At 42.2% G+C, this 143,396-nt stretch overlaps 9 protein-coding genes across 12 annotated transcripts; 4 read left to right on the top strand and 5 right to left on the bottom strand.

The window, feature by feature from the left end:
• Positions 1-62,984: 62,984 nt before the first annotated feature.
• On the bottom strand, positions 62,985-64,862 carry LOC309701242 (uncharacterized protein). The gene is made up of 4 exons (XM_082525336.1): positions 64,505-64,862; positions 64,336-64,401; positions 64,123-64,203; positions 62,985-63,698 (listed from the first exon to the last, which is right to left on the bottom strand). Exons 1-4 carry the CDS (start codon positions 64,832-64,834, stop codon positions 63,336-63,338), a joined length of 840 nt encoding a protein of 279 aa, XP_082381462.1. The 5' UTR covers positions 64,835-64,862; the 3' UTR covers positions 62,985-63,335.
• Positions 64,863-66,221: 1,359 nt separating this feature from the next.
• Positions 66,222-68,029, top strand: LOC309701282 (lymphocyte function-associated antigen 3-like; the record flags this gene model as incomplete). Its single annotated transcript, XM_082525375.1, has 5 exons — positions 66,222-66,626; positions 67,168-67,329; positions 67,412-67,537; positions 67,662-67,822; positions 67,904-68,029. Exons 1-5 carry the CDS (start codon positions 66,548-66,550, stop codon positions 68,027-68,029), a joined length of 654 nt encoding a protein of 217 aa, XP_082381501.1. The 5' UTR covers positions 66,222-66,547.
• Positions 68,030-68,198: 169 nt separating this feature from the next.
• LOC309701350 (uncharacterized protein) lies at positions 68,199-75,424 on the top strand. The gene is made up of 10 exons (XM_082525479.1): positions 68,199-68,358; positions 68,441-68,566; positions 68,691-68,851; positions 68,933-69,041; positions 69,138-69,236; positions 71,571-71,591; positions 72,174-72,194; positions 72,358-72,384; positions 72,482-72,538; positions 72,939-75,424. Exons 1-10 carry the CDS (start codon positions 68,307-68,309, stop codon positions 72,962-72,964), a joined length of 699 nt encoding a protein of 232 aa, XP_082381605.1. The 5' UTR covers positions 68,199-68,306; the 3' UTR covers positions 72,965-75,424.
• Positions 75,425-80,627: 5,203 nt separating this feature from the next.
• On the bottom strand, positions 80,628-96,031 carry slc19a1 (solute carrier family 19 member 1). 2 transcript variants are annotated; one of them, XM_082525743.1, is made up of 7 exons: positions 95,765-96,031; positions 94,827-94,948; positions 92,984-93,571; positions 88,450-89,230; positions 85,349-85,541; positions 84,591-84,732; positions 80,628-82,315 (listed from the first exon to the last, which is right to left on the bottom strand). In XM_082525743.1, the coding sequence occupies exons 3-7, from the start codon at positions 93,266-93,268 to the stop codon at positions 82,124-82,126; spliced, it is 1,593 nt and encodes a 530-aa protein (XP_082381869.1). In that variant the 5' UTR covers positions 93,269-93,571; positions 94,827-94,948; positions 95,765-96,031; the 3' UTR covers positions 80,628-82,123. The 2 variants fall into 2 exon arrangements, with proteins under 2 accessions (XP_082381869.1, XP_082381868.1); XM_082525742.1 differs by lacking the exon at positions 94,827-94,948.
• A 417-nt stretch (positions 96,032-96,448) lies between these two features.
• On the bottom strand, positions 96,449-99,145 carry LOC309699748 (C-X-C chemokine receptor type 2-like). Its single transcript, XM_082522902.1, has 2 exons — positions 99,073-99,145; positions 96,449-98,398 (listed from the first exon to the last, which is right to left on the bottom strand). The coding sequence occupies exon 2, from the start codon at positions 98,394-98,396 to the stop codon at positions 97,335-97,337; it is 1,062 nt and encodes a 353-aa protein (XP_082379028.1). The 5' UTR covers positions 98,397-98,398; positions 99,073-99,145; the 3' UTR covers positions 96,449-97,334.
• Positions 99,146-109,964: 10,819 nt separating this feature from the next.
• Positions 109,965-120,982, top strand: arpc2 (actin related protein 2/3 complex, subunit 2). The gene is made up of 10 exons (XM_082524337.1): positions 109,965-110,202; positions 111,939-111,973; positions 112,745-112,857; positions 117,074-117,119; positions 117,234-117,420; positions 117,579-117,672; positions 118,257-118,383; positions 118,478-118,578; positions 119,368-119,468; positions 120,512-120,982. Exons 1-10 carry the CDS (start codon positions 110,129-110,131, stop codon positions 120,531-120,533), a joined length of 900 nt encoding a protein of 299 aa, XP_082380463.1. The 5' UTR covers positions 109,965-110,128; the 3' UTR covers positions 120,534-120,982.
• A 3,606-nt stretch (positions 120,983-124,588) lies between these two features.
• LOC309700022 (keratin, type I cytoskeletal 18-like) lies at positions 124,589-128,913 on the bottom strand. Of its 2 annotated transcripts, XM_082523359.1 has the most exons (8): positions 128,422-128,913; positions 128,227-128,309; positions 127,954-128,110; positions 127,710-127,871; positions 127,502-127,627; positions 127,099-127,328; positions 126,514-126,548; positions 124,589-125,129 (listed from the first exon to the last, which is right to left on the bottom strand). In XM_082523359.1, exons 1-8 carry the CDS (start codon positions 128,803-128,805, stop codon positions 124,762-124,764), a joined length of 1,545 nt encoding a protein of 514 aa, XP_082379485.1. In that variant the 5' UTR covers positions 128,806-128,913; the 3' UTR covers positions 124,589-124,761. The 2 variants fall into 2 exon arrangements, with proteins under 2 accessions (XP_082379485.1, XP_082379486.1); XM_082523360.1 differs by lacking the exon at positions 126,514-126,548 and having other exon boundaries at positions 124,997-125,129.
• A 152-nt stretch (positions 128,914-129,065) lies between these two features.
• LOC309700023 (intermediate filament protein ON3-like) lies at positions 129,066-133,297 on the top strand. Of its 2 annotated transcripts, none has more exons than XM_082523362.1 (9): positions 129,066-129,323; positions 130,043-130,251; positions 130,356-130,416; positions 130,498-130,593; positions 130,739-130,903; positions 130,985-131,110; positions 131,212-131,432; positions 131,543-131,568; positions 132,261-133,297. In XM_082523362.1, the coding sequence occupies exons 1-9, from the start codon at positions 129,165-129,167 to the stop codon at positions 132,470-132,472; spliced, it is 1,275 nt and encodes a 424-aa protein (XP_082379488.1). In that variant the 5' UTR covers positions 129,066-129,164; the 3' UTR covers positions 132,473-133,297. The 2 variants fall into 2 exon arrangements, with proteins under 2 accessions (XP_082379488.1, XP_082379487.1); XM_082523361.1 differs by having other exon boundaries at positions 132,215-132,332.
• A 5,888-nt stretch (positions 133,298-139,185) lies between these two features.
• LOC309699737 (G-protein coupled bile acid receptor 1-like) lies at positions 139,186-143,007 on the bottom strand. The gene is made up of 2 exons (XM_082522895.1): positions 142,664-143,007; positions 139,186-141,022 (listed from the first exon to the last, which is right to left on the bottom strand). Exon 2 carries the CDS (start codon positions 140,690-140,692, stop codon positions 139,667-139,669), a length of 1,026 nt encoding a protein of 341 aa, XP_082379021.1. The 5' UTR covers positions 140,693-141,022; positions 142,664-143,007; the 3' UTR covers positions 139,186-139,666.
• Between the last annotated feature and the right edge of the window lie 389 nt (positions 143,008-143,396).

The following is a 143,396-nucleotide window of genomic DNA, read 5'->3' as shown; positions in this document are numbered from 1 at the left end:
ACGATATCATGGAGTTTCTAACACGGAGCAAGGTGAAGGTGACGCTACTATGCAGGACCGCCCCTGCTCAGCTTCAGAGATCAGATGAGAACAGGCTGGTATGGCCGTAAGTGAGAGGCTTCCTCGACAACGGGGGTCATGTAGATACTGTAACCCATTTATTGGGATTTTAAAAACAATTTAGAGTGAAGGATATTGATTAGTTTCTACTTTTTTTAATAGCTGCACATGACAGCACAGTTATAATGCATACTTAATGCTGCAATATTCACGTCATAAACAATTGTGAGTCTTTGCACAAAAACATCTACAGGTGCTCTGTGCATGTACAGAGATATTGATGTAACGCTTGAAGAATTTGACATTACTACATGAGCGGAAGAGCTCTTTGCGCAAGACTCACTAACCATCCTATTGGAAAATGAGCTTAAAGAGTGCCTCACATCCGTTTCAACATTTAAACTGTCATTTGTGTGTTGAAGTGCAAAAGCTTACGGCACCTGGTATTCCCAGGCGGTCTCCCATCCAAGTACTGACCAGGCCCGACCCAGCTTGGCTTCCGAGATCAGACGAGATCGGGCGTGTTCAGGGTGGCGTGGCCGTAAGTGAGGGACTTCTTCACAAACAGCCTCTTTATACATGCTGTGATGACACAGTCATGCTTACGTTTTTTTAATGTCCTGTATATAAGTTGAATTGTCCAAAGCACAAAAATGTTGCACTTCCAAATGGTCCTAACACACTGTGTGCTCTGTGTCACTTTAACACTGTGCTGTGAGAAAGGAACATGTGTTATTACCGCGGGAAAAGCATTTTTGCAGCTCAGCGTTGAAGCTGCAGTTCGCAAAAAAGGTTTGCATGTTTTCCCTGTAACATGTGAAGCTTAGCACAATACTATATTTTAAAGTGCGTGACATTTGCCAAGTATAAAAGGTCTTTTATAGCTGGCTTCTCTCGCTTACGGCCATACCACCCTGAACACGCCCGATCTCGTCTGATCTCGGAAGCTAAGCAGGGTCGGGCCTGGTCAGTACTTGGATGGGAGACCGCCTGGGAATACCAGGTGCTGTAAGCTTTTGCACTTCCACACACAAACTGCAGAGGGCGCCGCTGCTCACTCAGTGGAGGCAGCTTCAGGAAAAGCTTCATGACAACGCTCCTCATTGCATCTCGCTTTTGTGCAAAACAAAAAAACAACAACAACAAAATATTTAGGAAATACACAAACTTATTTATTCTGTAAATGTACAAAATCTCTGTGGCTAGTCCGTCTGGCCTCAGTCGAGAGGAACTTGTTAACCTTGTAGTTTGCAGCGGGCGCAGTGTCAACCTGACACCCATGTGCAACCAGTTTGAACTCTTATTGGCTGCCGACTGCGGTCCCGAAGAGCACTGAATAAATGCGCATCAGTGTGCTACCCTGAGCAGGGAACACGATATCATGGAGTTTCTAACACGGAGCAAGGTGAAGGTGACGCTACTATGCAGGACCGCCCCTGCTCAGCTTCAGAGATCAGATGAGAACAGGCTGGTATGGCCATAAGTGAGAGGCTTCCTCGACAACGGGGGTCATGTAGATACTGTAACCCATTTATTGGGATTTAAAAAACAATTTAGAGTGAAGGATATTGATTAGTTTCTACTTTTTTTAATAGCTGCACATGACAACACAGTTATAATGCATACTTAATGCTGCAATATTCACGTCATAAACAATTGTGAGTCTTTGCACAAAAACATCTACAGGTGCTCTGTGCATGTACAGAGATATTGATGTAACGCTTGAAGAATTTGACATTACTACATGAGCGGAAGAGCTCTTTGCGCAAGACTCACTAACCATCCTATTGGAAAATGAGCTTAAAGAGTGCCTCACATCCGTTTCAACATTTAAACTGTCATTTGTGTGTTGAAGTGCAAAAGCTTACGGCACCTGGTATTCCCAGGCGGTCTCCCATCCAAGTACTGACCAGGCCCGACCCAGCTTGGCTTCCGAGATCAGACGAGATCGGGCGTGTTCAGGGTGGCGTGGCCGTAAGTGAGGGACTTCTTCACAAACAGCCTCTTTATACATGCTGTGATGACACAGTCATGCTTACGTTTTTTTAATGTCCTGTATATAAGTTGAATTGTCCAAAGCACAAAAATGTTGCACTTCCAAATGGTCCTAACACACTGTGTGCTCTGTGTCACTTTAACACTGTGCTGTGAGAAAGGAACATGTGTTATTATGGTGACGTTACCGCGGGAAAAGCATTTTTGCAGCTCAGCGTTGAAGCTGCAGTTCGCAAAAAAGGTTTGCATGTTTTCCCTGTAACATGTGAAGCTTAGCACAATACTATATTTTAAAGTGTGTGACATTTGCCAAGTATAAAAGGTCTTTTATAGCCGGCTTCTCTCGCTTACGGCCATACCACCCTGAACACGCCCGATCTCGTCTGATCTCGGAAGCTAAGCAGGGTCGGGCCTGGTCAGTACTTGGATGCGAGACCGCCTGGGAATACCAGGTGCTGTAAGCTTTTGCACTTCCACACACAAACTGCAGAGGGCGCCGCTGCTCACTCAGTGGAGGCAGCTTCAGGAAAAGCTTCATGACAACGCTCCTCATTGCATTTCGCTTTTGTGCAAAACAAAAAAACAACAACAACAAAATATTTAGGAAATACACAAACTTATTTATTCTGTAAATGTACAAAATCTCTGTGGCTAGTCCGTCTGGCCTCAGTCGAGACGAACTTGTTAACCTTGTAGTTTGCAGCGGGCGCAGTGTCAACCTGACACCCATGTGCAACCAGTTTGAACTCTTATTGGCTGCCGACTGCGGTCCCGAAGAGTACTGAATAAATGCGCATCAGTGTGCTACCCTGAGCAGGGAACACGATATCATGGAGTTTCTAACACGGAGCAAGGTGAAGGTGACGCTACTATGCAGGACCGCCCCTGCTCAGCTTCAGAGATCAGATGAGAACAGGCTGGTATGGCCATAAGTGAGAGGCTTCCTCGACAACGGGGGTCATGTAGATACTGTAACCCATTTATTGGGATTTAAAAAACAATTTAGAGTGAAGGATATTGATTAGTTTCTACTTTTTTTAATAGCTGCACATGACAACACAGTTATAATGCATACTTAATGCTGCAATATTCACGTCATAAACAATTGTGAGTCTTTGCACAAAAACATCTACAGGTGCTCTGTGCATGTACAGAGATATTGATGTAACGCTTGAAGAATTTGACATTACTACATGAGCGGAAGAGCTCTTTGCGCAAGACTCACTAACCATCCTATTGGAAAATGAGCTTAAAGAGTGCCTCACATCCGTTTCAACATTTAAACTGTCATTTGTGTGTTGAAGTGCAAAAGCTTACGGCACCTGGTATTCCCAGGCGGTCTCCCATCCAAGTACTGACCAGGCCCGACCCAGCTTGGCTTCCGAGGTCAGACGAGATCGGGCGTGTTCAGGGTGGCGTGGCCGTAAGCGAGGGACTGCTTCACAAACAGCCTCTTTATACATGCTGTGATGACACAGTCATGCTTACGTTTTTTTAATGTCCTGTATATAAGTTGAATTGTCCAAAGCACAAAAATGTTGCACTTCCAAATGGTCCTAACACACTGTGTGCTCTGTGTCACTTTAACACTGTGCTGTGAGAAACGAACATGTGTTATTATGGTGACGTTACCGCGGGAAAAGCATTTTTGCAGCTCAGCGTTGAAGCTGCAGTTCGCAAAAAAGGTTTGCATGTTTTCCCTGTAACATGTGAAGCTTAGCACAATACTATATTTTAAAGTGTGTGACATTTGCCAAGTATAAAAGGTCTTTTATAGCCGGCTTCTCTCGCTTACGGCCATACCACCCTGAACACGCCCGATCTCGTCTGATCTCGGAAGCTAAGCAGGGTCGGGCCTGGTCAGTACTTGGATGGGAGACCGCCTGGGAATACCAGGTGCTGTAAGCTTTTGCACTTCCACACACAAACTGCAGAGGGCGCCGCTGCTCACTCAGTGGAGGCAGCTTCAGGAAAAGCTTCATGACAACGCTCCTCATTGCATTTCGCTTTTGTGCAAAACAAAAAAACAACAACAACAAAATATTTAGGAAATACACAAACTTATTTATTCTGTAAATGTACAAAATCTCTGTGGCTATCCGTCTGGCCTCAGTCGAGACGAACTTGTTAACCTTGTAGTTTGCAGCGGGCGCAGTGTCAACCTGACACCCATGTGCAACCAGTTTGAACTCTTATTGGCTGCCGACTGCGGTCCCGAAGAGTACTGAATAAATGCGCATCAGTGTGCTACCCTGAGCAGGGAACACGATATCATGGAGTTTCTAACACGGAGCAAGGTGAAGGTGACGCTACTATGCAGGACCGCCCCTGCTCAGCTTCAGAGATCAGATGAGAACAGGCTGGTATGGCCATAAGTGAGAGGCTTCCTCGACAACGGGGGTCATGTAGATACTGTAACCCATTTATTGGGATTTAAAAAACAATTTAGAGTGAAGGATATTGATTAGTTTCTACTGTTTTTTAATAGCTGCACATGACAACACAGTTATAATGCATACTTAATGCTGCAATATTCACGTCATAAACAATTGTGAGTCTTTGCACAAAAACATCTACAGGTGCTCTGTGCATGTACAGAGATATTGATGTAACGCTTGAAGAATTTGACATTACTACATGAGCGGAAGAGCTCTTTGCGCAAGACTCACTAACCATCCTATTGGAAAATGAGCTTAAAGAGTGCCTCACATCCGTTTCAACATTTAAACTGTCATTTGTGTGTTGAAGTGCAAAAGCTTACGGCACCTGGTATTCCCAGGCGGTCTCCCATCCAAGTACTGACCAGGCCCGACCCAGCTTGGCTTCCGAGATCAGACGAGATCGGGCGTGTTCAGGGTGGCGTGGCCGTAAGTGAGGGACTTCTTCACAAACAGCCTCTTTATACATGCTGTGATGACACAGTCATGCTTACGTTTTTTTAATGTCCTGTATATAAGTTGAATTGTCCAAAGCACAAAAATGTTGCACTTCCAAATGGTCCTAACACACTGTGTGCTCTGTGTCACTTTAACACTGTGCTGTGAGAAAGGAACATGTGTTATTACCGCGGGAAAAGCATTTTTGCAGCTCAGCGTTGAAGCTGCAGTTCGCAAAAAAGGTTTGCATGTTTTCCCTGTAACATGTGAAGCTTAGCACAATACTATATTTTAAAGTGCGTGACATTTGCCAAGTATAAAAGGTCTTTTATAGCTGGCTTCTCTCGCTTACGGCCATACCACCCTGAACACGCCCGATCTCGTCTGATCTCGGAAGCTAAGCAGGGTCGGGCCTGGTCAGTACTTGGATGGGAGACCGCCTGGGAATACCAGGTGCTGTAAGCTTTTGCACTTCCACACACAAACTGCAGAGGGCGCCGCTGCTCACTCAGTGGAGGCAGCTTCAGGAAAAGCTTCATGACAACGCTCCTCATTGCATCTCGCTTTTGTGCAAAACAAAAAAACAACAACAACAAAATATTTAGGAAATACACAAACTTATTTATTCTGTAAATGTACAAAATCTCTGTGGCTAGTCCGTCTGGCCTCAGTCGAGAGGAACTTGTTAACCTTGTAGTTTGCAGCGGGCGCAGTGTCAACCTGACACCCATGTGCAACCAGTTTGAACTCTTATTGGCTGCCGACTGCGGTCCCGAAGAGCACTGAATAAATGCGCATCAGTGTGCTACCCTGAGCAGGGAACACGATATCATGGAGTTTCTAACACGGAGCAAGGTGAAGGTGACGCTACTATGCAGGACCGCCCCTGCTCAGCTTCAGAGATCAGATGAGAACAGGCTGGTATGGCCATAAGTGAGAGGCTTCCTCGACAACGGGGGTCATGTAGATACTGTAACCCATTTATTGGGATTTAAAAAACAATTTAGAGTGAAGGATATTGATTAGTTTCTACTTTTTTTAATAGCTGCACATGACAACACAGTTATAATGCATACTTAATGCTGCAATATTCACGTCATAAACAATTGTGAGTCTTTGCACAAAAACATCTACAGGTGCTCTGTGCATGTACAGAGATATTGATGTAACGCTTGAAGAATTTGACATTACTACATGAGCGGAAGAGCTCTTTGCGCAAGACTCACTAACCATCCTATTGGAAAATGAGCTTAAAGAGTGCCTCACATCCGTTTCAACATTTAAACTGTCATTTGTGTGTTGAAGTGCAAAAGCTTACGGCACCTGGTATTCCCAGGCGGTCTCCCATCCAAGTACTGACCAGGCCCGACCCAGCTTGGCTTCCGAGATCAGACGAGATCGGGCGTGTTCAGGGTGGCGTGGCCGTAAGTGAGGGACTTCTTCACAAACAGCCTCTTTATACATGCTGTGATGACACAGTCATGCTTACGTTTTTTTAATGTCCTGTATATAAGTTGAATTGTCCAAAGCACAAAAATGTTGCACTTCCAAATGGTCCTAACACACTGTGTGCTCTGTGTCACTTTAACACTGTGCTGTGAGAAACGAACATGTGTTATTATGGTGACGTTACCGCGGGAAAAGCATTTTTGCAGCTCAGCGTTGAAGCTGCAGTTCGCAAAAAAGGTTTGCATGTTTTCCCTGTAACATGTGAAGCTTAGCACAATACTATATTTTAAAGTGTGTGACATTTGCCAAGTATAAAAGGTCTTTTATAGCCGGCTTCTCTCGCTTACGGCCATACCACCCTGAACACGCCCGATCTCGTCTGATCTCGGAAGCTAAGCAGGGTCGGGCCTGGTCAGTACTTGGATGCGAGACCGCCTGGGAATACCAGGTGCTGTAAGCTTTTGCACTTCCACACACAAACTGCAGAGGGCGCCGCTGCTCACTCAGTGGAGGCAGCTTCAGGAAAAGCTTCATGACAACGCTCCTCATTGCATTTCGCTTTTGTGCAAAACAAAAAAACAACAACAACAAAATATTTAGGAAATACACAAACTTATTTATTCTGTAAATGTACAAAATCTCTGTGGCTATCCGTCTGGCCTCAGTCGAGACGAACTTGTTAACCTTGTAGTTTGCAGCGGGCGCAGTGTCAACCTGACACCCATGTGCAACCAGTTTGAACTCTTATTGGCTGCCGACTGCGGTCCCGAAGAGTACTGAATAAATGCGCATCAGTGTGCTACCCTGAGCAGGGAACACGATATCATGGAGTTTCTAACACGGAGCAAGGTGAAGGTGACGCTACTATGCAGGACCGCCCCTGCTCAGCTTCAGAGATCAGATGAGAACAGGCTGGTATGGCCATAAGTGAGAGGCTTCCTCGACAACGGGGGTCATGTAGATACTGTAACCCATTTATTGGGATTTAAAAAACAATTTAGAGTGAAGGATATTGATTAGTTTCTACTGTTTTTTAATAGCTGCACATGACAACACAGTTATAATGCATACTTAATGCTGCAATATTCACGTCATAAACAATTGTGAGTCTTTGCACAAAAACATCTACAGGTGCTCTGTGCATGTACAGAGATATTGATGTAACGCTTGAAGAATTTGACATTACTACATGAGCGGAAGAGCTCTTTGCGCAAGACTCACTAACCATCCTATTGGAAAATGAGCTTAAAGAGTGCCTCACATCCGTTTCAACATTTAAACTGTCATTTGTGTGTTGAAGTGCAAAAGCTTACGGCACCTGGTATTCCCAGGCGGTCTCCCATCCAAGTACTGACCAGGCCCGACCCAGCTTGGCTTCCGAGATCAGACGAGATCGGGCGTGTTCAGGGTGGCGTGGCCGTAAGTGAGGGACTTCTTCACAAACAGCCTCTTTATACATGCTGTGATGACACAGTCATGCTTACGTTTTTTTAATGTCCTGTATATAAGTTGAATTGTCCAAAGCACAAAAATGTTGCACTTCCAAATGGTCCTAACACACTGTGTGCTCTGTGTCACTTTAACACTGTGCTGTGAGAAACGAACATGTGTTATTATGGTGACGTTACCGCGGGAAAAGCATTTTTGCAGCTCAGCGTTGAAGCTGCAGTTCGCAAAAAAGGTTTGCATGTTTTCCCTGTAACATGTGAAGCTTAGCACAATACTATATTTTAAAGTGTGTGACATTTGCCAAGTATAAAAGGTCTTTTATAGCCGGCTTCTCTCGCTTACGGCCATACCACCCTGAACACGCCCGATCTCGTCTGATCTCGGAAGCTAAGCAGGGTCGGGCCTGGTCAGTACTTGGATGCGAGACCGCCTGGGAATACCAGGTGCTGTAAGCTTTTGCACTTCCACACACAAACTGCAGAGGGCGCCGCTGCTCACTCAGTGGAGGCAGCTTCAGGAAAAGCTTCATGACAACGCTCCTCATTGCATTTCGCTTTTGTGCAAAACAAAAAAACAACAACAAAATATTTAGGAAATACACAAACTTATTTATTCTGTAAATGTACAAAATCTCTGTGGCTAGTCTGTCTGGCCTCAGTCGAGAGGAACTTGTTAACCTTGTAGTTTGCAGCGGGCGCAGTGTCAACCTGACACCCATGTGCAACCAGTTTGAACTCTTATTGGCTGCCGACTGCGGTCCCGAAGAGTACTGAATAAATGCGCATCAGTGTGCTACCCTGAGCAGGGAACACGATATCATGGAGTTTCTAACACGGAGCAAGGTGAAGGTGACGCTACTATGCAGGACCGCCCCTGCTCAGCTTCAGAGATCAGATGAGAACAGGCTGGTATGGCCATAAGTGAGAGGCTTCCTCGACAACGGGGGTCATGTAGATACTGTAACCCATTTATTGGGATTTAAAAAACAATTTAGAGTGAAGGATATTGATTAGTTTCTACTTTTTTTAATAGCTGCACATGACAGCACAGTTATAATGCATACTTAATGCTGCAATATTCACGTCATAAACAATTGTGAGTCTTTGCACAAAAACATCTACAGGTGCTCTGTGCATGTACAGTGATATTGATGTAACGCTTGAAGAATTTGACATTACTACATGAGCGGAAGAGCTCTTTGCGCAAGACTCACTAACAATCCTATTGGAAAATGAGCTTAAAGAGTGCCTCACATCCGTTTCAACATTTAAACTGTCATTTGTGTGTTGAAGTGCAAAAGCTTACGGCACCTGGTATTCCCAGGCGGTCTCCCATCCAAGTACTGACCAGGCCCGACCCAGCTTGGCTTCCGAGGTCAGACGAGATCGGGCGTGTTCAGGGTGGCGTGGCCGTAAGCGAGGGACTGCTTCACAAACAGCCTCTTTATACATGCTGTGATGACACAGTCATGCTTACGTTTTTTTAATGTCCTGTATATAAGTTGAATTGTCCAAAGCACAAAAATGTTGCACTTCCAAATGGTCCTAACACACTGTGTGCTCTGTGTCACTTTAACACTGTGCTGTGAGAAACGAACATGTGTTATTATGGTGACGTTACCGCGGGAAAAGCATTTTTGCAGCTCAGCGTTGAAGCTGCAGTTCGCAAAAAAGGTTTGCATGTTTTCCCTGTAACATGTGAAGCTTAGCACAATACTATATTTTAAAGTGTGTGACATTTGCCAAGTATAAAAGGTCTTTTATAGCCGGCTTCTCTCGCTTACGGCCATACCACCCTGAACACGCCCGATCTCGTCTGATCTCGGAAGCTAAGCAGGGTCGGGCCTGGTCAGTACTTGGATGGGAGACCGCCTGGGAATACCAGGTGCTGTAAGCTTTTGCACTTCCACACACAAACTGCAGAGGGCGCCGCTGCTCACTCAGTGGAGGCAGCTTCAGGAAAAGCTTCATGACAACGCTCCTCATTGCATTTCGCTTTTGTGCAAAACAAAAAAACAACAACAACAAAATATTTAGGAAATACACAAACTTATTTATTCTGTAAATGTACAAAATCTCTGTGGCTAGTCCGTCTGGCCTCAGTCGAGAGGAACTTGTTAACCTTGTAGTTTGCAGCGGGCGCAGTGTCAACCTGACACCCATGTGCAACCAGTTTGAACTCTTATTGGCTGCCGACTGCGGTCCCGAAGAGTACTGAATAAATGCGCATCAGTGTGCTACCCTGAGCAGGGAACACGATATCATGGAGTTTCTAACACGGAGCAAGGTGAAGGTGACGCTACTATGCAGGACCGCCCCTGCTCAGCTTCAGAGATCAGATGAGAACAGGCTGGTATGGCCATAAGTGAGAGGCTTCCTCGACAACGGGGGTCATGTAGATACTGTAACCCATTTATTGGGATTTAAAAAACAATTTAGAGTGAAGGATATTGATTAGTTTCTACTTTTTTTAATAGCTGCACATGACAACACAGTTATAATGCATACTTAATGCTGCAATATTCACGTCATAAACAATTGTGAGTCTTTGCACAAAAACATCTACAGGTGCTCTGTGCATGTACAGAGATATTGATGTAACGCTTGAAGAATTTGACATTACTACATGAGCGGAAGAGCTCTTTGCGCAAGACTCACTAACCATCCTATTGGAAAATGAGCTTAAAGAGTGCCTCACATCCGTTTCAACATTTAAACTGTCATTTGTGTGTTGAAGTGCAAAAGCTTACGGCACCTGGTATTCCCAGGCGGTCTCCCATCCAAGTACTGACCAGGCCCGACCCAGCTTGGCTTCCGAGATCAGACGAGATCGGGCGTGTTCAGGGTGGCGTGGCCGTAAGTGAGGGACTTCTTCACAAACAGCCTCTTTATACATGCTGTGATGACACAGTCATGCTTACGTTTTTTTAATGTCCTGTATATAAGTTGAATTGTCCAAAGCACAAAAATGTTGCACTTCCAAATGGTCCTAACACACTGTGTGCTCTGTGTCACTTTAACACTGTGCTGTGAGAAAGGAACATGTGTTATTACCGCGGGAAAAGCATTTTTGCAGCTCAGCGTTGAAGCTGCAGTTCGCAAAAAAGGTTTGCATGTTTTCCCTGTAACATGTGAAGCTTAGCACAATACTATATTTTAAAGTGTGTGACATTTGCCAAGTATAAAAGGTCTTTTATAGCCGGCTTCTCTCGCTTACGGCCATACCACCCTGAACACGCCCGATCTCGTCTGATCTCGGAAGCTAAGCAGGGTCGGGCCTGGTCAGTACTTGGATGGGAGACCGCCTGGGAATACCAGGTGCTGTAAGCTTTTGCACTTCCACACACAAACTGCAGAGGGCGCCGCTGCTCACTCAGTGGAGGCAGCTTCAGGAAAAGCTTCATGACAACGCTCCTCATTGCATTTCGCTTTTGTGCAAAACAAAAAAACAACAACAACAAAATATTTAGGAAATACACAAACTTATTTATTCTGTAAATGTACAAAATCTCTGTGGCTAGTCCGTCTGGCCTCAGTCGAGACGAACTTGTTAACCTTGTAGTTTGCAGCGGGCGCAGTGTCAACCTGACACCCATGTGCAACCAGTTTGAACTCTTATTGGCTGCCGACTGCGGTCCCGAAGAGTACTGAATAAATGCGCATCAGTGTGCTACCCTGAGCAGGGAACACGATATCATGGAGTTTCTAACACGGAGCAAGGTGAAGGTGACGCTACTATGCAGGACCGCCCCTGCTCAGCTTCAGAGATCAGATGAGAACAGGCTGGTATGGCCATAAGTGAGAGGCTTCCTCGACAACGGGGGTCATGTAGATACTGTAACCCATTTATTGGGATTTAAAAAACAATTTAGAGTGAAGGATATTGATTAGTTTCTACTTTTTTTAATAGCTGCACATGACAGCACAGTTATAATGCATACTTAATGCTGCAATATTCACGTCATAAACAATTGTGAGTCTTTGCACAAAAACATCTACAGGTGCTCTGTGCATGTACAGAGATATTGATGTAACGCTTGAAGAATTTGACATTACTACATGAGCGGAAGAGCTCTTTGCGCAAGACTCACTAACCATCCTATTGGAAAATGAGCTTAAAGAGTGCCTCACATCCGTTTCAACATTTAAACTGTCATTTGTGTGTTGAAGTGCAAAAGCTTACGGCACCTGGTATTCCCAGGCGGTCTCCCATCCAAGTACTGACCAGGCCCGACCCAGCTTGGCTTCCGAGATCAGACGAGATCGGGCGTGTTCAGGGTGGCGTGGCCGTAAGTGAGGGACTTCTTCACAAACAGCCTCTTTATACATGCTGTGATGACACAGTCATGCTTACGTTTTTTTAATGTCCTGTATATAAGTTGAATTGTCCAAAGCACAAAAATGTTGCACTTCCAAATGGTCCTAACACACTGTGTGCTCTGTGTCACTTTAACACTGTGCTGTGAGAAAGGAACATGTGTTATTATGGTGACGTTACCGCGGGAAAAGCATTTTTGCAGCTCAGCGTTGAAGCTGCAGTTCGCAAAAAAGGTTTGCATGTTTTCCCTGTAACATGTGAAGCTTAGCACAATACTATATTTTAAAGTGTGTGACATTTGCCAAGTATAAAAGGTCTTTTATAGCCGGCTTCTCTCGCTTACGGCCATACCACCCTGAACACGCCCGATCTCGTCTGATCTCGGAAGCTAAGCAGGGTCGGGCCTGGTCAGTACTTGGATGGGAGACCGCCTGGGAATACCAGGTGCTGTAAGCTTTTGCACTTCCACACACAAACTGCAGAGGGCGCCGCTGCTCACTCAGTGGAGGCAGCTTCAGGAAAAGCTTCATGACAACGCTCCTCATTGCATTTCGCTTTTGTGCAAAACAAAAAAACAACAACAACAAAATATTTAGGAAATACACAAACTTATTTATTCTGTAAATGTACAAAATCTCTGTGGCTAGTCCGTCTGGCCTCAGTCGAGACGAACTTGTTAACCTTGTAGTTTGCAGCGGGTGCAGTGTCAACCTGACACCCATGTGCAACCAGTTTGAACTCTTATTGGCTGCCGACTGCGGTCCCGAAGAGTACTGAATAAATGCGCATCAGTGTGCTACCCTGAGCAGGGAACACGATATCATGGAGTTTCTAACACGGAGCAAGGTGAAGGTGACGCTACTATGCAGGACCGCCCCTGCTCAGCTTCAGAGATCAGATGAGAACAGGCTGGTATGGCCATAAGTGAGAGGCTTCCTCGACAACGGGGGTCATGTAGATACTGTAACCCATTTATTGGGATTTAAAAAACAATTTAGAGTGAAGGATATTGATTAGTTTCTACTTTTTTTAATAGCTGCACATGACAGCACAGTTATAATGCATACTTAATGCTGCAATATTCACGTCATAAACAATTGTGAGTCTTTGCACAAAAACATCTACAGGTGCTCTGTGCATGTACAGAGATATTGATGTAACGCTTGAAGAATTTGACATTACTAGATGAGCGGAAGAGCTCTTTGCGCAAGACTCACTAACCATCCTATTGGAAAATGAGCTTAAAGAGTGCCTCACATCCGTTTCAACATTTAAACTGTCATTTGTGTGTTGAAGTGCAAAAGCTTACGGCACCTGGTATTCCCAGGCGGTCTCCCATCCAAGTACTGACCAGGCCCGACCCAGCTTGGCTTCCGAGATCAGACGAGATCGGGCGTGTTCAGGGTGGCGTGGCCGTAAGTGAGGGACTTCTTCACAAACAGCCTCTTTATACATGCTGTGATGACACAGTCATGCTTACGTTTTTTTAATGTCCTGTATATAAGTTGAATTGTCCAAAGCACAAAAATGTTGCACTTCCAAATGGTCCTAACACACTGTGTGCTCTGTGTCACTTTAACACTGTGCTGTGAGAAAGGAACATGTGTTATTATGGTGACGTTACCGCGGGAAAAGCATTTTTGCAGCTCAGCGTTGAAGCTGCAGTTCGCAAAAAAGGTTTGCATGTTTTCCCTGTAACATGTGAAGCTTAGCACAATACTATATTTTAAAGTGTGTGACATTTGCCAAGTATAAAAGGTCTTTTATAGCCGGCTTCTCTCGCTTACGGCCATACCACCCTGAACACGCCCGATCTCGTCTGATCTCGGAAGCTAAGCAGGGTCGGGCCTGGTCAGTACTTGGATGGGAGACCGCCTGGGAATACCAGGTGCTGTAAGCTTTTGCACTTCCACACACAAACTGCAGAGGGCGCCGCTGCTCACTCAGTGGAGGCAGCTTCAGGAAAAGCTTCATGACAACGCTCCTCATTGCATTTCGCTTTTGTGCAAAACAAAAAAACAACAACAACAAAATATTTAGGAAATACACAAACTTATTTATTCTGTAAATGTACAAAATCTCTGTGGCTAGTCTGTCTGGCCTCAGTCGAGAGGAACTTGTTAACCTTGTAGTTTGCAGCGGGCGCAGTGTCAACCTGACACCCATGTGCAACCAGTTTGAACTCTTATTGGCTGCCGACTGCGGTCCCGAAGAGTACTGAATAAATGCGCATCAGTGTGCTACCCTGAGCAGGGAACACGATATCATGGAGTTTCTAACACGGAGCAAGGTGAAGGTGACGCTACTATGCAGGACCGCCCCTGCTCAGCTTCAGAGATCAGATGAGAACAGGCTGGTATGGCCATAAGTGAGAGGCTTCCTCGACAACGGGGGTCATGTAGATACTGTAACCCATTTATTGGGATTTAAAAAACAATTTAGAGTGAAGGATATTGATTAGTTTCTACTTTTTTTAATAGCTGCACATGACAACACAGTTATAATGCATACTTAATGCTGCAATATTCACGTCATAAACAATTGTGAGTCTTTGCACAAAAACATCTACAGGTGCTCTGTGCATGTACAGAGATATTGATGTAACGCTTGAAGAATTTGACATTACTACATGAGCGGAAGAGCTCTTTGCGCAAGACTCACTAACCATCCTATTGGAAAATGAGCTTAAAGAGTGCCTCACATCCGTTTCAACATTTAAACTGTCATTTGTGTGTTGAAGTGCAAAAGCTTACGGCACCTGGTATTCCCAGGCGGTCTCCCATCCAAGTACTGACCAGGCCCGACCCAGCTTGGCTTCCGAGATCAGACGAGATCGGGCGTGTTCAGGGTGGCGTGGCCGTAAGTGAGGGACTTCTTCACAAACAGCCTCTTTATACATGCTGTGATGACACAGTCATGCTTACGTTTTTTTAATGTCCTGTATATAAGTTGAATTGTCCAAAGCACAAAAATGTTGCACTTCCAAATGGTCCTAACACACTGTGTGCTCTGTGTCACTTTAACACTGTGCTGTGAGAAAGGAACATGTGTTATTACCGCGGGAAAAGCATTTTTGCAGCTCAGCGTTGAAGCTGCAGTTCGCAAAAAAGGTTTGCATGTTTTCCCTGTAACATGTGAAGCTTAGCACAATACTATATTTTAAAGTGCGTGACATTTGCCAAGTATAAAAGGTCTTTTATAGCCGGCTTCTCTCGCTTACGGCCATACCACCCTGAACACGCCCGATCTCGTCTGATCTCGGAAGCTAAGCAGGGTCGGGCCTGGTCAGTACTTGGATGGGAGACCGCCTGGGAATACCAGGTGCTGTAAGCTTTTGCACTTCCACACACAAACTGCAGAGGGCGCCGCTGCTCACTCAGTGGAGGCAGCTTCAGGAAAAGCTTCATGACAACGCTCCTCATTGCATTTCGCTTTTGTGCAAAACAAAAAAACAACAACAACAAAATATTTAGGAAATACACAAACTTATTTATTCTGTAAATGTACAAAATCTCTGTGGCTAGTCCGTCTGGCCTCAGTCGAGACGAACTTGTTAACCTTGTAGTTTGCAGCGGGTGCAGTGTCAACCTGACACCCATGTGCAACCAGTTTGAACTCTTATTGGCTGCCGACTGCGGTCCCGAAGAGTACTGAATAAATGCGCATCAGTGTGCTACCCTGAGCAGGGAACACGATATCATGGAGTTTCTAACACGGAGCAAGGTGAAGGTGACGCTACTATGCAGGACCGCCCCTGCTCAGCTTCAGAGATCAGATGAGAACAGGCTGGTATGGCCATAAGTGAGAGGCTTCCTCGACAACGGGGGTCATGTAGATACTGTAACCCATTTATTGGGATTTAAAAAACAATTTAGAGTGAAGGATATTGATTAGTTTCTACTTTTTTTAATAGCTGCACATGACAGCACAGTTATAATGCATACTTAATGCTGCAATATTCACGTCATAAACAATTGTGAGTCTTTGCACAAAAACATCTACAGGTGCTCTGTGCATGTACAGAGATATTGATGTAACGCTTGAAGAATTTGACATTACTACATGAGCGGAAGAGCTCTTTGCGCAAGACTCACTAACCATCCTATTGGAAAATGAGCTTAAAGAGTGCCTCACATCCGTTTCAACATTTAAACTGTCATTTGTGTGTTGAAGTGCAAAAGCTTACGGCACCTGGTATTCCCAGGCGGTCTCCCATCCAAGTACTGACCAGGCCCGACCCAGCTTGGCTTCCGAGATCAGACGAGATCGGGCGTGTTCAGGGTGGCGTGGCCGTAAGTGAGGGACTTCTTCACAAACAGCCTCTTTATACATGCTGTGATGACACAGTCATGCTTACGTTTTTTTAATGTCCTGTATATAAGTTGAATTGTCCAAAGCACAAAAATGTTGCACTTCCAAATGGTCCTAACACACTGTGTGCTCTGTGTCACTTTAACACTGTGCTGTGAGAAACGAACATGTGTTATTATGGTGACGTTACCGCGGGAAAAGCATTTTTGCAGCTCAGCGTTGAAGCTGCAGTTCGCAAAAAAGGTTTGCATGTTTTCCCTGTAACATGTGAAGCTTAGCACAATACTATATTTTAAAGTGTGTGACATTTGCCAAGTATAAAAGGTCTTTTATAGCCGGCTTCTCTCGCTTACGGCCATACCACCCTGAACACGCCCGATCTCGTCTGATCTCGGAAGCTAAGCAGGGTCGGGCCTGGTCAGTACTTGGATGGGAGACCGCCTGGGAATACCAGGTGCTGTAAGCTTTTGCACTTCCACACACAAACTGCAGAGGGCGCCGCTGCTCACTCAGTGGAGGCAGCTTCAGGAAAAGCTTCATGACAACGCTCCTCATTGCATTTCGCTTTTGTGCAAAACAAAAAAACAACAACAACAAAATATTTAGGAAATACACAAACTTATTTATTCTGTAAATGTACAAAATCTCTGTGGCTAGTCTGTCTGGCCTCAGTCGAGAGGAACTTGTTAACCTTGTAGTTTGCAGCGGGCGCAGTGTCAACCTGACACCCATGTGCAACCAGTTTGAACTCTTATTGGCTGCCGACTGCGGTCCCGAAGAGTACTGAATAAATGCGCATCAGTGTGCTACCCTGAGCAGGGAACACGATATCATGGAGTTTCTAACACGGAGCAAGGTGAAGGTGACGCTACTATGCAGGACCGCCCCTGCTCAGCTTCAGAGATCAGATGAGAACAGGCTGGTATGGCCATAAGTGAGAGGCTTCCTCGACAACGGGGGTCATGTAGATACTGTAACCCATTTATTGGGATTTAAAAAACAATTTAGAGTGAAGGATATTGATTAGTTTCTACTTTTTTTAATAGCTGCACATGACAACACAGTTATAATGCATACTTAATGCTGCAATATTCACGTCATAAACAATTGTGAGTCTTTGCACAAAAACATCTACAGGTGCTCTGTGCATGTACAGAGATATTGATGTAACGCTTGAAGAATTTGACATTACTACATGAGCGGAAGAGCTCTTTGCGCAAGACTCACTAACCATCCTATTGGAAAATGAGCTTAAAGAGTGCCTCACATCCGTTTCAACATTTAAACTGTCATTTGTGTGTTGAAGTGCAAAAGCTTACGGCACCTGGTATTCCCAGGCGGTCTCCCATCCAAGTACTGACCAGGCCCGACCCAGCTTGGCTTCCGAGATCAGACGAGATCGGGCGTGTTCAGGGTGGCGTGGCCGTAAGTGAGGGACTTCTTCACAAACAGCCTCTTTATACATGCTGTGATGACACAGTCATGCTTACGTTTTTTTAATGTCCTGTATATAAGTTGAATTGTCCAAAGCACAAAAATGTTGCACTTCCAAATGGTCCTAACACACTGTGTGCTCTGTGTCACTTTAACACTGTGCTGTGAGAAACGAACATGTGTTATTACCGCGGGAAAAGCATTTTTGCAGCTCAGCGTTGAAGCTGCAGTTCGCAAAAAAGGTTTGCATGTTTTCCCTGTAACATGTGAAGCTTAGCACAATACTATATTTTAAAGTGCGTGACATTTGCCAAGTATAAAAGGTCTTTTATAGCCGGCTTCTCTCGCTTACGGCCATACCACCCTGAACACGCCCGATCTCGTCTGATCTCGGAAGCTAAGCAGGGTCGGGCCTGGTCAGTACTTGGATGGGAGACCGCCTGGGAATACCAGGTGCTGTAAGCTTTTGCACTTCCACACACAAACTGCAGAGGGCGCCGCTGCTCACTCAGTGGAGGCAGCTTCAGGAAAAGCTTCATCACAACGCTCCTCATTGCATTTCGCTTTTGTGCAAAACAAAAAAACAACAACAACAAAATATTTAGGAAATACACAAACTTATTTATTCTGTAAATGTACAAAATCTCTGTGGCTAGTCCGTCTGGCCTCAGTCGAGACGAACTTGTTAACCTTGTAGTTTGCAGCGGGCGCAGTGTCAGCCTGACACCCATGTGCAACCAGTTTGAACTCTTATTGGCTGCCGACTGCGGTCCCGAAGAGTACTGAATAAATGCGCATCAGTGTGCTACCCTGAGCAGGGAACACGATATCATGGAGTTTCTAACACGGAGCAAGGTGAAGGTGACGCTACTATGCAGGACCGCCCCTGCTCAGCTTCAGAGATCAGATGAGAACAGGCTGGTATGGCCATAAGTGAGAGGCTTCCTCGACAACGGGGTTCATGTAGATACTGTAACCCATTTATTGGGATTTAAAAAACAATTTAGAGTGAAGGATATTGATTAGTTTCTACTTTTTTTAATAGCTGCACATGACAACACAGTTATAATGCATACTTAATGCTGCAATATTCACGTCATAAACAATTGTGAGTCTTTGCACAAAAACATCTACAGGTGCTCTGTGCATGTACAGAGATATTGATGTAACGCTTGAAGAATTTGACATTACTACATGAGCGGAAGAGCTCTTTGCGCAAGACTCACTAACCATCCTATTGGAAAATGAGCTTAAAGAGTGCCTCACATCCGTTTCAACATTTAAACTGTCATTTGTGTGTTGAAGTGCAAAAGCTTACGGCACCTGGTATTCCCAGGCGGTCTCCCATCCAAGTACTGACCAGGCCCGACCCAGCTTGGCTTCCGAGATCAGACGAGATCGGGCGTGTTCAGGGTGGCGTGGCCGTAAGCGAGGGACTGCTTCACAAACAGCCTCTTTATACATGCTGTGATGACACAGTCATGCTTACGTTTTTTTAATGTCCTGTATATAAGTTGAATTGTCCAAAGCACAAAAATGTTGCACTTCCAAATGGTCCTAACACACTGTGTGCTCTGTGTCACTTTAACACTGTGCTGTGAGAAAGGAACATGTGTTATTATGGTGACGTTACCGCGGGAAAAGCATTTTTGCAGCTCAGCGTTGAAGCTGCAGTTCGCAAAAAAGGTTTGCATGTTTTCCCTGTAACATGTGAAGCTTAGCACAATACTATATTTTAAAGTGCGTGACATTTGCCAAGTATAAAAGGTCTTTTATAGCCGGCTTCTCTCGCTTACGGCCATACCACCCTGAACACGCCCGATCTCGTCTGATCTCGGAAGCTAAGCAGGGTCAGGCCTGGTCAGTACTTGGATGGGAGACCGCCTGGGAATACCAGGTGCTGTAAGCTTTTGCACTTCCACACACAAACTGCAGAGGGCGCCGCTGCTCACTCAGTGGAGGCAGCTTCAGGAAAAGCTTCATGACAACGCTCCTCATTGCATTTCGCTTTTGTGCAAAACAAAAAAACAACAACAACAAAATATTTAGGAAATACACAAACTTATTTATTCTGTAAATGTACAAAATCTCTGTGGCTAGTCCGTCTGGCCTCAGTCGAGACGAACTTGTTAACCTTGTAGTTTGCAGCGGGCGCAGTGTCAGCCTGACACCCATGTGCAACCAGTTTGAACTCTTATTGGCTGCCGACTGCGGTCCCGAAGAGTACTGAATAAATGCGCATCAGTGTGCTACCCTGAGCAGGGAACACGATATCATGGAGTTTCTAACACGGAGCAAGGTGAAGGTGACGCTACTATGCAGGACCGCCCCTGCTCAGCTTCAGAGATCAGATGAGAACAGGCTGGTATGGCCATAAGTGAGAGGCTTCCTCGACAACGGGGTTCATGTAGATACTGTAACCCATTTATTGGGATTTAAAAAACAATTTAGAGTGAAGGATATTGATTAGTTTCTACTTTTTTTAATAGCTGCACATGACAACACAGTTATAATGCATACTTAATGCTGCAATATTCACGTCATAAACAATTGTGAGTCTTTGCACAAAAACATCTACAGGTGCTCTGTGCATGTACAGAGATATTGATGTAACGCTTGAAGAATTTGACATTACTACATGAGCGGAAGAGCTCTTTGCGCAAGACTCACTAACCATCCTATTGGAAAATGAGCTTAAAGAGTGCCTCACATCCGTTTCAACATTTAAACTGTCATTTGTGTGTTGAAGTGCAAAAGCTTACGGCACCTGGTATTCCCAGGCGGTCTCCCATCCAAGTACTGACCAGGCCCGACCCAGCTTGGCTTCCGAGATCAGACGAGATCGGGCGTGTTCAGGGTGGCGTGGCCGTAAGCGAGGGACTGCTTCACAAACAGCCTCTTTATACATGCTGTGATGACACAGTCATGCTTACGTTTTTTTAATGTCCTGTATATAAGTTGAATTGTCCAAAGCACAAAAATGTTGCACTTCCAAATGGTCCTAACACACTGTGTGCTCTGTGTCACTTTAACACTGTGCTGTGAGAAAGGAACATGTGTTATTATGGTGACGTTACCGCGGGAAAAGCATTTTTGCAGCTCAGCGTTGAAGCTGCAGTTCGCAAAAAAGGTTTGCATGTTTTCCCTGTAACATGTGAAGCTTAGCACAATACTATATTTTAAAGTGTGTGACATTTGCCAAGTATAAAAGGTCTTTTATAGCCGGCTTCTCTCGCTTACGGCCATACCACCCTGAACACGCCCGATCTCGTCTGATCTCGGAAGCTAAGCAGGGTCGGGCCTGGTCAGTACTTGGATGGGAGACCGCCTGGGAATACCAGGTGCTGTAAGCTTTTGCACTTCCACACACAAACTGCAGAGGGCGCCGCTGCTCACTCAGTGGAGGCAGCTTCAGGAAAAGCTTCATGACAACGCTCCTCATTGCATTTCGCTTTTGTGCAAAACAAAAAAACAACAACAACAAAATATTTAGGAAATACACAAACTTATTTATTCTGTAAATGTACAAAATCTCTGTGGCTAGTCCGTCTGGCCTCAGTCGAGACGAACTTGTTAACCTTGTAGTTTGCAGCGGGCGCAGTGTCAACCTGACACCCATGTGCAACCAGTTTGAACTCTTATTGGCTGCCGACTGCGGTCCCGAAGAGTACTGAATAAATGCGCATCAGTGTGCTACCCTGAGCAGGGAACACGATATCATGGAGTTTCTAACACGGAGCAAGGTGAAGGTGACGCTACTATGCAGGACCGCCCCTGCTCAGCTTCAGAGATCAGATGAGAACAGGCTGGTATGGCCATAAGTGAGAGGCTTCCTCGACAACGGGGGTCATGTAGATACTGTAACCCATTTATTGGGATTTAAAAAACAATTTAGAGTGAAGGATATTGATTAGTTTCTACTTTTTTTAATAGCTGCACATGACAGCACAGTTATAATGCATACTTAATGCTGCAATATTCACGTCATAAACAATTGTGAGTCTTTGCACAAAAACATCTACAGGTGCTCTGTGCATGTACAGAGATATTGATGTAACGCTTGAAGAATTTGACATTACTACATGAGCGGAAGAGCTCTTTGCGCAAGACTCACTAACCATCCTATTGGAAAATGAGCTTAAAGAGTGCCTCACATCCGTTTCAACATTTAAACTGTCATTTGTGTGTTGAAGTGCAAAAGCTTACGGCACCTGGTATTCCCAGGCGGTCTCCCATCCAAGTACTGACCAGGCCCGACCCAGCTTGGCTTCCGAGATCAGACGAGATCGGGCGTGTTCAGGGTGGCGTGGCCGTAAGTGAGGGACTGCTTCACAAACAGCCTCTTTATACATGCTGTGATGACACAGTCATGCTTACGTTTTTTTAATGTCCTGTATATAAGTTGAATTGTCCAAAGCACAAAAATGTTGCACTTCCAAATGGTCCTAACACACTGTGTGCTCTGTGTCACTTTAACACTGTGCTGTGAGAAACGAACATGTGTTATTATGGTGACGTTACCGCGGGAAAAGCATTTTTGCAGCTCAGCGTTGAAGCTGCAGTTCGCAAAAAAGGTTTGCATGTTTTCCCTGTAACATGTGAAGCTTAGCACAATACTATATTTTAAAGTGTGTGACATTTGCCAAGTATAAAAGGTCTTTTATAGCCGGCTTCTCTCGCTTACGGCCATACCACCCTGAACACGCCCGATCTCGTCTGATCTCGGAAGCTAAGCAGGGTCGGGCCTGGTCAGTACTTGGATGGGAGACCGCCTGGGAATACCAGGTGCTGTAAGCTTTTGCACTTCCACACACAAACTGCAGAGGGCGCCGCTGCTCACTCAGTGGAGGCAGCTTCAGGAAAAGCTTCATGACAACGCTCCTCATTGCATTTCGCTTTTGTGCAAAACAAAAAAACAACAACAACAAAATATTTAGGAAATACACAAACTTATTTATTCTGTAAATGTACAAAATCTCTGTGGCTAGTCTGTCTGGCCTCAGTCGAGAGGAACTTGTTAACCTTGTAGTTTGCAGCGGGCGCAGTGTCAACCTGACACCCATGTGCAACCAGTTTGAACTCTTATTGGCTGCCGACTGCGGTCCCGAAGAGTACTGAATAAATGCGCATCAGTGTGCTACCCTGAGCAGGGAACACGATATCATGGAGTTTCTAACACGGAGCAAGGTGAAGGTGACGCTACTATGCAGGACCGCCCCTGCTCAGCTTCAGAGATCAGATGAGAACAGGCTGGTATGGCCATAAGTGAGAGGCTTCCTCGACAACGGGGGTCATGTAGATACTGTAACCCATTTATTGGGATTTAAAAAACAATTTAGAGTGAAGGATATTGATTAGTTTCTACTTTTTTTAATAGCTGCACATGACAACACAGTTATAATGCATACTTAATGCTGCAATATTCACGTCATAAACAATTGTGAGTCTTTGCACAAAAACATCTACAGGTGCTCTGTGCATGTACAGAGATATTGATGTAACGCTTGAAGAATTTGACATTACTACATGAGCGGAAGAGCTCTTTGCGCAAGACTCACTAACCATCCTATTGGAAAATGAGCTTAAAGAGTGCCTCACATCCGTTTCAACATTTAAACTGTCATTTGTGTGTTGAAGTGCAAAAGCTTACGGCACCTGGTATTCCCAGGCGGTCTCCCATCCAAGTACTGACCAGGCCCGACCCAGCTTGGCTTCCGAGATCAGACGAGATCGGGCGTGTTCAGGGTGGCGTGGCCGTAAGTGAGGGACTTCTTCACAAACAGCCTCTTTATACATGCTGTGATGACACAGTCATGCTTACGTTTTTTTAATGTCCTGTATATAAGTTGAATTGTCCAAAGCACAAAAATGTTGCACTTCCAAATGGTCCTAACACACTGTGTGCTCTGTGTCACTTTAACACTGTGCTGTGAGAAAGGAACATGTGTTATTACCGCGGGAAAAGCATTTTTGCAGCTCAGCGTTGAAGCTGCAGTTCGCAAAAAAGGTTTGCATGTTTTCCCTGTAACATGTGAAGCTTAGCACAATACTATATTTTAAAGTGCGTGACATTTGCCAAGTATAAAAGGTCTTTTATAGCCGGCTTCTCTCGCTTACGGCCATACCACCCTGAACACGCCCGATCTCGTCTGATCTCGGAAGCTAAGCAGGGTCGGGCCTGGTCAGTACTTGGATGGGAGACCGCCTGGGAATACCAGGTGCTGTAAGCTTTTGCACTTCCACACACAAACTGCAGAGGGCGCCGCTGCTCACTCAGTGGAGGCAGCTTCAGGAAAAGCTTCATCACAACGCTCCTCATTGCATTTCGCTTTTGTGCAAAACAAAAAAACAACAACAACAAAATATTTAGGAAATACACAAACTTATTTATTCTGTAAATGTACAAAATCTCTGTGGCTAGTCCGTCTGGCCTCAGTCGAGACGAACTTGTTAACCTTGTAGTTTGCAGCGGGCGCAGTGTCAGCCTGACACCCATGTGCAACCAGTTTGAACTCTTATTGGCTGCCGACTGCGGTCCCGAAGAGTACTGAATAAATGCGCATCAGTGTGCTACCCTGAGCAGGGAACACGATATCATGGAGTTTCTAACACGGAGCAAGGTGAAGGTGACGCTACTATGCAGGACCGCCCCTGCTCAGCTTCAGAGATCAGATGAGAACAGGCTGGTATGGCCATAAGTGAGAGGCTTCCTCGACAACGGGGTTCATGTAGATACTGTAACCCATTTATTGGGATTTAAAAAACAATTTAGAGTGAAGGATATTGATTAGTTTCTACTTTTTTTAATAGCTGCACATGACAACACAGTTATAATGCATACTTAATGCTGCAATATTCACGTCATAAACAATTGTGAGTCTTTGCACAAAAACATCTACAGGTGCTCTGTGCATGTACAGAGATATTGATGTAACGCTTGAAGAATTTGACATTACTACATGAGCGGAAGAGCTCTTTGCGCAAGACTCACTAACCATCCTATTGGAAAATGAGCTTAAAGAGTGCCTCACATCCGTTTCAACATTTAAACTGTCATTTGTGTGTTGAAGTGCAAAAGCTTACGGCACCTGGTATTCCCAGGCGGTCTCCCATCCAAGTACTGACCAGGCCCGACCCAGCTTGGCTTCCGAGATCAGACGAGATCGGGCGTGTTCAGGGTGGCGTGGCCGTAAGCGAGGGACTGCTTCACAAACAGCCTCTTTATACATGCTGTGATGACACAGTCATGCTTACGTTTTTTTAATGTCCTGTATATAAGTTGAATTGTCCAAAGCACAAAAATGTTGCACTTCCAAATGGTCCTAACACACTGTGTGCTCTGTGTCACTTTAACACTGTGCTGTGAGAAAGGAACATGTGTTATTATGGTGACGTTACCGCGGGAAAAGCATTTTTGCAGCTCAGCGTTGAAGCTGCAGTTCGCAAAAAAGGTTTGCATGTTTTCCCTGTAACATGTGAAGCTTAGCACAATACTATATTTTAAAGTGTGTGACATTTGCCAAGTATAAAAGGTCTTTTATAGCCGGCTTCTCTCGCTTACGGCCATACCACCCTGAACACGCCCGATCTCGTCTGATCTCGGAAGCTAAGCAGGGTCGGGCCTGGTCAGTACTTGGATGGGAGACCGCCTGGGAATACCAGGTGCTGTAAGCTTTTGCACTTCCACACACAAACTGCAGAGGGCGCCGCTGCTCACTCAGTGGAGGCAGCTTCAGGAAAAGCTTCATGACAACGCTCCTCATTGCATTTCGCTTTTGTGCAAAACAAAAAAACAACAACAACAAAATATTTAGGAAATACACAAACTTATTTATTCTGTAAATGTACAAAATCTCTGTGGCTAGTCCGTCTGGCCTCAGTCGAGACGAACTTGTTAACCTTGTAGTTTGCAGCGGGCGCAGTGTCAACCTGACACCCATGTGCAACCAGTTTGAACTCTTATTGGCTGCCGACTGCGGTCCCGAAGAGTACTGAATAAATGCGCATCAGTGTGCTACCCTGAGCAGGGAACACGATATCATGGAGTTTCTAACACGGAGCAAGGTGAAGGTGACGCTACTATGCAGGACCGCCCCTGCTCAGCTTCAGAGATCAGATGAGAACAGGCTGGTATGGCCATAAGTGAGAGGCTTCCTCGACAACGGGGGTCATGTAGATACTGTAACCCATTTATTGGGATTTAAAAAACAATTTAGAGTGAAGGATATTGATTAGTTTCTACTTTTTTTAATAGCTGCACATGACAGCACAGTTATAATGCATACTTAATGCTGCAATATTCACGTCATAAACAATTGTGAGTCTTTGCACAAAAACATCTACAGGTGCTCTGTGCATGTACAGAGATATTGATGTAACGCTTGAAGAATTTGACATTACTACATGAGCGGAAGAGCTCTTTGCGCAAGACTCACTAACCATCCTATTGGAAAATGAGCTTAAAGAGTGCCTCACATCCGTTTCAACATTTAAACTGTCATTTGTGTGTTGAAGTGCAAAAGCTTACGGCACCTGGTATTCCCAGGCGGTCTCCCATCCAAGTACTGACCAGGCCCGACCCAGCTTGGCTTCCGAGATCAGACGAGATCGGGCGTGTTCAGGGTGGCGTGGCCGTAAGTGAGGGACTGCTTCACAAACAGCCTCTTTATACATGCTGTGATGACACAGTCATGCTTACGTTTTTTTAATGTCCTGTATATAAGTTGAATTGTCCAAAGCACAAAAATGTTGCACTTCCAAATGGTCCTAACACACTGTGTGCTCTGTGTCACTTTAACACTGTGCTGTGAGAAAGGAACATGTGTTATTACCGCGGGAAAAGCATTTTTGCAGCTCAGCGTTGAAGCTGCAGTTCGCAAAAAAGGTTTGCATGTTTTCCCTGTAACATGTGAAGCTTAGCACAATACTATATTTTAAAGTGCGTGACATTTGCCAAGTATAAAAGGTCTTTTATAGCCGGCTTCTCTCGCTTACGGCCATACCACCCTGAACACGCCCGATCTCGTCTGATCTCGGAAGCTAAGCAGGGTCAGGCCTGGTCAGTACTTGGATGGGAGACCGCCTGGGAATACCAGGTGCTGTAAGCTTTTGCACTTCCACACACAAACTGCAGAGGGCGCCGCTGCTCACTCAGTGGAGGCAGCTTCAGGAAAAGCTTCATGACAACGCTCCTCATTGCATTTCGCTTTTGTGCAAAACAAAAAAACAACAACAACAAAATATTTAGGAAATACACAAACTTATTTATTCTGTAAATGTACAAAATCTCTGTGGCTAGTCCGTCTGGCCTCAGTCGAGACGAACTTGTTAACCTTGTAGTTTGCAGCGGGCGCAGTGTCAGCCTGACACCCATGTGCAACCAGTTTGAACTCTTATTGGCTGCCGACTGCGGTCCCGAAGAGTACTGAATAAATGCGCATCAGTGTGCTACCCTGAGCAGGGAACACGATATCATGGAGTTTCTAACACGGAGCAAGGTGAAGGTGACGCTACTATGCAGGACCGCCCCTGCTCAGCTTCAGAGATCAGATGAGAACAGGCTGGTATGGCCATAAGTGAGAGGCTTCCTCGACAACGGGGTTCATGTAGATACTGTAACCCATTTATTGGGATTTAAAAAACAATTTAGAGTGAAGGATATTGATTAGTTTCTACTTTTTTTAATAGCTGCACATGACAGCACAGTTATAATGCATACTTAATGCTGCAATATTCACGTCATAAACAATTGTGAGTCTTTGCACAAAAACATCTACAGGTGCTCTGTGCATGTACAGAGATATTGATGTAACGCTTGAAGAATTTGACATTACTAGATGAGCGGAAGAGCTCTTTGCGCAAGACTCACTAACCATCCTATTGGAAAATGAGCTTAAAGAGTGCCTCACATCCGTTTCAACATTTAAACTGTCATTTGTGTGTTGAAGTGCAAAAGCTTACGGCACCTGGTATTCCCAGGCGGTCTCCCATCCAAGTACTGACCAGGCCCGACCCAGCTTGGCTTCCGAGATCAGACGAGATCGGGCGTGTTCAGGGTGGCGTGGCCGTAAGTGAGGGACTGCTTCACAAACAGCCTCTTTATACATGCTGTGATGACACAGTCATGCTTACGTTTTTTTAATGTCCTGTATATAAGTTGAATTGTCCAAAGCACAAAAATGTTGCACTTCCAAATGGTCCTAACACACTGTGTGCTCTGTGTCACTTTAACACTGTGCTGTGAGAAAGGAACATGTGTTATTATGGTGACGTTACCGCGGGAAAAGCATTTTTGCAGCTCAGCGTTGAAGCTGCAGTTCGCAAAAAAGGTTTGCATGTTTTCCCTGTAACATGTGAAGCTTAGCACAATACTATATTTTAAAGTGTGTGACATTTGCCAAGTATAAAAGGTCTTTTATAGCCGGCTTCTCTCGCTTACGGCCATACCACCCTGAACACGCCCGATCTCGTCTGATCTCGGAAGCTAAGCAGGGTCGGGCCTGGTCAGTACTTGGATGGGAGACCGCCTGGGAATACCAGGTGCTGTAAGCTTTTGCACTTCCACACACAAACTGCAGAGGGCGCCGCTGCTCACTCAGTGGAGGCAGCTTCAGGAAAAGCTTCATGACAACGCTCCTCATTGCATTTCGCTTTTGTGCAAAACAAAAAAACAACAACAACAAAATATTTAGGAAATACACAAACTTATTTATTCTGTAAATGTACAAAATCTCTGTGGCTAGTCCGTCTGGCCTCAGTCGAGAGGAACTTGTTAACCTTGTAGTTTGCAGCGGGCGCAGTGTCAACCTGACACCCATGTGCAACCAGTTTGAACTCTTATTGGCTGCCGACTGCGGTCCCGAAGAGTACTGAATAAATGCGCATCAGTGTGCTACCCTGAGCAGGGAACACGATATCATGGAGTTTCTAACACGGAGCAAGGTGAAGGTGACGCTACTATGCAGGACCGCCCCTGCTCAGCTTCAGAGATCAGATGAGAACAGGCTGGTATGGCCATAAGTGAGAGGCTTCCTCGACAACGGGGGTCATGTAGATACTGTAACCCATTTATTGGGATTTAAAAAACAATTTAGAGTGAAGGATATTGATTAGTTTCTACTTTTTTTAATAGCTGCACATGACAACACAGTTATAATGCATACTTAATGCTGCAATATTCACGTCATAAACAATTGTGAGTCTTTGCACAAAAACATCTACAGGTGCTCTGTGCATGTACAGAGATATTGATGTAACGCTTGAAGAATTTGACATTACTACATGAGCGGAAGAGCTCTTTGCGCAAGACTCACTAACCATCCTATTGGAAAATGAGCTTAAAGAGTGCCTCACATCCGTTTCAACATTTAAACTGTCATTTGTGTGTTGAAGTGCAAAAGCTTACGGCACCTGGTATTCCCAGGCGGTCTCCCATCCAAGTACTGACCAGGCCCGACCCAGCTTGGCTTCCGAGATCAGACGAGATCGGGCGTGTTCAGGGTGGCGTGGCCGTAAGTGAGGGACTTCTTCACAAACAGCCTCTTTATACATGCTGTGATGACACAGTCATGCTTACGTTTTTTTAATGTCCTGTATATAAGTTGAATTGTCCAAAGCACAAAAATGTTGCACTTCCAAATGGTCCTAACACACTGTGTGCTCTGTGTCACTTTAACACTGTGCTGTGAGAAAGGAACATGTGTTATTACCGCGGGAAAAGCATTTTTGCAGCTCAGCGTTGAAGCTGCAGTTCGCAAAAAAGGTTTGCATGTTTTCCCTGTAACATGTGAAGCTTAGCACAATACTATATTTTAAAGTGCGTGACATTTGCCAAGTATAAAAGGTCTTTTATAGCCGGCTTCTCTCGCTTACGGCCATACCACCCTGAACACGCCCGATCTCGTCTGATCTCGGAAGCTAAGCAGGGTCGGGCCTGGTCAGTACTTGGATGGGAGACCGCCTGGGAATACCAGGTGCTGTAAGCTTTTGCACTTCCACACACAAACTGCAGAGGGCGCCGCTGCTCACTCAGTGGAGGCAGCTTCAGGAAAAGCTTCATCACAACGCTCCTCATTGCATTTCGCTTTTGTGCAAAACAAAAAAACAACAACAACAAAATATTTAGGAAATACACAAACTTATTTATTCTGTAAATGTACAAAATCTCTGTGGCTAGTCCGTCTGGCCTCAGTCGAGACGAACTTGTTAACCTTGTAGTTTGCAGCGGGCGCAGTGTCAGCCTGACACCCATGTGCAACCAGTTTGAACTCTTATTGGCTGCCGACTGCGGTCCCGAAGAGTACTGAATAAATGCGCATCAGTGTGCTACCCTGAGCAGGGAACACGATATCATGGAGTTTCTAACACGGAGCAAGGTGAAGGTGACGCTACTATGCAGGACCGCCCCTGCTCAGCTTCAGAGATCAGATGAGAACAGGCTGGTATGGCCATAAGTGAGAGGCTTCCTCGACAACGGGGTTCATGTAGATACTGTAACCCATTTATTGGGATTTAAAAAACAATTTAGAGTGAAGGATATTGATTAGTTTCTACTTTTTTTAATAGCTGCACATGACAACACAGTTATAATGCATACTTAATGCTGCAATATTCACGTCATAAACAATTGTGAGTCTTTGCACAAAAACATCTACAGGTGCTCTGTGCATGTACAGAGATATTGATGTAACGCTTGAAGAATTTGACATTACTACATGAGCGGAAGAGCTCTTTGCGCAAGACTCACTAACCATCCTATTGGAAAATGAGCTTAAAGAGTGCCTCACATCCGTTTCAACATTTAAACTGTCATTTGTGTGTTGAAGTGCAAAAGCTTACGGCACCTGGTATTCCCAGGCGGTCTCCCATCCAAGTACTGACCAGGCCCGACCCAGCTTGGCTTCCGAGATCAGACGAGATCGGGCGTGTTCAGGGTGGCGTGGCCGTAAGCGAGGGACTTCTTCACAAACAGCCTCTTTATACATGCTGTGATGACACAGTCATGCTTACGTTTTTTTAATGTCCTGTATATAAGTTGAATTGTCCAAAGCACAAAAATGTTGCACTTCCAAATGGTCCTAACACACTGTGTGCTCTGTGTCACTTTAACACTGTGCTGTGAGAAACGAACATGTGTTATTATGGTGACGTTACCGCGGGAAAAGCATTTTTGCAGCTCAGCGTTGAAGCTGCAGTTCGCAAAAAAGGTTTGCATGTTTTCCCTGTAACATGTGAAGCTTAGCACAATACTATATTTTAAAGTGTGTGACATTTGCCAAGTATAAAAGGTCTTTTATAGCCGGCTTCTCTCGCTTACGGCCATACCACCCTGAACACGCCCGATCTCGTCTGATCTCGGAAGCTAAGCAGGGTCGGGCCTGGTCAGTACTTGGATGGGAGACCGCCTGGGAATACCAGGTGCTGTAAGCTTTTGCACTTCCACACACAAACTGCAGAGGGCGCCGCTGCTCACTCAGTGGAGGCAGCTTCAGGAAAAGCTTCATGACAACGCTCCTCATTGCATTTCGCTTTTGTGCAAAACAAAAAAACAACAACAACAAAATATTTAGGAAATACACAAACTTATTTATTCTGTAAATGTACAAAATCTCTGTGGCTAGTCCGTCTGGCCTCAGTCGAGACGAACTTGTTAACCTTGTAGTTTGCAGCGGGTGCAGTGTCAACCTGACACCCATGTGCAACCAGTTTGAACTCTTATTGGCTGCCGACTGCGGTCCCGAAGAGTACTGAATAAATGCGCATCAGTGTGCTACCCTGAGCAGGGAACACGATATCATGGAGTTTCTAACACGGAGCAAGGTGAAGGTGACGCTACTATGCAGGACCGCCCCTGCTCAGCTTCAGAGATCAGATGAGAACAGGCTGGTATGGCCATAAGTGAGAGGCTTCCTCGACAACGGGGGTCATGTAGATACTGTAACCCATTTATTGGGATTTAAAAAACAATTTAGAGTGAAGGATATTGATTAGTTTCTACTTTTTTTAATAGCTGCACATGACAGCACAGTTATAATGCATACTTAATGCTGCAATATTCACGTCATAAACAATTGTGAGTCTTTGCACAAAAACATCTACAGGTGCTCTGTGCATGTACAGAGATATTGATGTAACGCTTGAAGAATTTGACATTACTACATGAGCGGAAGAGCTCTTTGCGCAAGACTCACTAACCATCCTATTGGAAAATGAGCTTAAAGAGTGCCTCACATCCGTTTCAACATTTAAACTGTCATTTGTGTGTTGAAGTGCAAAAGCTTACGGCACCTGGTATTCCCAGGCGGTCTCCCATCCAAGTACTGACCAGGCCCGACCCAGCTTGGCTTCCGAGATCAGACGAGATCGGGCGTGTTCAGGGTGGCGTGGCCGTAAGTGAGGGACTTCTTCACAAACAGCCTCTTTATACATGCTGTGATGACACAGTCATGCTTACGTTTTTTTAATGTCCTGTATATAAGTTGAATTGTCCAAAGCACAAAAATGTTGCACTTCCAAATGGTCCTAACACACTGTGTGCTCTGTGTCACTTTAACACTGTGCTGTGAGAAAGGAACATGTGTTATTACCGCGGGAAAAGCATTTTTGCAGCTCAGCGTTGAAGCTGCAGTTCGCAAAAAAGGTTTGCATGTTTTCCCTGTAACATGTGAAGCTTAGCACAATACTATATTTTAAAGTGTGTGACATTTGCCAAGTATAAAAGGTCTTTTATAGCCGGCTTCTCTCGCTTACGGCCATACCACCCTGAACACGCCCGATCTCGTCTGATCTCGGAAGCTAAGCAGGGTCGGGCCTGGTCAGTACTTGGATGGGAGACCGCCTGGGAATACCAGGTGCTGTAAGCTTTTGCACTTCCACACACAAACTGCAGAGGGCGCCGCTGCTCACTCAGTGGAGGCAGCTTCAGGAAAAGCTTCATGACAACGCTCCTCATTGCATTTCGCTTTTGTGCAAAACAAAAAAACAACAACAACAAAATATTTAGGAAATACACAAACTTATTTATTCTGTAAATGTACAAAATCTCTGTGGCTAGTCTGTCTGGCCTCAGTCGAGAGGAACTTGTTAACCTTGTAGTTTGCAGCGGGCGCAGTGTCAACCTGACACCCATGTGCAACCAGTTTGAACTCTTATTGGCTGCCGACTGCGGTCCCGAAGAGTACTGAATAAATGCGCATCAGTGTGCTACCCTGAGCAGGGAACACGATATCATGGAGTTTCTAACACGGAGCAAGGTGAAGGTGACGCTACTATGCAGGACCGCCCCTGCTCAGCTTCAGAGATCAGATGAGAACAGGCTGGTATGGCCATAAGTGAGAGGCTTCCTCGACAACGGGGGTCATGTAGATACTGTAGCCCATTTATTGGGATTTAAAAAACAATTTAGAGTGAAGGATATTGATTAGTTTCTACTTTTTTTAATAGCTGCACATGACAACACAGTTATAATGCATACTTAATGCTGCAATATTCACGTCATAAACAATTGTGAGTCTTTGCACAAAAACATCTACAGGTGCTCTGTGCATGTACAGAGATATTGATGTAACGCTTGAAGAATTTGACATTACTACATGAGCGGAAGAGCTCTTTGCGCAAGACTCACTAACCATCCTATTGGAAAATGAGCTTAAAGAGTGCCTCACATCCGTTTCAACATTTAAACTGTCATTTGTGTGTTGAAGTGCAAAAGCTTACGGCACCTGGTATTCCCAGGCGGTCTCCCATCCAAGTACTGACCAGGCCCGACCCAGCTTGGCTTCCGAGATCAGACGAGATCGGGCGTGTTCAGGGTGGCGTGGCCGTAAGTGAGGGACTTCTTCACAAACAGCCTCTTTATACATGCTGTGATGACACAGTCATGCTTACGTTTTTTTAATGTCCTGTATATAAGTTGAATTGTCCAAAGCACAAAAATGTTGCACTTCCAAATGGTCCTAACACACTGTGTGCTCTGTGTCACTTTAACACTGTGCTGTGAGAAAGGAACATGTGTTATTACCGCGGGAAAAGCATTTTTGCAGCTCAGCGTTGAAGCTGCAGTTCGCAAAAAAGGTTTGCATGTTTTCCCTGTAACATGTGAAGCTTAGCACAATACTATATTTTAAAGTGCGTGACATTTGCCAAGTATAAAAGGTCTTTTATAGCCGGCTTCTCTCGCTTACGGCCATACCACCCTGAACACGCCCGATCTCGTCTGATCTCGGAAGCTAAGCAGGGTCGGGCCTGGTCAGTACTTGGATGGGAGACCGCCTGGGAATACCAGGTGCTGTAAGCTTTTGCACTTCCACACACAAACTGCAGAGGGCGCCGCTGCTCACTCAGTGGAGGCAGCTTCAGGAAAAGCTTCATCACAACGCTCCTCATTGCATTTCGCTTTTGTGCAAAACAAAAAAACAACAACAACAAAATATTTAGGAAATACACAAACTTATTTATTCTGTAAATGTACAAAATCTCTGTGGCTAGTCCGTCTGGCCTCAGTCGAGACGAACTTGTTAACCTTGTAGTTTGCAGCGGGCGCAGTGTCAGCCTGACACCCATGTGCAACCAGTTTGAACTCTTATTGGCTGCCGACTGCGGTCCCGAAGAGTACTGAATAAATGCGCATCAGTGTGCTACCCTGAGCAGGGAACACGATATCATGGAGTTTCTAACACGGAGCAAGGTGAAGGTGACGCTACTATGCAGGACCGCCCCTGCTCAGCTTCAGAGATCAGATGAGAACAGGCTGGTATGGCCATAAGTGAGAGGCTTCCTCGACAACGGGGGTCATGTAGATACTGTAACCCATTTATTGGGATTTAAAAAACAATTTAGAGTGAAGGATATTGATTAGTTTCTACTTTTTTTAATAGCTGCACATGACAGCACAGTTATAATGCATACTTAATGCTGCAATATTCACGTCATAAACAATTGTGAGTCTTTGCACAAAAACATCTACAGGTGCTCTGTGCATGTACAGAGATATTGATGTAACGCTTGAAGAATTTGACATTACTAGATGAGCGGAAGAGCTCTTTGCGCAAGACTCACTAACCATCCTATTGGAAAATGAGCTTAAAGAGTGCCTCACATCCGTTTCAACATTTAAACTGTCATTTGTGTGTTGAAGTGCAAAAGCTTACGGCACCTGGTATTCCCAGGCGGTCTCCCATCCAAGTACTGACCAGGCCCGACCCAGCTTGGCTTCCGAGATCAGACGAGATCGGGCGTGTTCAGGGTGGCGTGGCCGTAAGTGAGGGACTTCTTCACAAACAGCCTCTTTATACATGCTGTGATGACACAGTCATGCTTACGTTTTTTTAATGTCCTGTATATAAGTTGAATTGTCCAAAGCACAAAAATGTTGCACTTCCAAATGGTCCTAACACACTGTGTGCTCTGTGTCACTTTAACACTGTGCTGTGAGAAAGGAACATGTGTTATTACCGCGGGAAAAGCATTTTTGCAGCTCAGCGTTGAAGCTGCAGTTCGCAAAAAAGGTTTGCATGTTTTCCCTGTAACATGTGAAGCTTAGCACAATACTATATTTTAAAGTGCGTGACATTTGCCAAGTATAAAAGGTCTTTTATAGCCGGCTTCTCTCGCTTACGGCCATACCACCCTGAACACGCCCGATCTCGTCTGATCTCGGAAGCTAAGCAGGGTCGGGCCTGGTCAGTACTTGGATGGGAGACCGCCTGGGAATACCAGGTGCTGTAAGCTTTTGCACTTCCACACACAAACTGCAGAGGGCGCCGCTGCTCACTCAGTGGAGGCAGCTTCAGGAAAAGCTTCATCACAACGCTCCTCATTGCATTTCGCTTTTGTGCAAAACAAAAAAACAACAACAACAAAATATTTAGGAAATACACAAACTTATTTATTCTGTAAATGTACAAAATCTCTGTGGCTAGTCCGTCTGGCCTCAGTCGAGACGAACTTGTTAACCTTGTAGTTTGCAGCGGGTGCAGTGTCAACCTGACACCCATGTGCAACCAGTTTGAACTCTTATTGGCTGCCGACTGCGGTCCCGAAGAGTACTGAATAAATGCGCATCAGTGTGCTACCCTGAGCAGGGAACACGATATCATGGAGTTTCTAACACGGAGCAAGGTGAAGGTGACGCTACTATGCAGGACCGCCCCTGCTCAGCTTCAGAGATCAGATGAGAACAGGCTGGTATGGCCATAAGTGAGAGGCTTCCTCGACAACGGGGGTCATGTAGATACTGTAACCCATTTATTGGGATTTAAAAAACAATTTAGAGTGAAGGATATTGATTAGTTTCTACTTTTTTTAATAGCTGCACATGACAGCACAGTTATAATGCATACTTAATGCTGCAATATTCACGTCATAAACAATTGTGAGTCTTTGCACAAAAACATCTACAGGTGCTCTGTGCATGTACAGAGATATTGATGTAACGCTTGAAGAATTTGACATTACTAGATGAGCGGAAGAGCTCTTTGCGCAAGACTCACTAACCATCCTATTGGAAAATGAGCTTAAAGAGTGCCTCACATCCGTTTCAACATTTAAACTGTCATTTGTGTGTTGAAGTGCAAAAGCTTACGGCACCTGGTATTCCCAGGCGGTCTCCCATCCAAGTACTGACCAGGCCCGACCCAGCTTGGCTTCCGAGATCAGACGAGATCGGGCGTGTTCAGGGTGGCGTGGCCGTAAGTGAGGGACTTCTTCACAAACAGCCTCTTTATACATGCTGTGATGACACAGTCATGCTTACGTTTTTTTAATGTCCTGTATATAAGTTGAATTGTCCAAAGCACAAAAATGTTGCACTTCCAAATGGTCCTAACACACTGTGTGCTCTGTGTCACTTTAACACTGTGCTGTGAGAAACGAACATGTGTTATTATGGTGACGTTACCGCGGGAAAAGCATTTTTGCAGCTCAGCGTTGAAGCTGCAGTTCGCAAAAAAGGTTTGCATGTTTTCCCTGTAACATGTGAAGCTTAGCACAATACTATATTTTAAAGTGTGTGACATTTGCCAAGTATAAAAGGTCTTTTATAGCCGGCTTCTCTCGCTTACGGCCATACCACCCTGAACACGCCCGATCTCGTCTGATCTCGGAAGCTAAGCAGGGTCGGGCCTGGTCAGTACTTGGATGGGAGACCGCCTGGGAATACCAGGTGCTGTAAGCTTTTGCACTTCCACACACAAACTGCAGAGGGCGCCGCTGCTCACTCAGTGGAGGCAGCTTCAGGAAAAGCTTCATGACAACGCTCCTCATTGCATTTCGCTTTTGTGCAAAACAAAAAAACAACAACAACAAAATATTTAGGAAATACACAAACTTATTTATTCTGTAAATGTACAAAATCTCTGTGGCTAGTCTGTCTGGCCTCAGTCGAGAGGAACTTGTTAACCTTGTAGTTTGCAGCGGGCGCAGTGTCAACCTGACACCCATGTGCAACCAGTTTGAACTCTTATTGGCTGCCGACTGCGGTCCCGAAGAGTACTGAATAAATGCGCATCAGTGTGCTACCCTGAGCAGGGAACACGATATCATGGAGTTTCTAACACGGAGCAAGGTGAAGGTGACGCTACTATGCAGGACCGCCCCTGCTCAGCTTCAGAGATCAGATGAGAACAGGCTGGTATGGCCATAAGTGAGAGGCTTCCTCGACAACGGGGGTCATGTAGATACTGTAACCCATTTATTGGGATTTAAAAAACAATTTAGAGTGAAGGATATTGATTAGTTTCTACTTTTTTTAATAGCTGCACATGACAACACAGTTATAATGCATACTTAATGCTGCAATATTCACGTCATAAACAATTGTGAGTCTTTGCACAAAAACATCTACAGGTGCTCTGTGCATGTACAGAGATATTGATGTAACGCTTGAAGAATTTGACATTACTACATGAGCGGAAGAGCTCTTTGCGCAAGACTCACTAACCATCCTATTGGAAAATGAGCTTAAAGAGTGCCTCACATCCGTTTCAACATTTAAACTGTCATTTGTGTGTTGAAGTGCAAAAGCTTACGGCACCTGGTATTCCCAGGCGGTCTCCCATCCAAGTACTGACCAGGCCCGACCCAGCTTGGCTTCCGAGATCAGACGAGATCGGGCGTGTTCAGGGTGGCGTGGCCGTAAGTGAGGGACTTCTTCACAAACAGCCTCTTTATACATGCTGTGATGACACAGTCATGCTTACGTTTTTTTAATGTCCTGTATATAAGTTGAATTGTCCAAAGCACAAAAATGTTGCACTTCCAAATGGTCCTAACACACTGTGTGCTCTGTGTCACTTTAACACTGTGCTGTGAGAAACGAACATGTGTTATTACCGCGGGAAAAGCATTTTTGCAGCTCAGCGTTGAAGCTGCAGTTCGCAAAAAAGGTTTGCATGTTTTCCCTGTAACATGTGAAGCTTAGCACAATACTATATTTTAAAGTGCGTGACATTTGCCAAGTATAAAAGGTCTTTTATAGCCGGCTTCTCTCGCTTACGGCCATACCACCCTGAACACGCCCGATCTCGTCTGATCTCGGAAGCTAAGCAGGGTCGGGCCTGGTCAGTACTTGGATGGGAGACCGCCTGGGAATACCAGGTGCTGTAAGCTTTTGCACTTCCACACACAAACTGCAGAGGGCGCCGCTGCTCACTCAGTGGAGGCAGCTTCAGGAAAAGCTTCATCACAACGCTCCTCATTGCATTTCGCTTTTGTGCAAAACAAAAAAACAACAACAACAAAATATTTAGGAAATACACAAACTTATTTATTCTGTAAATGTACAAAATCTCTGTGGCTAGTCCGTCTGGCCTCAGTCGAGACGAACTTGTTAACCTTGTAGTTTGCAGCGGGCGCAGTGTCAGCCTGACACCCATGTGCAACCAGTTTGAACTCTTATTGGCTGCCGACTGCGGTCCCGAAGAGTACTGAATAAATGCGCATCAGTGTGCTACCCTGAGCAGGGAACACGATATCATGGAGTTTCTAACACGGAGCAAGGTGAAGGTGACGCTACTATGCAGGACCGCCCCTGCTCAGCTTCAGAGATCAGATGAGAACAGGCTGGTATGGCCATAAGTGAGAGGCTTCCTCGACAACGGGGTTCATGTAGATACTGTAACCCATTTATTGGGATTTAAAAAACAATTTAGAGTGAAGGATATTGATTAGTTTCTACTTTTTTTAATAGCTGCACATGACAACACAGTTATAATGCATACTTAATGCTGCAATATTCACGTCATAAACAATTGTGAGTCTTTGCACAAAAACATCTACAGGTGCTCTGTGCATGTACAGAGATATTGATGTAACGCTTGAAGAATTTGACATTACTACATGAGCGGAAGAGCTCTTTGCGCAAGACTCACTAACCATCCTATTGGAAAATGAGCTTAAAGAGTGCCTCACATCCGTTTCAACATTTAAACTGTCATTTGTGTGTTGAAGTGCAAAAGCTTACGGCACCTGGTATTCCCAGGCGGTCTCCCATCCAAGTACTGACCAGGCCCGACCCAGCTTGGCTTCCGAGATCAGACGAGATCGGGCGTGTTCAGGGTGGCGTGGCCGTAAGCGAGGGACTGCTTCACAAACAGCCTCTTTATACATGCTGTGATGACACAGTCATGCTTACGTTTTTTTAATGTCCTGTATATAAGTTGAATTGTCCAAAGCACAAAAATGTTGCACTTCCAAATGGTCCTAACACACTGTGTGCTCTGTGTCACTTTAACACTGTGCTGTGAGAAAGGAACATGTGTTATTATGGTGACGTTACCGCGGGAAAAGCATTTTTGCAGCTCAGCGTTGAAGCTGCAGTTCGCAAAAAAGGTTTGCATGTTTTCCCTGTAACATGTGAAGCTTAGCACAATACTATATTTTAAAGTGCGTGACATTTGCCAAGTATAAAAGGTCTTTTATAGCCGGCTTCTCTCGCTTACGGCCATACCACCCTGAACACGCCCGATCTCGTCTGATCTCGGAAGCTAAGCAGGGTCAGGCCTGGTCAGTACTTGGATGGGAGACCGCCTGGGAATACCAGGTGCTGTAAGCTTTTGCACTTCCACACACAAACTGCAGAGGGCGCCGCTGCTCACTCAGTGGAGGCAGCTTCAGGAAAAGCTTCATGACAACGCTCCTCATTGCATTTCGCTTTTGTGCAAAACAAAAAAACAACAACAACAAAATATTTAGGAAATACACAAACTTATTTATTCTGTAAATGTACAAAATCTCTGTGGCTAGTCCGTCTGGCCTCAGTCGAGACGAACTTGTTAACCTTGTAGTTTGCAGCGGGCGCAGTGTCAGCCTGACACCCATGTGCAACCAGTTTGAACTCTTATTGGCTGCCGACTGCGGTCCCGAAGAGTACTGAATAAATGCGCATCAGTGTGCTACCCTGAGCAGGGAACACGATATCATGGAGTTTCTAACACGGAGCAAGGTGAAGGTGACGCTACTATGCAGGACCGCCCCTGCTCAGCTTCAGAGATCAGATGAGAACAGGCTGGTATGGCCATAAGTGAGAGGCTTCCTCGACAACGGGGTTCATGTAGATACTGTAACCCATTTATTGGGATTTAAAAAACAATTTAGAGTGAAGGATATTGATTAGTTTCTACTTTTTTTAATAGCTGCACATGACAACACAGTTATAATGCATACTTAATGCTGCAATATTCACGTCATAAACAATTGTGAGTCTTTGCACAAAAACATCTACAGGTGCTCTGTGCATGTACAGAGATATTGATGTAACGCTTGAAGAATTTGACATTACTACATGAGCGGAAGAGCTCTTTGCGCAAGACTCACTAACCATCCTATTGGAAAATGAGCTTAAAGAGTGCCTCACATCCGTTTCAACATTTAAACTGTCATTTGTGTGTTGAAGTGCAAAAGCTTACGGCACCTGGTATTCCCAGGCGGTCTCCCATCCAAGTACTGACCAGGCCCGACCCAGCTTGGCTTCCGAGATCAGACGAGATCGGGCGTGTTCAGGGTGGCGTGGCCGTAAGCGAGGGACTGCTTCACAAACAGCCTCTTTATACATGCTGTGATGACACAGTCATGCTTACGTTTTTTTAATGTCCTGTATATAAGTTGAATTGTCCAAAGCACAAAAATGTTGCACTTCCAAATGGTCCTAACACACTGTGTGCTCTGTGTCACTTTAACACTGTGCTGTGAGAAAGGAACATGTGTTATTATGGTGACGTTACCGCGGGAAAAGCATTTTTGCAGCTCAGCGTTGAAGCTGCAGTTCGCAAAAAAGGTTTGCATGTTTTCCCTGTAACATGTGAAGCTTAGCACAATACTATATTTTAAAGTGTGTGACATTTGCCAAGTATAAAAGGTCTTTTATAGCCGGCTTCTCTCGCTTACGGCCATACCACCCTGAACACGCCCGATCTCGTCTGATCTCGGAAGCTAAGCAGGGTCGGGCCTGGTCAGTACTTGGATGGGAGACCGCCTGGGAATACCAGGTGCTGTAAGCTTTTGCACTTCCACACACAAACTGCAGAGGGCGCCGCTGCTCACTCAGTGGAGGCAGCTTCAGGAAAAGCTTCATGACAACGCTCCTCATTGCATTTCGCTTTTGTGCAAAACAAAAAAACAACAACAACAAAATATTTAGGAAATACACAAACTTATTTATTCTGTAAATGTACAAAATCTCTGTGGCTAGTCCGTCTGGCCTCAGTCGAGACGAACTTGTTAACCTTGTAGTTTGCAGCGGGCGCAGTGTCAACCTGACACCCATGTGCAACCAGTTTGAACTCTTATTGGCTGCCGACTGCGGTCCCGAAGAGTACTGAATAAATGCGCATCAGTGTGCTACCCTGAGCAGGGAACACGATATCATGGAGTTTCTAACACGGAGCAAGGTGAAGGTGACGCTACTATGCAGGACCGCCCCTGCTCAGCTTCAGAGATCAGATGAGAACAGGCTGGTATGGCCATAAGTGAGAGGCTTCCTCGACAACGGGGGTCATGTAGATACTGTAACCCATTTATTGGGATTTAAAAAACAATTTAGAGTGAAGGATATTGATTAGTTTCTACTTTTTTTAATAGCTGCACATGACAGCACAGTTATAATGCATACTTAATGCTGCAATATTCACGTCATAAACAATTGTGAGTCTTTGCACAAAAACATCTACAGGTGCTCTGTGCATGTACAGAGATATTGATGTAACGCTTGAAGAATTTGACATTACTACATGAGCGGAAGAGCTCTTTGCGCAAGACTCACTAACCATCCTATTGGAAAATGAGCTTAAAGAGTGCCTCACATCCGTTTCAACATTTAAACTGTCATTTGTGTGTTGAAGTGCAAAAGCTTACGGCACCTGGTATTCCCAGGCGGTCTCCCATCCAAGTACTGACCAGGCCCGACCCAGCTTGGCTTCCGAGATCAGACGAGATCGGGCGTGTTCAGGGTGGCGTGGCCGTAAGTGAGGGACTGCTTCACAAACAGCCTCTTTATACATGCTGTGATGACACAGTCATGCTTACGTTTTTTTAATGTCCTGTATATAAGTTGAATTGTCCAAAGCACAAAAATGTTGCACTTCCAAATGGTCCTAACACACTGTGTGCTCTGTGTCACTTTAACACTGTGCTGTGAGAAACGAACATGTGTTATTATGGTGACGTTACCGCGGGAAAAGCATTTTTGCAGCTCAGCGTTGAAGCTGCAGTTCGCAAAAAAGGTTTGCATGTTTTCCCTGTAACATGTGAAGCTTAGCACAATACTATATTTTAAAGTGTGTGACATTTGCCAAGTATAAAAGGTCTTTTATAGCCGGCTTCTCTCGCTTACGGCCATACCACCCTGAACACGCCCGATCTCGTCTGATCTCGGAAGCTAAGCAGGGTCGGGCCTGGTCAGTACTTGGATGGGAGACCGCCTGGGAATACCAGGTGCTGTAAGCTTTTGCACTTCCACACACAAACTGCAGAGGGCGCCGCTGCTCACTCAGTGGAGGCAGCTTCAGGAAAAGCTTCATGACAACGCTCCTCATTGCATTTCGCTTTTGTGCAAAACAAAAAAACAACAACAACAAAATATTTAGGAAATACACAAACTTATTTATTCTGTAAATGTACAAAATCTCTGTGGCTAGTCTGTCTGGCCTCAGTCGAGAGGAACTTGTTAACCTTGTAGTTTGCAGCGGGCGCAGTGTCAACCTGACACCCATGTGCAACCAGTTTGAACTCTTATTGGCTGCCGACTGCGGTCCCGAAGAGTACTGAATAAATGCGCATCAGTGTGCTACCCTGAGCAGGGAACACGATATCATGGAGTTTCTAACACGGAGCAAGGTGAAGGTGACGCTACTATGCAGGACCGCCCCTGCTCAGCTTCAGAGATCAGATGAGAACAGGCTGGTATGGCCATAAGTGAGAGGCTTCCTCGACAACGGGGGTCATGTAGATACTGTAACCCATTTATTGGGATTTAAAAAACAATTTAGAGTGAAGGATATTGATTAGTTTCTACTTTTTTTAATAGCTGCACATGACAACACAGTTATAATGCATACTTAATGCTGCAATATTCACGTCATAAACAATTGTGAGTCTTTGCACAAAAACATCTACAGGTGCTCTGTGCATGTACAGAGATATTGATGTAACGCTTGAAGAATTTGACATTACTACATGAGCGGAAGAGCTCTTTGCGCAAGACTCACTAACCATCCTATTGGAAAATGAGCTTAAAGAGTGCCTCACATCCGTTTCAACATTTAAACTGTCATTTGTGTGTTGAAGTGCAAAAGCTTACGGCACCTGGTATTCCCAGGCGGTCTCCCATCCAAGTACTGACCAGGCCCGACCCAGCTTGGCTTCCGAGATCAGACGAGATCGGGCGTGTTCAGGGTGGCGTGGCCGTAAGTGAGGGACTTCTTCACAAACAGCCTCTTTATACATGCTGTGATGACACAGTCATGCTTACGTTTTTTTAATGTCCTGTATATAAGTTGAATTGTCCAAAGCACAAAAATGTTGCACTTCCAAATGGTCCTAACACACTGTGTGCTCTGTGTCACTTTAACACTGTGCTGTGAGAAAGGAACATGTGTTATTACCGCGGGAAAAGCATTTTTGCAGCTCAGCGTTGAAGCTGCAGTTCGCAAAAAAGGTTTGCATGTTTTCCCTGTAACATGTGAAGCTTAGCACAATACTATATTTTAAAGTGCGTGACATTTGCCAAGTATAAAAGGTCTTTTATAGCCGGCTTCTCTCGCTTACGGCCATACCACCCTGAACACGCCCGATCTCGTCTGATCTCGGAAGCTAAGCAGGGTCGGGCCTGGTCAGTACTTGGATGGGAGACCGCCTGGGAATACCAGGTGCTGTAAGCTTTTGCACTTCCACACACAAACTGCAGAGGGCGCCGCTGCTCACTCAGTGGAGGCAGCTTCAGGAAAAGCTTCATCACAACGCTCCTCATTGCATTTCGCTTTTGTGCAAAACAAAAAAACAACAACAACAAAATATTTAGGAAATACACAAACTTATTTATTCTGTAAATGTACAAAATCTCTGTGGCTAGTCCGTCTGGCCTCAGTCGAGACGAACTTGTTAACCTTGTAGTTTGCAGCGGGCGCAGTGTCAGCCTGACACCCATGTGCAACCAGTTTGAACTCTTATTGGCTGCCGACTGCGGTCCCGAAGAGTACTGAATAAATGCGCATCAGTGTGCTACCCTGAGCAGGGAACACGATATCATGGAGTTTCTAACACGGAGCAAGGTGAAGGTGACGCTACTATGCAGGACCGCCCCTGCTCAGCTTCAGAGATCAGATGAGAACAGGCTGGTATGGCCATAAGTGAGAGGCTTCCTCGACAACGGGGTTCATGTAGATACTGTAACCCATTTATTGGGATTTAAAAAACAATTTAGAGTGAAGGATATTGATTAGTTTCTACTTTTTTTAATAGCTGCACATGACAACACAGTTATAATGCATACTTAATGCTGCAATATTCACGTCATAAACAATTGTGAGTCTTTGCACAAAAACATCTACAGGTGCTCTGTGCATGTACAGAGATATTGATGTAACGCTTGAAGAATTTGACATTACTACATGAGCGGAAGAGCTCTTTGCGCAAGACTCACTAACCATCCTATTGGAAAATGAGCTTAAAGAGTGCCTCACATCCGTTTCAACATTTAAACTGTCATTTGTGTGTTGAAGTGCAAAAGCTTACGGCACCTGGTATTCCCAGGCGGTCTCCCATCCAAGTACTGACCAGGCCCGACCCAGCTTGGCTTCCGAGATCAGACGAGATCGGGCGTGTTCAGGGTGGCGTGGCCGTAAGCGAGGGACTGCTTCACAAACAGCCTCTTTATACATGCTGTGATGACACAGTCATGCTTACGTTTTTTTAATGTCCTGTATATAAGTTGAATTGTCCAAAGCACAAAAATGTTGCACTTCCAAATGGTCCTAACACACTGTGTGCTCTGTGTCACTTTAACACTGTGCTGTGAGAAAGGAACATGTGTTATTATGGTGACGTTACCGCGGGAAAAGCATTTTTGCAGCTCAGCGTTGAAGCTGCAGTTCGCAAAAAAGGTTTGCATGTTTTCCCTGTAACATGTGAAGCTTAGCACAATACTATATTTTAAAGTGTGTGACATTTGCCAAGTATAAAAGGTCTTTTATAGCCGGCTTCTCTCGCTTACGGCCATACCACCCTGAACACGCCCGATCTCGTCTGATCTCGGAAGCTAAGCAGGGTCGGGCCTGGTCAGTACTTGGATGGGAGACCGCCTGGGAATACCAGGTGCTGTAAGCTTTTGCACTTCCACACACAAACTGCAGAGGGCGCCGCTGCTCACTCAGTGGAGGCAGCTTCAGGAAAAGCTTCATGACAACGCTCCTCATTGCATTTCGCTTTTGTGCAAAACAAAAAAACAACAACAACAAAATATTTAGGAAATACACAAACTTATTTATTCTGTAAATGTACAAAATCTCTGTGGCTAGTCCGTCTGGCCTCAGTCGAGACGAACTTGTTAACCTTGTAGTTTGCAGCGGGCGCAGTGTCAACCTGACACCCATGTGCAACCAGTTTGAACTCTTATTGGCTGCCGACTGCGGTCCCGAAGAGTACTGAATAAATGCGCATCAGTGTGCTACCCTGAGCAGGGAACACGATATCATGGAGTTTCTAACACGGAGCAAGGTGAAGGTGACGCTACTATGCAGGACCGCCCCTGCTCAGCTTCAGAGATCAGATGAGAACAGGCTGGTATGGCCATAAGTGAGAGGCTTCCTCGACAACGGGGGTCATGTAGATACTGTAACCCATTTATTGGGATTTAAAAAACAATTTAGAGTGAAGGATATTGATTAGTTTCTACTTTTTTTAATAGCTGCACATGACAGCACAGTTATAATGCATACTTAATGCTGCAATATTCACGTCATAAACAATTGTGAGTCTTTGCACAAAAACATCTACAGGTGCTCTGTGCATGTACAGAGATATTGATGTAACGCTTGAAGAATTTGACATTACTACATGAGCGGAAGAGCTCTTTGCGCAAGACTCACTAACCATCCTATTGGAAAATGAGCTTAAAGAGTGCCTCACATCCGTTTCAACATTTAAACTGTCATTTGTGTGTTGAAGTGCAAAAGCTTACGGCACCTGGTATTCCCAGGCGGTCTCCCATCCAAGTACTGACCAGGCCCGACCCAGCTTGGCTTCCGAGATCAGACGAGATCGGGCGTGTTCAGGGTGGCGTGGCCGTAAGTGAGGGACTGCTTCACAAACAGCCTCTTTATACATGCTGTGATGACACAGTCATGCTTACGTTTTTTTAATGTCCTGTATATAAGTTGAATTGTCCAAAGCACAAAAATGTTGCACTTCCAAATGGTCCTAACACACTGTGTGCTCTGTGTCACTTTAACACTGTGCTGTGAGAAAGGAACATGTGTTATTACCGCGGGAAAAGCATTTTTGCAGCTCAGCGTTGAAGCTGCAGTTCGCAAAAAAGGTTTGCATGTTTTCCCTGTAACATGTGAAGCTTAGCACAATACTATATTTTAAAGTGCGTGACATTTGCCAAGTATAAAAGGTCTTTTATAGCCGGCTTCTCTCGCTTACGGCCATACCACCCTGAACACGCCCGATCTCGTCTGATCTCGGAAGCTAAGCAGGGTCAGGCCTGGTCAGTACTTGGATGGGAGACCGCCTGGGAATACCAGGTGCTGTAAGCTTTTGCACTTCCACACACAAACTGCAGAGGGCGCCGCTGCTCACTCAGTGGAGGCAGCTTCAGGAAAAGCTTCATGACAACGCTCCTCATTGCATTTCGCTTTTGTGCAAAACAAAAAAACAACAACAACAAAATATTTAGGAAATACACAAACTTATTTATTCTGTAAATGTACAAAATCTCTGTGGCTAGTCCGTCTGGCCTCAGTCGAGACGAACTTGTTAACCTTGTAGTTTGCAGCGGGCGCAGTGTCAGCCTGACACCCATGTGCAACCAGTTTGAACTCTTATTGGCTGCCGACTGCGGTCCCGAAGAGTACTGAATAAATGCGCATCAGTGTGCTACCCTGAGCAGGGAACACGATATCATGGAGTTTCTAACACGGAGCAAGGTGAAGGTGACGCTACTATGCAGGACCGCCCCTGCTCAGCTTCAGAGATCAGATGAGAACAGGCTGGTATGGCCATAAGTGAGAGGCTTCCTCGACAACGGGGTTCATGTAGATACTGTAACCCATTTATTGGGATTTAAAAAACAATTTAGAGTGAAGGATATTGATTAGTTTCTACTTTTTTTAATAGCTGCACATGACAGCACAGTTATAATGCATACTTAATGCTGCAATATTCACGTCATAAACAATTGTGAGTCTTTGCACAAAAACATCTACAGGTGCTCTGTGCATGTACAGAGATATTGATGTAACGCTTGAAGAATTTGACATTACTAGATGAGCGGAAGAGCTCTTTGCGCAAGACTCACTAACCATCCTATTGGAAAATGAGCTTAAAGAGTGCCTCACATCCGTTTCAACATTTAAACTGTCATTTGTGTGTTGAAGTGCAAAAGCTTACGGCACCTGGTATTCCCAGGCGGTCTCCCATCCAAGTACTGACCAGGCCCGACCCAGCTTGGCTTCCGAGATCAGACGAGATCGGGCGTGTTCAGGGTGGCGTGGCCGTAAGTGAGGGACTGCTTCACAAACAGCCTCTTTATACATGCTGTGATGACACAGTCATGCTTACGTTTTTTTAATGTCCTGTATATAAGTTGAATTGTCCAAAGCACAAAAATGTTGCACTTCCAAATGGTCCTAACACACTGTGTGCTCTGTGTCACTTTAACACTGTGCTGTGAGAAAGGAACATGTGTTATTATGGTGACGTTACCGCGGGAAAAGCATTTTTGCAGCTCAGCGTTGAAGCTGCAGTTCGCAAAAAAGGTTTGCATGTTTTCCCTGTAACATGTGAAGCTTAGCACAATACTATATTTTAAAGTGTGTGACATTTGCCAAGTATAAAAGGTCTTTTATAGCCGGCTTCTCTCGCTTACGGCCATACCACCCTGAACACGCCCGATCTCGTCTGATCTCGGAAGCTAAGCAGGGTCGGGCCTGGTCAGTACTTGGATGGGAGACCGCCTGGGAATACCAGGTGCTGTAAGCTTTTGCACTTCCACACACAAACTGCAGAGGGCGCCGCTGCTCACTCAGTGGAGGCAGCTTCAGGAAAAGCTTCATGACAACGCTCCTCATTGCATTTCGCTTTTGTGCAAAACAAAAAAACAACAACAACAAAATATTTAGGAAATACACAAACTTATTTATTCTGTAAATGTACAAAATCTCTGTGGCTAGTCCGTCTGGCCTCAGTCGAGAGGAACTTGTTAACCTTGTAGTTTGCAGCGGGCGCAGTGTCAACCTGACACCCATGTGCAACCAGTTTGAACTCTTATTGGCTGCCGACTGCGGTCCCGAAGAGTACTGAATAAATGCGCATCAGTGTGCTACCCTGAGCAGGGAACACGATATCATGGAGTTTCTAACACGGAGCAAGGTGAAGGTGACGCTACTATGCAGGACCGCCCCTGCTCAGCTTCAGAGATCAGATGAGAACAGGCTGGTATGGCCATAAGTGAGAGGCTTCCTCGACAACGGGGGTCATGTAGATACTGTAACCCATTTATTGGGATTTAAAAAACAATTTAGAGTGAAGGATATTGATTAGTTTCTACTTTTTTTAATAGCTGCACATGACAACACAGTTATAATGCATACTTAATGCTGCAATATTCACGTCATAAACAATTGTGAGTCTTTGCACAAAAACATCTACAGGTGCTCTGTGCATGTACAGAGATATTGATGTAACGCTTGAAGAATTTGACATTACTACATGAGCGGAAGAGCTCTTTGCGCAAGACTCACTAACCATCCTATTGGAAAATGAGCTTAAAGAGTGCCTCACATCCGTTTCAACATTTAAACTGTCATTTGTGTGTTGAAGTGCAAAAGCTTACGGCACCTGGTATTCCCAGGCGGTCTCCCATCCAAGTACTGACCAGGCCCGACCCAGCTTGGCTTCCGAGATCAGACGAGATCGGGCGTGTTCAGGGTGGCGTGGCCGTAAGTGAGGGACTTCTTCACAAACAGCCTCTTTATACATGCTGTGATGACACAGTCATGCTTACGTTTTTTTAATGTCCTGTATATAAGTTGAATTGTCCAAAGCACAAAAATGTTGCACTTCCAAATGGTCCTAACACACTGTGTGCTCTGTGTCACTTTAACACTGTGCTGTGAGAAAGGAACATGTGTTATTACCGCGGGAAAAGCATTTTTGCAGCTCAGCGTTGAAGCTGCAGTTCGCAAAAAAGGTTTGCATGTTTTCCCTGTAACATGTGAAGCTTAGCACAATACTATATTTTAAAGTGCGTGACATTTGCCAAGTATAAAAGGTCTTTTATAGCCGGCTTCTCTCGCTTACGGCCATACCACCCTGAACACGCCCGATCTCGTCTGATCTCGGAAGCTAAGCAGGGTCGGGCCTGGTCAGTACTTGGATGGGAGACCGCCTGGGAATACCAGGTGCTGTAAGCTTTTGCACTTCCACACACAAACTGCAGAGGGCGCCGCTGCTCACTCAGTGGAGGCAGCTTCAGGAAAAGCTTCATCACAACGCTCCTCATTGCATTTCGCTTTTGTGCAAAACAAAAAAACAACAACAACAAAATATTTAGGAAATACACAAACTTATTTATTCTGTAAATGTACAAAATCTCTGTGGCTAGTCCGTCTGGCCTCAGTCGAGACGAACTTGTTAACCTTGTAGTTTGCAGCGGGCGCAGTGTCAGCCTGACACCCATGTGCAACCAGTTTGAACTCTTATTGGCTGCCGACTGCGGTCCCGAAGAGTACTGAATAAATGCGCATCAGTGTGCTACCCTGAGCAGGGAACACGATATCATGGAGTTTCTAACACGGAGCAAGGTGAAGGTGACGCTACTATGCAGGACCGCCCCTGCTCAGCTTCAGAGATCAGATGAGAACAGGCTGGTATGGCCATAAGTGAGAGGCTTCCTCGACAACGGGGTTCATGTAGATACTGTAACCCATTTATTGGGATTTAAAAAACAATTTAGAGTGAAGGATATTGATTAGTTTCTACTTTTTTTAATAGCTGCACATGACAACACAGTTATAATGCATACTTAATGCTGCAATATTCACGTCATAAACAATTGTGAGTCTTTGCACAAAAACATCTACAGGTGCTCTGTGCATGTACAGAGATATTGATGTAACGCTTGAAGAATTTGACATTACTACATGAGCGGAAGAGCTCTTTGCGCAAGACTCACTAACCATCCTATTGGAAAATGAGCTTAAAGAGTGCCTCACATCCGTTTCAACATTTAAACTGTCATTTGTGTGTTGAAGTGCAAAAGCTTACGGCACCTGGTATTCCCAGGCGGTCTCCCATCCAAGTACTGACCAGGCCCGACCCAGCTTGGCTTCCGAGATCAGACGAGATCGGGCGTGTTCAGGGTGGCGTGGCCGTAAGCGAGGGACTTCTTCACAAACAGCCTCTTTATACATGCTGTGATGACACAGTCATGCTTACGTTTTTTTAATGTCCTGTATATAAGTTGAATTGTCCAAAGCACAAAAATGTTGCACTTCCAAATGGTCCTAACACACTGTGTGCTCTGTGTCACTTTAACACTGTGCTGTGAGAAACGAACATGTGTTATTATGGTGACGTTACCGCGGGAAAAGCATTTTTGCAGCTCAGCGTTGAAGCTGCAGTTCGCAAAAAAGGTTTGCATGTTTTCCCTGTAACATGTGAAGCTTAGCACAATACTATATTTTAAAGTGTGTGACATTTGCCAAGTATAAAAGGTCTTTTATAGCCGGCTTCTCTCGCTTACGGCCATACCACCCTGAACACGCCCGATCTCGTCTGATCTCGGAAGCTAAGCAGGGTCGGGCCTGGTCAGTACTTGGATGGGAGACCGCCTGGGAATACCAGGTGCTGTAAGCTTTTGCACTTCCACACACAAACTGCAGAGGGCGCCGCTGCTCACTCAGTGGAGGCAGCTTCAGGAAAAGCTTCATGACAACGCTCCTCATTGCATTTCGCTTTTGTGCAAAACAAAAAAACAACAACAACAAAATATTTAGGAAATACACAAACTTATTTATTCTGTAAATGTACAAAATCTCTGTGGCTAGTCCGTCTGGCCTCAGTCGAGACGAACTTGTTAACCTTGTAGTTTGCAGCGGGTGCAGTGTCAACCTGACACCCATGTGCAACCAGTTTGAACTCTTATTGGCTGCCGACTGCGGTCCCGAAGAGTACTGAATAAATGCGCATCAGTGTGCTACCCTGAGCAGGGAACACGATATCATGGAGTTTCTAACACGGAGCAAGGTGAAGGTGACGCTACTATGCAGGACCGCCCCTGCTCAGCTTCAGAGATCAGATGAGAACAGGCTGGTATGGCCATAAGTGAGAGGCTTCCTCGACAACGGGGGTCATGTAGATACTGTAACCCATTTATTGGGATTTAAAAAACAATTTAGAGTGAAGGATATTGATTAGTTTCTACTTTTTTTAATAGCTGCACATGACAGCACAGTTATAATGCATACTTAATGCTGCAATATTCACGTCATAAACAATTGTGAGTCTTTGCACAAAAACATCTACAGGTGCTCTGTGCATGTACAGAGATATTGATGTAACGCTTGAAGAATTTGACATTACTACATGAGCGGAAGAGCTCTTTGCGCAAGACTCACTAACCATCCTATTGGAAAATGAGCTTAAAGAGTGCCTCACATCCGTTTCAACATTTAAACTGTCATTTGTGTGTTGAAGTGCAAAAGCTTACGGCACCTGGTATTCCCAGGCGGTCTCCCATCCAAGTACTGACCAGGCCCGACCCAGCTTGGCTTCCGAGATCAGACGAGATCGGGCGTGTTCAGGGTGGCGTGGCCGTAAGTGAGGGACTTCTTCACAAACAGCCTCTTTATACATGCTGTGATGACACAGTCATGCTTACGTTTTTTTAATGTCCTGTATATAAGTTGAATTGTCCAAAGCACAAAAATGTTGCACTTCCAAATGGTCCTAACACACTGTGTGCTCTGTGTCACTTTAACACTGTGCTGTGAGAAAGGAACATGTGTTATTACCGCGGGAAAAGCATTTTTGCAGCTCAGCGTTGAAGCTGCAGTTCGCAAAAAAGGTTTGCATGTTTTCCCTGTAACATGTGAAGCTTAGCACAATACTATATTTTAAAGTGTGTGACATTTGCCAAGTATAAAAGGTCTTTTATAGCCGGCTTCTCTCGCTTACGGCCATACCACCCTGAACACGCCCGATCTCGTCTGATCTCGGAAGCTAAGCAGGGTCGGGCCTGGTCAGTACTTGGATGGGAGACCGCCTGGGAATACCAGGTGCTGTAAGCTTTTGCACTTCCACACACAAACTGCAGAGGGCGCCGCTGCTCACTCAGTGGAGGCAGCTTCAGGAAAAGCTTCATGACAACGCTCCTCATTGCATTTCGCTTTTGTGCAAAACAAAAAAACAACAACAACAAAATATTTAGGAAATACACAAACTTATTTATTCTGTAAATGTACAAAATCTCTGTGGCTAGTCTGTCTGGCCTCAGTCGAGAGGAACTTGTTAACCTTGTAGTTTGCAGCGGGCGCAGTGTCAACCTGACACCCATGTGCAACCAGTTTGAACTCTTATTGGCTGCCGACTGCGGTCCCGAAGAGTACTGAATAAATGCGCATCAGTGTGCTACCCTGAGCAGGGAACACGATATCATGGAGTTTCTAACACGGAGCAAGGTGAAGGTGACGCTACTATGCAGGACCGCCCCTGCTCAGCTTCAGAGATCAGATGAGAACAGGCTGGTATGGCCATAAGTGAGAGGCTTCCTCGACAACGGGGGTCATGTAGATACTGTAGCCCATTTATTGGGATTTAAAAAACAATTTAGAGTGAAGGATATTGATTAGTTTCTACTTTTTTTAATAGCTGCACATGACAACACAGTTATAATGCATACTTAATGCTGCAATATTCACGTCATAAACAATTGTGAGTCTTTGCACAAAAACATCTACAGGTGCTCTGTGCATGTACAGAGATATTGATGTAACGCTTGAAGAATTTGACATTACTACATGAGCGGAAGAGCTCTTTGCGCAAGACTCACTAACCATCCTATTGGAAAATGAGCTTAAAGAGTGCCTCACATCCGTTTCAACATTTAAACTGTCATTTGTGTGTTGAAGTGCAAAAGCTTACGGCACCTGGTATTCCCAGGCGGTCTCCCATCCAAGTACTGACCAGGCCCGACCCAGCTTGGCTTCCGAGATCAGACGAGATCGGGCGTGTTCAGGGTGGCGTGGCCGTAAGTGAGGGACTTCTTCACAAACAGCCTCTTTATACATGCTGTGATGACACAGTCATGCTTACGTTTTTTTAATGTCCTGTATATAAGTTGAATTGTCCAAAGCACAAAAATGTTGCACTTCCAAATGGTCCTAACACACTGTGTGCTCTGTGTCACTTTAACACTGTGCTGTGAGAAAGGAACATGTGTTATTACCGCGGGAAAAGCATTTTTGCAGCTCAGCGTTGAAGCTGCAGTTCGCAAAAAAGGTTTGCATGTTTTCCCTGTAACATGTGAAGCTTAGCACAATACTATATTTTAAAGTGCGTGACATTTGCCAAGTATAAAAGGTCTTTTATAGCCGGCTTCTCTCGCTTACGGCCATACCACCCTGAACACGCCCGATCTCGTCTGATCTCGGAAGCTAAGCAGGGTCGGGCCTGGTCAGTACTTGGATGGGAGACCGCCTGGGAATACCAGGTGCTGTAAGCTTTTGCACTTCCACACACAAACTGCAGAGGGCGCCGCTGCTCACTCAGTGGAGGCAGCTTCAGGAAAAGCTTCATCACAACGCTCCTCATTGCATTTCGCTTTTGTGCAAAACAAAAAAACAACAACAACAAAATATTTAGGAAATACACAAACTTATTTATTCTGTAAATGTACAAAATCTCTGTGGCTAGTCCGTCTGGCCTCAGTCGAGACGAACTTGTTAACCTTGTAGTTTGCAGCGGGCGCAGTGTCAGCCTGACACCCATGTGCAACCAGTTTGAACTCTTATTGGCTGCCGACTGCGGTCCCGAAGAGTACTGAATAAATGCGCATCAGTGTGCTACCCTGAGCAGGGAACACGATATCATGGAGTTTCTAACACGGAGCAAGGTGAAGGTGACGCTACTATGCAGGACCGCCCCTGCTCAGCTTCAGAGATCAGATGAGAACAGGCTGGTATGGCCATAAGTGAGAGGCTTCCTCGACAACGGGGGTCATGTAGATACTGTAACCCATTTATTGGGATTTAAAAAACAATTTAGAGTGAAGGATATTGATTAGTTTCTACTTTTTTTAATAGCTGCACATGACAGCACAGTTATAATGCATACTTAATGCTGCAATATTCACGTCATAAACAATTGTGAGTCTTTGCACAAAAACATCTACAGGTGCTCTGTGCATGTACAGAGATATTGATGTAACGCTTGAAGAATTTGACATTACTAGATGAGCGGAAGAGCTCTTTGCGCAAGACTCACTAACCATCCTATTGGAAAATGAGCTTAAAGAGTGCCTCACATCCGTTTCAACATTTAAACTGTCATTTGTGTGTTGAAGTGCAAAAGCTTACGGCACCTGGTATTCCCAGGCGGTCTCCCATCCAAGTACTGACCAGGCCCGACCCAGCTTGGCTTCCGAGATCAGACGAGATCGGGCGTGTTCAGGGTGGCGTGGCCGTAAGTGAGGGACTTCTTCACAAACAGCCTCTTTATACATGCTGTGATGACACAGTCATGCTTACGTTTTTTTAATGTCCTGTATATAAGTTGAATTGTCCAAAGCACAAAAATGTTGCACTTCCAAATGGTCCTAACACACTGTGTGCTCTGTGTCACTTTAACACTGTGCTGTGAGAAAGGAACATGTGTTATTATGGTGACGTTACCGCGGGAAAAGCATTTTTGCAGCTCAGCGTTGAAGCTGCAGTTCGCAAAAAAGGTTTGCATGTTTTCCCTGTAACATGTGAAGCTTAGCACAATACTATATTTTAAAGTGTGTGACATTTGCCAAGTATAAAAGGTCTTTTATAGCCGGCTTCTCTCGCTTACGGCCATACCACCCTGAACACGCCCGATCTCGTCTGATCTCGGAAGCTAAGCAGGGTCGGGCCTGGTCAGTACTTGGATGGGAGACCGCCTGGGAATACCAGGTGCTGTAAGCTTTTGCACTTCCACACAAACTGCAGAGGGCGCCGCTGCTCACTCAGTGGAGGCAGCTTCAGGAAAAGCTTCATCACAACGCTCCTCATTGCATTTCGCTTTTGTGCAAAACAAAAAAACAACAACAACAAAATATTTAGGAAATACACAAACTTATTTATTCTGTAAATGTACAAAATCTCTGTGGCTAGTCTGTCTGGCCTCAGTCGAGAGGAACTTGTTAACCTTGTAGTTTGCAGCGGGCGCAGTGTCAACCTGACACCCATGTGCAACCAGTTTGAACTCTTATTGGCTGCCGACTGCGGTCCCGAAGAGTACTGAATAAATGCGCATCAGTGTGCTACCCTGAGCAGGGAACACGATATCATGGAGTTTCTAACACGGAGCAAGGTGAAGGTGACGCTACTATGCAGGACCGCCCCTGCTCAGCTTCAGAGATCAGATGAGAACAGGCTGGTATGGCCATAAGTGAGAGGCTTCCTCGACAACGGGGGTCATGTAGATACTGTAACCCATTTATTGGGATTTAAAAAACAATTTAGAGTGAAGGATATTGATTAGTTTCTACTTTTTTTAATAGCTGCACATGACAACACAGTTATAATGCATACTTAATGCTGCAATATTCACGTCATAAACAATTGTGAGTCTTTGCACAAAAACATCTACAGGTGCTCTGTGCATGTACAGAGATATTGATGTAACGCTTGAAGAATTTGACATTACTACATGAGCGGAAGAGCTCTTTGCGCAAGACTCACTAACCATCCTATTGGAAAATGAGCTTAAAGAGTGCCTCACATCCGTTTCAACATTTAAACTGTCATTTGTGTGTTGAAGTGCAAAAGCTTACGGCACCTGGTATTCCCAGGCGGTCTCCCATCCAAGTACTGACCAGGCCCGACCCAGCTTGGCTTCCGAGATCAGACGAGATCGGGCGTGTTCAGGGTGGCGTGGCCGTAAGTGAGGGACTTCTTCACAAACAGCCTCTTTATACATGCTGTGATGACACAGTCATGCTTACGTTTTTTTAATGTCCTGTATATAAGTTGAATTGTCCAAAGCACAAAAATGTTGCACTTCCAAATGGTCCTAACACACTGTGTGCTCTGTGTCACTTTAACACTGTGCTGTGAGAAAGGAACATGTGTTATTACCGCGGGAAAAGCATTTTTGCAGCTCAGCGTTGAAGCTGCAGTTCGCAAAAAAGGTTTGCATGTTTTCCCTGTAACATGTGAAGCTTAGCACAATACTATATTTTAAAGTGCGTGACATTTGCCAAGTATAAAAGGTCTTTTATAGCCGGCTTCTCTCGCTTACGGCCATACCACCCTGAACACGCCCGATCTCGTCTGATCTCGGAAGCTAAGCAGGGTCGGGCCTGGTCAGTACTTGGATGGGAGACCGCCTGGGAATACCAGGTGCTGTAAGCTTTTGCACTTCCACACACAAACTGCAGAGGGCGCCGCTGCTCACTCAGTGGAGGCAGCTTCAGGAAAAGCTTCATCACAACGCTCCTCATTGCATTTCGCTTTTGTGCAAAACAAAAAAACAACAACAACAAAATATTTAGGAAATACACAAACTTATTTATTCTGTAAATGTACAAAATCTCTGTGGCTAGTCCGTCTGGCCTCAGTCGAGACGAACTTGTTAACCTTGTAGTTTGCAGCGGGCGCAGTGTCAACCTGACACCCATGTGCAACCAGTTTGAACTCTTATTGGCTGCCGACTGCGGTCCCGAAGAGTACTGAATAAATGCGCATCAGTGTGCTACCCTGAGCAGGGAACACGATATCATGGAGTTTCTAACACGGAGCAAGGTGAAGGTGACGCTACTATGCAGGACCGCCCCTGCTCAGCTTCAGAGATCAGATGAGAACAGGCTGGTATGGCCATAAGTGAGAGGCTTCCTCGACAACGGGGTTCATGTAGATACTGTAACCCATTTATTGGGATTTAAAAAACAATTTAGAGTGAAGGATATTGATTAGTTTCTACTTTTTTTAATAGCTGCACATGACAACACAGTTATAATGCATACTTAATGCTGCAATATTCACGTCATAAACAATTGTGAGTCTTTGCACAAAAACATCTACAGGTGCTCTGTGCATGTACAGAGATATTGATGTAACGCTTGAAGAATTTGACATTACTACATGAGCGGAAGAGCTCTTTGCGCAAGACTCACTAACCATCCTATTGGAAAATGAGCTTAAAGAGTGCCTCACATCCGTTTCAACATTTAAACTGTCATTTGTGTGTTGAAGTGCAAAAGCTTACGGCACCTGGTATTCCCAGGCGGTCTCCCATCCAAGTACTGACCAGGCCCGACCCAGCTTGGCTTCCGAGATCAGACGAGATCGGGCGTGTTCAGGGTGGCGTGGCCGTAAGCGAGGGACTTCTTCACAAACAGCCTCTTTATACATGCTGTGATGACACAGTCATGCTTACGTTTTTTTTAATGTCCTGTATATAAGTTGAATTGTCCAAAGCACAAAAATGTTGCACTTCCAAATGGTCCTAACACACTGTGTGCTCTGTGTCACTTTAACACTGTGCTGTGAGAAAGGAACATGTGTTATTATGGTGACGTTACCGCGGGAAAAGCATTTTTGCAGCTCAGCGTTGAAGCTGCAGTTCGCAAAAAAGGTTTGCATGTTTTCCCTGTAACATGTGAAGCTTAGCACAATACTATATTTTAAAGTGTGTGACATTTGCCAAGTATAAAAGGTCTTTTATAGCCGGCTTCTCTCGCTTACGGCCATACCACCCTGAACACGCCCGATCTCGTCTGATCTCGGAAGCTAAGCAGGGTCGGGCCTGGTCAGTACTTGGATGGGAGACCGCCTGGGAATACCAGGTGCTGTAAGCTTTTGCACTTCCACACACAAACTGCAGAGGGCGCCGCTGCTCACTCAGTGGAGGCAGCTTCAGGAAAAGCTTCATGACAACGCTCCTCATTGCATTTCGCTTTTGTGCAAAACAAAAAAACAACAACAACAAAATATTTAGGAAATACACAAACTTATTTATTCTGTAAATGTACAAAATCTCTGTGGCTAGTCCGTCTGGCCTCAGTCGAGACGAACTTGTTAACCTTGTAGTTTGCAGCGGGCGCAGTGTCAACCTGACACCCATGTGCAACCAGTTTGAACTCTTATTGGCTGCCGACTGCGGTCCCGAAGAGTACTGAATAAATGCGCATCAGTGTGCTACCCTGAGCAGGGAACACGATATCATGGAGTTTCTAACACGGAGCAAGGTGAAGGTGACGCTACTATGCAGGACCGCCCCTGCTCAGCTTCAGAGATCAGATGAGAACAGGCTGGTATGGCCATAAGTGAGAGGCTTCCTCGACAACGGGGTTCATGTAGATACTGTAACCCATTTATTGGGATTTAAAAAACAATTTAGAGTGAAGGATATTGATTAGTTTCTACTTTTTTTAATAGCTGCACATGACAACACAGTTATAATGCATACTTAATGCTGCAATATTCACGTCATAAACAATTGTGAGTCTTTGCACAAAAACATCTACAGGTGCTCTGTGCATGTACAGAGATATTGATGTAACGCTTGAAGAATTTGACATTACTACATGAGCGGAAGAGCTCTTTGCGCAAGACTCACTAACCATCCTATTGGAAAATGAGCTTAAAGAGTGCCTCACATCCGTTTCAACATTTAAACTGTCATTTGTGTGTTGAAGTGCAAAAGCTTACGGCACCTGGTATTCCCAGGCGGTCTCCCATCCAAGTACTGACCAGGCCCGACCCAGCTTGGCTTCCGAGATCAGACGAGATCGGGCGTGTTCAGGGTGGCGTGGCCGTAAGCGAGGGACTTCTTCACAAACAGCCTCTTTATACATGCTGTGATGACACAGTCATGCTTACGTTTTTTTTAATGTCCTGTATATAAGTTGAATTGTCCAAAGCACAAAAATGTTGCACTTCCAAATGGTCCTAACACACTGTGTGCTCTGTGTCACTTTAACACTGTGCTGTGAGAAAGGAACATGTGTTATTATGGTGACGTTACCGCGGGAAAAGCATTTTTGCAGCTCAGCGTTGAAGCTGCAGTTCGCAAAAAAGGTTTGCATGTTTTCCCTGTAACATGTGAAGCTTAGCACAATACTATATTTTAAAGTGTGTGACATTTGCCAAGTATAAAAGGTCTTTTATAGCCGGCTTCTCTCGCTTACGGCCATACCACCCTGAACACGCCCGATCTCGTCTGATCTCGGAAGCTAAGCAGGGTCGGGCCTGGTCAGTACTTGGATGGGAGACCGCCTGGGAATACCAGGTGCTGTAAGCTTTTGCACTTCCACACACAAACTGCAGAGGGCGCCGCTGCTCACTCAGTGGAGGCAGCTTCAGGAAAAGCTTCATGACAACGCTCCTCATTGCATTTCGCTTTTGTGCAAAACAAAAAAACAACAACAACAAAATATTTAGGAAATACACAAACTTATTTATTCTGTAAATGTACAAAATCTCTGTGGCTAGTCCGTCTGGCCTCAGTCGAGACGAACTTGTTAACCTTGTAGTTTGCAGCGGGCGCAGTGTCAACCTGACACCCATGTGCAACCAGTTTGAACTCTTATTGGCTGCCGACTGCGGTCCCGAAGAGTACTGAATAAATGCGCATCAGTGTGCTACCCTGAGCAGGGAACACGATATCATGGAGTTTCTAACACGGAGCAAGGTGAAGGTGACGCTACTATGCAGGACCGCCCCTGCTCAGCTTCAGAGATCAGATGAGAACAGGCTGGTATGGCCATAAGTGAGAGGCTTCCTCGACAACGGGGGTCATGTAGATACTGTAACCCATTTATTGGGATTTAAAAAACAATTTAGAGTGAAGGATATTGATTAGTTTCTACTTTTTTTAATAGCTGCACATGACAACACAGTTATAATGCATACTTAATGCTGCAATATTCACGTCATAAACAATTGTGAGTCTTTGCACAAAAACATCTACAGGTGCTCTGTGCATGTACAGAGATATTGATGTAACGCTTGAAGAATTTGACATTACTACATGAGCGGAAGAGCTCTTTGCGCAAGACTCACTAACCATCCTATTGGAAAATGAGCTTAAAGAGTGCCTCACATCCGTTTCAACATTTAAACTGTCATTTGTGTGTTGAAGTGCAAAAGCTTACGGCACCTGGTATTCCCAGGCGGTCTCCCATCCAAGTACTGACCAGGCCCGACCCAGCTTGGCTTCCGAGATCAGACGAGATCGGGCGTGTTCAGGGTGGCGTGGCCGTAAGCGAGGGACTTCTTCACAAACAGCCTCTTTATACATGCTGTGATGACACAGTCATGCTTACGTTTTTTTAATGTCCTGTATATAAGTTGAATTGTCCAAAGCACAAAAATGTTGCACTTCCAAATGGTCCTAACACACTGTGTGCTCTGTGTCACTTTAACACTGTGCTGTGAGAAAGGAACATGTGTTATTATGGTGACGTTACCGCGGGAAAAGCATTTTTGCAGCTCAGCGTTGAAGCTGCAGTTCGCAAAAAAGGTTTGCATGTTTTCCCTGTAACATGTGAAGCTTAGCACAATACTATATTTTAAAGTGTGTGACATTTGCCAAGTATAAAAGGTCTTTTATAGCCGGCTTCTCTCGCTTACGGCCATACCACCCTGAACACGCCCGATCTCGTCTGATCTCGGAAGCTAAGCAGGGTCGGGCCTGGTCAGTACTTGGATGGGAGACCGCCTGGGAATACCAGGTGCTGTAAGCTTTTGCACTTCCACACACAAACTGCAGAGGGCGCCGCTGCTCACTCAGTGGAGGCAGCTTCAGGAAAAGCTTCATGACAACGCTCCTCATTGCATTTCGCTTTTGTGCAAAACAAAAAAACAACAACAACAACAAAATATTTAGGAAATACACAAACTTATTTATTCTGTAAATGTACAAAATCTCTGTGGCTAGTCCGTCTGGCCTCAGTCGAGACGAACTTGTTAACCTTGTAGTTTGCAGCGGGCGCAGTGTCAACCTGACACCCATGTGCAACCAGTTTGAACTCTTATTGGCTGCCGACTGCGGTCCCGAAGAGCACTGAATAAATGCGCATCAGTGTGCTACCCTGAGCAGGGAACACGATATCATGGAGTTTCTAACACGGAGCAAGGTGAAGGTGACGCTACTATGCAGGACCGCCCCTGCTCAGCTTCAGAGATCAGATGAGAACAGGCTGGTATGGCCGTGACGCTACTATCCAGACTACTGCAAGACCAAAACCAGCTTAATAAAGCTATTTTAACAGCAGGCCTCATGGGTTTTAACTGCAAACTTGACTTTGTAGTCTCAAACAACAGAATCCAGAAACGACACCGATATCTAATAACTGTAATAATTCGAGACTTTAAAACAAGAAGTTTTAGGGACTTCAGTTTCAAAATGGCTATTCTTGTTTCTCCCAGAGTGAGAAAAGCATCACATCTACTCTTCCATTCAGCTGAGTGATTCCTACAAATCTTAATATTCATTACATTATATGTAGATGACTGGCTGGATTTGAACAGTTCATTGTAAAAGGCAGAACAGTATTTTGCTATTAATTTAGGATATGTAATCACACTATTAACAATAGGTTTATGAATGGAATTGAACTGTTCCTGTTGCTTTTTCAGATTTAAAAAAAAAAGAAAGAAATAAGCTGTGCATTGTTCTCCTTTTTCTAACAGCTGTCTGCTAGCTCTCACATTATGAGACATAAATCATTAGCAATTTCACAGAGATGTGCACATGTTAAATTACTGCTCTAATTACTAAGAAATCGGGCTGTTTCAAATTTAAAAATTTTGCAGTAAACAAATTGTTTTCTGTAGTTTCTTGTAAGGAAAAGTGGGAAGCTAATTTCTTTATACGAGCAATACTACCCTGATTTTCATTAGGCTTTAAACGTACATTCAACAAAGTCTCGACATTAAAGACGACTTGTTGGGCCAGAGCAGTCAGCTATTATCGGACTGGCGCTGTGGCAAAACACCAGTGACCATGATCAAGATACACTTGCCAGTGTTATGGTGTGTACAGTGTAGTAACAGTGCTCTTTCCCGTTGTCTATGCAAACTACAAAGAGCTGCGACATCCTGGTAACTCTTGTCTTGCTTCTCATCATCGTCACAGTTTTAGTTCCTAAATCAAAGTCAGTCTTCTAGTGTACCAGACAAACAAAGCACATAATTATAAATAAAAGTTCAAAGATTTTATAAATATACACTACATATTTAATATAAACATATAATATATACATTTGTGCTATACTAATTCCTGTATTTTTGCAATAAGGCTATTGTGGGACTTGGCGGATGTATGTGCACACGTATAAACTAAACACTTGACAACTATAAAAATGTCCTGAAACTGTCAGCAACAGTGTAGCGAGCGCACACTTCACAGCATGCTGTCAGAGAAACTCTCAGCTTCTCTCTACGAGCCTCACAGACAAAAGCAGAAGATGGAAGCAAAGATTTTATGATATTAAGAACAACGCGTAAGAATGGATGAAAAAAAAAGAACAACAAAGACGTGTCATCAGGTTTTCTTGTTGTCATTTGTTGTTTGCAGCTCGAAAGCTTGTTGACGGAAGTTGCTCAACAGCGCCATCACCTGTGCCATGGCATCTGCCCGCATTTTGTCCGGCAATGTCCGCAGCCCCTTTGCGACCACGATTCCAAAGTAGTGCGATTCGTCCAGCTCATCCCCTTGCACAGCACACATGTCACGTAATGCTGCCATTTTGGAGCAGTCCGTTAGCAGGTCTTTTATGGAGGTGGTGGCGTGGTCCTCATCGTGTTCCTTCCTTTTATTAGGCCGGCTTTGTGGGGTCGGGGTGATGCAGCGCCGCGTCGGGCTGCCCTCGGACCTGGAGGGGCTCGGCAGAGTCGACTCCATCAACTGCAACGAAACAGAATGGGAAATTACTAGTCAAGGAAGCATCATCAAGCAGTTATTAACCTTACCATAATGACTGCATTGTATGGACCACATCTCCTCCTCAGTGGGTGAAGATGAATTTGCAGAAACATATCTGACATGAGGCAATTATTAATAACTTTTTCCAAAAAATAATTCTTTTAATTTCCACATATATTATGTTTATTTCATCATCACCTTGTCAATGTAATGTTACATTCTCCATTTGTGTATGTGTATATTCCCATTTTTTCCATATGTAAATATGGTTCTGTTAAGTGTTTATAAGCAACCAAGTTTTTGTCATCTGATTATACACAGTGCTATAACAAATATATTTAAAATAGCATAATAGATGAACCACACATGTCTGTGCCAGTCAGGCTAGTCCTGTAAAAGCTCTTACTTGTATTTCGCCTCCCTGGCTGCTGTTGTGTGGTGACGGTCCAGGGGATGCTGCAGCTGAACTCTGGGATTTATCGGGATACTAAAGGAAAAAAGCACCAGTGTAAAAATACTGAGATTCAGTAACACCACCAAACACTTCCGCTATGACTGTACATAGCTAAACATACAGGTGAAGGGCATCAAAACATCACACACAAACAGGAACACTTACAGGGTTAGCCATGTCTTCCAGCACCTGGGCCGGCCCTGCGGGGGAGGATGAGAAGTCTTCGGGACTCTATTAAGGACACATGAACTGTAAAAAACCCAAACCTTCTTATAGTTTGTTTATTTTTATTTATTTATTTTTCTGCACAGCTGGAAGTTATTGCGTCTCGTACCTCTATTGTGTACCTCGTCACGGCATTCCTGTGTTTCACGTACCCGTCCAGCCACGACAGGGACTTCAGCAGCGGAGGGGTTCTCGCTGGTCTCGCTGGCTGGCTGCTTTTGCTGTTGAACTTTTTCTTGGCCCGAACATACCTGTCCCGAAGTTGCTTCCACTTCTCGCGGCATTTGTCCGGCTCTGTCTGGAGGGCGGCTGCTATTTCTTGCCACGACTTGATGCTAACGTGCGGGTTCTTGTAATACTTGTGTCCAGGGTCATAAAGGTTGTGGTGTAACGCAATTTGTTCAGCTAACTGTTCCTCGAAACTTTCGAGCGCCTGCATTTTTGTCCACTTCCGTGAAGCTTTTCTCTTTCCCGGGTCAACTCAGTGTTTCAACCAATCAGCATTCGATCTACGTCTAGCGTCATCAACATCGATACGCGCTGTTTTTTTAAAATTATTATTATTATTATTATTATTATTATTATTATTATTATGATGATGATGATGTGATTGTGTTTTGTTTAAAGTATTTTAATTTATCAAAATAAATCACATTTTGGGTTGTCTAGACCAAAATATTAAATTTAGCTCCACAAGGGCCTGATATCCCCTTGCGAGGACATTATACTGCTTCTGTTTTATCAAAATTTAAAATGAATGTCTTCATATGTGGCTCTTACGGTATTTTTCTTAGAAACAAATATCGGGTAAAAAAAATCTGGTGATTCTTTGTTTTTACATTCATGAGGTCCCAATCAGCCCAAATATCAAAGACAAATTAAAAATACATGCCATGGAAGAGTTCGGGTCTTAGGAGGTTAAGGATCAGATGGAAATACTGCAGGAAGCTTTGTGATACCTTCACTTTTCTCTGACAGGGGCTCCCAGTCAGTGTGTGTGACAAGTTTACACTGCTAATAATGGACAAACTGACAGCTCAACCACTGAAATGTGGTTAAATATTGATTTTCACCCTAGTCCCTCTGTTATATTTCAAAAGGATTAAAATAATTACTACAGTGTCCACTCTTTCAGGAAACGTGTGTAGTCTGTTTCAGTTTCATCCTTTTGAAAAGCTCCTTTCTTTATCACCAGGATTCATTAAAACAGGTAGGAACCACATAGGGATTTCATTGTGTTTGTGATAACCACTAGAACCTAAAACATTGAAAGAAAAAACTATTTGAAAACTCTTTTGGGTGCAATCTACTTGGTTATATTTTCATTTGACTTTTGACAGCATTTTTAAGATTTACTTTTTGTCTTTCGGTTCACTGTTAATTCTTCTTTACCTATATGAAATGAAATGTCTTTTGCCATTTATTTGGGAAGTTATTTTAACTTTAATTTCAGTGGTTACTGGGACACAAAAGAGCATTTATATTGTACAATCAACAGTCAAAGTAAATAAAGTGAATGCTGTAATTTAAATAAAGCACTTTTCTGAATTTAATAAGACCTGAGATTAAAAAACAAATACCTGTAGTACAGCAAAGGGAAGCATTACTCCTCTTTATCAGAGTTGACTGGAGTGGGTATGAGAAATGTTGGTCACTAGTAAGTGTGCTGCAATATGAGTTTTTATCTCATAACCACAGGATGCATATCTCTGAAGACGTAAATAAGATTGAGGGGAGCTTTTTCTTAGGTTGCAGTAACACATTATTGTCGCCAGGGGGAGAAAAACTACGTTTGTTTTTTTGTTTTTTTTAACTTTCCATTTACTTTCTAAAAAGTACTTTAACTTTGCTTAACCTCGTTTAAAGTTAGTTTTATTGGTATCAAACGCTTTATGGTGATTATCCAACAATATAACCACGTTTGGGTGTTAGTTACAGAGGCATGTCCGGGTTCCGGTGGGGACTCCCACCCTGCTTTCATTTCATCGTTTTTTTCCGCCCTGCGCTGTTCGGTGTTTATGCTAGCTTAACCGTTTAGGCTAGCTCGTCTGAACTACTGTGCGTTTAGTTTTTGACTTTGAGTTTATCTGGCATGTTTCTCGGTACTTCCAGCCTGGAGTTTTCGTTGTTTATGACCGTTTAAGTGACGAAGATGTGGCCTTCAGAGACGCTAATCGTGTCGCTCGGCTGTTTGTGTGTCCTAGCTGCCGTGTCTCCTTCAGTACATGCGGGTAAGTCTGCTGTCCTCTTGAAGGATCCTTAAAGCAGCTCGTTTTGTAGCACATAGTGAAAATTGTGTTTTTGCGGAGTGGGTGGGTGTTTTTATGAAAGCTGAATCGTAGTTTAGTGATTTTCCCTGTTTGTGACCCCACCCAGTGCAAACCGGCGTTCACATAGTGTTTTCAGCCAGTTTCTTACAGTCAACAAAAGCTAGCACACCAGGACTGAGTCCTTATGGACTCCAGAATAGAGGAGGTGAACTGGAAGCTACAGCTGTAACAGCATGTGTCAAACAACAGGTGATAAATAAGTCAGGATTAGTTAGCATACAATGAGACAGACAGCAGCACGATGCATGTTTGAAATGCCAAAGCACTTTTATAGAAACGTGTTGTATGTGTGCAGTTTAGCTTTATTCAGAATGAAACTTTCACACTACTTTAAAGAATTAGTCACTTTTTCCTAAAGAACAGTTTGATCTTCATTATTGAATATGTGACCAGTCACTAATAGAAACTTTAAAGTTTTTAATCTGATCATTTATCTGGGCAGATACTACAGTCTATGGAAAAGTGGGAGGAGAAGCTGTCCTAAAACCACCTGCCAACTCTGTGTCTGGCCCCATCACACAAATCTCATGGAAAGAAGGTTCTAACAAAGCCATGGAGTGGGAGACAGGAGATACGACTGCAACAGGCTATCGTCAGTTTCGTGGTAAGCTGTGTTAGTGGTGCAGTGGTCCCATCTTTGATTATCAGTGATGAGTTAAAGGTAACAGTATCATATATGTTTGAAGATCGTGGCCACCTGGACACTTCCACTGGTGTGATGACGATCAGCGGTCTGTTACATAATGACAGCAACAGCTACACACCCGAGATCAACAACAGGCGACTCACTCCAGTTAGCCTCGTCGTCCTCTGTAAGTGGATAAATCAAACTGTGTTCAGCTTATCAAGTAAAACTGAAAGTGTTTAGTATGTTACATCAAAACTAATGAAAGTGAATCACATGATGAATTTTCCTGTTTCCTTTTCTAACAACAGCTCCCGTCCCTGTACCCAGTGTTAAAAAATCCTGTGATGAGAGCAAATGTGAGTTGATCTGTGAAGGAACCACAGCCAGAGCCACTCCAGTCAGCTACACGTGGATGTCAGATGATACTGGGAAGCATGTTTCATCTGGGAAACAATATACTGTTCATAAGGTATTTTAAGTAGACTTTAGAAGGTGCGAAGACTTCTTCTCTGTGGTTTCAATTATATTAACAATTTCACTGCATTTCCAGGTGAACAGTTCAATCAGTTATGAGTTGAGCTGTGAGATAGAAAACCCAATCAGCCGGGAGAGAAGTGAACCGATCACCATCTCTTCAGACTCATTCTCTGTGATATCTCGTGAGTTATTTCTGTAAAACACTCCTTTCAAACTTATTAATGCTACAGGTCATCAGCGTTGAAAAGCCACTTACTGCTGCTGTCATTATTTTACAGCACCTGGAGTTTGATCTTCATTATTGAATATGTGACCAGTCACTAATAGAAACTTTAAAGTTTTTAATCTGATCATTTATCTGGGCAGATACTACAGTCTATGGAAAAGTGGGAGGAGAAGCTGTCCTAAAACCACCTGCCAACTCTGTGTCTGGCCCCATCACACAAATCTCATGGAAAGAAGGTTCTAACAAAGCCATGGAGTGGGAGACAGGAGATACGAATGCAACAGGCTATCGTCAGTTTCGTGGTAAGCTGTGTTAGTGGTGCAGTGGTCCCATCTTTGATTATCAGTGATGAGTTAAAGGTAACAGTATCATATATGTTTGAAGATCGTGGCCACCTGGACACTTCCACTGGTGTGATGACGATCAGCGGTCTGTTACATAATGACAGCAACAGCTACACACCCGAGATCAACAACAGGCGACTCACTCCAGTTAGCCTCGTCGTCCTCTGTAAGTGGATAAATCAAACTGTGTTCAGCTTATCAAGTAAAACTGAAAGTGTTTAGTATGTTACATCAAAACTAATGAAAGTGAATCACATGATGAATTTTCCTGTTTCCTTTTCTAACAACAGCTCCCGTCCCTGTACCCAGTGTTAACAAATCCTGTGATGAGAGCAAATGTGAGTTGATCTGTGAAGGAACCACAGCCAGAGCCACTCCAGTCAGCTACACGTGGATGTCAGATGATACTGGGAAGCATGTTTCATCTGGGAAACAATATACTGTTCATAAGGTATTTTAAGTAGACTTTAGAAGGTGCGAAGACTTCTTCTCTGTGGTTTCAATTATATTAACAATTTCACTGCATTTCCAGGTGAACAGTTCAATCAGTTATGAGTTGAGCTGTGAGATAGAAAACCCAATCAGCCGGGAGAGAAGTGAACCGATCACCATCTCTTCAGACTCATTCTCTGTGATATCTCGTGAGTTATTTCTGTAAAACACTCCTTTCAAACTTATTAATGCTACAGGTCATCAGCGTTGAAAAGCCACTTACTGCTGCTGTCATTATTTTACAGCACCTGGAGGAGGTCCAAACATTTACATGGGACTTACAGTGCTCATCGTGCTGCTGGTTGTCGTCACACTGCTGGTTGCCTTTCATAAATGGAAAACAGGTGACAAAATAAATACAGTCTTTTATCAGCATATTGATATTCAGTATTGTGATTCCCCCTGTCCCCCAAACTCATAGGCTCAGATGTAGGGGTGGGTAGTGTTTAGGTTTTATCCGATACCAGTACCAAACCAGTACTTTTGAAACGGTGCTGGTGCTTAAAGAATGGAGAACACAAACTTTGTCCAAAAACCTCTCATGTTCAGCTGTTTTTTTTTTTTGTAAAAAGATAACAATGTTAGCCTTTTCTGCAGCTATGGGGCATATATGGTATCACTCTTGGCTGGAAGCTTAAACAATGGAAAAAACACAAACTTTGTCCAAAAACCTCTCATGTTCAGCTGTTTTCCACTTTTTCTTTGGTCATTTTAGCCTTTTTAGCCAGGGTGAAGGGAGCATCTGCCATCAAACAAGAAGACAGCCTCATGTAGCTATGATGATGTTTGCTAGTTCACCTTACATGCATTAATGTAATAACGTGGTTAGCCTACTCAACGTAAATTACACACGAACAACATGAAGCTACTCACGCAGAGAAGAACGGCTGCTGCTGCATCATCATCCTCATCATTTCTGCTACACTGGCAGGGCTAGGGGCCAGGACTCTACTCTTCGGGTTCTTAGGGGATGTTGCTAACTCCGGGTCCGATAACAGGCAACCCACCCGCAGTAGATGTGCTCGGTGTGAGGTCTCGCAGCAAGCTATCAAATACGGCGCATTTCTCGGCTTTTAAAAAAACCGCTATGCGTCGCCAGGTGTTTCATCGGATTCGAGGTGTTACCTCCTTTGACAGTATCACAGTATCAGCTTAAAGCACTTGTTGCTGCTGAGTTTGCATCTTTTGCTGTGAAGTACAGCCAGACTTTGACAGCTTCGCCTTGGGCATTTTTAATCTGTAGCTCTGCTCTAAAAGAACGTACGTACCTGGCCCCGCCTACTATCCTCGGAAACGTAAAACGATTGGCTAGAATCTGAAGTGTATCACAGCTCAGGGGGGAAAAAAGCACAGAAATAAAGCACCAAAATGTGCGCTGCTTTTCGGTCTGGTTACTACCATTTATGCCATAATGGCACCAGATACCGGTACCCATCCCTACTCAGATTCCAGCAGAATATTTTAAAAAATGACCTTGACCATGAAATGAACCTCAATGTAATTCAAAACTACAACAGTCTCCTCAGCTTGCTAATGCTTACAGCTTGCTGTTAAAAGACAAGCTAATGCAACATGTTAGGAAAGATGCTCTGTAGTAATTTATTTAAACGCATTGCTGGCATCGAGCTTAAACAAAGCATATACACATGTTCACCTCCTCAGCTGCTCGTTATATATACACATATGGCAAAGGTGGCTGCTGAATGAGAAAGAAAGGTGACTAAAGTGACTTTGATGTGGTTATTGGTGCCAGATGAGTCTTTCACAAGCTGGTAATCTACTTGGATTTTCAAGTTTTCAGAGCTCTATGTGTCTAAATGTCTCATTGTTGTCAGTGCTCAGACTGCTTCCAGCTGAAGATAACAGCAAGTCAAATAACCTCTCACAACCAAATTATGCTTGAATGTTTCCAGCAACTTGTTGAATTTGTGCCATTAAAATTTTCAGACAGTTTTGAAGGCAACAGATGGCCTCACATTTGACTCTAGAATACTTTGGTATACAGAGGAGTTCATTGTCGACTCGATAACCACAAGGTACCCAGATCATGTGGCTACAAAACCACCTCAAACCATCACTCTTCCACTATCGTGATGACAGTTGAGGTTTGTGTGCTGATCTGCTTTGCTTAATTTTCACCAAATGTGGTGCTGTGCTTAATGGCCGAACATGTCCACTTCAGTCCAACCATCCAAAGTATGTTTTTCTGATGTCTTGTGGTTTATTCAGATGCAGTTTTACAAACCTAATCCCCGCTGCCATGTTCATTTAGAATGAAGACACTTTCATACAAACAACACACACGCGTTCAGTGTTTTGCTAATTGAGACCAGTAGAGTCTGAGATGTAGCTCTTGGGTTTTTTGGAATTTCACGTCTGACTGGAGTGAATTTGTTCAGGTGGAAGACACCTGAATGCTCCAGACCGACACACCGTCAAAACCTCTGATTTTAAAGAGGGGCTCACATTTGCTGGTGATTGATTAATTAGTGCATTTGGCAAAAGGGGATTCAACCCGATATTAGCGAGTAACAAATTAAGTCGCTAGTGAGTGTAGGGTTTGTCCCAGAACTTTCAGAATAAGGGTTTTTCGTTTAAGTCTATTTGAGGTTGTATTTGAGTTTCATTTCTGGTGGATCGCTAATCTAATGTTGTAATTTTCTTTTGATTTCTTCCAGGAATGTGGTTTTTTGAAAAAGGTAAGAAGTCTAAAACAAAGTGCTTCCTAAACAAATCTGAAGCTGAAAAGTAAACATTTACTTGATTTGCTTTGTCAGTTACTCTCTATTTTAAAATGGTGAATTAGTTGTGAATGCTATCTGATATTTTCAGTCAGTTTAAGAATACATGACATGTGATTCATCTTTAGACTGGAGCGTTAGTTTTACAAACCACGTGCCTGTGGTGGATCTTGGTAACACGAACAACATGGAGAGACGTGCAAACAGTTTGTGTTGTACATAAATGATCTCAGAACGTGACTGAAGGAGCATTTCTCTTCAGTTTCAGCTCTAATGTTGAAACCATCACAGCTGAAGCTTTAACAGAACTGACTGGCTTCAAGAAATGCTGCAGCGTTTTAGTGAACGTGGATGTATTTTTAGTTCAAAATCAGATTCTCTGATCAGGCAGTGAAATGCAGCATAATAACAGCATCGTAAAGAAAATATTGTCCTTTTTTATGATATAAATATCAAAGTGTTGGCAGCTCAGTGATGACCACGAACAATAAAACAAAAACTGGTGTCTTTAACTGTCCTTTGCTGTAATTCTCTCTGCAGAGTCCATGCCGTGGGAAGGAGGTCAGTAACAAATCATTTATAGCCCTTTTTTTTTTTTTTTTTTTTTAAATCAGTGTCTATTAGAAAGTAGAACTCAGAAACACCCGTGGTTCTTCTGTGTGCTGTTTCTTGTTAATGTCATTGTTCTTTATGTTTTGTTTTTGGGGTTTTTCATCCACTTCAGATTTCTGGAGGAGTGATGAACATCAGAGTAAGTTTCAGCCCAAAATTGTATTTTTTATGTTCACAGTGGGGCTTTGTGTGGGATTAAAAAGCTGATGTGTATATTTCTGTCATTAAAATAACAGGAGCTCCTGCAGCTAACGGCACCACTGCTCAACAACGAAACGATGAACAAACTGAAGGTAAAACTGTCTCAAACTACTTAAACAGCAGTAAATCGCTCTGGGTATAGAGTTTATAAAGGACGTGTTTAGCATATCTCCAGCTCTGTGGTTTGATCTTGGACTCTGTGGAAGCTGCTTCGACTGACTCACAGCTTTAAAAATACTTATTCATCATATACTGTCCCTCAGTTCATTTCCTTTCTCACTTCCTTTTCTGCTCCATGTGAGCCACCTTTCATCTTTTCGTCCTCCTCTCACAAATGTATGGTTTAGTCACATGATACAGAGCTGAAAGTTGCGGGCACCTGAATCGGCGTTTAATTTAATTTAAAACTTTGGCCATATTTATAAGGCCTTCAGGTTTTTAACAGCTGTGTGTAACTTTTTTCTTCTTTGTCTTCTTTTTGAAATCTGTCAGAGGAGACGCCAATGACCAACGGCTAAACATCAAGTAAGGACGGGTCAGGCGGAAACTGAGATGATCTGAAAGATCCAAACAGAAACTGAAAATGTTTAAGAATGTCAAGAAGTGCAGACGTACAATGGACGTTCGCCGGGGGAGGCTCCAAACCACACACCAGTAAAACGAGTTTTACTTGGTTGTTGTTTTAATTTGTCTAGAGACTTGAAATGAATGAATCATGTAATATTTTGAAGTCATTTCCATCAGAAGAAGACTCCGCTTTGTTCTTCGTGTGCCCTGCATTGTTACTGTGAACACATTTAAAGCGGACAGGAAGTGCTACATGTATAAAGGCTGATTTACAGCATCGAGTCCCACTTTTAAAAAATGGCTATGAAGCTGGATTTAATAATAATATGTGTATAAGGTTTTTAGTGCCATCTTGTGCCAGTATGGAAAGTGATGTTATGTGGTTGGTTGGTGCTAATAGACTTACATTAGTTTATGTTGTAGTGAGTTTTATGTTAAAGTACCAAGGATGTATTGTCCCCTTTCACTCTCTGTCTCTTCAGCACGAAGTGGTCGTTCATTATTGGCTAGCTGCACTGAAATATGGGACTCCACCAGTTAGCCGTATTGTTCGGGTTTGTAGAGCACTTTATAAATGAGCAGAGCTTGTTGGAGTTAGGTGGACTAGTGATTTACAAGGACGAGAAGCTTCAGTCTGACACTGTCCCCGTTGTCTTTGATTTTTCCTCCTTTGGTTGGATGCAGACACACGGCACACAATCAGCTGGCAGAGCAGATGTTCAGAGGATGTGATCAGCGTTGTTTTATGCAGTAAAACAGTCTTTCTTTCCTCAAACACGCCCAACCAGTTTACAACATAAGTTACTACATGCCCATCTCAAACACATCAGGAATCCTGAGATTCTGCAGGGGGAACAGAGTGATGTGTAGAACAGGAACATCAGAGGGAAAGTTGCTACACTCGTTGGAGTGAGTGAGATGATGATGTCAGTGCATTACTTCATACTAGAAGTGGGGAAAATCAAAACCCTAATATAAGTGAAGGAGAGCGTAACATGGAGACTTTTTCCTCTGTGGACATGCTGATGGACGTCAGGATTTCCATGTGCATTGGTAAGAAAAATAGTTATATTTGTAACTGTTGTTGTAAAACAGTTCTGTCACTCAGTAGTTCACATATACTAAAGCCATTTTCCAGTTACCTCAGCAATCTTGCATTCCAGTAGGAAATTTGGGAAAACCAGAGAAACCGGGTTCATTTTGATTCTTAGCAGGATGCAACCATTCGGGGGGGGGGACGCTTATTAAGAACACAGCTGTGGCCCCTTCGTGGATAGAGCCTGTTCAGTGCTGTGAGTATGATTATAGGATTCATCTGTGAAATCACAGCAGTGGCAGTCCAGATTATAAGTTTTACGTTTTTACTGCTGTTTACATTCACTTCCGCCATCTTGGATTGTTAAATCACAGTTGGTGGGGCTGATCTGACGTTTCAGGATGACAGATTAGAGTAGGGCTCCACAGTGTAAATCAGCCTTTATAAATGTAGTGTTTCATGTTCACTTTAATCCGATGTCTAATCTGACATGAAAGTATTGTTTTGTTTTCTGTCCTGCTTAAAGCTGCTGAAGTATTTTAATTACTAGCTTTTACTATTAAAAACACTACAGATGTAGTTAGATGTAAAAAGGTAACTTGAATGAGATGTGACAGGAGTCAAGCTTAAAGCAGATCTCCAAGATTTTCCATAGAGGCAAAAAATTTTTTAAACAATAGCAGGAAACTCAGCAAAGTGCCATTTCCTGTGATTGACTGCATACCTGACACCGAATGGCACGTCGACCACGTTAAAGAGGTACGCTGGGGGATGATTTATAATAAGAGCCAGGTGTGGTGCAGCCTCGCAGTGTGGAGGGGAGGATGTTAAACTGGCAGCTTCTGGCGGCAAAAGGGACGCCATTGTTTGGTTTGGGCCGCAGGGTCAAACAACAGTCAATGCTTTGTACAGTTAATGCATATGTGTGCGCTTCTGGGAAAATTGAAGCTTGGACAAAGTTGCAGGTTTTTTATTTACGTGTCTTATTATTTCTATTAATTCATCTTCGAACATAGATCTTATTTGGCTTGTCTTCTCTGTTACAGTGAATTATTTTTGTTACAGTTTTTTTTTTTTTGTCTCATTCAAACCTACTGTGTGTGCAGAGGATGTTCTGTAGCTGTAGCGTTAGACTTTTGTCAGGCACAAGTAGCGAGCTGAAAGTCAGGTATGAGCTGCAGTGCTGCTGCAATCGGTCTTTAGCAATCTCCAGATACACTAAAGTTTCCACATTGCTTCATACAACAAGCACTAATATTTGTTTTTATTCCCTTGGATTTGTATTTATTGTGGTTCAGTGTCTGAGGACTCAAATAATGTAAATATATATGTGTTGTTTTTATGAACTATGTTTAATAAAACCTACAAAAATGCAGGTTGCAGTGTTTACATGTATGCATCACTCTGTACACTTCTGGCAGTTCTGATCATTTCCTCTATACCATGCAAGAAATGAATCTCTGAATCCAAAAGGTGATGTGGATCTGGGTTAGTTTATATGTTCTCCACAGCATTAACGTGATTGTGATTCAGGGAGCTTTTTGTCTTTGATGTTCATTTGTGAAATGCGCAGATGCCTCCGTCTTCCAGTGGTTAGGAATGTCTCCGAAAATTGTTCTAAGCACAACCTGTTTATGCAAAACATTTATACATTTTGTTTTTTTTACTAATCATTCCTTCAGACAAAAAGAAGAAAACTGAGTTCAGTGAGTTGATTGTTTTGGGTCGACCCAGTTCTGGATGTTTGGGACATAATGGAACTAGTCACTTGTTCTTCTTGTGGCGGTAATCCCAGAACAAGATGGTGGACGGTCCCTGGGGTGGATATTTGTTCCTTAAGGCTCTGAATGTTGTAGGGTGTGCTAGTTGACGTATCTGTGCAATGTTGTGAGGAGCTCCGGGGCGGTGTCCCTTAACTTGCAGGCTGGATTGGCGTTTCCTGGTTTAAGAAGGGGGACCAGAGGGTATTCTAGAACTATAAGGGGATCGCACTCATCAGCGTCTTCAGGAAAGTCTGCCAGAGAGCAGAGCCCATCCGAATCTTAGACACAGGAGCAACAATGCGGTTTTCAACACTGGATCAGCTCTTTATCCCCGCAAGGATATTCCAGAGTGCATGGGAGTTTGCACAAGCAGTCTACTTGTTTTGTGGACTTTGAGAAGACAATAATCGGAAAAGGCCTATTCTGTACAGTTTGGTTGGGTTTTTTTGTACAGAACAGGCGTGTCCCGGTGGTGGATGGTTTCCACTTTGGTGGCCTTAGGATTTTATCTTTGCTTTTTGCAGTGTTTCTGTTGGCTTCATCGAGTGGTGGGCTCCTACTTGCACTGAAGCAGTGCACTGTTCGCCAATGTGAAGCGGCGGGAATGAAAGGACATCCAAGGCCAAGACCATGATTCTCAGCCGGAAAAGGTTGACGTACCCAGTCCTTGTCCAGGACAAGTCACTACCCCAGATGGTGTAGTTCAAGTATTTTGGGGTCTTTTTCACGAATATGGGGAGAGTGGAGCATGAGATTGACAAATGGATTGGGGCAGCATCAATGATGTGGAAACTGTACATTCCTTTCAAAGCATTCGTTTCAAACTCCTTGATGCTGCACGTCATCAACTCTGAAAAGCCACTTACTGCTGCTGTCATCTTTTACAGCATCTGAAGGGGTCTCACAATGTCCACAGTACTGTGCGGTGTTTTCTGTTAATCTCATCATTCTTTGATTTCAGCCACATTGGGATTCTTACTTTTTTTTTCCTCAGTTTTTTCATGGTATTAAAAAGCTGTCATTGAAACAACAGGAGAAGCTTGTGGGGATAACGGCACCTCTGCTCGTCAAAAGCATAAAAAGGCTCAAGGTGAGACGCTTTCAAACTAGTTAAGCTTCTGTCCACTGACAGCAGTAAATCTATCTGAGAGAAAATGTTAACAAGGACATACAGCATTCAGCCTATTTCCAGCTCTGTTTTTTTTGAAAACCTTTAAGAGTAGAAGTATTTTTGATTGTACAGTAAAAAAACAACATTTTTTATCATATAAATACTTTACCGCTGTTAAACTATTTATAAATAATGTACATGTTACAGAAAATTGCTGTTGTTCTGCAAGAGGAGACAATTATCATATCATATATCAGCCAGGTGGGAACTGAGATGACCTGAAAGATTTCTAAAATTAGATTCAGAAAATCAGGAAGTGCAGACGTGGCGTGGAAGTTGAGCAGCAGTGGGATCCAAACAACACAAATGCACTTAAACAGTTTGTATCTGTGCAGAAACCTAAGCAAACAAGTCATGTGACCCTGGCTACTGTAAGAAGTTAAAGCTGTTTTCTGATTGTTTTTGATGCAAAGAACTGAACAGAAACCATAATCGGATATTGATCAAGAATCAGCTTTGGTCATCTTCTGCACTGCATCGTTGCAGTGAAGATAAACTCTTTCTTTTCCTTTTACTTTAAAACACTATAGATGTAGTTAGATGTAAAAACTTAACTTGCCCCAAAAAGCTTAAAAATTCAATTTAACTTTGTTTATACAGCACCAAATCACAACAACAGTCACCTTAAGGGGCGTTGTATTGTAAAGCAGACCCTACAATAACACATACATGAGATATAACAGGAGTCATAAAGGTTTTCAGGCTTGAAGCAGATCTCACATCTTCATGAGGTTCGTTCCAGGAGTTTCCAAAGAGGTAAAGATTTAAACAATAGTAGGAAACTCAGCAAAGTGCCATTTCCTGTGATTGACTGCATACCTGACACCAAATGACACATCAACCACGTTAAAGAGGAATGCTGGGGGATGATCTGTGATTCGAGGTGAGGAGGACCTTAAACTGACAGTGTGTGTGGAGGGGAAAGGAACGCCATTGTTTGGTTTGGGCCGCAGGGTCAAACAACAGTCAGTGCTTTGTACAGTTCGTGCATGTGTGTGCGCTACTAATAAAATTGAAGCCTGGATGAAGTTGCAGGTTTTCTATTTACATGTCTTATTATTTCTATTAATCCTTCTTTGACCGTGGATCTTATTTAGCTCATCTTCTGTGTTTCACTGAACTTTAATTCTGTTTGTAACAATGTTTTGTCTCATTCAAACCTACTGTGTGTGCGGAGGATGTACTGTAGCTGTACTGTCAGACTTTTGTCAGGCACAAACTAACTGGAAGTCAAGTATAAGCTGCAGTGTGTGAGGATGCAAATAATGTAAACATATATGTGTCTTTATGAGCTATGTTTAATAAAAACCTTTTTTTTTTACCAGTTTTCACTTTAACAAAAACAGTCTGTACACAATACTGATTATTTCCTCTATACGATGCAATCACTGGATCCAAAAGGACACGTGGATGTAGATCACTTTGTATTTTCTTCATAGTAACAAGGTAATGATTCTATTTTTTTGTCTTTGATGATTATTTGTGAAACGTGCAAATGTCTCCATCTTCCACTGCTGCTCACGCAAAGCTATCCATAAGCTTTTGTTGTAATTGTACAGACACACAAACAGAGTAATCACTGAGTTTATTGGTAAAGGTAATAATTCAAAATTTGTGTTGCTAAAAAAAAACACATCACTTGAGGGCAGCAAATCAGTGCAGTCTGACCGATGACAGCGGTTTGCTAGTTTCTTTGTAGAATAACCAGGATGCCTTGTTAAAAATGCAAGAGAATAACGTACATGGTCTCATTAATACAGGAACATAATTCATCTTGTAGCTTCTGATTAAGCTTTTATTTAATGGAAAACAGCAGCCGGTTACATGTGGAAACCACTTCATTTAGTTATGAGGAATCATGATCCGGCCATCAATAAATAAACATAAATAAATCCACAAACTTTTTTGAGAGAAGATTTTCACCCAATGATTGAAGTCAGGGTGCCTTCGATCTCCATATTTTACTAATACAGCACATCTGAAGCACGGTGCTGTACAGTGTAAACTCTCCGTAGTGTATAACGTAGTGGCCATAGACACAATAAATGAACCAGATAAGAAAAGCACACGAAGACTATGAAAACTACTCACCCAATTAACCACAAATGTGTCACATAAGGTAACTATGTAAAAGAAATGTGAAAACTATGGCGCATGAATACATAGTTCCAAAAGAAGGATTTTTCTTTGCGAGCAGGCCAAGAAACATCACCCGAGGCTCCAGATTATGTTTTACTCCTTAAAGCAGATTTACCGAGACCATGATCTGTCCCCAGGTGTTTTTACAATATCAGTCTTTCCTTTAAACATCAACATGACTGTAGGAGCCATTCTTGGGTTAATACCTTATGTGGTCACTAGAGGTCACCTTTTTCTGTTTTGATTATGTAATGTAAAGGTATTTAAGGTAGACGCACGTAATCGGCGTCAGGTGTGTCATTGAGAAGGCAAACAGTTTGTGACCGTTGCGCTGTTATGCTAAGTCGATACGGAATAAAGACCAAAAAGGACAAGATACATACTGCTGGAGTTATTGGACTGTGAACTTAATTCATGCATACCAGTGACATCGCGTCACCCCCGTTAACGACCACCTCAGTGGCTTCAAGCGTAGGCTTAGCCTCTACAATGACAATGAATTTAGTATAAAGGTAACACAAAAAATGTGAATCTGGGCCTGTTTACTCATATTACAGTAACAATCCACTGTGTTATAATCACTTGAAAAAGGGGGATTCAGTGTGTACTTTTCAACATTATTTATTTCAGAATTTATTTTGTACTTTTAGAGAAGCAGAAACCAGGTGATGTGCAGATTCTCAGGCTAAACATTCATCACACGGGAGGATCATCACACCAGCTGTACAAACAGTCCAGTTAATAAGTGGCCTCCTGCTAAGAAATGTACAAAAAATAAATAAGAATCAAAGAGCTCTGTGTGATCACGCTGTGAGCAGCAACTGCAGCTGAGCAAACATCTGTATATCTGGTCATTTAACACAGTGTAACTAGAAGCAACTAAAACTGAACACTCGACTGTATTCATATCTGCAAATTTGGTTACAAGAATATCGGCTATTTAAATGCCTAAAATCAACAAAATATCAACTCATATCAGTACAGAGATTTTTTTGAGTTACATCTACATTTTATATTTTTGCTGCAGACGTACACAGGAGGATAGTGTCACAGAGATAATGCCCCGTTTGATAAATGCATCCCTCGGCTTTCCCATCAACTTTCCTGCCCACCGAGTGGCTCGGTCTCAACCGAATCTTAGCTCCAAAAAGTTATAAATTAGAGTCAGACTGATATATTGGCTATTGTATTTAATGATATCGGTATCAGCATTTACAATGTCAGATGAATGAACGTTTTTAAAGTAGAAAGAGGAGAAATGCCTTTCAATCATAGTCAGTGTTGACGTTGTAAAGTTTGTCCAGCAGAGGAAATGCTGCATCTTGCTTGTTGGCAACAGCTTTGAAAGCCCAAACTTACCCCCAGCTGATCCGAGCAAGCGATTGTTGTGACAATAAAACAAGAGGTTTTAAAAAAACACTAAACACTAAAGACACTAAAGCTCTATCACATGGTGTCAAATTGTAAATGTGGTTTACTGCACTCAAAAAAAGACAGAGGCAGCATGTTTTTATCCACTCAGTAATTTATTTGTGAATAAAAAACAAACATCTCATTTCCTTGTTACAGCACTCAGACATGTTCATAGTCATTTTTCAGCAATGATGTCAATCACAAAATTCTGCCTTCAAACACTAAAACGACACAATGGCAGTGCAGATACTCCTGATTTTACAACACAAGTGAAAATGCACTTAACACTGAACTGAAGCTAGAGAACAAATCTATACAGTAAATGTATCATCCCACTGAATACTCAATGCAGTAAACACAAACTACCATTGCATCTGCTGTAAGAAATAACTCAATCTTCTGTTTAAGTGATCAAGCAAAGTCATTTTAAAACCTACTTAACATTTCCGCTGCACTTCCTGTTGCCTCTAGTGTTCTCCGGAGCAGGGGCTCTGAAATTCTCTGGGGTCAGTGGCCATTTAGAGGGGAAAGCCTTTCAAAGGAATCCCCTCATTAAGTTTCCTATTAATGTTTAAATCTTCTGATATGTAACACGCTCTTCTATTGAGCCAAAGTTACTAAGTGTGGAAGTAAAAAGCTTGACATGTTGCTTTTCCAAAGAATCACAGACCCAGCTTTGAGAGCCACTGCTCTACAGCACTGACCCAGCATGTTTAAATGTTAAACACAAGCAAAGAAAGAAAAACAGCCATTCATTGACCAAAAATAAATAAAATCAGGTTTTACAAATTTTACTTGGTTTGTTGTTTACTGAACTTATCGACAAACTCACGAGCAGCTCCAGTTGACTGAGGTACTGAAATTGAGAACAGGTTTTAATTTTCTGTAAAGATGTGTATAAATGTTAATTAGTCCTAAAAAAAGAAAAAAGAAATGATTGTATCAAATGAAGATTATTGCAATTGTCTGTGGTGCTGCTCCTGCAATACAAACAGACACCAGACGACATTGCATTGAGCAGAGTACACTGCACAAAATCTGCAGTGTGCTGCTTGAAATGATCGGCAGTGAAGATCTTACCGATCCCATAACACTGATGTCAGACTGTGATAATCATCATCAATAACTAAGGTGCATTCATACTCACATGTTCTTTAAAAATGCCACTAACACAGTAATTGTAACAAAGTACAATAGGAGTGTTTTGTTAAAAACAAGTGTGGTCGTGTCTCGTGAGCCTTGACTATAGAAAAGAATCACTCCAGCATGTCACAAGGTTGTTTCGTGTTTTCTAAGAAATCTTGGTTGTGATATTAAAGGTCCCAGGCTGCTTTAGCAATGTCTAAAAACACCAAAGTGACTTTTTTAAAAGCAAATTACGCTAGAAAATCTCTCCTCAGACACAAGCTGCTGCACTCTTGGAGTCGCTGCACATGAGGCACTTCTGATTAAGGCTCAGAGGCATCACTGAACCCACCTGAGTGTATGAAGGGGCTAAAACACTGATCTCAGTGACTCTCACGAGCTTATTAGTAAAACTGGTCTAACAATGTTATGGAACTACACGTTTCTCCTCTTGTGTTTAGGGTTAGGCACTTTTGCCATTAGACAAAGTTTCTAGCTCCTTGTTTGTCACCACAGGGCTGAGCTCCGTGGGCGTGGGCTGGTCCCTGGTTACTCCTCCCCTCCGCTCGTTTCGGTAGTGACGGCAGATGACCACAGCAGCGCAGGCAAAGTAGACGACAGTAAGAAGAGTGAAGTAAAAGAAGTACACCAGAAACTGTAAGAGAGATGTGCAATGGATGAGGCTTTTTATCCTGCACCTCATGAGATCCTAGCCCAAACAAAATTTTAATCCAATTTCCACTAAACTGGCAAAAAAACAACAACACTATTCTCATTTGAATACGATAATGAAGTAAAGAACCTGTTAAATGGCAAAATAATGGTTTGGAAATATGGCCACTGACAGCTGTCAGGAGGGAGCAGAAACGAGTCTCCTAACAAGTTTCCCCAAAAGCAAGGAAATCTTTGCTTGGTTGATTACACTGTGGGTTGAGCAGCAGAGTTGAGCATGTGGGTTACACCCATGGATGTGTATGGTTCTTCCACATACAACTGAGGGAGCTGTCCAGATGTTTTAACGTACAACACAGCTGTCAAACTCTGGCCCGCAGCCTAATTGCATTTGGCCCGTGAAGCCATACAAAACTATTAGAGCTGGCCTGCTGCGATTACACAGGTCATGTACTGCTAATACTACAATTCCCAGAATGCTCTGTTGGTGTTTTGGTGCATCAGTCACAACAGGACTCATTAGCTCCCTCTCCTCTGTTGACAATAGTCATAGCAACCATGCAAATACTGCCATGCTACCGATCCCAAAATGGCTAAAAGAATAAAAACAGGAGCAGGTGGGAGAATATGATGAAAATATGATGAATGATAACATTTAATTCAGAAGGCTGCAAATACAGTTTTTATTTAAGAAATGAATTCCACTGATGTGTTATTTAATTGGAACTTTGATTTTGCATGTGTGCAATATTAAGTTATATATACATTTATATAAGTTAAATATATTGTTTAGTATTAAGCTTTGCTTGTTCCATACTGTTTGAGTCCATAAGAAAAGATTCCTTGTTATATTTGGAGGAAGATTTTTTCAATGAATATTAACGTTAGCCCGCGACTTTGATCCAGTTTTGAATTTTGGCCCACTGTGTATTTGAGTTTGACAGCCCTGATGCACAACATAAAACTACACCAATAGACCACATTAGGGATACAGTTGTGGTAAGAAGTTTACAAAAACTCATCATGAGCATGAATGTCATGATAATTTTGAGCTTTTCATTGAACCTTTTCCAGGGTGGAGTGATTGTGCAGCATACATCTTCAGAAAACACGTTTGAATTTATGTTAGACTTTCTCTAACCCACAGAGGGTCGAAATTATACATACGGACTCAGATATAGACATACCCTCACTTGAATATTTTAATAAAGTGTTGAAGTTTCTACAATGTCTTAATTTCACATGGCTACCTACCAACTTCTCATTAATGATCATGATTTACTATAACTGGGAGTTTATCTATGCAGCATAAGCAGCATTTGTTTGACAATGAACTCAGTAAACAACTTGGGAGAATTGTCAAGTTACACAATTTGGGGAGGTCTCTTGGAGTCATTTCTAAACAACTGCAGATTCCAACTGCATGTAACCACGAATTATTCTAATTTTTCACCACTTTGCAAAGGTCTTTGACCACAATGGCAAGAGGTATGTTTGGAGGAGTAAAGGCGAGGCTTCAAAACCTAAGAGCAGTGTATGAGCTGTCAAGCATGGTAGTGGTAGCATTATGCTCTGGGGCTGTTTTGCTGTCGGTGGCACTGGAACATTGCACAAATTGGATGGAATAATGAAGGACTACTTCCAAACTCTTCAACTTCACCTCAGATCAACAGCTAGGTGGTTGAAACTTGGTCAGTGTTGGGTGTTCTACCAGAACAATGATCCCAAACACATTAAAACTGGTTTTGGAATGGATAAAGCAGCCTAACATTAAGCTCCTGGAATGACGATCCCAAAGCCCCGACCTCGACCTTACTGAAAAGAAATCTGTGGACTATACTTAAAAGCTGCGCCCATTCCAGGAAACCAACTACTTTAACTGAACTATATCAAGTCTGCCAAGAAGAGCGATCAGCTTACTGAAAGCTACCTGTGGTCAAGGTGCAACTTACTGAGAGACATTTAAAACTTAATCTAATATTATTGGGGGTGTATGTATATTTCTGAAATCTGTACGTACACTTTTCATCCTTTGTGGATTAGAAAAAATTTAAAATAAATTCCAACGTGTGCACCCAATTCTTGTTTTTTTCAAGTCATTAAGTTAAAAAAAATATTAACAGACCAAAATTATCAGGACTTTACATACATTCACCATTAGCACGAAACTTCTGACAACTGTAACTCCAGTTATACTACTGCATGTGGACTCTCAAATCCAACTGGTGTGAAACATCCCTGCTGTTTGACTGTTTTACCTGAGAGTGCACGTCCAAGGCCAGGCCCCTCTTATCAGTAAAGATCAGGCTGATAATGGTCTTCAGCACTGTCCCAAAGAAGGTGTTGATACCAAACACAAGAGCGCAGAGCTCCTTGGTGAGTGACGATGCAATCTGGAAACTGGCAAGACAATAACATCCAGCATGAGCAACTGTCTTGTATAAATGTATGATACGCTGTATGTTCTTACTCGCTGTAGATGTATTTAGGTTATTTGAAATTACATGAAGTTAAAGCAATAAAATACTAGTGTAGACAGACACAACGTACTGAGGCTTATCAGATCGAACGCTGTGTTATCTCATTAACGTTTTCATTACGAGTTTAGCTGAGGGCTACATTTATTTTCTTCATTATTATGCTGTTATCACTTGGTATAAATCATCAACAAAAAATGTACACCAGAGGACCTATTCTGTACGATCAACAGCACAAAACATGTCAGCTTATGTCATTATAATAGATCGTTATCCTTCATTCTGCTTGAGCAAAGACTGAAAAAAAGAAGAAGAAAAAAGTCGTTTCAGAGTGAAGTTTCTCGTGGCAGTTGATATTGGCAGCTGTGGTTTAGCTTCTGATCCTTTTCCCCCCAAATATTTCTGGCCTAAATCTTCCAATAATAAGCACCACAGTTTTGGCCACATTCCTATAGCACTTAACTTTAATCCAGCATAGTTACAACTAAGATCATCGTAAGCAGATGCATCTTAAATAATACATTGTTTTTGGCACTTACGTGGCAATAGGCACCAGAAACTGGTAGAAGCTTCGGAAGAGTACATAACAAACATAGCAGACCCAGATGTCGTCTGTGGTTCTCATAAGAAGCAGCAGACCGGCCTGCACCGCTGTGATGATACCAATGACCAGCTCTGACCAGATGTTCCACCGAATTTTGACAAAGCCTGCTGTAAAGGACGCTATAGCACCTACAGAAAAATAAACAGGTTATAGTCTTTAAACTGATTAAGTTAAAGCACAGAGCAAGTAATCTGTAGAGAGGGACTGAGTAAGCAGTCGGCTAAGCACTACTGTCACCAATAAAATGAAAGTTATTCATATTGGACATACGTTAGTCTGTTCTTGTCATAAAAATATCAGCAGCAGCACAGAAGTCTCCTAATCACTGTTCAATTATCAGACGTTTGTCATCAAACCTCATTACTTACACATGACATCCAGATTATCGAAGCTGCTACCTTTAATCTTTACAACTGTTTAAAGTGCAATTATTGCCGTCTAAAGCTGACGTGATCCCTTACAGAGTAGGGCTGGCCAATCAATTATTAAGCTTCTCCCAAACAGCTGAGCGCACCCTTTACTGCAGTGGCTCTTCTGTTTATGTTAACACACACGTCAGTTTCAGGACTACACTTTTAGAAAACCATTTTGAGCCTATACCTTTTTTACAAACATTATTTAAAAGATCATTTCAAAAAGCTAATCATCAGAATCATAGGTAGAAATCCAACAGTTCATTTCATCTGATTTTGCCCAAAAAAAAGATTCAAAAGAAAGCAGACTTGAATCTGTGTTTCCCTGTAATAATAATAATAATACTCAATACTGTCAAGTATTTTCAACCAACAATATGACCCAATCAAAAGCACTGATAGATGATATCCTAAGTCAAATGCTCATTGTCACCCTTCTAATTTCCAAGAACTACAGATCCTCTAATGGTCTTAAAACTTGAGGTTTGTCCCCACAGACTCCCATATTTAAAAGCCCAACTTTAGAGCATGCTTTCAAGTGGTTACAGCTCAATTCAACTGTATTTATTATATTAGCACCAAATCCCAACAACAGTCACCTCAGGGCACTTTATATCAGCGATCCCCAACCTTTTTCGCGCCACGGACCGGTTCATGCCCGACAATATTTTCACGGACCGGCCTTTAAGGTGTTGCGGATGAAAAACTCCCTTTTAACAGAAGAAAAACCTTCCAACAGAACATGGCTCTGGGGGAGGACTGATGCATCACCCCAGAAATGTAATTCTAGGACAGGGCAATACGGCCAAAAATATTTATCACGATATATATTTAAAAATTTGGGATAACGATATAACTGATGCGAGACAAAATACTCCACAACATTATTAGTGCAAAAAACCCATCAATTTATTTTCACTTAAACAAGCAGCTGTTTTTTATGTGCATTAACCTCCTCGGACCTGGCGTCCACATATGTGGACATCACATTTTTGGTTGTCTTATATAGTCCAAAAAATACGGTAGTAAGGACGGCCCGCTTGCATATTCTACAAAAAAAAGTGCTTTGGTGTCTATCTGACGGACAAAAACGAAACCAGTTGCACATCACTGAAGTAGCACGTTTTTAAAAAACAATTCTGGTTCATCGGTTTCATTCAATGATCCGCTTTTGCCCTTCTCGTTCTCTGTCGCCGCCATGCTTTTTCTGCCATGTGCGTATGAAAACAAAGGCATTGCGCATGCACGTTTTACCCAGATTCTATTGCGATATTTCATTTTCTTATCATTGCCTGACATTATGACGTGAACGGTATAATGTGCCCCAGCCCTAGTAATGACTGGGGGGGCTACATGATGCTGCTTCACTTCAGCAGCATCATGTAATGTTCATATGTTGATTAACGGTTTTCTTTCGTTTTTGATCTAGTGCAGAATATTTTCATAAAATCCCAGGCCAGGAAAACCACCTTCATGTTTTTCTGTTTTATCCTCAATTACTTTGACACAAAGGCATCAGCTGTGATGCTCACACCTTTGATAAAGTCTCGCAAGTGTCAGCTTGCTTTTTACAGATATAAAAATATGGAAATGTACTGATACGTGATCAGAATTAGAATATTTCTGACTGAGGCAAAATTTCCCTGATTCAAATCGAATAGTGGATCAAATCGATTCGGGACCTTGTGAATCGGAATCGAATTGATTCTAGAAATCAGTGACGATACCCAGCCCTAGTAACGGCACAGTCACATTGATTGGCCCATTCAGTACCATTGTTTCCTTTTGAGTATTCCCTGATGCTACTGCTGCCTCCATTTGGGATCGACTCAAAGACAGAAACTTCACCAACTACAGCAACCCAAGAACCCCACACATCAGTATGCTGGTAACAACACTGGCCACTTGCACAGAGAACATAACAGACTCAATACACAAGTGTAATTAAGTTTGAGGATGTGACCATCTTTCTAACAAAGCTAGTGAGCTACTCCTCAGCTAGACCCTCTGATTACAAAAAACACTAGATGTGGTGAGCAAAAACACCAGCCTGGGTGTCATTACATTGGCTATGTCAATCTTTTATATCTAGCCTGGACCCAAACCATCCTTTTTCAGCTATCTGAAAGTGAATTTGCTTTGAATAAAAGCCTAAAACTCCAAAAGCTACTTTTGTATATGTGTGGACAAGTCCTTACTTTAGTCTTAAATAACAACACATATCATCATTCTTCAGCTCTTCCTGACCCTCTCAAATTGGTTCCTGGAAAAAAGACACCCAATTATCTCCTATCACACTTTTGCTTCGATCCGAGTCTCTCATGAAGATGGGGGTCTATCAGAGTCATTAGCATAGATTTTTCTTCCTAAAAAATAAAAGTCCTGCAGATTGTGTCCTACATTAAGTAGTTGTTTGATGCTATCACTGCAAAGCTAAATACATCCTGCCAGCCTTTAAATTAGACAATGGCTGAGATTTAGTTTATACTTTGCACGAGTTGTTACATTTTTTGTATCTAAATGTAGCAAGCTGCAGCAACACCAAGCTGGATACAAAACAAATTAAATTTCAATAACACTATTTGTGTAAAGCTATTTTTTAAAATGTCTGGAAATGTCTCACTGAGCAATGTAGAAGCTGCTTCCACTCCCCCATTGTAAACGTTCTTGTTCTCAGTGGCAGGGTAGACTTTGTTCCACAGGATGTGGACGTAGAAGAGCACCAGGTAATACCCTGTGGAGTTGAACACCCACCACAGGGACCAGAGCCTCAGGTTTGGCCTCTTCAGCACATTTCTAACCTCCAGAAGCATCTGCATAAACACAGAATCCTTCCAGGTTGACGCAGGACATGGGGGGGCAGCAAAGGATGGCCCTCCATCTTTTGGGTTCATTTTGTCCAGTTCAGATTTGGTGGCTACTTCTACCAGTTCCTTTTCCTCCTGATTCGTCCGGTTGAAAAACAAGGAGCGTTTAGGCCAGGGCAGGCACAGTGAGAGCAGCAAACCAAAGCTGACAAACCCCAGAGAGATACTGTTGAGGGTGTAGAAGGTGATGTTTCCCAAGGACATGCACAGCTGGCCCAGGATAGAGCTGGTGAAAACCCCCAAGAGGACTGAGGAGCGCGAGTAGCCTGCCACGCGCTGGTAGAGGACCGGGTTGACCAGGGAGAAGATGTAGGAGGAGTAGGCGACACGGCAGGCCATGGTGATGCCGTAGAAGAACTCCATGAACTGCATCTGAAGCAGCGTACCGCCAAGCAGCAGGATGATCCAGATGACCACCTGACTGACGCCCTGAATGATCAGGACCGGCTTATAACGCAGAAGATCCGTTAGCAGGAAGGCTGGTACCAGCACAGCCATGTAGGAATACGTCAGCACTGGAGTGATCTCATTGGTCACCTGGAAATAAATCAATCAAATAAGGCGTGGGGAAAAAAAAAAAAAAAGCAAAATCAAGCTAGAGTCTTACACGAACCTTTCTGACAGTGCACTTTCTACCCTAAATAGTGCCAACTTTTCTTCAAATATACCGTTTATTTACTTTTAAAAGAAGGTTTAAAGAAAGTTCAACGAAGCTGTAAATAAAAACCAACATTGCTGGCATTCTTCTTCACATCTGTAAGGATACAACTAAGATACAATTAAAATATGACAAAGATCACGAATGCAAATGCAAATATTACTTGTTTTGGCCAACCAATAATTCAAAATCCCCTGACCATCCTCATCAAGCAAATGTTCTGCATTTTTGCCGGAGTAGTTGCTGAAGAGCTTCGATGCAAAACACAATTCTGCATCACTTTAGTATTTTGCAAATACCAGCCTCTATCTTAACTATACACACTGTTGGTCACAGTAACAGTCGTAACAGTGTACAAGATAAAGGGGAGGGTTTTTTTACTGATGAATAACAGCTGTGGCTTCAGTGGGGTGAAAAAGAGAAATTTCACATGACTTTGTGCAGTCATGTGAAAAAAATAAAGAAACCCTTTGTGTTTCTTCATCAATCAAGCAGTGGCTTACCAAAGTTGTACTAAAACATTTAACAGATTTCTGCACGCCAAAAATCGGTTCGAGGTCAGTAAGCACAACCAGGATTCATACATAAGGCACACTCTCGATTTTTGGGAAAATTAAAGGATTTTAAGTGTGCCTTATAGTGTGGAAAACACGTTATAGAGAAGAAAAGAATATATCGCGATATATATCGTTACCGCACGTGCTTCAAATTATATCGCAATATGGATTTTAGGCCATATCGCCCAGCCCTAGATTCACCCCAATCACCTTCTGTTTAACTGACTTCTATCACAGCTGACTTCATGACAGTGGAACTGGTTAAAGCATCGACATCTGTCTGGCACTGATGTTTGTTTCACAAATGCCAGCTTCACTGGGACTGATGACAGATAAACTGCTTGTTCCCTGGAATCCCAAAAACAGGAAAATCGATGGACTAAAGCTCTTAAATAACCTCACAGGTAAACAGATATTTCTACACGGAGTTCAGCTCTGCTGTAAACCTGCTATTCTGGTCTTTGGAAGTGTTTTTCCACATGCTGTCGACACATTGGCAGCTCACCTCGTGCTTATGGCCAGGCCAATAGGAAAACAAGAATAGTGATCACTTTCCAGTGATCCCACTCTACAAACAAGTCTAACTCCACATATGCACTGACCCACTCTGAAGGAATGTGAACTTTGACCACAGTAAGATGGATCAGCAAACTCCCCACATGGAACTCATTAATTCTATTGTGCAATACTAGAGCTGGGCGATAGAACGATAACGATATCTATCGCGATATAACTTTTACTCGATAGAGAAATTAAGCTATCGCGATAGACCTCGCCGCTCTTGTCCTCTTAAAAAAAAAAAAAAAAAAAAAAAAAAGGTCGGCCGATCCAAATTAAGTAGCGCAGAGCCGAACCAATCACAGCCGCAGCTTCACGTCGCGTGACTTGTTACGTACAGCACAAGTGCCAAGCCGCACGTGTGTTTGTTTGGGAAGCAGCCAGCGGGTAATGGAGGAAATGAGTGTGCCGACTAGAAAAATCAACCGAGCGTGACCGAAGAGAAAACAGATGATGGTTCCAACGCCGGAGAGACTGTCGAACGGAAGAGCCATAGAAGTTCCGTAGTGTGAAGGTATTTCGGGTATTTCAAGTCTGACAAAAAACAGAGTAGCGTGCACTGTAAATTGTGCTGAAAGCAAGTCTGGAAATACAATAAACTGGAGCATGCGTCACACTGTGCGCCACGTTATTGTTTCGGTGAAATGAATTTCTACAATACTGTTAATTCTACTCTCTGCAGTGTTTAAATGCTTACATATACACACAGTTACTGTCCCTCCACACATACGACTCGGTTCTGCTTCTATGCCCCAGCTTTGTTTACTTTTTCCCACCGAGGCTTCTAGACTTCTGATTGGCCAATATTTCTGCACGGTTAGGAATCTAGCGCCACCTGCTGCTTTGGCATGTTCATAGCAGCGTTTTCCTTCATTTCTGCCTTTATGTGTGGACGGGATTATTTTTTTAAAACGAAAACGGAAAATCTCCGTTTTCAAAAATACCCGTGTACGTGTGGACGTAGCCTCAGTCTCTGACTGGAAGCGCTAATTCGTCATTCGGCTTTTGTCAGACTAAAGTAACTGTTAAAACTGTTTGAAAAGCTCAGCTATACAACAAGGAGAGATTGAGAATTTCCTTTTAGTTCTCAGTTTATTTGATACTGACAAAAGTTAGTCAGTTTTGTCTGTTCTTCTGTAAAACAAACTAAGATTTATTTTTAGAATTAATATTTTGTTTCTAAGTGGAATTGACAATTTAGTCTGTTTCGTTTGTTCTATTTTGAAACTTAAACGCTTTAGCGGCTGCCTTTTGTGTAGTTTGCAATATTTGCCTTTATTTATCTGAAAAAGTCTCATGTTCCTTAAGTACATCTACCCTGTTGAACTTATTATGGGAAATAAATATTTAAATAAAAACAAGCTGCTGATTATTTCACATTTTACTTGTGAGCAACGGCACATTTAAATCTTACAAATATAGTTATTTGGCTTATATCGTGATAGATATCGTTATCGCCTGAAATGAAAAAAACATATCGTGATATGAAAAAATCTCATATCGCCCAGCTCTATGCAATACATGCTTAACTGCAGAGCTTGTTAGAGTCTCAGAGGTTAACTTTTTGGACTGCTCATGACTTTCAACTCTGCAAAACTCCTGTAAGCAGGACTGTAACTGGAAGGTCTTGTCTCTCGTAATGTTGATGGGCAATATGGCCAAAAATATTTATCACAATATACATTTGAAAATTTGCAATAACGATATAACTGACGATATAATTGACGTGAGGCAAAATACTTTACAACTCCACAACTTTATTAGTGCAAAAAACCCCATCAATGTATTTTCACTTAAACAAGCAGCTGTTTTTTATCTGCATTAAAGTTATATAAACATGTAACAGTGCAAATGCAAATTCCTTGCTGACAGTTTAACCAAAAGGCATTTCCAGTGGAAACTGGCCGACATATCCTCAGCATAACCATGTATAATATACACAAAACTTAAAAAGAGGTTATACACACACAATACGGTAATATCATGTTGAAGCACAGTACGTATTATTGCACGAGGCTCCTGACTACGATAGCTGTAATGCTCCGACAATCCATCAAGCCAAGCGGCTTCTTAGCTTAGCAAAGTCGTACTAAAACATTGTTAACAGATTTTCAAGCGCCGTGCACATAAAATCGGTTCGGTAATAACGACGGCCCGCTAGCATGCTCTACCAAATAATGTGCTTTGTTGTGTATCTGACAGACGAAAGCTAAACCAGTTCCACACCACTGAAGCTGCAGCATTTTTACAAACCAGTTCTGGTTCATCTGTTTCATCCGCTTTCGCCCTTCTCATTCTCTGTTGTCGCCGTGCTTTTTCCGCTATGCGCGTGTGAAAACAAAGGCACTGCAAATGCGTGTTTTACCCATATTTTATCGCAATATTTCATTTTCTTATCATTGCCTAACATTATACCGGTATTACCGTGAACGATAGGATATGGCCCAGCCCTAATGGGAAGGTTACCAGTCAACACAAACTTTCATCAAATTACGCAGAGAAATGTGCATCACTCACCTGCTCTCTGGTGAAGTTCTTCTCAGGGCTCAGCAGATATGGCGTGATGAAGGGCTCCCCGGGTTTTATGGATGACATAAACCCGTAGAAACACAAGAAAATCACAGACCACTTCCACTTTCTGGGATCTCTGGCTTCATCCTCTCCAGAGGGAGACTCTGCGGCAGTGGCGGCCATCGCTACATCCCCGTCTTCCTGCCGCTCGGCGTCTTCAGATGCTTTCTGATCCATCTCTTTCTCCCCATCTGATCTGTCCCCACTTCCTGCTGTGTCCTCTGCTACCATTGCACAGGCGTGTAACTTTTTCTTCCCCCCCTCACGCTATCAAATCAGCATGCGAGGATTCTTTTCGATAAGAAAAGCTGCCGACTTTCCACCTGGAATTTATGAAGAAAACAAACTCAAGTCCTCTGCCTCTCTGTGTCAGAGAGGGCTGAACTGGAGAGAACGAACCATCCGACGAGCTGGTTAAAAAGCTACATGCTGCTGCTGGCGAGTAAGAGAAAATGTTGACCTTTGCTCCATTCCTCTCTCTGACATTGTCAGACAGAAAGCTTTCCAGCCGCTCAGTCCAATGTCATTGTTCACCTGAAAAACAAAATCAATCATGTGAGCTGCGCAGTCTGTTCTGACACAGCAGGTCTTAGCTTTAACTCTTACTATTAATCTGTGTGACAAACAAGATTTTCATGCAAAGCGCTGCCACCCCCGATTTGACAGTTTTCTTCACGTGTTGCAGTAAACCAAATGTTTCTGTGCGTTTCCATGAATATTGGAAGATATTGAAAAACACTTCCTAGAACTGCAATCCACCTGACCTGTGTGTCTCCATACTTATCAATAACTCTTATCAATGCTGGTCTGCTGCGCCTTCCAAAACAGTGACGGCAGTGCAACTTTTGCACGCCTGAGGGGCATGAAAGCCTTTTTTTAAAAAACAAAAAAGAAAACAAGCAGTTCTTCCACGATGTTTAAATCCAAGTTATAATTAATTTTTGTATTTTCTACTTAAGTTTTTCATTCATGTGCTTTGCGATAACCATACACTGTGTTTACGAGGCATCTTACCACAAAAACAATCTACTATAGTTCTTAGTCTGTGTCAGTGTCACATCTGAGTAGGCAAGCAGAAACTATAGCTTCTATCAGGTACAATCAGTAGGCAAAACTGTAAAATTAATGAAAATACAGGTGAAAGTCCAAAATGTACACCCTTTTTTATATTTTCCAAAGACATCCAGCTGGCCAGACTGGAGTCTTTGCTGTCCGATTTTGGGCCCCAAGCCTTATCTTTTACACACCTGGTTTATATGGTTATGTCGTACCTAACCCATGGCCTCAACACACTACTAATAATCCAGCCACAGATACCACTAAGGGTAATTTAAGATGCTCCCTTATATTCCAAGGTGTTGCCGCAGTGCTTGTTCTAACTGGCGTAGATATTACCCTGCATGCCCCTACACGGCTGTATCTGCACTGTTATATGTAGCTGTGCACTACTAGAAGTAGTATCCAGGCTCAGCTAGCTATCTGGCAGAAACTGCCTCCTTGTTGTATTAAGACAAAAGCAATATGTTTTAATTTGTGGGTGAAAAGGACAACAACAGTGCAGTGGCCTCGTTTGACTGCAGCCTAGTATTAAAAGCTTTATATATAAAAGCTCTATATAAGCAATCACATCAGGATAAAAAAAATAACCACAACTGGTGAAGCTTTTTATAATTAATGCACTAAATATCTTCCACTTATTCAGTGGAGGGCTGTAGATAGACAGACAGATAGATAGATGAGAAAAGCATGCTGTTTCTAGTTGATAAGTGTGTCTGGTGCTGCTGCAAACCCTGTTGCTCTTTCGAAGAATCGCCAGGTGAGGCTCACTGAGAAGGAGAAGCTCCTGAACTCGAGTAACTCCGAGGGAAACCGTGGATCTTGCTGGTTGTAACCTGGTGCTACTGTTGCTACCTACTCCATATAAATGAGCGGCAGAAACATTCAGATACATGGCAGGTTAGGCGGAGGTTAAACGGAGCATGCGCAGAGACGTGGAAAACCGTATTCACCTATGTAACGTTTCCCCAGTATGTGTTGTTGTAACTTGAAGCATGACTTTTTAATGGCAGCTCCTTCACCGAAGTGGAAAAAATGAGTTTTTAAGAAAATAATCTGAGTTTTTTTTTTTCTTCAATTAGACTGGTAGCCTAATCTTGTTTACTGACTTACTAAAAAACTCGCAAATATTGTGCATTTATATGCTAATGTTGCTAAACTTTGGGCAAAATTTACCAAACAATTTTCTTACCTCTTTATTTATTTTAGCGTGATACATCAGCACAACTCCAGGAGTGATCTGGCTTTCTCCTGACTGAACTTCAGCCTCATTTCCAAATTTTAGGGAACAACAAGTTACACAACTACTTCACAGGGAAGCAAAGTGTGTTAGCATGTCAGTGTTTCACATTAGCTCGACTTATTCCTACGTTAGCTGCCAAACCTGGCTGTATTTAGGAGATTTGTTTGTGCTGCTGGAACAACGACCGAGACGTGCCGACTTCAGTTTGTAGCTCAATCACCCCGAACTGAGGCTGCTAGCCAACTGGCTAATAGCACATGGGCATAAAAACAGTGCCGTCGTGACGCCTTCACTGCCACTAATAAATGACAGTGTTTGAAGCTATTAGCTGACCTATCTGGCGTCACACCATCAGACAGACTTTGCATTAATGAAGCGGAGTTTACATATCTCTAATCCTGGTAAATACGAAGAGGAACAAGGCATACCTTGTGCGTTCCTTTTGAGATGCAGCGCCTTCTTTCTTTCGCTCTGACTTCTGGGAAAACTAGTTTTAGCCTTGATCTCTACCATGTCGCTTACTAAAGCCAATAGAGTTGGATTTTTGATACAACAGTAACCCGTAGATTGTGTACTATACATGCACAAGAGTCTCTTCTAATTCTGATTTTTATTTATATCTCATATTCGCCAGGAAGGGTATCCCGCGTGAAGCTGCGGTAACCCTTGAGACAAGAGAGCAGAACTTCCTTTGCCTTCATCGCCATCTGCTGTGAAGTTGTTGCTTCTGCCGATCAGTGATCAACAACCACTGATCAAGGCCCACTGATCAGTGGTTCAGTGAGGCATTATTATGTCCCAGTTACGCCTGTACCAGTCATGGACCAGGCATGTTTACATAAGTAGTCACCCCCGAATTCCAAATACAGTAAAACGTCTCTTGGGAAACAAAAAAATACTATACACTATATATACATTCAGCCTGCTTTAATGGGCCTTTTTGAAAAATATATCTCTTGAAAACTTTTTATATATGTTCAAACTTTATACCATAAAATGTTTATACAAGTTGTAACAAGTAGATTTAATTTGATTTGAAACAGAATGACACAGAATTCAGTTGTGTGTAAAAATGAACATGAACTTGATCCAGATAGAGGAAATTCCTTATTACCAAAGTGAGTCCATTAGATGGCAGCAATGCAGCACGTAAACGTAATATGAAATCTGGGCAAGGACATTTAAATAATACACAATATCCACACTACCCTGCAGCAAGAGAAAAGAGACCTGGACTTTGTAATTATTCATCTTATTTTAAACCCTTATAAGTAATCTACCATCTACCATAAGTCGCAGTTGGTTTAGTTGATTGTGCGTAACAATAGTAGCTAATAGATAAAAATGTTAGTCAATTAAAAACCAGTTGTCATAAAAAGCTACATTTTATTTCTTGAATATGTATTTAATCCTCTTAGCTGCTCGCACATGATAGTAATAACAGTTTTATTCATACAGCACCTTTAAAAACAAATGGTTTCCAACATGATTTGGCAAACAAGCAAAAGCAGGAAGTCATTCAAATCTAAAATCTAAACTGTGAGGGCAAACAAGACTAGATACATTAAAGGTAAGTTAAGATTTTTTTTAAGTTCAATATAAAAAAGAACAGAAGCAATAAAAAAAAAACCTAAAAAAAAAAATAAGTCAGGAAATGGAAAAAAAAAGATATTTACAGCTGTAAGATGACATCATCAGGTCCAAATTCCCCTACATAAGACTTTAAATAGTTTACATGAGCCAAATAAAAAAAATATGGCTCTTGCATTTTTTTAATGGAGCACAGATTCTACTGGTGGCCATGTTTGCTATTCAGTCCATGATTTTGGTGCAAATTCGGTGGCATTAATATGTATTAAATGGTGCAGAGAGGATTTACTCTAATAACTAAACTTTGGACAACTAGACAAATTAAAACGACCAATATTTCCTTCTTTTATATATTTAAAAGCAGTTTGTTTTCTAGAAGTCTTGAGATAAAAAAAATTCACCCAGTGCTCAGAGAACTGTTCCAATGCCCTCTGAGGTCTGAGATGTTGACCTGCTGAACCTTGACCCTGACATCCTTTCCTGTCTGAGCTTTCTATGAAGAAGCAGTTTCATCTTCTTCCTGAACTTCTCTCCCACGAAGGCGTAGAGGAAAGGGTTGATGCAGCTGTGTAGCAGAGCCAGGCAGTGGGTTGCAACCACCGCTGTGCTCACCGACCTCCTCATAGCGCAGTTGAACTGTACTACATTAGCCCTCAGCAGTATGTCTACCATGATGGTTATTTGGTATGGTGTCCAGCAAAGCAGAAATGCAATCACCACGGTTATGATCACCCGCATGGCTCGGTGCTTCTGGAAACCACGAGTGAGCAGCAGCCGTGCAACAGTGATGCTGTAGCAGGAGATCATGACAATCGCAGGGACCAAAAAGCCAAAAATATGAATGAAGCCCCGAGTGGCGATCCGCCATACGGTGGAGCTGCCGATGTCAAAGCTCACAGAGCAAATCATCTTCTTATTGACATCATTAAAAAGAGCAGGAAGAGCGAGGGCACAACCGAGGGCCCACACCGCTGTGCAGAGCATTTTGCTGCACATCCTCTGACGGCTCTTGAGTGTCTCCCTGGCGTGCACAATCACAAGGTAACGATCGATGCTAATACAGGCAAGGAAGATGATGCTGGTGTAGAAGTTTGCATCCATGACGAGGTTGAGGAATTTACACAGGAAGTCTCCAAAGATCCATCCTTGGATCAGTGCTACAGCAAAGAACGGGAGCGTCAGAGCCATCAGTCCGTCTGCTATGGTCAGGTGGAACAGGTACACATCTGATGGAGTCAGAGTTTGTTGGCTGGTCCTGATCACCCATCCTACCAGCATGTTTCCTGGTATAGCCAGTAAGAAGATGCCTATGAGGATTTTACATAGGATAATAGCTGCTGAAGGTTCCATTGGTTTGTATCCACATTCTAAGGTATCTAGATCTGGAGTGTATGTGCTGGATGCATTGGACCCATTGACAATGGAGTCATTTTCAAAGTAATTGTCTTCAAACTCATAGAAAAATGACATGGCTGTAGATGGGAAACAGAATGATATTAGTGCACTACCAACACTATGCAAACACAGGAAGTGTATGGACATAAGTTAATTTTTTTTGACTTGTAAAAATGGTATAATTTGTGGTTGCAAAAGTTGCCTTTCGTAGCTTTAAATCAAACTTGTGCTGAACTAAACAGCTACCACTGTGACAGCTTAAAGAACATCTTTAATAAATTATAACCTCCAGAGAAGTGCCTGACCTGATCTGATTAACTCGTTTTATTTTTTCACATATTATATATATTTTATTCTCTAGATGTGGTATTTATTTATTATAATTTGCTTTCAGTACTCCAATTTTGTTGTACTATTGTACATAGCGTGACTGTCCAATGAAAATAAGACTTAAAGTTAAATGAGATGCAGCACAATTAGGAAACACTGATACAGTGACTCAGTAATTAGATTACAGAGAAATATCTGTTTAATATAAGCTACGATTATTGTATCAGCTCCTAAGTGGAAGGCTTAAAATATGTTTCGTAGCTTAAAAGTCTTTGGTCATTTTTTCTGGTATGATATTTGGTATATATGATGTAATTTTATATATAAAAAGTCCCAGTTTATCACTTTAATTCTGCCCTTTTATTCATTTTTTCATGTGTACCCATCTATATAAGAAGAATGTGTTAAATCAGACACTCACCTCTAAAGATGACAAAGGCTGGGCACCCAAATGAGTCTGATGTTCAAGAGCAACTCTTTAAACATGATACAATTTGGGGATTTTGCGCAGCACTGACCCAATGTCCTGTCTCCTTCCCCCATGTGTTACAGCACACAGCATACAGCTTGTGTCATCACATGTTTTTGAAATGTCTTTAAATGAAGACGTTGCGACACATACTTAGAGCACAGACGCAAATATAAAATGAATTCTCCAGTTTGTGTCACAGTGATTGCTCACGGTGACAGTTTACAGCAGCAACAACTCTCTTCAGGTAATTATTAACATCTGTGACTTTTCACACTCTTTGTACCAGAGGGGAACTGCGGTCTGAAAAGATGGTGAACTGGTTAAAAAAAACCACACATGAGACAGGCTGGTAGTTCATGAATTTATTTGTGTTCATTTAATCACAAGGTATCAGGCATAAGTGAAGCTCACCTGTTTGGTCGTTGAGCTATATGAAAAACAGGAATAAGCTGCTAACTGATAATCCCATTATAATGTAAATGTATTAATCAGTTAAATATATTAAAGAAGCTCTAATTAGCAAACTATGACACTCAGATTATTAAGAACACCTGTTCAACTGCTCATTAACATGGGTAAAGCAAATATCAGATCAGCCAATCAGAGGTTACCGAATAAGTGAATAAGTGAACAGAGAAAATATTCAGTGAGCGTCAGTTCTCTGGGCGAAGACGAATCGCTTTTGCCAAAGCTCAGAAGAGAGCAGGCAGCTTGCTTTGAGGAAGGCGACTTAAACCACCACTCGTTCCAAACAAGGAATGCAGAAGAGCATCTCCGAGCACACGACACGTCGAGCAGCAGAAGATCACAGCGCACCACTAACGATGGCGAACAACTCAGAACTGAGACTATATTTAGTATGGGCTCATCAAAATTTGGCGACTGCTTGGTCGATCTTAATTTCTCCTGCGACATTCAGATGATCAGGTCAGCATTTGGTGTAAACAACATAGAAGCATGGATCCATCTTGACTTGCATCAATGGTTTAAGCTGCTGGTGGTGTAATAGTGTTACTTTATGACCACACTGTACTCATCATCTGATGGATAACACACCACATGAAAAAGCTCAAATCATCTCAAACTGGTTTCTTGAAAATGACAGCGAGTTCACTCAGACGGCCTCCACAGTCACCAGATGTCAATCCAACAAAGCACACTATGTGGTGGAACAGGAGAGTCACGTCATGGACAAATCTGCAGCAGCTGTGTCTGTCCCAACGATATGGACCAAAATCTCTGAGGAGTATTTCCAGCAGCTCGCTGAACCATGAAGAAATGAGTAGTAAGGTGTACCTAATAAAGTGGTTGGTGAGTGCATATTAAAGCAATTCAGTAGATCATAAGATTGTCTGTTAAAACAACAGAATAAAAGCAGAAGAATGAAATAAATATAAGATGATCCAACTAAATCAAAGGGTGATGACTGAGAGCAGTTTACTTCTGTGACTTTTTTCCATGTTGTGTTTTGTTGTGTGTCATTTACTGTTTTTTGTCTCACGCTAGTTTCTTCTTCTTTTTTTCTTCTTCTCTGGATCCCAATCATCCGTCACCCAAATACAAAGTGTTACAGGAAAACTTTATTTTGAAAATTGATGGGGCTTTTTTCCATTTCCACATCGCTGAAGAAAAAAAATCCCACCGTGCTCATTTCCTCCATTTTTAATGCCATCGTATCTGTGAAGAAAAAGGAAAAAGGCTCACATGCTCAATCAGACACTCACATTTTGTAAACTTGCTGATAATTATCAAAGAAAGATTTTTTTTCCTTTCTGTCCTTAAAACATCTTTATGTCACACTAATACTGACTACAGGAATTCGTTGGGTAATCAGCTATAAGGTGTTTCACAAATCAGTGGGTTAGGATATCAGCTGTGTCACTTTCTGGAAATGAAACACTGACATGTTATTTCAAAAGTCCTGTTTTCCTTTCACTCATTTCTCACACTGTGGCTGCTGTTAGGTAATGGTAGTTGACAGGTGGGCTACATGTTTATGCACATGCATCGCTATTTCAGCTATTTTCACGAGAACTTCTAGGCGAGCATTGTTATACATGTTGTGTCAAACACCAATGAGTACGAAGAGGAAAAATGAAAATCATACATCTAACGATAGGGGACCAAAGTGCCTCTATGACAGCCCGTCATGCTCAAGTATATATAAAAAACTCCTCTTCTTCAGCTCCATGAATCATTTCAGGCTGTCAGAGGGAAAGCACACAATAACCAGCCGGTAGGCTCCATCTGTTTGAGAACATAAGCTCAACCTCACTCAATTACATTATCGTCACGGTGCCAGGAAGCACAACTGTCCCCTAACTAGAATGGCCTGTTTTTAATTTAATGTTAGTTTAGCAAACAAAGTTTGGGTCAACAGTGTGTGTGTGTGTGTGTGTGTGTGTGTGTGTGTGTGTGTGTGTGTGTGTGTGTGTGTGTGTGTGTGTGTGCGTGCGTCACACCTGGAGTTCAACTGATCAAGTGTTTGCAGTGTTACGGTTAAATGACTACAGAGACATGAGGGTAAAAGGAGATGCTTTTGTAGTTTACTTTCAGTTTAGATTCTTCTGCTTTCTTTAGCTTGTGATAAAAAAACAATCAGTAAAAATGAACTGAATTCCTCTGCTAAAAACACATATTTCACGTATCTATAATATTATACTTATAGACAGTCAAACATAGTAACAATGATATTTGAAAATGTCCAACTAGCCCTGTAAGTCTGCATTCAGCATGTTTGTTGTGCCAACTGCTCGCACCTGTACAGGTCGAACTTTGCAATTTGCATTGCTTTTCATAAAAATGGTAAATGGCCTGTATTTGTATAGAGCTTTTACTAGTCCCTAAGGACCCCAAAGCGCTTTACACAACTAGTCATCCACCCATTCACACACACATTAAAAGACGTAAACATCAGTGTGAAATTTGGCACACAGCTCTGGCTTCTTGGGAACGCAGGTTCCCAGGAAGACTTTGGTGTTTTTGCCAAATGCCTGACTGACACCTCGGTTCTTTTTTGTCTTTTTCCAGCGAAGTCAGATTTTCTTTTCAGCAGACTGCCATCAACATTCCTTCAAGTGCTAATGCCGGCAGCTACAGACAATAGATTTAAGTACCTCTCATAATGAGTTTGTTTCTAAATTAGCACAGAGAAACATTTAGAATGTAAATTGTGAATGTCTGGATTGGGACGGGGTTGTTGATGTTTTTTATACTTCCCTGCGGATTGCTTTCACTTTGAATCATCAGTTTGTTTTCACCTTCCTGACAGTCAGTTTTGTTCTGCATTATAATTTTTTTATTTATTTTTTATGCTCTTTATGATATTATCATTATCATATCAAAAACTAAGATGAATGATTGATTGAAAACTGAAAAAAGAAATGTTCATGATTCTCAAAAATACCATAAGAGTATAAGAGTGCGAGCTGCACTTTATTTTATATTGTGTATGTTGTATATTGTATGTTTAACTGATTGTGCTGTTTGTAATGCTGAATTAGTGTGATATTATATGCTCCTTTATTTAATGAGTCCAGCTGAAAAAATGTTTTTATTTATTCCTTTTTATTTAAAAAAACGTTATGTTTTATGATGTTTTAATTACAGCGTGATGACATCGGCTTGTTATGGCATTGTGACATTGTAGTAAAAGACGCATCGTAGTGACGTTGTAGCGATGTATTAAAATTAAAAAGTGTGCTGTAGAGCTCTCTCGATGCCCTTTCCTGTGATGAATTAATCAATATGGTTTATTGAACAAATTTTTCAAGGTCAACTTTAGTACCTTGTTATGATGTTTGAAGATTATCCATAAAATATTTTGCATAAAAGTTTAAATTTAGAGTGAACTTTTTTTTTTTTTTACCAACTTTTACATTTGGTCTGACCTTGAACTTGATTTTGACATTGACTCAATTTTCACCAAAATGAAATTAGCTGTTGCTGTTATCTGTCACCACACAAAATGTGAAAATAATGTTTTTGAAACCTGTGGACACTAGACTGCAAACAAACAGACAAACAAATGGAACCAACTGCATTCCCCTGCCTTCAGGGGGATATAACAATACATAACAATATAACTGCAACCATCTTCTGTCCCTTGCTTACTCCTTTTCTAGTATCTTAAAAAAAATGAAAGTGTGCAGCAGTTCATGCAATTAATTCATTGTTTTTTGTTTTTTTTTAAATGAAGAAAAACGAGGCCCACGTGGAGTTGGTTTGTGAGGAGCCGTTTGTGTCTGTTTCCCAAGTTCTGCCTTAACTAACTTGACCTAATGCCAAATTAGCCAGTCAACAAGCAAAGTTATAGATTTTTAAAAATATAAAAACAGATATCTATTTGTTAAAACATCTTTTCCCCCTCTAAGATGGTTTCTGTCGTGCAAGTTAATGGAAAAATTGTCATTAACTTCAGATAAGGAATGAATTTCCTTCTATTTTTAGGAGCCATCCATTCTCTGTTCATACCTGATTTGCAACTGTAGCCAACGAACGCAGTTTCAGTTTTACTGTCTTTGAGGAACCTGTGTGGAATTTTGTTTACTGTGTCAGAAGCATTTTACAAGTAGACGAGATTTGTGCAAGACCATGTGAAAGAAACAGCCTGATTCCAGCATACAAAACAACTGAAGGGGGTGTGTCTCATCTGGATGATTCAGGGATTCCATTCATCTCTATGTGCATATATGTGTTAACCCTGACAGATGGTTATCTTACAGACACAACAGCAGATTTTTGCTTTTGCGTATTTGTTTTTGTGTGAAAATGTCTGTACAAGCCGGGGAAATTGGTGGTATTTCAGACAACAAAACACTGAATGCACCTTGGAAAGGATATGTTTGAAACACCACAATGACAACAGATTGTTCTTCCTCTAATTTTTATTTCAGAGACTATTTCTTCTTTTTAGTTATTGCAGTTTCTTTCATAGACAAAGCAAATTCACTTCTGTTCATCTCTTTTTGTGTACCCGGGTATCCTCTGAAGTCGGGTATGTCCTGTGTTTTCATATGGGGGACCTTACAGTGACTTTCTTTGCATTTTGTGCTCAGTAAACTCTTTCATACTTTGTGTTTTCCTTAAACGAGGACATCTTTTAAATACCAATTTTTATACTTACTTTTTTAAAAATGCATACTAACAGAAAATTCCAACTCATCTCAAATAGGAGATTTTAAAAGTGAGCTAATGTGTCAGGAAGTTAAACACTTTAAATTGACTTTGACTCAATTCAGCAAAGTCTGTTTTTTAATAATAGATGAATAGATGCATTTTCCTATGTGGACAAAGTCTGAAGGTACTATTGCAACCTTTATCTGAAACATGTTCTTCTTGGGTGTTTTTCATAACTGTTCACCAATCTCTAAAATTCCCTCCATGAGGTTTTGTGAAATATTACTTTAGATGTTATGAGGTTTTCTTGCATGCACAGCTTGTTTTATATCTTTATATCCGTCCACTCAATGTCAAAGAGACTCAAATAACTTTTTTTCCTTTACAAGGCCACGTCACCACCTTCAGTTCTATTTAATCACAACATGCCGTGCGTGGGTTGCTAGGGTCCTTCTCCACAATACTGCAGAGTGGTTATCTTTACAGCTTTGAATTTGCCATTGTTGTGGGCTACATTCTTCACAGCTGACATGGGTTTCTTCAGAAAGCTGCCTGGGGTTTGTGCCAAATATTTCTACAGTTACTGTGGCCGGGCAAACCGCTCTTATCTCTGCATGCCCGACTTTTTTACTTCTATCTTCTTTAGAAAAGTAACTGGTACTCTTCCACTGTAATTAAGTTTCAGTAAAAGATATAGTTTCAACACGTGAACAGCAAAGAAACCATCACACCTCAGATGTCTGATTTCTAAAACCCCTAATTCTAATGTTATGGATTTTAAAGTGTGATAACTTCCCTTTTCCATGTAAATTATCTGTTTTTCATGTAATCAAATCACCCGAGCTTTTCTATTTTCAGTATCATTAGTTTAAGAATATAATACTGAAAAACTATTAAACAGACACTGTTTTCAAAATGATTTTGCCTTTTCTAACATGTAAAGAAGGAGGCCATCATTTCTTGTCTAACTATAACTTTGATCACTGCTTGATTTATGTGTCTGTCACATAATGATGATGCACACGTTTGCCCCAAGATGGGACTGCTCATTCTGCAAAGAGAAAGCGAATTGTGCAAAAAATGAGGAAGCAAAATGCACAAAAGGCACAGCGTTAATGCAAAGATCCGATCGCTGCTAATGCAAATTCAGCAGCGCCTTGTTTCCTCAGTGACACACTGAAAATAACACCTGGCATGCTCGCTATTTTTTTAATGCATTTTAACCCTATCAGTTTCTGTTCAGGAGAACTGGCGCAGCCAAACAAGTTATTCAGAAAGGTTTGTCTCCACAATGTTATGCACGTTTATAATAAACTGGCAGCATTCTATTACAATATAAAACCTTATAGAAAACACAAGAAACTTAACTGAAGTTTTATATGTAAAATAAATCATATGAGCAACAATAAAATATAAAAAAATGACAATGAAAATCTGAAAGTGAAGGTCGTTTCTTTGTTTGTTTGTTTTTACGTTTGCCTTTTTTTCTTCAATAATTTGTGTACTTATGTAAAGGTTTAACTATAGCTAACTATTACATATATGCTTTTATTTTATTTATCAGCACATATTTAAAGACTAAGTTATGACTGATCAGAAACTTTACTATTTTTTAAGTTACAGGTGTTTAATCATCTTAAAATGTATTAACACTGTATAAAAAATGTAAAAAGATGTGAACATAAATAGGTAAATGGTTAGAAAATACAGATTCATCAATCTGTAAAAACACAAATATGGTTTAAATACGTTTTACTGTAAAATCATGCATTTCATTGCATTTTTATGGATTTTCTCATCAATGTAGTAAAATCCAGTCTCAACATCTTTCATTGTAAAATATCTCCCAAATTATGGTTTGTCTTATGAAATGTATAATAGTGTAAACCCCACTGAAAATAACTCCATAAGATATCTCACTATTTGATGAAAGATTTGTCTGGTAATTAAGTGGCTCCGTGATTAATACAAGTTCAGTGATAATATATGTAAATTAGCACGTTAAGCCCCGACTCAAGACCAGGGTGGGACTGGTAGGAGTAGGTATTTGTGGAAAAGCTCGAAAATTCCTGTGGAGACTGTGTCAGGAGGGAGAGCCGGGATAAAAATCTGTGCCAATCAAAAATCAAAAACCCTGAATACTGTATAACTATATGGTTAGTCAGAGGGAGTCATTATCTGCTTCTACATACCAGGTTTCCTGTTTTGCTTCTTTTCATCTTTACATGGTTCTTTCTTATTAATTGTATTGTTCTATTGTATTGCTCTAAAGATGTCAGGCTTGGCAGCTACTGATGGTTCGTTTACCATATCTTTTAATTACACCAACACCAAGTTTGCTTTACGACTGGCTACACAGGTTTGTGCTGGAGAGTACATTTTATTTATCAGCAAAAATATAAAAATAACCACACATCAAGTGTTTGGGTTGTTTTTGTTTGTTTTGGGGGGTTTGATCACCCAACCCAAGCACATTTGATTATTACATTCAAACTTTAGAATGAATTGTACATAGTTACATCTCAAAAAATCATTGGACATCCTCTTCCCTCCCTGAAGGACCTGTACAGCACTCGCTGTCTCAAGAGGGCACGCAGCATCCTACGGGACTGCACACACCAGGACACCGGGTGTTTAAGCTGCTGCCGTCTGGCAGGAGGTTCAGGCTGCTGAGGTCCCGAACAAATAGACTCAAGGACAGCTTTTACAACAGGGCAACAGCCCTGATCAGTGTAAATAGCTGACCTGACTGGATACCTCCCTGGACTTTTTAGGGGGAGGTAACAATGTTTAAAACGATAACAATAATATTTATATTTATAACAAGGTGCAATAATAATTAATGTGCAATAATAACAGTGTGCAATACACATACACTTATTCTTCTTTTTTATACTAAGTTAATATACTGTGTTGTGTTGTTTGTTACGTTGTGATGTGTCATATCGTGTCGTGTTGTGTTATATGTAGTGCCGACGTAGGACAGTTTTTCCAATTTCATTGTACTACTGTACTATGTATGACTGTGCAATGACAATAAAGAGTTATCTTATCTTATCTTATCTTTAACCAAGAAAAGCAGCACTGTACTCACTTACATGGAGGTCAGACTGAAGAGTCCAGTTTCCTTGTAATCCCGTTGAGTGTGATCTCTAACAATGCGAGCAAAAGTCCTCTGTGAGGAAATTTAACAAAAAATCCAAAATGAAAAATGAAAATGCTTTGACATGACCAAACCAGTTGGTCTGGGGGAAGTGGGTACCAGCAGCATCATGGTGACAGACACCAGATCACTGACAAGACCCTGACAAGAAATCGCAGAATACCGTTCATGCTGCCAGTTAAGCAGAAAATGTCTAACAGCATAAACAACAACAGCAGGGGTTGCATTCAGGAATTTAGACTGTTTTGCCAATAACAGTGTCTGTATGAGCGATTAACATTGTTGGGGAAGTTAACTTGGTAATCCCGCCAGGTACAAGGTGTTATAAGATATTTAATGTATTTTTAATGTATTTATAACAACATTGTTAACGTATGAGCTTTATTACAGTACTAAAATGTTTTCCTCTCTTATACCGATGATAGATTTAATAATGTTGATTTACATAAAAGTCGAACTAAACGAAAGCCCTGATTTGGATAAACAGTTGAGAATATTGATGACCTGATGATTTATAATCTCCAAACAGAGGATTCATGCTCATATCAAAACTTTTAGCACATCAGAAACATGTAACACATATTTGTGTTTTGACATTATTTTTGCTTCTTCCAGCAGGCGATACGGTCTCTCAATCACACCACCACACAGTACTGACCCACACATACAGTTCTTACACACACACTGGACATTCTGGACTTTGTTTTCACTTCATCACTTAATCACTTTAAGCATATTTGCACTGCACAAGACATAATGTGGATTGCACAACACTGGTCACTACATTCTTCATTTCCAGTTAATACTTGTACAGCTGCTGTTATTGTGTATATATTTATTTATATTTCTTCATACATTCGTATATATTTCTATACTGTGTATTGTGTATTTTGTTGTACAGTTATTTTATTTTCAACTTTAATTTATATATTTTATCTTATTCTTCCCAGTTAAATTTACCCTTCATTCTAATTTGTGTTGTACAGTTATTTCATTTTTAACCTTAATTTATATTTTATTCCTTCCTAGTTAAATTTACCCTTTTTAATTTTTCATATTTATTTCCTATCTTATTCATAGCCTTTTCCTTTTTTGTTTTCTTTAGGTCACGAGCAGTTGTCCAAGCATTTCACTACATATCGTACTGTGTATGACTGTGTACGTGACAAATAAAATTTGAATTTGAATAATTGTACCTGATCATTTCCAGAGCAAAGCTTTCTGTTTGTTTGCAGAGAGGTGGCTGCCAAATAGCTATTTGCCAACGACTTGACTTGGCATCTCTACATGATGCGCAGTGTGTCCTTAAGAAATTTGAGGAAACTGGGCAGGTGGTAGACAAAAGAAAAAAATCTATCTATAGCAGATGAACTGAATCTGAAAGCCATGTCCTTAAAGAAATAATAAGCAGGCTTGACTAAGAGAACTCAGGCTGTGATGGAGAATAAAGATGATCACACCAATTTAACGATTTCTTGTTATTATTAGTATCATTGCAGAGTTATACTTATAATTCTACAAGCTTTGTTTTTACATTACATACCGCATTTCTATTTATGTATTTATCTATGTGTGCATGTTAAAAAAAAAGACTGCTGCACATGTTTCACATTTGCCTAACAAAATTTAAAGAAATGAGGGGCGGCGCAAGACGTGCAATACTGCATGTTTCATTTGTAGTTGGATGGAGAAGTCACAGCTTCTCTAAACCAGAAAACAATGGCTCACTTTGTTTTCAGACTTTTTAAGAAACCACACCTTCTTTTCCTTTTCCAACTAAGCTTGTAAATGGTTATCAGACTGGTCATGTAACATAATATGTGCGTGTGTTTTGAGAAACATTATTCATATTCAACTTAGAAGCATTATTGCCTTGCTGAGTATAGGGCCTTTTCTAAGTAATTTGTGTGCTTTCCCCACACTCAATTAATCTCAGGTTACTTAATTTTCACATCAGGTTTCCCTATTTAAATAAGTCTTTAGAGTAATCTAGTCTATTTGTTTTCTTTTCTTTTTTCGACTTCTTTTAGCTGATTCCTTAGAGGTCGCCGCAGTGGATCATCTGCCTCACCTCACCCTATCCCAGCATCCTCCACTGTCCTCCTCAACAGCATCCATGAACCATCTATGTGGTTTCCTCTTCTCCTTCTGCCTGCCAGCTCATGTTCATTTTGCGTTGTCCAATATATCCACCATCCTCCTCTGCACACATCCAAACCAGCTCAGTCTTGCCTCTCTAACTTTGTCTCCAAACTATATCTGTCTTTTTGTAAGTTACACCTTCAAACCATGCACCACAGCAGGTCTCACTATCGTCATGAAAACCTTCCTTTTCTCTCTTACAGCAGTCTGTTCTAAATAAATAAATAGCCTTTTTTAAATAACAAGTATGAACAAGTATTTCCTGATTAGTGCAGTTGTGTGGCCCTAAAATTGTGATTGATGTACCATTTACACTTATTAAGTCGCGGACACCTGTTTCTTTCTTATGAACCCGCCGCAGTACTGTCATTACGAATTTATTACAGGCATTATTTTAGACGCCCCAGTCTTATTTGGGCCCTGCGAGTAAAATACGCGGAAGTTGCGGGCGGAAGTAGCCTCGACGGAAGCGGTCGGGTCTGTCAGGGCAGGAAAAAATTTGCAGAATTTGACACAAAGAGGTGAACCCCACCAAACAACACCGCTTATCCCCCCTTTTCCTCGACACCGGCGTCCGCTGCGATGATCCTGTTAGAAATTAATAACCGCATTATCGAGGAGACGCTGACGCTCAAGTTCGACGGCGCATCCAACGGGTGAGAAATCATCGCTACACCTGGCTAGCACCGCTAGCTTCCCCTTTAGCTTCTTACAGAAGATGATGGCTTCATTTAAAGAAACGGGGGAGATCGGGTACAGCAGGTTCAACAAAGTTAAGCTATGTGGTCTAAAGAGTATTGATTTTTTTTTAAAGTGCCGAAATACACATAGAGTTAGCTTGTTGCTCTGCCTCGACGAGCCGGGGTGTGTCTGCACGGGCGGTGTTGTGCCAAAAATTGTAACCCCATTGAATTTAATCTCCCCTGGCGGTTCTCCCACATACCTTGGAGATAAAACAACAAAGCACACAATAGATACTTAGGTTATATTTACACTGCGCTGCCAATAAATACGAAGCAAATATTTTTAAAAGGTTACATAGCCTTAAGGGAGCTAGCGGGAATAAAGCTAATTTATAAGCTTTTTTAAAAAAATGATTAAGCTATTCCACACTGGTTGATAACATCATATGTAAAATCACAAACCGCCTATAAAAACTATTTTTATAAATATAGTATATATTTTTATATGAAGTGAGGACTTTATTTCTTTTTTTCGGACACAACAGGTTTGTCAAGGCAAACTATCTTCTCATTTCCGGTGTCACTCCACCACGGCAGATCAGATTATATGCCCGCGGTGTTTTCACTTAATAAAGACCATTTATTTGCCTTCCGCGGCAGTACATAAAGCTTTTAGTGGCTAAATGATAGCCAACCATCGCCCATCTCTCTCGCTTTTTCTCCTGCTTCCGCATTCCTGTAGTCAGGCTGAGTCAAGTCTGCTCTGCACAGCCAGCAGCTGCAGCTCCTCAGAGCATGAGCGTGTGGACAAGTCGCTGCAGCATCCACCTTTACACTGTTGATTTGCTACTGTGCATTCCCCAGGCATTGCTTATATTGTTTGTTTGTTTTTTGTTTGTTTTTTAAGCTGTCGTGTCGAGATGATTCATTAAAGCTGTGACTCCATCATGACGTCATTACATAAAACATTTAAATGTTTTGCATTTTAGCAAGCGCACGGCTTCATCTTGCAATTAATTTGTGTCCCAGTCCTTGACTGGTAGCGGGAGTAATACCAGTATTGCACAGTACTGTAACTTGAACAGCAACTAACAGGTCCTGTTCAGATTATAATGTAGAAGAAATAATGAGGGTCAGTTCTGATTAACTCCCCATCCATGTATTTCACAAACTGGTAACCAGCTTACCATGAAGACACCCTTGACTAAGCCACTCTACACGTGCTGTAAAGCTAGAGATACTGTTGAGCTTTTATGGTTTTATCAGAGGAAGTGATTTAGTTTGGTCAGCTGCAACTGCTACTAGCAGTTCTTTTTGTTTCTCCTTTTGCAGAATAATGTCTGCAAATTCAACCATGTTATTGCGGGTTTTTTTAAAATCCCCAAACATCGGTATTAGTATCATTCTTAAAAACCTACATTGGATGGGCTCTAATCATCTTTCATCATACAAATATAAAGAATCTAGTGGCAGTAATTATAACAAACGGGAAACAAAGCAATAGCTAGCTAGCTTGTTTGCAGTGTGTGGCTTTGAATGCTGCGATGACCCTTTTTGTTTCCTTTTTAACCATCAAGTCTACTTAAACCTCCTCACTACCTTCATTGTTTCTTTGTTTGTTTTGATGCTATTTAAGATGGTAAATTGAACTCCAGCTTTGTGGGCTTAACAAACTGGTCTCCTCATGTTGTTTCTTTTTCTCCTCACAGAACCAAACCAGAGGCCGTCGATGTGACGTTTGCGGGTGAGTGTCTCGTGCAGCAGCGTGCTATTTTTGCCCCGTTTGTACTATATTTGAATATCCGTGTTTAGATTTTAACACACAGTTTCGATAACGTGGCTCTCTCAGCCGAGTTGAGTCGTCATCACCAGTGTGCCCTTTTTGCTGTCTGGATAAGGAAGGAACTTTTTGCTGTTCTCCAAATTAAATGAAACCAAATCATATGAGCCAGTGTTGGATGGGCCGCATGACATTTCTTTAAATGACTTTAATGTAGTTCATATTATGGCTTATAGATTTCTGTGTGTGTTGTGTCGTGCAGTATTTTGTGTAACCCGCTGTGAAGAAGGTTGTAATGTAATGTTTGGATTTGATCAGACACAATCACATTTTTGTGCACGCCTATTTCAAAATTTAAAGGGTGGTGCTGATGGTGGTGTTGTCTTCAGTTTCCTATTATGCAGCCAGCTTATTGCACATGTTCCTGTAATCAGTGTTGAATCTGAAAACATGGACGTCTCGTCTGTCTAAGTGAGGAATGAAAAGATCGAGGCGTTCATTGGAGTCTTTCCTGAGTTGCTCACCGTGTCTCCTGTGCCTGTTTCAGCTGTGACTGAATGTGTTTAGCGCCTACTAACATGTATTTTACTTATTTCTTATCCATTCCCTTGTCTTCTGTTTTATGTTTGTACAGCACTTTGGTCAACACGAGTTGTTTTTAAATGGGTTTTATAATTCATTTAAAGTTGAGCATTTCTCCCCCGCTGGTATTAACTCTGTGCCTGTGTGCTGCAGACTTCGATGGCGTCTTGTACCACATCTCCAACCCCAATGGGGACAAGACCAAAGTGATGATCAGCATCTCTCTGAAGTTCTACAAGGAGCTGCAGGATCATGGAGCTGACGAGGTAAAACACACACACAAAAGAGAGCGAGAGGCTGGAAAATGTTTCTCAAAACCTGAATACAAAGAATCAGATGATTTTTTTATTTAGCATGTATGACACAGAGGCCTTTGCAGAGTCTTGATTATAGCTGGTTTCACATCCTCTACAACACAAGAACATTCTCGTTATACAGAAAGTGCAATTAAGGATAACCTTAAAAGAGTTATTATTATCACATCTATAGTTTAAATCAGGGACTAAAGCTGCTTTGTATGATTGGTCATCTTATAGCTGTCCTTTCTGCAGCTCCTCAGTTCACCCTTTATCTGAACCCACACACTGTAGGTCCTGTCTCTTTAAGCCACGCTCTCTAAAAGCCCCTTTTTTCTGCTTAGCTGTCCCTCATGTGGGTTTTTACAAACAGAACCTACTTCTTATAAACTCGACTTTGGCTGTGGCTATGATGACCATATAAGGCGATCCACGATGATGTCAGCTCGGCACAAGAGTAGGAAAAAGCAGTTGTGAACCGAGGCTTAAGTACAGTCACAAGGGGGTTACCTTCTTTCCATTCAGTCGCCTTTTTACGGCTATGCTTAATATGAGTCAATTATTGTGATATTGTTTTATTGTGACTTTAAACTTCTTCTAACATGCTGTGGTGTCACAATAAACCAGCCCTGCATGTCGAGCTGCAAACGTGGGTAGAATCTGGTATAAACGTCCACCACACTGCTGGCTGCTGTCTGTACCACGCTTCGGTGTCACTCAGAGGCCTGTGTCCTTTTATGTCTGTGCTGGCGTTTGATACACACATGCAGCATTATTCAGTGCTGTGCATTGGTCCATTTATGCTCTGTTATTCTAAGCAGTGAATAGAAGCTGATCAAAGGCAGATTAAGGGAGAAAACTGCACAACCAAGCAAAATATGTTTTGGTTTCCTTTTAAAGGGGGTAAATCCGGGTGGTCAAGGCACCTGCTGCTTTGTTTTGCATTTTTTTGTGTTGGTGTTTCATCCTTGAGCGCACTAAAAGTGCCCGAGGTTCATCCAGGCTTGAACATAAAGGACCTTTAGTTTTGCTTTGTTCTTCAGCACGATATATGATTATTTTAATGAAAAGCACTAAAACAAACGTGAGGTTTTGGGTTGGTTTTTTGTGGCATCTGATTGAAATATGCTTAGCTTTGTTCAGTTTTCTTCTACCAGATCCCTGATTGGTACATGAGAGTTAATCTGGGACAGTGCGTGCAAGTGTCTTTCATTGCACACTTTGATTTCAGTGATAATAAACCCGAGTGCAAGTGAAACTGTAAAAAGAGCCATGGGTTCAGGCAAGGCTGCTACTGAATTTGATTCCTGATGATGGTGAGTCGATCTGAGATATAAAATAAAAGTAGAATGAGGTCATTATTTCCCTCCACACACACAAACACACACAAACCTACACAAGTGCTCTGTTGCCATGTAAGGAAGAAAGCAGCCGCTGAGGCTTTCAGTAGAAACAGGAAGTGTGTGTGTGTGACTCACCCCAGGCGAGGAAGTGCTGACTGCGAGCAGCAGCCACTGTGTATGAAAGGCTTGGCTGCTGCCCAGCCGCTTCGCCCCTCCTCGTTCCCTGAAGCTGGGAATAGCGGTGTGAATAGTGGCACATTCGTTTTATTCTTCCTGTGACGAGTCAGTTTGGAAAACGAGCAGCGCAGGGGCTGTTTTTTAAGCCACTTGCTCATTCTCACACACACTAAAAACTAAATAGGCACTACACACATTCAGTGTTTGCATGAATTAACACAATGACAGTTTCAGAAAACTGCAGTTTCCTAAAGCTTGGCAGAACGTCAGCTGAGATTTAAAGACACAGTTGATGCTTGTCTGAGATTACTTGTGAGGAGATCCCAGGGTTTGGGTGTGATAACAGCAAAGGCACGAGCCCCCTTTGAAATAAGCTTCAACTGCTTAATAGTGAAAAGTGATCAGGAAGCTTATCAAGATAATTTAAGGCTTTAAACTCCAACAGTGTCACTTTACTCTGGATTCTGTCAAGCACAGGCTGCAAACGTTTTGTTTTGTCCCAGTCAGTAATCTGGCCGCAGCATATGATTGAGCAACTCCAGTATGCAGCGCAAAACAGCAGTCCAGTCTGTGGGTGGAACACAAGGCATGCATAACCACAAAAAAGTTTGGAACAAACTGCTCTCTTGACTTGGCTGCGTTGATTTGTCAAAGATTATCTTAAAGTTCTTAACCTTATGGAATAGCTGTTTCATGGGTAAATACAGTTGTAAACCATCTACATAGCAGCAAAATCAAATGTGATGTTGGTATGTCGAGTAATTTGACCTAAAGGGAGCAAGTACAAGGAAGAAAGAACAGACCCCTGTGAGGAGACTGCGACGTTTTTGTGTTAGATTCTTGCCGTTGGTCTGATTTGCATATTGCTCTGTTCATTCCTGAATGACAGGCATCTATTACAGAGGAGCCTCCGACCTTTCATTACCTCCTTGAAACACACACACCTCCTTCCTGTCACAGTACAAGTCTTTCATTGAGCGGCAAGTTTGTTTAGCCACCTCTCTGCTCTGTTGTAAACCACATACTTAAAACAGACCTCTCACGCTCTTATCTCTTATACACATGAAATTCCGGATGTTCAACAAGTCAGTGTATGTATGAGTAATTCCCAGGAGGTAGAAACTATTACAAACATTTGTTTTCTACTCTCAGCTCTGTATGATGTCAGTAAAAGTGGCTATATCACATTTTAACATCCAAACACCAATCCAAGCGTTGACTCTACGGCAGTAATCGTAAAGCTTCAGTGGCCATTTTTCTCCTTTGGATTGAGACACAAACCCAGGCTCCTGTGTCAAAAGCTAGTTTCCTTCTGATACTCGTCTCGAGTCCTGATATCAGTATGTAGATGCGTCCACTGTGGTGAGAAGTCTTGGGACATGAGGAAGCTGCCAAAAGTACTCTTTCATTTATATTAGAGTTCATAAATCTATTAATGAATTTATGTTGCGTTCTTAGATATTAATATTGAGGTTTCTCATGTGACGTCATTAGCACATGCCATATTCTATGTGATGGAGCCACCAGTTGTTAGGGAAAAAAGTGTGTTCTCCCACTGGTTGGCAGTGATTCTTTAAAGCTGCTTGTTGTCGCTGGATCAAAAATGTAGCGATTGCTTTGGTTGCCTGTAGTTTTTGATGTTTGTCTGCAAATATCTGTTAACTGCAGGCCCAGCGGTAGTTCAGATTGAAAAGGATGTGGATAAGATACAGCTTGAATCTAATTAGAAATACAGAACATTGTTTTTTAAAGTAAAAGTTATGCTGCAGCACTGCAGCCAACATGTTTCAGAAGGTGCAACTTTTAGTCTGAAAGTTGACCTTTCCCATTTCCTGTTAGCGTCACACTGCTCACAGTATCACTACAGCTCAAAGTCCATCACTTCCCTTTAAATACAGACCACAGCGGTACGCTAGCTGACAAAGGCAGTCACAAGAAGGTTTTTTGCTAACCGGTCAAGAACTGAGCGTTTCTATTGACAGGCGGTTGCCAAGGCATCATTGACCAGCATGAAGTCCTGCCTGATTGGGTCTTTAAAAGTTATTTTCCCCACCAACTCCCGTCAACTTCTAGAAACCACTTAAAACCAGTTAGAGAATACTATGCGGGTAGTTGCCAGATGGTTGCAGACCAGTCTCTAGGCCTGGGTGACCAGGACCTTATTCACTTGATCCTACATTGTCACCACGGTTGTCAAACGTCCAAAATGATGGACAGGTTCACACCACATGGTTAGAGGCCATGTTTTTGCAAAATCCCAATAAAGTTCTTCTTCTTGTTTCTTTTTGTTTTTGCAAAGCTACCTTAGATATCAAGTCTAAAAATATGGAGCTGGAAGAGGTCCTCTTAGATCTCACAGGATTCCCACCACATGTGAAAACTACTAAGATTTCCAAGAAAATGAAAGATCTGTTTTGAAAGTGGTTAAAAGAAAGCCTCCAACTTTTAATTTTTCTCCTCTGTGCTATTAAAGCCACACCTTTGGAGTCGGGCCTCTAACAAGACTCTTCAATTAGTAGAGTAATTATTCAGTGTTTTGTTTTTTTTTAGGCCCATTGAGTAATCTGTCTTTTGCTGTTGTGCTACATTTGTTCTGTGCAGTGCAGCTCTTGAAAAACCACAATACGGATGTGTGTTACAAATAAAGTTCATATTTTTAATTCCAGTTGCTCAAGAGGGTCTATGGGAACTTCCTGGTTTCACCAGAGGCGGGTAAGGTCTTTTTGAGCTCTTTTTTTCTGCAAGTTTCAGAAATCAGCTGAGCCTTGATGCTATTTTTTTTTCCTCGACTGTAAAAATAAAAGCTCTACATGTATTATATTACAGGCTACAACGTGTCCGTCCTCTACGACCTGGACGTTCTACCAGCCAACAAAGATGAGGTTGTCCACCAGGCCGGCATGCTCAAGAGGAACTGCTTTGCCTCAGTGTTTGAGAAATATTTCAAGTTCCAGGAGGAAGGCAAAGAGGGCGAGAAGAGGGCCGTGGTCCACTACAGAGAGGACGAGTCCATGTGAGTGTGTCATGAGAAACATTTAGGAAAGCAAGAGTTAAAGACATTTGTTAGCCATTTCAGCACAGGTCTTAAAGTATATCAAAAATAAATTGATGTATTTCGGACCTCGTTCCTGTCATTTCTCTGGAAGCCAACATAACTTGTGGTCGCTGCAGGTATTTGGAGGCCAAGAAAGACAGAGTGACGGTGGTGTTCAGCACAGTGTTCAAAGACGACGACGACGTCATCATCGGCAAAGTCTTCATGCAGGTGTGTGTGAGGCCACATTTACTGATTTCTACTGTCTTTGCTTAGCTCCTTTTCCATTCGTACCTACTCGGATCGACTCGCCACGACTCGACTTGGATGGACGTCGAGGGAAGAATATACGTGCTTCTATGATTGGTCTGTGGCTATTTATCAGACTTGAGGGATCACTGCGTTATTTTTTTATACCCATTTCCTCTGTTGCTGAGTTTCAAAAAAGGCGGTTTTAATTTTGACCAGCCAATCAGTGGCATGAGGTCTGATGATGACACATTTTAGTACCTGTTTGGAACCTCTGCAGAGCAGATATTTTAAAAGTACCTGGTTCCAAGTGAATGGAAAACCCTGAAAACAGTAGCGAACTGTGCCGAGTCGATCCGAGTAGGTTCTAATGGAAACGGGGCTTTAATTTGCATTACCGCCTCCTACTGGACCAGAGTGGAGCGCTTTCATGTAACATATTCCTGTAATTCCTGTCATTCCGACCACTGACTCCAACTGTATTGCCCTCTCTCTTTTTCTTTTTTCATTTTGATAATTAAAGAAGCTTTAAAAAAGTGCTGCAAACATATTTTTCCTGTGTGTAGGAGTTCAAAGAGGGTCGGAGAGCCAGCCACACAGCTCCCCAGGTGCTCTTCAGCCACAGGGAGCCTCCTCTGGAGCTGAAGGACACAGACGCCGCCGTCGGGGACAACATCGGATACATCACTTTCGGTCGGTGCTTTGTTTTTAGTTTAACAAAGACTCGCATTTGCTGGTCACTTCACAGCTAACGCAGTGGTTTTAATTTGTTGCTTTGTGTTTTCAGTCCTGTTTCCGCGTCACACCAATGCCAATGCCAGAGACAACACCATCAACCTCATCCACACCTTCAGGGACTACCTGCACTACCACATAAAGTGCTCCAAGGTGAATTCACCTCAGCCAGTCACTCCTCTATACTTGATGGTTTTATTTACTTGGCAGTTTTCCGGGTTTCAAATAATTTTACACAACAAAAGTTGTTGTTTTCTTTTGTTTTTTTTACTTTCTTTGCTTTAATCCTTGATCCAGCCCGATCTTTGTCCCAAGTAATAAATGCTTGTTTTGTTCGTTGCAGTGTTATTTCTGAGCTGTTTGGTTGTGTTTGAAGGGCCCTGACAGGTGAACTCAAGTCAGTAAACACACCTGCCAAAGCTGAAAGCTAAAAACCACAAACAATCCTCCACCGCGATAGTGCGGTTTTTCTCTCTTTTTCTTTCTCTACAATACAAAGTCCCGCTGTCGGTGAGATCTCGTCTGACTACCCCCAAGAGGGCGTTTGTGTAGATGCGACGACCCACGAAACAAGACTTGCTTAAGCACGATTGCTCGAACGTGCTTCCTGTAACCCCTAATCGGTGCATGTTTTGTATGACTGACATTTCAGAGATGTGGACGTTGGTTGTCTTTGTCTCAGACAGTGAGCTGACGAGGCAGATGTATTTATAGGCTTAAATGTTAGAAATGCGATGATGTAAACTTAGAAAACAAACAACCGCTGTTTTTTCCGAGCATGAGCAGTTTGGCTCGAGCGATTAGCACAGAGCAAAGCATGCATCCCCCCCCCTCCGCCCCGCAGCCTTGCGACCAGGGGAAATGTGCCAACACTGGAGACTAAACACTTAACATCATAAGGTTGCGATTGGCATTGAATCACATGTCCCGTCTCTTCCGCAGGCCTACATTCACACACGTATGAGAGCCAAGACGTCAGACTTCCTCAAGGTGCTGAACCGCGCTCGACCCGACGCAGAGAAGAAGGAGATGAAGACCATCTCGTAAGTAGCCTCTGCTCTCCTCCCTGTTTCTGTCAAACGGAGTTCAACTGATTATATTTGACTTAACACAACCTCACCTGCACTTTAAGGCTTCATCTTCAGCTTTAGCGCATTTCAGATCTTGCACAAGGATGTGTTCGGGAATCAGAAGCATCTTTGTTCGTGATAACTTATAAAAAAGGCAAAACAAGCGGCGGATTCAGGCTGGGGATACTATCTCGGCACTTCTGTTTTTACAAGATAAAAGCGCCTTTTTCATCTTTCAGTCTGTGTGTTTTTGAGGTGTGCAGCATGTTTGCCTGCATAGTTTTCTGCTGTTTGAAAGGTGCGCATACATACAGCGTGAGCTCAGAGAGGCTTTGCACCGAGGCTAATGTGTAACCGAAATAGGAACGATTCGATTGGAAGACTGGACGAGTGCCACTCGCTGCTTCGGCAGTTAGTTGATAAACATTTCTGTTGAATCTCAGGTTGACGACTGACGGGGAAAAAATGTTGATGTGAACACAAAACTGAAATCCAAGTGTCAGTCACCTTTAATGTCACGCAATGACACGAAAGCATGCGACAGATTCCCTTATATGATTGGCAGATTAGATGTGATGATAGGGTTACTTGTGTAGCACTATCGTTTTTGATGTTCAGGTATGCACAAAGATGAATGGAATCTTTCAGTAGCTCTCAGAGGGCCTGCCAAAACACGATACAAACAGGAAATGCACCAACAACAACCTGTAAATATGTCCTTTTTTTTTAATTGCTGAGGATTACAACGTGCAGTCCTTTTTGTTGAACTGTTTTTTTTTAACTTGACTCCGTTTCTTGGAAACTTGTTTACATCCAAAGCTGGAGGCAGCAGTCAGCATGTGTGACACAAATAAGGGGAAATGTTGTGTTTAGCTTGTTTTTTAAGGTACCTACCAGGGCAGGAGAGAGTCGGGCTCGCTCACTGTTCACTGGTTCTGTCTTCATTTTTATCATAACATGTGACCGATGTTCATGTTCTCATCTGACAAAAAACTGTTTTGTCTTTACGTTTTCAGTGGAAAGACCTTCTCCCGCTGAGGCCGACCCTAACCTGAAAAAGTACAATCCACCCCCGCCCCCCCACCTCCTGTGGGCATGCCCAGACGCGCCACAATGAGACTTAACGCCACATCGGACCGGACTTCAGGAAGCCTCTAATTCCCCGCCCGCCCTCCCAGCCTCTCATGTCCAGACTTTTGTTTTGTTTTTGTTTGTTTTTTTTTATTCTTATTTGGTTGAATAATAATGCTGTCCGTACCTGAGGAAACCCTCACAATAAATGGAAAAAGGGCATTCCTTGCTTTGCATAGTTAAAAAGAAAAGAAGAATTATTAGTCCTATATAAATATATATATGATAAAACTGAAATTTTTGATACGATATCTTTTACTCCATTTGGTACTCTTGCTTGCCCTCACAGTCATGATGGATGATTTCAGTCCCCTCTGTACTTTCATGTCTTCTGTACCGTTGTCATGAAAAAAAGAGAAATAAATCACGCTTTAAAAAAAGCATCTTTTTGTTCACTTTTTTTCACTTGATAAAATTTTATCAAGTGAACTGTTTGCTTACTGTCCTGATAGAGGATAGCCAAGAGTGAAAAAACTGAACTCTTTTGCAGTGTGTTTGGGGACACACAACTAAAAGGAAGTTTGTTGTGTGGAGCCAGTTGAGGTGGTTCAGGCATCTGACGAGGATGCCTCTTGGGCGCCTCCTGGGTGAGGTGTTCCAGGCATGTCCCACCAGGAGGATGTCCCAGGGAAGACTCAGGACACGCCGGAGAGGTTGTATCGCTCGGTTGGCCTGGGAACTCCTTGGTGTTCCCCTGGATAAGCTGGAGGAGGTGGCCAGGGAGAGGGAGGTCTGGGCTTCTCTGCTTAGGCTGCTACCCTGCAACCCAGCCCCAGATAAGCAGAAGGAGATTGATGGATGGGTTTGTTGTGTGTTTATTTAGTTGAGGTTCTTCAGTTTTCAAGGATTACCTGGTCCTGGAGAAATCGGGAACAAAGGCGACTAAGGTGACTTTGAATGTGGGATTGTTGTTCAATTCAATTTTATTTATATAGCGCCAAATCACAACAAAAGTCGCCTCAAGGCGCTTCATAGATACAGAGAAAAACCCAACAATCATATGACCCCCTATGAGCAGCACTTTGGTGACAGTGGGAAGGAAAAACTCCCTTTTAACAGGAAGAAACCTCCGGCAGAACCAGGCTCAGGGAGGGGCGGGGCCATCTGCTGCGACCGGTTGGGGTGAGAGAACGAAGACAGGATAAAAGACATGCTGTGGAAGAGAGACAGAGGTTAATAACAGAGAGAGGTCTGTTAATACATAGTGAGTGAGAAAGGTGACTGGAAAGGAAAAACTCAATGCATCATGGGAATCCCCAGCAGTCCACACCTATTGCAGCATAATTAAGGGAGTATTCAGGGTCACCTGGTCCAGCCCTAACTATATGCTTTAGCAAAAAGGAAAGTTTGAAGCCTAATCTTGAAAGTAGAGATAGTGTCTGTCTCCCGAATCCAAACTGGAAGCTGGTTCCACAGAAGAGGGGCCTGAAAACTGAAGGCTCTGCCTCCCATTCTACTTTTAAATACTCTAGGAACAACAAGTAGGCCTGCAGAGCGAGAGCGAAGTGCTCTAATAGGGTGATATGGTACTACAAGGTCATTAAGATAAGATGGGGCCTGATTATTTAAGACCTTGTATGTGAGGAGCAGGATTTTGAATCCTGGATTTAACAGGAAGCCAATGAAGGGAAGCCAAAACAGGAGAAATCTGCTCTCTTTCTAGTCCCTGTCAGGACTCTTGCTGCAGCATTTTGGATTAGCTGAAGGCTTTTCAGGGAGTTTTTTTGGACATCCTGATAATAATGAATTACAGTCGTCCAGCCTGGAAGTAATAAATGCATGAACTAGTTTTTCAGCGTCACTCTGAGACAGGATATTTCTAACTTTAGAGATGTTGCACAAATGGAAGAAAGCAGTCTTGCATATTTGTTTAATATGTGCGTTGAAGGACATGTCCTGGTCAAAAATGACTCCAAGGTTCCTCACAGCGTTACTGGAGGCCAAGGTAATGCCATCCAGAGTAAGAATCTGCTTAGATACCATATTTCTAAGCTTTTCAGGGCCGAGTACAATAACCTCAGTTTTATCTGAATTAAGAAGCAGAAAGTTAGCGGCCATCCAGGTCTTTATGTCTTTAAGACATTCCTGCAGTTTAACTCATTGGTGTGTGTTATCTGGCTTCATGGACAGATAGAGCTGGGTGTCATCTGCATAGCAGTGAAAATGTATGCTATGTCTTCTAATGATGCTGCCTAAGGGAAGCATGTATAGTGTAAACAGAATTGGTCCTAGCACTGAACCCTGTGGAACTCCATAATTAACCTCAGTGTGTGAAGAGGACTCTCCATTTACATGCACAAACTGGAGTCTATTAGATAGATATGATACAAACCACTTGTTGGTGAGTATTTTAGAAATTGCTAATCTACTGACATTTTTCCCAGACAACCAACTCTGGAGTTTACAGAGGATGGTCTGAACAACAGAAAATAAACACAGTGAGCTGCAAAATGTTGCTGCCAGAGGAGAACAGCCAGACTGCTTTGAGCTGAAATGAAGGCAGCAGTAATTCAAATAACCACTTGTTACAACCAAGGTATGCAGAAAAGCATCTCTGGATGTGGAGAAAATCACAACTAATGGGTGGGCTGCAGCAGAAGACCACACTGGGTTCCACTCCTGTTAGCTAAAAACATGAGTTACACAGGCTCCCCAAAACTGGAGTATGTCTGGTCTGATAAGTCTAGATTTAGTTTCAAACCTTCAAATAGTAGGTTGGTGTAAACAACATTAAAGCTTGGGTCCATTCAAGCTGCTGGGGATGGATAATGGTGCTTGGTACCTTTGCACTTCTGAGCTCTTAGCTCCAACTGAACATCCTTTAAACACCACGACCTACCTGAGAAATATTGTCCATTCTTTATGACCACAGTGCACCCATCTCCTGATCACTGCTTCCATCAGTCAACTCAAACTGCTTTCTTCAACATAATGACTTCACTTCAAAGCCAAGAAAACATCTTTGGGATGCGGTGGAACAGGAAATTCACATCATGGACGTGCAGCAGACAAACCGTAAGATGCTGGACCAGAATCTCTGACGATTTTTTCCAGCACCTTGTTCAATCTGTGCCACGAATAACTGAGGATGTTCTGAAGACACGAAAGGGGTCCAACCCAGTACTTGCAAGGTGTACTTAATAAAGCATAGAAATCTCTGCCTTTCATGAAACTTTTGGTTTATTATGATGTTTAAATGCAAACTTAAACATAAATTGTATCAAAGCTCTTGGTAATAAAAAGACTAAATGACTGCTCTTTTACAATATCAGTTTACATGATAGTAAATAAATGAAAACGGATACAGATGCACATATAAGTGAGTTTGTTTGAATTTGTATTCATAACACTGTTTTTGATGAATTTCTTTCAACCATCTATTTTTGTCACATCTGTTTTTACTATTTGTTCATCTAATTTCACAGATGAGATAGAGGGATACTTGTTAAGCAAACATTTGATGGCAAATGGCTCTTAAATGTGAATATTTTGCTCTTTTTCTGTCCTACCTTATGGCAAACTGTATAAGCTTTGGGTTGAAGCATTGGTGGACTTTCTAAAAGACATTTGAGGATGTTTCTTGTTGCTAAAGCTATAGTGACTGGGCATATCTGAACATTAAGAGTTTTAAGGCGCCAAAAATGAACTTTTGTCTGTGAAGACTAAAGTTTTTATTTAAGACAAAAAAATAAATAAATGAATGAGAGGTAAAACTTGAGGGGGTAGGGACAAATAAGTAAATACTTCTGCCTACTCCTTTTCAAACAAATAATGGAATGATATTTTGTAATGATTGTGAAGGCACATGTTTGAAATGTTTGAAATAAAAATGAACTTTAGTCTGTGAAGATCAAACTTATTCCAATTTGTGAGCCTCTTTTTCTGAGTGACTGCACTATCACTGCAGTAACTGCCAAGTAATTCATGTATGAAAGAATAAATCAATAAGACGCTGCTGAGCATTTGTCTTTCAAAACCACATCTTTTTATTTCATGCACAGCTGAGAACATAAACCACAACAGCACCTCAGAGTAACTTTACAGGTTTGACAGCACCAGTACAGAAGGCAGTTTTAATTTGCTGAACAGCAGAAAAAGAAAATAACCAAACTGAAAAAAAAGAAAGCATTTAAGATCAAGCTGTCACCACTTCACCCTCAGTTACGGGCTTTTCTTCTTCCTTTTCGGAATCAGAGGAGGAAGAAGAGGAGGAGGAAGAGGAAGAAGAAGAGGAGGAGGAGGAGGAAGAAGAGGAGGAGGAGGAATCCTTCTTAGTTTTGGACTTCTTGGACTTTTTAGATTTCTTCTTTTTAGCAGAGCTGCTGACTGCAGCCTCTTCCCTGCTACTAGCATTTGAGTCAGCCTGGATGGGGGGTTCCTCCTCCACTTCAGGAGCTTCTGGGGGGGCTGATTGATTAGAGGGAGCGCTTTCTTGTTTTGCAACTACTTCTTGTTTTATTATTTCACCCTGTTCCGGAACGTCATCTTCTTTAGTTTGTTGCCCTGTAAACAAAAAGACATATTTTAGAGGTTACAAATATGCCTTTAGTCAGTTAGTTCCTGTTACCTGTTTATGAGTTTGCTGAGAATCAAAAATATTTGGTTTAATGGTGATTGATTAGCTTTTGAAAATAATTATTCATTGGATTAAGATGTAGAGTTAAAATATGGTGTTATTGCAATGGTCTAGTGCATTTTAGTGATGCGGCTAGCTTTAAAGAGGTAGTTTAGAAATGTTGGGAAATGTGCTTATTTTCTTCCTTGCTGATGCCTAATGCTAGTTAGTGTTGGCACCAAAAGTATCAGTGGGTGACACTATGGAAGCTTTTTTATGCTACTAAAAAAGAAAAAAGGTGAAGACTTTTGGTTAATATCTCCAAAGTTTTACTTAATGACTCAGTATTTTGAAATTTTGACCATTCAAATTTTCAGATTAGAGTCTCAATTTTTTTAAAATAAATAACTCAAAATTTCAAATTTCAACTTTACTCAAACTTTGAGTTATGCATCCCAAAACTTTGACTAAACTTGAAATTTTAAATTAGGTATGTTGAAATTTCAAGTAAATAACTAAAATTTCAAATTTTCAGGTACAAAATCAATTCAACTCAGAATTTTGGTTAATATCTCAAAAAAATCTGACTTAATATTCACATTTTGAAATTTTGATGACTCAAAATTTCAAGTTAGCTATCTCAACATTTTGACATAATGCCTCAAAATTTGAAGTTATGTATCTTGAAATTTCAATTTAATAACTTGAAATTTTGAATTGGCCAACTGAACATTAATCCAAATTTTGTGGAGGACTTTTTTATAGTAGCAGAAATCAGCTTCCATAGTACACAGCTATTTGTACACACACACACACACACATATATACACACACACATATATGTATATATATATGTATGTATATGTATGAATGTATCTAAGTAGGTGATTCATTATTTTCTTTTTGCTAAGCTAAGTTAAGCTAACTGTCTGCTAGTTATACTTAAGGGACTAAAGTAAGACTTGTAACTACCTTCTCATCTAATTCTTGGCAAGAAAGTCAGTAAGCATACTTCCCAAAACTGTTAACTCAGCCCGCAGTGATGCGAAGGTAGCATTTAGATTTTTATTTTTGATTTACTATTTTTCTGTAATTTCCTATTTTTGTTCACATTTAGAGTCCTAAAGGGAAGACAAGGGTCAGATTCTGGTATCTTTACTTTGTTTCCTGTTGGAGTGGAGTCATACCAAACTGAACGCATCATAGGCAGTAACTGACCCAAGTCTTGTTTAGCGATATGAATCTTGCTGATCAGGTCTCGGCACGTGGATGCGTGACAGACACGTTCATTGTGATTTAACTTTTTTTTTTCTTGGCAGATCCCAAACTTACCTTGCGGTATTGCATCCGTTAAAGCAAACTCTGCGCTGTCAGGGAAGAAAAGCATAAAGAGCTAACACACCAAGTGGGAAATAAGCACACAGTGCCAACATTCACATGGTGTTTTCCCTTAATGTTGAACCGTAAAACTACATTAGGTAAAGATTTGCAGGCTAAAAAAAGCCCTTACCAGGAAATTACAGACATTAAAACACAACGTGGTTTCACCTTAAAGCAACAATACAGGAAATATAAAGAGAATAGTGCCTGTTTTCATTCTGAACTACTTATTTTATAGCTATTTTGTTACCAACTGCCCTCGCCAGAAATGCTTTTAACAAATAATCAAATTTATTAAAGATTTATTTTCATTTTCTATAACTAACTGAATTAAATTAAACAAATGACAGCAGATCTAAAGATCTGGTTTCATATAAGATGTCAGTCCTTTGGGTAAAAGTGCTGTGTTTTACTTATTATGTATGGAGGTAAAGCACCACATGACTAAACAGACACTCTGTTCTGCCAGCAGGCAAACCTGTTTTATACCCGCAACAGGTTTAAAAGTAAACAGGATGCACCTGCCATCATCCTTACTTTTCAACATCATCAAATAAGCGAGAAAGAAGTTCTTGGTACTGTTCGAGTTCCTTCTCCAGCTTCATCTTGACAGACAGCAGGTTTTTGTTGGCGTCTAGCTGCAGCTCCACCTGTTCCCTCACGTCTCCGAGGTCCTGCTCCAGCCCATGAATGATCTTGTTGGATGGCTCCAGGCGATGACCATACTCCATTTTGATGTTTCTCAGGGTTTGCTCCACAGTGCGCAGCTACCAATGAAAAACAAACCTTAAGAATACTCGATATTGATATTTTGTTCATGTTTTCTGTTTCTGTGTCAACCAAAGACAAACGTCAATCTTGTCCTGATACTGAGATTGTGTTGCATGATTTTGTAATGTACTGCATTTGTACAGTCTTGTATTCACTCTTGTGCGCTTACCTTGTTGTTCTTGGTCTGAATCTGAATTTCCAAAGTTTGCTTCTGTTTCTGGAGATCTTTGAGCTCATTCTTTCCAGACTCCAAGGCCTCAGTATTCTGGGCCTCTTCCACCTTGATGGTTTCAAACTGGGGGAGAAATAATATGATGAAAACAGTGAGATAAACTGAGACAAGGAAGCACATCATTCCCAGCTTTAATCTTCCATACCTTGTCTTTGTACCATTCATCTGCCTCCTTCAGGTTCTTCTCAGCCACTTTCTCATAATGTCTGCGGACATTCTGGACAACGTCACTCAGGTTGTTGTCCTGGGACTTAATCTCCACTGTCACATCTGAGTCCTTGATCTTCTCAAGCAGAGAATCAACCTCCTGCAAGACAAACACAAGTTACAAGTTTCACACAATACAGCACTGAGCGTGTGACTTTTAACATGCTGGTTTTCCTCCTTACTTTCTTGTGTTCCCTCTTGAGACGCTCAAGCTCATCATTAACCATTTTGATCTCTTCCCTCGTCTGGTCGCAGCTCAGTTTGGTATCATCTTTGGCCCTCTTCAGATCCTCCAGGTCCTTTTCTAATTCTTTGCATGCCTTATTCTCATCATCCAGCCTGCATCAACAGAAGGAGCCTGGCTTCAAACTTCACAAACGCTACAAATGCTATGTTGCTGTTACAAATTTGTCGTTTATTTTCTGAGCCCTTGCCTGGACGGCATTCACACTCACTTGTTCTTGAAGTCTTCATTTGCCAGTCTGTTGTTATCAATCTGCAGCAGCAGCTTTGCATTGTCATCTGTGATGTCTTTGATCTGATCAAATAAGGATATGCATTAATAGTTAGAATTTAAGATTACATTAAAGAAAGTATAGTCAGAAATTTATTTGCATGTTAATTCCAAGAATGAAAGAAATCTGACCCACCTCCCTTTTGAGGTTATCCAGGGGTTTCAGGATTCCATCCCAATCACGCCCCTCGGGTACTTTCCTCTTGGCCAGGATGTCGTCGATCTCTTTCTGCAGATCGTTGTTCTCCTCCTGAAGCTGCTTCACTCTGTTCAGGTAGCCGGACAGCCGATTGTTCAGGGTCCGCAGTGTCTCCTTGTCGCCACCGGGAGCGACGAGAGTTTCCGGGGCGCTCGGAGCCTGGGAGGCTACGGGCTTGGCAGCAGCTTTATGGATGGGAGCCGAATCTTTTTCTGTCTGGTTGCCCAGCACTTTGCGCAGCCCATCCAGGGTCGACACGGACGCCTTGGCACCCCTTCCCCCGGCTCCACCAAACATGCTGGCAGCGCTGTTTGAAGGCATGATGATCGTTGCTGGATGAAAGAGTGAGAGAGAGCAGACACTGACACCGAGCGTCTAAGGCGCCTGATGGAGGATGCAGGTAGTTCTTATACTTGTTTTTTCGCACGAATCCGCCCCCCAGAGACGCCATTGGCCCCGGTGCTCCTGGACAGACTGGTTTAGAGTCGAAATTCAAGTATTTCACGTTGACCTTTCCATTTAATATCGCACTTGTCCTCTCGTGATTGGACGCACGCAGAGTTTGGGGCAGGTGAGGGGTTGTACCTGTCCACCTATAAAGAAGGTGATCTGCAGGGCTGCAGGCGCCTTCTCCCCTCACCTGTTCAGCCACACTCCAGCTCTTCGCTTCAAGCTTCAGTATGTCCAAACCAAGAGACTACAGCAGCCAGTCCTACTCCCCCAGCAGCAAGAAGCCGCTCAGAAGCGTCCCGACCGACAGAGTCGATTCATCGGGAAAATCCAAGGAGAAGAACGAATTGGTTGGACTCAATGACAAGTTCGTCGCGCTCATTGAAAAGGTTTATTATTATTATTATTATTATTATTATTATTATTATTATTATTATTATTATTATTGTTATTATTGTTGTTGTTGTTGTTGTTATTGGGTTGTTGTTTTTGTCTTTCTTGTTGTTCTTATTTGTCATAGTGCAACCTTTTGGTTTATAATGACATGCCAAAAATGCTTAACTGGGTAACAACAGTTGAATAATAAGTAAATAAATCCAAATCTGATGAATAAGCAGAGACAGAATAAATAAATTACGCGCACACACAAAAACATCCTGTTTATTTGTCCTTCCGTCTCCGTCTTCGAGGATTATGTTTTTTGTTATATTTAAATGTTACAAGTCTGCGTCTGCGCGCTTTGTTTTTTACATTTTAATTATCATTAATTTTTGGATTTTTCACTTATAATTATTTTTCTTTTTAAGTGCTTTTACTGCGATTTGAAAAAGTGCAAATGGCCCATGAATAGTGTTTCCTGTCGGCTCAAACCAATTATGTTACCGGAGGCCACAAAAAACAAGTCTATCTGCAGTTCATTTTCTTCATATGCACATAATCAGAGATAGGCCTGCACGTAGGATGCCACCTTGTGGAAAAATGAGAAAACGTCAACGTCTAAGGTCAGCAGTGAGTCGCCATTATCACGTGCAGTATGGAGATTAAGGATTCCACAGAGACACATTGTTGTGATGCATTCCTACCCATGTTGTCTGTCTGTGTCTTGTAGGTGAAAAACCTGGAGAATGAGAAGAGAAGACTTGAGACAAAGCTGAAGATCCTCAGGGAGCAGGAGGACTACAACGGGAAGGTTGAGTATCTTGTGAAGCAGCTGGAGAACGAGCTGGAGCAGCAGATTGAAAGCTTGAAATCCGACCAGAACAAACTGCAGCCTGAGCTGCAGGAGATCCAGGACGAGGTGGACAATACCAAGGAAAGGTCAGCAAATCACAGGGCGGCTGATTTTACTGAACATGTTGATTGTTGCAATAAAACTTGTAACTTCATCAGTTTTTCACCTTTTTATTTGGAATTGGTTTCAGGTATGAAGACCAGTTGCGCCAGAGAGGTGACCTTGAGAACGACTTTATTGTGTCTAAAAAGGTACTGTGAGCTTTAAAGTTTTATTCATCACTGTGTCGTCACTGGAGGCACATGTATGTATATTTAATGTGTGTGTTACAGGAAGTAGACGAAGGCCACTTGGAGGCAGTAGCTCTGGCTGTGGATCTTGAGGACCTGATGAGAACAATGGCCTTCCTCAGGCTCGCATTTGATGAGGTAATGAAAGTGATGAAAATCCACTTAGTGACACTGAATTAACAGTATTGGTAATTACAAATGACAGGTGGTCTAATAAATTTGGTGTGTGGGTCTTTTTCTTTGTCTCCACAATAACTCACTGTCTCCATGTCTGCCCCTGCAGGAGATCAAGGAGCTGGAGTCACGCATCCAGAACAAAACAGTGGTCCTACAGGACAACACCAGACGTTCTCTGGACATGGACCAGTTCATCAAGGCCGTTGAGAATCAATATGCTACCATGGCTACCCGCACCAGGGAAGAGGCTGAGCAGTGGAACCAGAGAAAAGTATTTTTCTATGATTGCTTATATGACATTCAGTCTTACCGCAGATGTTTTGAGTATTTGACCTCCCTGTTCCCACTTTAGATGGAATCTCTGGTCCAAACTGTAGGAGAGCGCGAGCAAGAAGTGCGTGACATAAAGAGGGAGATTTCAGACTTGCTGCGTCTCATCCAGAGGCTTACAGCAGACCTGGAGAGTCTCAGAAGGAAGGTTGGTTCCCCTTAGATACATTATTTGGACAGTATTTAGTCAGCACGCACGTTGTCCATCTAGTCACTGCTGATGTTATCTTATCTCTGTTTTCCCATCAGGAAGAGGCCCTCATGAATGACCTGGATGGTGCTAGAAAAGAGGGTGAGGAAAATCTCAACAAGGCCCGGGAAAATATCGCTCTGCTGGAAGATTGTTTGAAGCGGGCCAGGCAGGACTTGGCTTCACTGATCCGTGATCACCAAGAGCTGCTGAACATCAAGCTGGCCATGGACATCGAGATCAACACCTACCGCAAGCTGCTGGAGGGCGAGGAGCAGAGGTATGTAAACAGAGGGAGCATCGAAAAACCAAAGAGAAAAAATAATAATAAAATACCGTATTATCTAAATGTAGTGCTTGTACTAATATCTGTGTCTGCTCTATCTCCAGAATGAGCTACCTAATGCGCCAATCAGGTGAGAACCTTTGTTGTCTACTGACACATAAGTGTATACATTTTTATTCTTTATTTTACTAATTCTGTACAAATTTCCCTTTAATAAAATCAAAAGTCTATATCTTCTAAAGACAGTGGTTCCCAATAGTTGTGGCTCAGGATCCCTTATCGTGTTCTTTACTCAGGAATAGTTGAGTGAAAATATGAGTGATGATTTTATTCGTCCTTTTTTTTTAGTGTGAATATTGTTGGTGCTAAAATTGCAAAAACGGAGTTCTGACACTTGCAGAATATTGTCCTCCAAGCCCCAGTGTGGGATCTGAGCTCTAGCTTCAAAACCACTGAATATAAAGTGATTCATTTCTTTCTAATAAACCACTAACAAAGCTTTGTCATCCAATAATGCATTACTGCTGATCAATGTGACTATTTCACGTGTCCAAAAAGGCCTCAATTTTGGTCATCCAGTAAACCAGTGATGTCAGTAGAAACCAACAGAGAGAGTTAAATAAAGCAAAACGTTAACACATAAAAAAAGATCAATCTAAATTGAAAAATCAATCAAAAGCGAGCCAAACCAGTAACATCCATTTCACACATATCAGCATTCTCATGCTTGATTAATTTTTTTCATCCTACTAAAATCAAACCTCTTTTTTGCTCAGATTTCTAAAAACAAACCAACCAATCCAAGTCCTTACTTGCACGCAGACGTTCACCTGCCGCCGACGCGATACGTGCCAGCCAAACCGAAAGCCACCGAACCCACCCCTGTCCGGGATATCGCCGTCACCACGCCCACCATTGCCCCGGACACCACTATTGTCCCACCAGTGTCCCCTGCCACCAAGAAGCGCCTGTTGATCCGGTTGGAAGTGGAAGAAGGCAAACTTGTGTCTGAAAGTTACCAGTACACTGACTGATTGACTGGGACTGTCTGTCATGCCTCTGTCTGCAGCGTTAGAGTATGTCAGCTCAATCAGTCAGAGTCACCGATGGGGCTTTAAGCCTGTCCCAGCTGACATGGTGCCAGAAGAAGTGTGCCTGAGCTGGTCCAATCCATCACAGGCCGATATCCGCAAACTGTGAATCAATGTGAATGAAAATGTGAAACTAATTCAAACGAAGTTAAATTTATTTAAATTAAATATCCAGATTTTTTTAAATTTGTTTTTTATATATAATAATCTTTTTTAGTTTGTGTGCTTTCTGGAAGAGTGAGCAGTAACAGCAGCTTCCCGGCAGGTTGAACGTTTGCCTAAAAATTGTGCGTGAATGTGTTCGTGTCAAGCAGTGTTTCTGGAAATGTTTTCTTTTCTTTGTTCGCATTCGTAAAGGCTTGTGGTGCTCCATTGTAGTTTTGGTTTTTTCTATTTCTCTTAAACATTTGTGAGCGAAATAGGAATCGGGCAGCTCTCTGTAAAAACACTGCAAAGGTTTCTCAGCGACATCAGCAGCAAAATAAGGAACTTGGAGGTTTAAAGGTGCAATTAAAGGAGTGGAGAGGACATATATGCATACGTTTCTTCATAGAGTGACAACAGGGCTTGGAATGGCTTTTCATGCAAAAACAAATCAGAATATTTCAGTGGTGCTGTAAGCTGTGCATCTTTACACAATGCTGCAAAGGGATGTTTTTTCTTATGTGTGTGGGACTTCTTACCTCAGCTTATGCCAAAGTGACATCTATCATTTGGGTGAATGTGTGCAGCGCAATAGCAATAAAATAATTCATGAAGCAAAAATGATTAATGTGTCTGCTGTCTTAATTTCATACTTACTAAGGCACAAAATTATATAAACATATATCCAACCCAAATTCTGGAATTAACCAAGGAATGATCTATTATCAGTGCAGTGATTCATATGTTTCAGCTGACAACAGGTGGTTTACTAGCTGGGCCCACGTCCTCATTTTAGGTTTGACAGCGTTTTGTAGTAGATAAAGGCGAGTGGCTTAAACATGAATTGATCTGCGGTTTGGCCTAACAGCTATTCAACACAGTAATAAAACCTGGAAGGATAATGGTGAAGAATCATCTGTGAGACAGAGATTTGATTAAATCAAATTGTAAGAAATCAACAGTAGAATTCAAAGTTTGGTTTAATAGTGAATGTAAGAACATTTTCATGCAATGTACGGCCTTAAGAAAACACTTATCAGTGAAGCCAATGAGAAGGTTTCAGTTTAGGGAACATAAATATTGGCGTTGGGAGCAGTGGAAAAAAGTTGTTGCCTGATGAGTCGGTTCAGAAGAAAAGTGACCAGTAACGCCTACCAGGCAATCCCGTAGGGGCACTGGGGCAACTACCTTTTTTGGGGGGCACCTTGCCCTCTGACTCCTGTGGATATTCATCAGCCTGAGCTATTTAAAATGAATCATGTCCAACTTATGAACAAACATCTTTTGAAAGCTGCGACAGGGTCTCTACATTCACGTTGGAGCATTAGCAGACCCACAGAGCCACATTAATGAGACATAATGTCACATCCCTGGCATTGTGTTGTCTTTGTTCTGCTACTCCAGGTTTCTAGTTTCCTTATTTCGTGATTTCGTGTCTCTTCTCTGTTCTGCGTTTCTGTCCTTGTTATAGTTTCTGCATCAGAGTGCCTTCAGTCCTCACTTTTCAATTATCTTTTCATTTCTTCCTGTTTCACACTGCGGGTTTGTCGTCTCGTGTTTCGGTTTTGCTTCCTGGTTTTTGTTTCCCTGCTGTGGGATCATCTGCTCTGCCGTCAAGTACATTTTACCTTTACTCGTGTTACCTTCGTCTAATATGTAAGTTTGTCTGATCATGTGAAACATTTAGGTTTAACAAATATACAAAAATAGGAGATCAGAAAAGCAGCAAACACTTTTTCACACCACTGCATATCGCTGGGCTCAGTCTGCACCTGGGTCCTCTCATTCTTCAATGACAGAAAATTTATAAGGGTCTCAGCAAATGTGTTGTTTACTATAATATCAAACTACTTATTAATAGTTTGACATTATATTTATAAAATCTCCAGACCAGAGATGTCAAACTCATCTTACATCATACACAGCCTACTTTCCACTTTAGTGGGCCAGACCAGCAAAACTCCCTTTTCTGCAGTGTAAAGATGTTTAACTACACATTTAATCTAATTTAATATCAGAAAAAGAATTGCAATTTTAACAGGAGGTCTTGGTTTTTCTACATGATAAAGAAATGCTGCTGTAGTTAATGAAAACAATCTATCAGTACACATAAATAGATGTGTAAACTTACAGAAAAGGTTCTGGTAGCGTACTAACCAGGCGCTCCTGCAATTACAATTACAGAAGAGTAATTCATGTTTAATAAATCAGAATAAAAAATATTACTATTATAGAAACCTCGGTTTTATTGTTTATCTGTAACGTTGGTATAGTATGAATGGTTATGGAGGAGATCTTTATCAGCAGGAGAAGCTGTAAAAACACTGAACATACAGGTAAAAGTCCAAAATGTGTGCCCTTGTTTACATTTTCCAAAGATGACCAGTGGGCTGGATTTAAGTCTTTGCCAGGATAATTCTGATTCTGGCCCTCGGGCCTTATGTTTGACACCCTTGATTTAGACACATTTAAAGCCCGGTGCATATGTTAGACGAATATATCAGCAGGTCTCCAGCTGATTAAGATAAAAGTGAGTCTTTAGCAGATTAGCTGGAGCCCAGCAGTCCCTGTTCCCTCCTTCCCCTCCCGGTTCTCCTCTGTCTTTCTGATTCATATGTACATGATATTCCAGTCTGCATAACCACTGGAATATCCATTGGAACATGGCTTAGCAAGGCACCTTCCCTCGACTCTGGCTTTACAAATGTCAGTTCAGTTCAACCTTCCACTTAATTTGATTTGAGTCTCTTTTCCACCCGCATACTGTTTGCAGACATTTAAAACCCCATTCTGATTGACTGGGGAATCAAGCACCGCGTGTTCTGTTTAATCAAGCCTCAAATACAAAGCTCGTTTCCCCTGGATGGATCTAGAGGCAGCAGATGTTTCTCGTGCCACCTTTTTAAAAGGATTCACTACTTGCAATGATTTGTCTCATAAAACAGAAACCAGAATGTTGTAGTTTTGTGGATTTTTATGTAATAATGATTTTTTTCTTATTATTTTCACCACGTGTCTCTCCCCTGTGTGTTTCTGTATTACGGACCCATCTCCCCTCTTGAGCTTGCATATCAGTACATAGATAAATACTGGTGAGGGAAGTAGCAAATATTACGGGGGAGGGGTGCCAGATGGAAAAAACTACAATTTGATGTCCAGAGCGAGCATTACAATGAGCTATGAAATGTACATCTGACACAAGGACACTTCAACAAACCTGCAATTAGATTGTGTTAGAGAAGATTTACACCCAGCTGTGATATTCTGCAGGCACTCACTGTTTGCAGTAATACAATTCAAATAAACAGCATACTCGATAAACATCAGTGTGTTAGTAAGCTGACATTAGCAGTTGTACCAAAGTGGTCGTGTCTAATTAGCTTCAAGGTTGCCAGCAATTTCTTGAGACCAACAAGAGATGGTGGTCTTTGACTTGCAACATGGTGATAATTCTCTATTTTAAATCCTCCTCTGAGTCATGCCAACGGGATTTAAGTTAGCCATTTATATTTTTTTCCAGGGCTAACAAATAGAGCCAATAAGGAAGAACTAATAATTGCAATGGCAAAAACCTGTCAGTCCCCATAGACTCCCATGTTAAAATTTCCAGAGCTCCAGCAGAAAAAAAATAAATAAATCAGATTTTGCAGGCATTATGGACACGTGACACTGTCAGGCCAAGTGAATATGCCTAGACACACAATCCTGACCATCTGTGTGTCTAGGGCTAGTCCTGACCATCAAGCAATCACCGGTTGCTAGGGGAGAATTTATATTTTATGGCCAGTTGACAAGTGGTGTCTGGAGGTTGTTGGCAATAAATCTGAAGACAAGTGCTAAAGCCACTATGCAAAAAATGTGTGAGATGTTGTTTGCTGTTGCTGTGTGAAATTGGCCACAAAGAAGTATACAGTACTGTACCAAAAGCCTTCTTGCAATTACTTTGGTCACTAATAGGTCGCCAGAAATTCGAATTGTCTGCAAAGCACCTGCCAGGTACTCTCTGAGCACTAGTAGAATTGCAAAAAGTAAGACAAATGGGAAATGGAGACTATTTGCATTCAAGTAAAAGTTACACCTCATGTGGGCTCCAGCACTGAGGCAGAATATTTATTTTGAAAGCAAATGATTACTGTTTCCAGTTTTCATTAAACCTTTTTGAGTTTCACTACTGTTCGGCTAGTAGTTAGTGAGGCTTTGCATACAAGTAACAAGGTTTGTGGTGCAGCACCCTGAATGGAAGAGTCGCGTCATCTCCATTCACTCCAATGGACCATTTTTTTACAACAACAGTGGACCGTGGAGCCTCACAATAGTGCCAGAGGTTAGCAACATACGCTGGCCGTACCATCAAAATATAGCTGCACAGAAGATTGGGATATACTTTTTAAAGGTAAGATGTTTAAAAGTAAAATTCCATGCTGTCAGTACACTCTGATAAAATTAACTTGTGCCATACAATGCATGCCTAATATATTGGTAGGTCTACCAAAACATTAGGAGATTTAGATGCTGTAAAAATCGACGACCTGTCACTTGATTTAAATTTGCTGCGAAGCACAGCTGGAACTATTTGAAGTCTCCTTGTATCACATGACAATTCTAACCATAACCTCTCTGACACAGCTTACTCAATGGCTCTACCTCTGTTACCAGTTTTACCTAGTGATTGCTAGCAATCTTGAAGAACCACTTGGCAACCAGTTAGAAAATTCTATGTTTCTGACGACTTGACAGATGATTGATCAATAAGTTCATTATGTCATGAGAGACAACTACAAGGTTGAGACAATTTTGACAAACAGCTACATGCAGCTACATGTTAGCTGTGTGCTAGGCTACAGCTAATTTGAATAACAAAACTGAACCACAATGCTGTTGGAACATTTTTAAAAGGAACTATCTGAGAAATAATTTGCTGTACTAACACCCCATCCAAGAAGTTTGTTCTTGAGTTTTGGTGAGTGAATTTGTTGCACTTATTTTAGTGAATATGTGTATCTGTGTGTTGGACCTGTAAAGTCTACGATTCACCTTACTTACCAAATTTGCTAGCCTTAGTTGATAACCTAGCAAACCACAATCTCGCTCAAAAATGTTTTCTTCTGTATGGAAAAATGTGCATCTTTTAGCGATTTTTTATTATTAATGCTGAAAGACACCAGTCGCTTAAGAATAGAATTAGAATAGAATAGAATTCAACTTTATTGTCATTGCACATGCACAGATACAGGGCAACGAAATGCAGTTTGCATCCATCCAGAAGTGCTTTAGTGATATAGATATATTACAATATATATTAGCAATAATATAGATATGTGAGTATATTACAGAAATGGGTCTATTATGGTATGTTATAATGTACACGGTATGAAGTATGTTGTGAATATTCTATAACTATAAGTATGTACAGGCTGTAGTGAGTACAAGCTATGTACAGGATATGAACAGGATATAAATATGAAAAACTATACAGAATATGAAATAAATAACTTTACAGAATCTGAGATATACAGCTATACAGAAATGGGAACTATGCAAGTTGTAAACAGTTGTAGGATTAAAGATTATCGAATGTACAGAATGATTATTTACACAGAGCTATACAGTAGTGCAGTTAAGATAAGTGAGGGTGTAGATAGTTTCTACAGAGGCTATATAAAGTGCTAGTGGTTGTGAGTGGTGGTTCAGTCCATGTTATTATTGTGTTTGAGGGTACAGTTGTCCATTGTGGGTGTGTGTATGTTCAGTCCATGAGTTTAACGTGGGTCAGATGTCAGGAGGCAGAGTTCAGGAGTCTGACAGCTGTGGGGAAGAAGCTGTTCCGGTACCTGGTGGTCTTAGGTTAGGAAAATTCAGAATACTTTAAGAATATAATGGAATTGTACCAATTTAGAAAGTCCAAGCAGAACACCAAAAACTGTTTGTCCAAAATGCACGTAAAAGGCTTTCAGAGGAAATGTTTATTCTAAAGTTCTAAGAGGTAACGTAAGAGGTTCACCTATAGTTTCATTTACATAAGCAGAACATATTTGTACATGCACAAAAACTAAGATTTCTATAAAAAACACAGAGTCATTGTCTTTATATTAGTAGTGCCTTACTTCTGTGTCATTCTAAACTGCATAAAATACTAAAAAGCGGATGTATTTCTGGGTGAAAAGTTACCTTCTTCATCTTTGTGAGCTCAATTTGTAATATTTAACATAAGTCAATTTAAATACCAGTGGAAAAATCTGTGAAAAGTTATCAAATGAGGATAGTTTTCTCTTTTAAAAAAAAGAAAAAAAGTCCTGCAAAATGTCTATTACAGACTAGGTCCTTTGTTTTCAAGATGGTTAAAATTCCTTCCAGAACTTAATCTGCAGAATAGCAAAACTGAGCACTTTATTCACTTTTATACTTCTTTATTCTTATTTGGTTCCAGTCTTCATCTTTCTAGTTACCTTTGCTAATATGGATATGCCTAACAATGGTAACCTTTAAGAAACTGACACTTCAAAACCTAGAAGTAATAGTGGTAGAACATTAGGGGACTTTTATTTTATAAAACACTGATAAATAAGTGTCCACGTGAAATGGTAAACGGCCTGTATTTATATAGCGCTTTACTCGTCCCTAAGGACCCCAAAGCGCTTTACGCATCCTGTCATCCACCCATTCACACACACATTCACACACAGGTGATGGCAGCTACATTGTAGCCACAGCCACCCTGGGGCGCACTGACAGAGGCGAGGCTGCCGGACACTGGCGCCACCGGGACCTCTGACCACCACCAGTAGGCAACGGGTGAAGTGTCTTGCCTGAGGACTGTCCAAGCCGGAGCTCGAACCGGCAACCTTCCAATTGCAAGGCAAACTCCCAACTCTTGAGCCACGATCGCCCTCTAGTAGATGTGGGGGGGTTTTCTGCTGTAGAGCCATATTTCTTATTTCTCTTTCAGCTTTCTGTAGAATATATTGATAAATATTTAGATAAACCAGTATCATTTCAGACTGTGGCTTCCTCTGATGCCTGTGTCCTTGGCCTCCACCTGTCTCTGAGTTTCTGGAGAAGTTTTAACGCAGGTTCTGTGTATTGCCTGTTGGCCAAGCCCAGCACAATCGGCACTACAGCCATGCTTCCGATACCAGTGCAGGACAGCACAATGTGAGTGGTAGAACTCCGCTTGGGGTCGCTGACCACCAGTGCTATGGAGACATGCATGTAAATGAGGTAGGGAACCCAGCAGGCGAGAAAAGTCAGCGACACTGCTACCACGCAGCGCGTGTACCGCAGGTTCAGCTTTTGCTCCTGGTCAGAGGCCTGACTTCCTCGCTCCACCGAACGATGGAGGCGGCATATGTCCTTCAGCTGGCCTCGGGTGATCCACAAAACATGGCCGGTCATGGCGGCGATGGCCAGAATAGCAGGTAAAACAAGTCCATACACCTCCAGGAAGATAAATGCATTGGGGAACACCCTCCTGTACGAGCAACAGCTGGTTGTATTTGCTAAGCAGTTTGAAAATGCCGTTAAATTTTGGGTACTTTCGCAGCAACTGTTAAAATCTGACCCTGTCCAGTTATTCCAGCCAAAGGCAGGTAGAGATGCATACAAAAGTGCCGGAGTCCACACCACAAGCAGCGTTAAGGGAAAACTGCGATGCATCCACAGGTTACTGTAATGCAAGGGGTCAATAATGCATATGTAGCGCTCATAGTGAACCATTACCAGGTTGAAGAGGAACGCCAAGAAGAGGAAATTTGGGAACACGTGAGCCACCAGACAGGAGCTAAAACTTAAATGCCTGTTTAGACCCATCAGCGGTATGAACGGCAGTGCCACGCCCGTACACAAGTCGGCTACTAACAGGCTGAGGAAGAAGTAGTTGGGCGTGTTGTGGAGTTGGCGGTTCCAGGAGATGCCCAAGATGATGACGAGGTTGGCCAGGATGATGGAGGTCGACAGGGGAATGGTGATGATGTAGATGAGTTGCTCTTCAGAGAGCAGAACATAGGAGTCGTCAGAGTCCATCGTTAGTCTTTATAAACAGATATCTGCATATGAATATGCAGACTCTGTCAGCAGGGGAAAAGATTTTCGGTATAAGCTGCTCGTAGTTTGAATATCACTGACCAGTCTTGTGTAAGCAGGACTGGATTGCTTTCAATTAAACAGTCCACTAGGAGACCAATGTCAAAACCACCTCTTATCATATATCAGCAAGTTAGCATTTTAAGCTTAATTCACACTGAGAGTTTGCCCCATGAGGTTTACTCAAACTAGCTAACGGTTCCCAGATTGACCGATTGTAGGTGACTTCCTTCAACTTCCTCTCATCTGCAGCCACCCTGTCAAGGTACCCTATAAGGAATGAGAAACAATGATAGTATAAGCAGAGGAGACCACAAAAACTGAAAAAAAAAAAGGTTAGACGTGAGAGTTACATGTCTGATGTAAGTTAAGTCTGATGTCTGGAGTACATGCGTCTGTTATTTGTGGAGAAGCATAAGGAGGCTTGAAAAGGGAAAGAAATGCAGGTGAATAAAGATCAATTATTAACAATTTGGTTCCTTTTCTGGTTTCAGAACAGGAAGAGAATGATGCCTGAGCACTGAGTAGATAAGGATTAACTGTAAAAAAGTGTAAGACCTACTAGAAACAACATAAAATAAGTTCAAAAGCAAAACTAACCAGAATTTGACCTATGATAACAATAAACAACAGCCATGCCTTGTTAGTCTTGCACAACAGTGTATTGTAAGAAAAATGATTTAAAAGTTTCCCATTTGTTTTACAGGGACACAATTTTAGTGCCTTAAAGCAAGACTATGTGTCTTAAACTTTTGAAGTAAGACCTAAAAGTTATTTCAAGCTTTTAACCAGGTCATTTGAGCCTACGTGGTCACCACAAACCTCCAGAGGCAACTCGGGCCTACTGCAAATAATGAGGTAAAATTGAAATGGATTTATTCCCTCTATGGAGGGCCGATGAGGAATTTGGTCTTAAGGACCAAGGAAAAGTCGGAACGCCTCCAGAGCTAAAACAGACTGAATGAAAATCTAAGCACATTTCAATCAGATGAAGTTGACAAGAAAGTGACAAAGTGGAAAAGGAAATTAGCGTGAGTACACGCTGTGCACATTCAGCGCGCTTGCTATTTATATTCAGATCTAGAGATCGCATTTTTCTCTCGTATGAGTGAGCAGCTGAGTTAGACGGGCAGTCCGACAAAAAAAACCTCACTCACAGCAAGTTAAATGAGCAAGAAAAACGGCGACAGCTGTAGCCTGCAACGCTGGATACGAGGCACATGTCATTTAATAATTCATCAGCTGGGACTCTGCAGTTACAACAGCTTTTGTGTGTATTATAATTCACAGAGTGATGCATATCCTGTCACAGTTAGTTTATAGTCAGGGGGAAATGTGCAGATTCTCACAGTGACCTACAATAAACCACGCCTATGTGCTGCACGCATGTTTTATATCACCTGGTTTAAATCCTTTGAAAATAAAAGTTTTATAGCCGTTCAAAACAGGAGCATTTTCTATAACCGTCCAACACTTTTTACACTGTGATGCACTTTATGTCTGACACGTGAATGTTTCCAGCATTCACATACATGTAAAAAACTCGGTGATGGGACTTTAATGGTATCAAAGTCCTGTTACAGTCTTAGCAAACAGTCTTTAAAAGCTCTTAAAAGGCGAATACACAAAAACACATTGATTTTTTTTAACAACATCGCCTTAATGTGTTGCTTTCTGAGAAGCTTTGAGGGCTTCTTGAAATTATTTTTCAAGTCATTTTCCAGAGCTTTAAAAAGTGCTCGGGAGCAAAGCCAGTCATGCACAAAATAAAACTGTGTTGTTTTAAACTGTAGATTTTTAATGGAGAAAAATATTAGATCACATCAGAGCAGCACTGTCAGCAAATAACATGTCAGTGCATAAAATATGTTTCTGAAACAACAAAAACAAAAGCATCAATAAAGCCTTTACCTTTTTGTGATGAATAGTCCAGTCACGTATGTTTGTGAGGAGAATTTAAAAGTCCACTCTCTTCTTCTGGTAACTTATTATTTCTCCTTCGTATCATCCCCAGCAGCTATAAACACTAACGAGATCCACCATAAACTACTTTCTTTACCCTTTAAGATCTCTTCAGTGAACCTGACCCCAGCAGCCTTTGCAAAACCTAACCACAAACTAAAAAAGAGGCAGAGTGAGCAGCCAAGTGTGTGGCTTCCTCTCTGATACTTTAAAGGGGAAGTGCCCTCTAAAAGGAGGAGGCGGCAGTTATGCTAAAAGTGTCTTTTCCTGAGGCGGAGCTGCTGAGGATGAGGCCCCAGAGCCCACTAACCGTTGACCAACTAATTCAATTTTTTGTTGGCCCTTACATTAATCAGCCCAGATATTTTGCTCCACTGTTCATGAATGAAAGAGGATAACACTGTTATCACTGCAACCTTAAAAAGATAAGAACATTCCAGGTTACTATCAGCCGGCATGGCATGTGAACCACCTCCATTTTTCCATTTCAGCTAAAGCAAATAAGGAAATTAAATCAGTTTCTTTTATATATCAATGTATAACTTTATACATCTCACTTTTATTTTTTGACATACACCTGGATTATCTCTTCGTGCTTTGTGATACTCTTTAATTAAATAACCTGCAGTTAGCAGAATAACAGAAATCTGTTTTTTAATATTATTATTATTTAATATTTATG

The sequence above is a fragment of the Aulonocara stuartgranti genome (genome assembly GCF_965226115.1).
Source record: "Aulonocara stuartgranti genome assembly, chromosome: 23".
NCBI classification, from domain to species: Eukaryota; Metazoa; Chordata; class Actinopteri; order Cichliformes; family Cichlidae; genus Aulonocara; species Aulonocara stuartgranti.
Note: the sequence above shows the minus strand (reverse complement) of the source record. Positions and strands in the feature narration are given on the sequence as shown.

Coding starts and splice junctions, on each gene's coding strand:
- LOC309701242 (XM_082525336.1), bottom strand. CDS start 64,834: ATGCAGGCGCTCGAAAGTTTCGAGGAACAGTTAGCTGAACAAATTGCG. Junction 64,402..64,504: donor TGACGAGGTACACAATAGAG/GTACGAGACGCA, acceptor TGTCCTTAATAG/AGTCCCGAAGACTTCTCATC. Junction 64,204..64,335: donor TGGAAGACATGGCTAACCCT/GTAAGTGTTCCT, acceptor TTTTTCCTTTAG/TATCCCGATAAATCCCAGAG.
- LOC309701350 (XM_082525479.1), top strand. CDS start 68,307: ATGGAGTGGGAGACAGGAGATACGAATGCAACAGGCTATCGTCAGTTT. Junction 68,852..68,932: donor AACAATATACTGTTCATAAG/GTATTTTAAGTA, acceptor CTGCATTTCCAG/GTGAACAGTTCAATCAGTTA. Junction 72,195..72,357: donor GTCCATGCCGTGGGAAGGAG/GTCAGTAACAAA, acceptor CATCCACTTCAG/ATTTCTGGAGGAGTGATGAA.
- slc19a1 (XM_082525743.1), bottom strand. CDS start 93,268: ATGGTAGCAGAGGACACAGCAGGAAGTGGGGACAGATCAGATGGGGAG. Junction 85,542..88,449: donor AGCAGCTTCTACATTGCTCA/GTGAGACATTTC, acceptor ATTTTTCTGTAG/GTGCTATAGCGTCCTTTACA. Junction 82,316..84,590: donor CCTTGGACGTGCACTCTCAG/GTAAAACAGTCA, acceptor TCTCTCTTACAG/TTTCTGGTGTACTTCTTTTA.
- LOC309699748 (XM_082522902.1), bottom strand. CDS start 98,396: ATGTCATTTTTCTATGAGTTTGAAGACAATTACTTTGAAAATGACTCC.
- arpc2 (XM_082524337.1), top strand. CDS start 110,129: ATGATCCTGTTAGAAATTAATAACCGCATTATCGAGGAGACGCTGACG. Junction 117,120..117,233: donor CCTGGTTTCACCAGAGGCGG/GTAAGGTCTTTT, acceptor ATTATATTACAG/GCTACAACGTGTCCGTCCTC. Junction 119,469..120,511: donor AAGGAGATGAAGACCATCTC/GTAAGTAGCCTC, acceptor TTACGTTTTCAG/TGGAAAGACCTTCTCCCGCT.
- LOC309700022 (XM_082523359.1), bottom strand. CDS start 128,805: ATGCCTTCAAACAGCGCTGCCAGCATGTTTGGTGGAGCCGGGGGAAGG. Junction 128,310..128,421: donor TGGATAACCTCAAAAGGGAG/GTGGGTCAGATT, acceptor TTATTTGATCAG/ATCAAAGACATCACAGATGA. Junction 127,872..127,953: donor TCAAGAGGGAACACAAGAAA/GTAAGGAGGAAA, acceptor TTTGTCTTGCAG/GAGGTTGATTCTCTGCTTGA.
- LOC309700023 (XM_082523362.1), top strand. CDS start 129,165: ATGTCCAAACCAAGAGACTACAGCAGCCAGTCCTACTCCCCCAGCAGC. Junction 129,324..130,042: donor TCGTCGCGCTCATTGAAAAG/GTTTATTATTAT, acceptor TGTGTCTTGTAG/GTGAAAAACCTGGAGAATGA. Junction 130,417..130,497: donor ACTTTATTGTGTCTAAAAAG/GTACTGTGAGCT, acceptor TGTGTGTTACAG/GAAGTAGACGAAGGCCACTT.
- LOC309699737 (XM_082522895.1), bottom strand. CDS start 140,692: ATGGACTCTGACGACTCCTATGTTCTGCTCTCTGAAGAGCAACTCATC.